The sequence below is a fragment of the Neofelis nebulosa genome, chromosome 12 (genome assembly GCF_028018385.1).
Source record: "Neofelis nebulosa isolate mNeoNeb1 chromosome 12, mNeoNeb1.pri, whole genome shotgun sequence".
Taxonomy (NCBI): Eukaryota; Metazoa; Chordata; class Mammalia; order Carnivora; family Felidae; genus Neofelis; species Neofelis nebulosa.
The window spans coordinates 30,157,467-30,301,645 of record NC_080793.1 but is presented as its reverse complement, the minus strand read 5'-3'; the positions used below and the strand labels follow the sequence as shown (position 1 = coordinate 30,301,645).

General features: G+C 34.2%; 1 protein-coding gene and 1 non-coding gene across 14 annotated transcripts; both read left to right on the top strand.

Moving 5' to 3' along the window:
* Nucleotides 1-33,821: 33,821 nt before the first annotated feature.
* Nucleotides 33,822-83,413, top strand: CYLC2 (cylicin 2). Of its 13 annotated transcripts, XM_058694715.1 has the most exons (11): nt 33,822-33,904; nt 43,662-43,702; nt 45,073-45,194; nt 46,616-48,567; nt 48,903-48,964; nt 50,841-50,888; nt 68,211-68,342; nt 70,222-70,366; nt 81,558-81,691; nt 82,804-82,919; nt 83,251-83,413. In XM_058694715.1, the coding sequence occupies exons 1-4, from the start codon at nt 33,888-33,890 to the stop codon at nt 47,930-47,932; spliced, it is 1,497 nt and encodes a 498-aa protein (XP_058550698.1). In that variant the 5' UTR covers nt 33,822-33,887; the 3' UTR covers nt 47,933-48,567; nt 48,903-48,964; nt 50,841-50,888; nt 68,211-68,342; nt 70,222-70,366; nt 81,558-81,691; nt 82,804-82,919; nt 83,251-83,413. The 13 variants fall into 13 exon arrangements, with proteins under 13 accessions (XP_058550698.1, XP_058550695.1, XP_058550701.1 ...); XM_058694712.1 differs by lacking the exon at nt 50,841-50,888; XM_058694718.1 differs by lacking the exon at nt 50,841-50,888 and having other exon boundaries at nt 82,804-82,923.
* LOC131492242 (U6 spliceosomal RNA) lies at nt 76,429-76,534 on the top strand. Its single transcript, XR_009251952.1, has one exon. It is a non-coding gene; the product is annotated as a U6 spliceosomal RNA (small nuclear RNA).
* Nucleotides 83,414-144,179: the final 60,766 nt, after the last annotated feature.

Sequence of the window (144,179 nt, the reverse complement as noted above, 5' to 3'; positions counted from 1 at the left end):
AAACACACCTAGGACCAAGCTTCTTTTGATTTTTTTTGTTTTGTTTTAAATTTTTATTTTATTAATTGTTTTCTTCCTCCAAAAGGACAAGACTAAGAAATTCACCCCCAAAAGAAAGAACAGGAAGACATGATGTCCAGGGATTTAATCAACATAGTAAGATGTCAGAACTAGAATTTAATGCTATGATAATCATATTTGCTGGGATTGAAAAATGCATAGAAGACATCAGAGAATCCCTTTCTCCATATATAAAAAAGACTAAAATCTAGTCAGGCCAAAATTAAAAATGCTATAACTGAGATGCATCTTGAATGGCTGTCATAATAGCAAGGATGGAGAGGGAAAACAGCAAATTGGTGATATAGAAGATAAAATTATGGAGAATAATGAAGCAGAAAAAAAGGGAAAGAAAGGCAAAAAATCACAATACAGGCCTTCGAAAACTCAGTGACTTACTAAGGAAGAATAACATTCGTAAATAAGAGTCCCAGAAGATGAAGAAAAAGAAAAGGGGGTAGAAGATTTATGTGAGCCAATTTAGCAGAAAACTTTCCTTTCCTATCTGGGGAAGGACACAGACATCAAAATCCAAGAAGCAGAGAGAAGTCCTATTAGAATAAACAAAAACTGACCATCACCATGGCATATCAATCAAATTCACAAAATGCCCAGACAAGGAAAGAATTATGAAAGCAACAAGGGAAAAAAGCCCTTAACCAACAAAGGAAGACAGATCAGGTTCACAGCAGATCAGTCCACAGAAACTCGGCAGGCCAGAAAGGAGTGATAGGGTATATTCAACGTACAGAATGGGAAAAATATGCAGCCAAGAATTCTTTATCCAACAAGGCTATCACTCAGAATAGAAGGAGATTTAAAGAATCCACCCCCCCCAAAAAACCCCAAAACTAAAGGAGTTCATGACCACTAAACCAGCCCTGTAAGAAATTTTAAGGGGGATCTCTGAGTGGAAAAAAGACAAAACAAAACAAAACAAAGACCAAAGCAAGAAAGACTAGAAAGGAATAGTGAATGTCATCAGAAACACCAACTCTACAGACAACACAATGGCACGAAATTAATCTCTTTCAATAATCACTCTAAATGTAAATGGACTAAGCACCCCAGTCAAAAGACATGGTATCAGAATGGATAAGAACAAGCCCCATCTGGGGTGCCTGGGTGGCTCAGTCAGTTAAGCATCCAACATCGGCTCAAGTCATGATCTCGTGGTCCGTGAGTTCGAGGCCCGCGTCGGGCTCTGTGCTGACAGCTCAGAGCCTGGAGCCTGCTTCAGATTCTGTGTCTCCCTCTCTCTCTGACCCTCCCCTGTTTATGCTCTGTCTCTGTCTCAAAAATAAATAAATTTTAAAAAAATTTTAAAGAAAACAAGACCCATCTATATTCTACCTACAAGAGACTCATTTTAGACCTAAATGCACCTACAGATTGAAAGCAGGGATATGTAAAACCACCTATCATGCTAATGGACATCAAAAGAAAGCCAGAGTAGCCATACTTAGACAAACTAGATTTTAAACCAAAGACTATAACAAGAGATAAAGAAGGGTGTTATATGATAATTAAAGGGTGCTAAACATCAAGAAGATCTACAATTGTAAATATTAATGCCCCCAACTTGAAAGAGTCCAAATGTATAAATCAATTAATCACAAACAAAAGAAACTCACTGATGATAATACCATACTGGTAGGGGACTTCAACACCCCACTTACTACAATGGACAGATCACATAAGCAGAAAATCAATAAGGAAACAATGGCTCTGAATGACACACTGGACCAGATGGACTTAACATATGTATTCAGAACATTTCATCTGGAGGCAGCAGAATACACATTCTTGTCAAGTGTACATGGAGCATTCTCCAGAAAAGATCACATACTGGGTCACAAATCAGCCCTCAACAAGTACAAAAAGACTGATATCATACCATGCATACTTTCAGATCACAATGATATGAAACTTGAAATCAACCACAAGAAAGAAAAAAATTTGGAAGATCATAAATAATTGGAGATTTAAAAACATCCAGGGGCGCCTGGGTGGCGCAGTCGGTTAAGCGTCCGACTTCAGCCAGGTCACGATCTCGCGGTCCGTGAGTTCGAGCCCCGCGTCAGGCTCTGGGCTGATGGCTCGGAGCCTGGAGCCTGTTTCCGATTCTGTGTCTCCCTCTCTCTCTGCCCCTCCCCCGTTCATGCTCTGTCTCTCTCTGTCCCAAAAATAAATTAAAAAATGTTGAAAAAAAAAAAATTAAAAAAAAAAAATAAAAAAAATAAAAAATAAATAAAAAAATAAAAACATCCAGGCACCTGGGTGGCTTAGTCAGTTAAGCACTGGACTTTGGCTCAGGTCATGATCTCATGATTCTTGGGCTCAGACCCCGCATCAGGCTCTGTGCTGACAGCTCAGAGCCTGGAGCCTGCTTCAGATTCTGTGTCTCCTTCTCTCTCTGCCCCTCCCCCACTCATCCTCTGTCTCTCTCTCCCTCTCCCCCACCCTCAAATAAGCACTTAAAAATTTAAACAAATCCTGCTAACACATGAATGAGTTAATCACAAAATTAAAGAGTAAATTAAAAAATACATAGAAGCTAAATAAAATGAAAACACGACAGTTCAACACTTCTAGGGCACAGAAAAGGTGGTTACAAGAGGGAATTTATACCAATCCAGGCCTTCCTAATGAAGGAAGAAAGGTCTCAAATACACAAGTTAACCTTACACCTAGAGAAGCTGGAGAAAGAACAACAAATAAAGCTCAAAGCCAACAGAAGAAGGGAGATGATAAAGATGAGAGCAGAAATCAATGATATTGAAATAAAAAAAAAAAACTAGAATAAATCAACACAACCAGGACTTGGTTCTTTGAAAGAATTAACAAAATTAATAAGCCTCTAGCCTGACTAATCAAAAAGAAAAAGGACCCAAATAAATAAAATCATGAGTTAAAGTAGAACAATCACAACTAACACTGCAGAAATATAACCAACAAGAGAATATTATGAGCAATTATATGCCAACAAATTGAACAATCTGGAAGAAATGGACAAATTCCTAGAAACATATAAACTATCAAAACTTAAACAGGAATACAAATTTGAACAGACCCATAACCAGTAACAAAACTGAAGCAGTAATAAAAAATCTCCCCACAAAAAGCGTCCAGAGTTTATGGTTATCCAGAGGCTAACATTTAAGGAAGACTAATACCAATTCTTCTCAAACTCTTCTAAAAAACAGAAACAGAAGGAAAACTTCCAAACTCCTTTTATGAGGGCAGCATTACCTGGATTCCAAAACCAGACAAGACCCTACTAAAAAGAACAAGAGATCGATTTCCCTGATGAACATGGATGCAAAAATTCTCAACAAGATACTAGCAAACAGGATCCAACAATACATTAAAGAATTATTCACCACAATCAAGTGGTATTTATACCTGGGATGCAGGGCTGGTTCAATATCTGCAAATAAATCAATATGATATTAATAAAACAAAGGAAAAGAACCATATGATCTTCTAAATAGAGGCAGAAAAAGCATTTGACAAAATACAGCATCATTTCTTGATAAAAAACCCTCAAGAAAGTAGGGATAGAAGGAACACATCTCAACAGCATAGAGGCCATATACAAAAGAAATATAACTAATATCCTCCCCAATGGGGAAAAACTGAGAGCATTCCCCCTAAGGTCAGGAACATGACAGGAATGTCTACTCTCAACACTGTTGTTCAACATAGTGTTGGAAGTCCTGCCCTCAGAAATGTGACAACAAAAAGAAAAAAAGGCATACAAACTGGCAAGCAGGAAGTCAAACTTTGTTCGTAGAGGATAGTCCACATGTAAAAAACAGAAGACTCCACCAAAAAACTGCTAGAATTGATACATGAATTCAGCAAAGTCACAGGTTATAAAATCAACATATGGAAATTGGTTGCATTTCTATGCATCAATAATTAAGCAACAGAAAGAGAAATCAAGGAAGGATCCCGTTTACAACTGCCCCGGAAACCATAAAATACCTAGGAGTAAATCTAACCAAAGAGGTAAAATATCTATATTCTGAAAAGTATAGAAAGTTTATGAGAGGACACAAAGAAATGGGAAAACATCTCATGCTCATAGATTGGCAGAACACTGTTAAAATGCTGATACTACCCAAAGCAATCTACACATTCAATGCAATCACTATCAGAATGCAAAGTATGGAAAGAGCCAAAATGTCCATCAATTGATGAATGGATAAAGAATATGTGGTATGTATGTATATGTATATGTATATGTATATGTATATGTATATGTATATGTATATGTATATGTATGTGTATACACACACACACACACACACACACACACAATGGAGCATTATTCGGCCATCAAAAAGAATGAAATCTTGCCATTTGCAACTACGTGGATGGAACTGGAGGGTATTATGCTAAGTGAAATCGCTCAGTCAGAGAAAGACAAATATCATATGACTTCACTCATATGAGGACTTTAAGAGACAAAACAGATGAACATAAGGGAAGGGAAACAAAAATAATACAGGGAGGGAGACAAAACAGAAGAGACTCATAAATATGAAGAACAAACTGAGGGTTACTGGAGAGGTTGTGGGAGGGGGAGTGGGCTAAATGGGTAAGGGGCACTAAGGAATCTACTCCTGAAATCATTGTTGCACTATATGCTAACTAATTTGGATGTAAATTTTTTAAAAAATAAAAAATAAAACATGTTAAAAAAAAGAATGCAAAATAACATCAGCATTCTTTACAGACCTAGAACGAACAATTCTAAAATATGTATGGAACCATAAAAGTATCTGAATAGCCAAAGTAATGTTGAAGAAGAAAACCAAATCTTGAAGCATCACAATTCTGGACTTCAAGATGTATTACAAAGTTGTAATCATCAAGACAGAATGGTTCTGGCACAAAAACAGACACACAGATCAATGGAACAGAATAGAAAAATCCAGAAATAGACCCAAAGCCATATGGCCAACCAATCTTTGTCAAAGTAGGAGAGAATATCCAATAAAAAAATATAGTCTATTCAGGAAATGGTGTTGGGAAAGCTGCACAGCAACATCCAGAAGAGTAAACCTAGACCACTTTCTTCCACCATACACAAAAATAAACTCAAAATGGATGAAAGACGTAAATGTAAAACATGAAACCATCAAAATCCTAGAGGAGAAAACAGACAATAGCCTCTTTGACCTCAGCTGCAGCAACTTCTTACTTGACATGTCTCTGGAGGCAAGGGAGACAAAAACAAAAATGAACTTTTGGGACCTCATCAAGATAAAAAGCTTCTGCACAGAGAAGGACACAACCTACAAAAACTAAAAGGCAACTGATGTAATGGGAGAGGATATTTGCAAATGACATATCAAATAAAAGGTTAGTATCTAAAATCTATAAAGAACTTCTCAAACTCAACACCCAAAACACAAATAATCCAGTGAAGAAATGGGCAGAAGACATGAATAGATACTTTTCCAAAGAAGATATCCAGATGGCTACCAGACACATGAAAAGATGCTCATCACTCATCATCAGGGAGCTACAAATCAAAACTGTGAGATACCACCTCACACCTGTCAGAATAGCTGAAATTAACAATACAAGAAACAACAGGTGTTGCTGCAGATGTGGAGAAAGGGGAACCCTCCTGCACTGTTGGTGGGAATGCAAACTGGTGCAGCCACCCTGGAAAACAGTATGGAGGTTCCTAAAAAAATTAAAAACAGAACTACCCTATCACTCAGCAATTGCACAACTAGTATTAATCGAAAGGATACAGAAATGCTGATTCGAAGGGGCACATGCACCCCAATGTTTACAGCAGCACTATCGACAATAGCCAAATTATGGAAAGAGCCCAAATGTCCATCAACTAACAAATGGAAAACACATGCACACACACACACACACAATGGAATACTACTCGACAATGAAAAATAATGAAATCTTAACATTTGCAACATGCATGGAACTAGAATGTATTATGCTAAGCAAAATAACTCAGAGAAAGACAATTATATGATTTCACTCATGTGGAATTTAAGAAACAAAACAGATGAACATGGGGAAGGGAAGCAAAAATAAGATAAAAACAGAGAGGGAGGGAAACTATAAGAGACAGAATACAGAGAACAAATAGAGGGCTGCTGGTGGAGTGTTGGGTGGGGGGATAGGCTAAATGGATGATGGGCATTAGGGAGGTCACCTGTGAAGAGCATTGGGTGTTGCATATAAGTGATATATCACTAAATTCTACTCCTGAAATCATATTACACTCTATGTTAACTACCTTGGATTAAAAAAAAAAATGGGCACATGAAATAGGTAAGGTCAAGTTAAAAAAATATGGGAAGTCAAAAAGATGATATTGTATGTGTACTTCAGAATTTGTTAACAAACTTTCAGATATTTTTTAAACAAAACTTTTTTTAATTACAAAAAGTTTTAAAAAGCAGAATAAGGGGCGCCTGGGTGGCGCAGTCGGTTGAGCGTCCGACTTCAGCCAGGTCACGATCTCGCGGTCCGTGAGTTCGAGCCCCGCGTCGGGCTCTGGGCTGATGGCTCGGAGCCCGGAGCCTGTTTCCGATTCTGTGTCTCCCTCTTTCTCTGCCCCTCCCCCGTTCATGCTCTGTCTCTCTCTGTCCAAAAATAAATTAAAAACGTTGAAAAAAAAATTTTTAAAAAGCAGAATAATATTCCATTCTAAGTATATACCACATTTTATTTATCCATTCACCCATTCTTCCATTTAAGGTTACTTCCACCTCCTGGCTATTGTGAATAATGCTGCAATGAACATGAGAGAACAAAAATCTCTTCGGAATAGTGATTTTGTTTCCTTTGAAACAAACCCCAGTAGTGGGGTTGCTGGATTATATGGTAATTATATTATTAATTTTTTAGGAACTTCTTTTAAAATTTTTCATAAAGGCTGCATTTTATATTCCCATCAACAGTGTATAAGGCTTCCAATTTCTCAGCATCCTTTCCAACATTGGTTATTTTAAGTTTTTTGTTTGTTTGTTAGTTTGTTTTGATAGTGACTGTGGTAAAAGTTGTGAAGAGAAATCTCACTGTGGTTTTGATTTGTATTTCCCTGATTAATGATGTGGAATATCTTTTCATATATTTTTTGGTCATTTTTATATCTTTGTTGGAAAAATGTCTACTCAAATCCTGGGGCCAATTTTCTTTTAAATCAGACATTTAGTTTGTTGTTGTTGTTGTTGTTGTTTTGGGGTTGTAGGAATTTTAAAATTTTAGATATTTACCCCTTACATATGGTTTTCAAATATCTTCTCCCTTTCCATAGGTAGCATTTTTACTGTTTATTGTTTCCTTTGCTATGCAGAAATTTTATTTTTATATAGGCCCATGTGTTTATTTTTGCTTTTGTTGCCTATGATTTTGGTGTCATACTCAAGAAATCATTGCTAAGGGGCACCTGGGTGGCTCAGTCGGCTGAGCGTCTGACTTCAGCTCAGGTCACGATCTCGCGGTTCATGAGTTCAAGCCCCGCATCGGGCTCTGTGCTGACAGCTCAGAGCCTGGAGCCTGTTTCAGATTCTGTGTCTCCCTCTCGCTCTCTGCCCCTCCCCCGCCTGCGCTCTGTCTGTCTCTCAAAAATAAAATGAAAACTTCAAAAAAAATTTAAAACAAAAAAAAAAAAAAAAAAGAAATCATTGCTAAATCCAATGTCACAAAACTTTTCCCCTATATTTTCTCTTTGGAATTTTATACTTTCAGATATTATAATTAGGTCTTCAATCCAATTTGAGTTAATTTTTTCTTTTGTATCATTATTAGGCCCATATTTCTGGCTCTTAATATCACTCTATGTTATGACATGGAAAGGAAACATTTCTTTCCCATTATAATACACTGCAACCAGCTGATGTAACACCAAATATTAGTTTTCTTACTATCCTAGTTCTATTTGTTCTCCTTTCGATAGATTTGTATTTTCCTTTTTTAAAAAATTTAGATATGCTTCATTCTAAAGCACTGTTAGATTTACCATTATATTTTATTCTTCACGCTTCTATTTTAGGAATTGGTAAACAAAGTTATCAAAAGATAACCATTTCCTTGCACACCTATGGTTATTAGCTCTTTCAGCCTTTATGTGAGTATAACATTTAGATCTTTAAGAGACTGTCATCCATTGAAAGGGGTTATTTTAAGTTATTAAGTTTTATTTATCTAAGTAATAGAAACTCACATCACTTTTTCTTAACCATTAGTCACTGAAGTGTTTTTTTTTTTTTCTTTTTTTGCCTCTGACTTAGGAATGACTGATAAAGAGAGGCTCATCCATTGTGAAGCTCTGAAGACATACCTGTCCTTTGCTTCTAAGGACCAAGGTGATTCAATTATCTTGCTTACAGTAGAATGACTGACATTGAAAATTACAGTTTTCTTCTTAGAGTAAGTAAATTGTTGAGGTTCTCTTTTTTTCTCTCTCCAACTCTCATAGATAGATGGAGTGTGTATTACAATGTGTGCATACAAACTCTATATACATATATGTATATATATCAAAGTAATACAAATGCAGTATTTCTCAAGACAAAAGTTAATACATTAAAAGAATACCAGGCAGACACCTCATGCTTTCCATCCTTCTCTTTTGTAACTTATACATGATCTCTGGGGAAACTGCATGGCATAGGACTTGTGTACTATGACTCTTAAAACCATCTCCTGGGGCACCTGGGTGGCTCAGTCGGTTAAGCGGCCGACTTCGGCTCAGGTCATGATCTTGCGGTCCGTGAGTTCGAGCCCCGCGTCGGGCTCTGTGCTGACAGCTCAGAGCCTGGAGCCTGTTTCAGATTCTGTGTCTCTCTGACCCTCCCCCGTTAATGCTCTGTCTCTCTCTGTCTCAAAAATAAATAAACGTTAAAAAAAAAAATCTCCTTTTGCAGGTGACTCAGGACTTGCAGCAAAGATTTGTTCAGATTTTCCAGCAATTTCTGTTTCATGTTTATGCAGTAATAGGAACTCATCTGTTTTGATATATGGATTCCATTTAGAACAAGTCTAACCTCAGAAATGTTTCTTACACAAAGCTAACTTTGCTTATATACAAACTGAGGGAGTTCTAATCAACAAATCCACCAAACCGTGAGAAATTCAAGTCTTACAAAAAGCAAGCAGAGATGAACATATTATGGCTCAACCGGCTGAGCCACCCAGGCGCCCCTCAATAAACTTTTTTTTAAAAAGGACTGAAAATCTATTGCCATTGTCCATTCTCTTATACATCACTCCCAACACCACCAGACTAAGCTATGGAGGACAGGGATAACATTTCATCCTCTCTTGTATCTGCAGACATCGGCAAGACACTAATACCCAAACTGTGGTCATTAAATAATAGCGTAATATATCTATATTGGTGTGATAAATTTATTTTCCTGTTCTTCTCCTTTTCATATCATAATTAAGTTTCTGTCAAGAATCTGTCCATTCATTCTAGGAATGGTTCACTCTGTGTTTAAACCTAAGAAGTTAACATATAGATGAACATTTTTAGTATTTTCTCAGGTGATCTTCTTTGGACAAGGTGATCTTTGGATTTTTTTTCCCCTTGTGTTCTTTTGTATGAGTGTGTCTTTTTCTTATTGTTGCTGTTGTTGTTTGTTTGTGATTCAACATCAGACCTACCCTCTTAACATATTTTAAGTTCACAATAGGTATTGTCAATTACAGGTACTGTGTTGTACAGCAGATCTCTAGAACTTATTCATTTAGCATAATAGAACCTTTATACCCATTGGGGAAAAAACAATTCTTATTTACCATGTTTAACACTTTACTTCCAAACTGCCCAACAAAATAATCCTTGAGCATTTGTTATATACCAAACACTAGCTAGGGACACTCTTTATATAAAATTGTATTTAATTCTCACAACAACCATAAGCAGTAGTTATAATTAACAACTATTTAAAGTTAAGATCACAGGTGTAATAACGTTTTAAATTCTATAGCTATGCAAAAATAACTCATATAGATACATTCCCACTATGAAACTTGTTATAAACATATTTCTGGCTTCATATACTTTCACACATATGTAGAAAAAAATGTAGATCTACTGTAAACATCAGCAATTGGGTACATCATAAGTATGAATTTTATTCCCTCAAGAATTAAGAAACACTCAGAATAGCAGCTATAGAAATCTATATCCATATGTACTCTATCTCTATAAAAGCCTGCATTTCATTTATAAATTACTCATTTTGTATTGCTGAAGTTTTATAAAAGAAGCACATCCATCCATTTTGTAGGCAATTACATGACAAATTAATGACAAAGGCTTTATGACCATGTTTTTGGAAGAAATAAAAGTATGCAAATACTTATTTACATATATATTTAGAAATTGAACAGCTTATTTCTATCATTCAAAATCTTGCAAGAAGGTGTGAATGGTACTTGACATTGTTATGGGAATTATTAAGATATAATGATTTTTCATAAAGCCATTACAGAGTAAATCTATATCCAGTTACCTGTGTTATAATAACCGTTTTGTGAGGCTGAGTATCTTTCTCTTACAACAAAATTTAAGATCAGTTTTAGCTTAGGAATTTGAGAGCCATCACTATTAATGAATCAAATTCAATTGTGTGTATTTCCTTATATTTAAGATGAAGATGTTATGGTGGATCAGTGTTTTTTTTTTAACAAATATATATATATATATTTTTTATTTTGAGAGAGAGAAAAAGCAAGTGAGCATGAGCGAGGGAGGAGCAGAGAGAGAGAGAGAGAGAGAGAGAGAGAGAGAGAGAGAGAGAGAGAGAGAATATCCCAAGCAGGCTCCATGGTCAGCGTGGAACCTGATGTGGGGCTCAATTCATGACTGTGAGATTATGACCAGAGCTGAAATCAAGAGTCAGACACTTACCAACTGAGCCACCCAGGGACCCCAGAGGGTCAGTGTTTTTAAGACTGCAATATATGACCTGCCTCTAGGTTACAGAGTTTGTTTAATAATCTCTGACCAGTATTTTAAGTGACAAGCTTAGAATGTACTAAAATAATAGAAAAGAAAATGAAAGTATGGTTCATGCATAATGAGGATAATTTTTTATAATACACAGTTATTTTTGTATTCATATATATTTGAGTACACTAGTCAAAATAAACAAAAAGTATATTGTTGTGGGTCATGGCCAAAATTTTCCAAATCACTGGTTTTGTGAAGACAAAGATTCCTTTCAGAATCAGATGAAATTTATGCATATATATTTCCATACCAATTAATTATGATTTGCCAGAGGTCCTCCATGGATTAATCCCTTGTTGAACACAGAAATGTAGGTCAAATCACAATAGAATATATGTGTCCTAATTGCTTTTCTAGCTTTAAATATTCTACTAATGGTATTTTTGAAGTTATTAAATGGCCTAAGTAGGAGACAGGTGTCAGATAAAATCTATTAATTATAATGAAAATAAGGAAAAACCATGAATTTCAACTGAAACGGGCTTAAGATGACTTAATTTGAGTGGTGATAATAGTATTTCTGCAAAAATAAATTAATTTTACAAATATGAACTAGAAAAAACAACTTTAGAACAATAAAACATCTGTTGCACTGTTTTCTCATTATATTCCTTTTAAAAAGTTAACTGCAAAATTTTACATATTGGATATAACATAATTCATCATGTGTAATTATTTTAGCATTTTACTGAATTCTATTACAGTTTTAGCATAACGGATGCTAACGTTTGCACTTGAGAACAATGTAAGTGAATCACTGATATTTTATAAAAATAAACAACTATCATTTACCTATATTCAAACTACTTTTTCATCTTTGAATAAAGATATGCTAAACACATATGCATACCAACACTTTATCCATATCAACCCTTCTCTTCTGTGTAATACTATTTCTTACACTTTTTAAGTTTATTTATTTATTGAGAGTGAGCATGAGTGGGGAAGAAGGAGGCAATCCCTAGAAAGCTCTGTGCGCAGAGCCCAATGTGGGACTCAGTCCCACGAACTATGAGATTACAACCTGAGCCGAGATCAAGAGTCTGATGCTTAACCGACTGAGTTACCTAGGCACCCCGACTATGTCTTACACTTTAATTACAAACACATTTATATGTTTATTTTCGTGTATAGACTATCATCTTCCAGAAGGCAAAAAACATATCTTTTAGGTCATTTTTAATTGGTTGAACTTTTATTGTTCTTCTTTCATAATTGCTGTAAATTTGTTTTGGCATCTTTGAAAATGAGCAAAATGTTTGAGAAAACCTCAGGTATTCTTTGAGTGCAGGGAAACTTAAATTTTGTTGTTGTTACAAAGGATCAATTTTTTAGTTTTATTTTATTTTTTTGCAAAGTATAATACACATTTTTATTTTTAAATTTTTTTAAAATTTAAATTCAAGTTAGTTAACATGCAGTTTAGTCTTGGCTTCAGGAATAGGACTCAGTGATTCATCTCTTACATATGACACCCAGTGCTCATTCTGCAAAGTGCCTTTCTTAATGCCCATCACCCATTTAACCCATGCCCCCAACAACTCCCCTCCAGCAATTCTTAGTTTGTTCTCTGTTTTTAAGAGTCTCTTCTGGTTTGCCTCCTTCTCTGTTTTTATCTTATGTTTCCTTCCCTTCCCTTATGTTCATCTGTTGAGTTTCTCAAATTCCACATAAGAGTGAAATCATATACTTGTCTTTCTCTGACTGAAGTATTTCACTTAGCCTAATACCATCTAGTTCCATCCACATTGTTGCAAATGGCAAGATTTCATTCATCGCCAAGTAGTATTCCATTGTATATATATACCACATCTTCTTAATTCATCAGTCGATGGACACTTGGGCTCTTTCCATAATTTGGCTATTGTTGATAGCTCTGCTATGAACACTGGGGTGCATGCACCCCTTCGAATCAGCATTTTTGTATCCTTTGGATAAATACTAGGAGTGAAATTGCTGGGTGGTAGGGTAATTCTACTTTTAACTTTTCAAGGAACCTCCACACTGTTTTCCCAAGTGGCTGCACCAGTTTGCATTCCTACCAACACAGTGAAAGGGTTCCCCTTTGCATCCTAGCCAACATCTGTTGTCTCTGGAGTTGATACAAGGTTAGTATCCAAGATCTATAAAGAACTTACCAAACTCAACACCCAAAAAACAAATAATCCAGTGAAGAAATGGGCAGAAGACAACTCTTAAAATTTAACTCTTGAAAAATGTAGTTTTATTTTGACTATTCCAGTTTTTAAAATGAGCATGTTTACCTTTTATAAGAATAACACCATTCCTTTTTATTACAGCTTTAATATACTAATTTTAATACCATATTATATTTTTATAGGTAACTTTTTAAAAATGACTACAGGAAAATTCCTATACAACATGAATGTTCATTTACTTGACCAGCATTCTATAGTCAGCTTCTTATTCAAGGTTAATCCCCAAGAAGTAGTTCTCAGTGCTTATTGGATAGATGAAGACTTAAAAAGATACCTCCATTGTTTGTAAGGTAATATTATGCCAAAATTTATGCTCAAATTAATGGGCTTCTTTTATTTTACTTTACTCAGCCTTTACTCGCATGAAGCTACTACTCCCTATTATTGTGTCTTGGGCATTTTGAAGAACATTAGACAAGAAGTGGGAAGGGAAACTATTATCCTTATATACTATTATGCTATTGTTTGTAGTTTGTGTCTTGTCCTGCATAATCTCAGTTTAATCCATACCATAACCCTGTAAATCACGTTTCCAAATTACAAAAATATTAACTTTACAGTGCCAAATATTAAAGAAGTCTAATACTGAACCTAAATACACTCAGATGAGTAGAAAGCTTTTAAATGGTCACTCCCTCTATTCTCCTCACAGAATATCCTCAAGGCAGAGTAGTTTTGAAAGCCCTACACTGGACTCTAGCAAGAATGAACTTTTATAAATCAAATGATCACACCGCTTAAAATTTTCCCATGACACAGGGTGCCTGGGTGGCTCAGTCAGTTAAGCATCTGACTTCAGTACAGGTCATGATCTCATGGTTCATGAGTTTGAGCCCCACATCGGGCTCTGTTGCTGACAATTCGAAGCCTGGAGACTGCTTCAGATTCTGTGTCTCCCTCTCTCTCTGACCCTCCCCTGCTCACACTCTTTCTCTCTCAAAAATAAATAAACATTAATTTTTTTTTTAAATCTTCCCGTGACTCTCAGTTATTGGAGGATTCCATACGAAATCTCTCCTGCTGGGGTGCCTGGGTGGCTCAGTCAGTTAAGCATCTGACTTCAGCTCAGGTCATGATCTCACAGTTTGTGAGTTTGAGCCCCGTGTCGGGCTCTGTGTTGACAGCACAGAGCCTGGAGCCTGCTTCAGATTCTGTGTCTCCCTCTTTCTCTCTCCTTTCCTCACTCTCTGTCTCTGTCTCTCTCTCTCCCTCTCAAAAATAAACATTAAAAAATATTTAAAAAAAAATTTCTCCTGCTATCTTTATGTTACATTGGTTTCCATAATTTATTCATCACTAACAATATCAATTGAAGCAGAAAATGTCATTTAAAGTTATTAATAACGTTGATAGATTATAAGGGATTTAACCCATTCACTGCTCAAGTTACAGTTATTTACTTATTCACACACTTAATGATCTAAAAGGAAAAGCACTTCCATCCATGAATTTTTGCTTTAATAATAGTGTTGATTCAGTAGAAGTGAACTGAAAAGAACATCAAGTTCCTTACTTTTCTTTTACACATGGGAACACTGAAACCAAGATTAGTGCTTTGTCTATTTCTCATGCAGGGTGACAGAGACGCTACATAGGTGGGAAACTGTATATAACTCCTTGAATTCCATGGCAACATATTATTCACATTTTTCACAAAGATCACTATTTTATGTTTCTAAACTGTGCATTTGCTCCCTCCTCTACCATCACCTTAATTTTTCTTTGCACAGACATTATCCCAAATTTACCCCTATCTAAATCCCAACTTAATCATTCAACACCTTTTCTTCCAGTTGTTCCACATACAACTGCTTTCTTTTGCTCCTTGCTTTGTTTAGACCTCTATGGCTTTATAGATGCTCATATACTTCTTCTCCCTTGACAAGCAGATTAAATATTAACTTTCTATAACACATTACTCTCTGAATTCTCTGGGCAGGAATGGTTCTCTGTGATTACATAATCTCTCAGACTTGCTTCTGCAAATAGAAAAATTATGATTTATATGCATAGTGGTTAAAAGAACTGATTCCAGAGCCATATTACCTAGGTACAACCCCTCAATCTGCAATTTAATCAAATGTTACCCTTAGGAATCAGGATAATAATAACAATGGAACCTGTTCTGTTAATTGAATTATAACAAAATGTAAAGTAAATCTTTGATAATTGTTTACTTTTACTTTTACAACACTTCTTAAATTTGTTTGAAATTATTTGCTCCCATATTTCTCTATTTTAATATATTTAAGGAAACGAAATCACGCATTTGCATATCATAAATAATACAACTCCTGATATGCCATAGAAAATTAATAAATACCTGTTGTATGACTGAAAAGCTACATATCTGTAATCCTGTAACAACTGATTTAGCCAAAGCGGTTTCTCTAGAATCCCATGTTAAGAAATACTGTGTTTTGACATTCACAATACAAAAGATGCTTGGGTTTGACAGATGCCTGCATTTGGAGAATATCCCCAAACAAATAAAATAGATGTACTTTAACATCAAAGTGAAATGGAATAGTTTAAAAAGAAGATTTTCTGATCAAAATCAGTTGTTTTCAAGGCAATGTATTTTGTTCTATGGTTGTCACTTGTATAAGTTTTTCTGTACTTGGCATAGCAGCAAAACCAAAATTTGCACGTTATATCTTGCATGTTTAAACATCCCTTTCACTAACCGTTTAATTACCGTCACTTAGGTAACCCCCCAAAAAATACATTTGTCAGAGGAAGAAGATTCTTAAGCTAATAAATTTGTAGCTAAGCACAAAGGAAGGAAAGCAATATTCTAACTATGTAGTTTAGGTAATTTTCCAAGCCAAAAATGATTTATGGATAAATGTCATTGATGACAAACTATTTATCCAATAGCCTTTGCATTCTCTTGGTTTTAACAGAAACATGAAATATAGTATAAAATGTATTAAAAGATGAACTAAGAATTCTTATCTATATTTTTTTCCTAGATTATTCCTTATGAAAAGTATCCCCAAATGATGAATACATTTTATATGTAGATTTTTATTTTAATACAGGAAAAGAAAGACATTTTCATTTTTCCCCAAAAAAGACAATGTGATGTCATTACTAATAGATGTTTACATATGGTAATAATGACTCACTCTAACAATCCCCTATAACAAAATTAAATAATCATTTACAAATTGATCAAGTCATAGCATAAAACAAGAGTTTTCAACATGGTCCCCTGACCAGAAAGAAGCATTATATCCACCTGGGAACTTGTCAGAAATGCAAATTCACAAGCCTACTAGAGAATCATTAAATCAGAAACTCTGGAGTTGGGTCCTAACAATTAGTATTTAATAGGTTCTCAAGTTGATTCCAACATGTGCTAAAGAAATATTCCCACATAGAAAGATGCATACTGATAACCAGCATTAAATAGAGGAGAGTAGATGTATGTTAATTGTCGAGTTTAATGGAGCACACTAAATCACTGGTTTAAACATCTAAGGTTCTTAGAGATAGTATGAAATTGTTGGATCACTATACATCATCGTATTTCAACTATACTTCAACAAGAAAAGTTCTTAAAGTTTATCAATAATTTTGTCTACATTTACTGATAAAATTTTGAGAATAAGAATGGTTAGATCTTTTATACACCGATACAAGTTAATCAGTATTTTGGAAATCACTTTTTCTATGGCAATAACTTGATTTCTTCAATATGTCAAAATTCATCAGGCCTGAAAACACTCGATCTAACTTTATTAATACACATATGTTTTATGAGACTACTTTGACACTTAACTTTGCAGACATTTGGACAAGGGGTTGATAAGCCCAAACTAACTGCCTCTTTCAAATTCTAAGTTGTGTTTCCAAGAAAGACAATGGTAAAGACTGTGGCACTTATTTACTTGATCTCTTATTCAATAGTTTATTTGATTTCTAATTATTAATTTATTCAAAAAATATTTTTAATCATTTATTTTCTTCCAGGCAGCAGGTAAGAGGCAGACCACTCCTGATGCTTCCTGAATGGGTGACATCAGCTTAAAGAAAGGAAATTCTTGAGGGTCACAGAGAGGCCACTTGTTAAATTTCCATAGTCCCTGTAGACCAATGTCAGGTAGTTTCTAAATGGATCTGAGGTATCTTCATATTTTAAAGATAGAGCTACTGATGATTCACAAATATATAAAAAGCTATGAAGTTTGTTTTGCATCAGTCATTATATGAAACAGAAGAATACTTCAGTTTCAACTCACTGATAATCCCCCATATTTACATGTTCATATTTGATGTGGAAATTCAGACGTTACTTCAATAGTTAAGTAAAGGTCTGCCTTCAAATCCACAGACACCTTAAGAAATGTACAAACCATGGCAGGCAGTAAACTGAGCACATAACAAAAAAATCTCTAATAACTTCTCAATACATAGATATATTAAATATATTTAAATGAACACATAGTTGTGCTTGACACCAAAGAAACTTTTTATAACCCAGAAATAGATATTTTTATCAAAAGAAAGCTTTATAAATAGAAATATACAGATTTCCGATAGAAGCCTAGATAGCTTTATAAGAAATTATTGGGAGTTCTGTCTCACAGGACCTAGACAGATGTGCGTCAAGATTCTAGTAATTTGAAAAAGAAGCCCTAAACTCAAGGGGAAAAAATAAGGAAAATAACAGCCACCATATAGATCTATTTGGATAAGATATTTTGTAAACCAATAATAGTATTAGAAAGATCTAATTTTTTCGCACTCACAATTTTGGTTTATGTTAAGAGACATCATTAATCAGTAGATAATTCAATCTTACTTTAATCTGTAATGCATCTTCACTTTCTCTGGGAAGTAATTTTATCCCTAGGTAAATTCTGCATTTTTTGTAGTATTCTCATTACATTTGTCTTTTCAGTTTTAAGTTTTTAAATTTCAGTTGGTTAACATAGTGTAATATTAGTTGCAGGTGTACAATATAGTGATTCAACACTTTCGTACCACACCTGGTGCTCATCACAACAAGGGCACTTTAATCCCCATCACCTATTTCACTCATTTTCCCACCCATCTCCCTGTTGGTAACCATTAGTTTGTTCTCTAGAGTTAAAAGCCTGTTTCCTGGTTTGCCTTTCTCATTCTTCCTTTTTTCCATTTCGTTCATTTGTTTTGTTTCTTAAATTCCACATGAGACAAATCATATGGTATTTCTCCTTCTCTGACTCACTCAGCTTAATACTTTCTAGTTCCATCCATGTCATTGCAAATTGCAAGATTTCATTCTTTGTCATCACTAATATTCCATTTTGTATATATACTACTTCTTCTTTACTCATTCATCAGTCGATGGACACTTGGGCTGTTTCCACAATTTGGCTATCGTAGATAACGCTGCTATAAACATCAGGGTGCATGTATCCCTCTGAATTAGTGTTTTTGTATCCTTTGGGTAAATACCTAGTGCAATTGCTGGGTAGTTGTATTTTTAACTTTTTTGAGGAACTTCCATCCTGTTTCACAGAATGACTGCACCAGTTTGCATTCCCACCAACAGTGTGGCTCCCCTTTTACTACATACTCACCAACACCTATTGTTTCTTGTGTTGATTTTAGCCATTCTGACTGGTGTAAGGTGATATCTCATTGTAGTTTTCATTTGTATTTCCCTGATGATGAGTGATATTGAGCAACGTTTCATACATCTGTTGGCTATCTCTACATCTTCTTTGGAAAAATGTCTATTCATGTCTCCTGCCCATTTTTTTAATTGGATTATTTGTTTTTGGGGTGTTGTTTCATAAGTTCTTAATATATTTTGGATACTAACCCTTCATCAGATATTTCATTTGCAAATATCTTTTCCTATTCTGTAGTCTGCCTTTTATGTCTTTTGCAGTTTTATAATCACCTTTATTAGATATATTTACATATATGTTGCTAGAATCTACATTGAATATTCGAGTTTATCTGGGAGTTTGGAGTTTAAGAGGAAAACTGAAGTCCTGGGCATTATCCTTGGTACCAAGAGACCTTTTTTATCTTAAAGAAACTTTCTAGTGTTGATTAGTTGATATATATGCAGGAACCGTGAGATCCCAGGATATGACACTGGTGAGCATAGCTCTGAAAAAGTGGTTTAAATAGCATTTGCAAAATCATCTCTTTTTCTTTCTAATTCCCTCACTGTAAATTGAAGAATGTGGGTTGTTATAAATTTATAGAGTATCATTAAATAAGAGAAACTGTTTACCTGATTTGTCTACAGTGGGCAGGAGAAAAATAATTTCAAATGTCTAATGACTAAAGAGATATGAATAGTTGCTAATGAATTACACATGGGAATATGTGATGGATATTAACTGAAAACATCTATGCACAACAGTATCAATACACAGAGTTGTTTACATCTAATCCTTTCACACGAAATGTTAAGATCCTTTATATATATGTATAATGCAAACATAGTTTTCATGTGTCTTTACAGATATTCTCTGTTTATATTCTTAATTTTTTAACTCTTTTTTGTGAACTCTGGTGATCTATGCCTAGTTGATACCTTTATCTACATTGATATAATTACTGTTGGACATTATTATTCTCTTACTCTGCTACTGCACATAGTTTATAGGTTCATAGTAGATCAAGTCATGACACAATGCGATAGATAAGAAAAAGACTACATAATAACAAAAGTTAGTGTGAAAAAAGATCAGACTAAAGTTGCAAAAATTGTGATTCAGATTATACTCTCCTCTAACATCTGCTGGGGCTATGACAAGAATACAGTTGTAAGCCCACATGCCATATAAATTAATCTATAACTTGTATATCAAGTTAAGGAGTTGGCCCACCAAGCATTCCTGCCCAGGGCCAAGTTGCTCTAGACTTTTTCTGATCCAAGAGCTGACTCTGATTTTTCTCATCCCTACCCCTCTCACCCTATTCCTGCAAGCTCTTTGGAGAACTATGTGTGTACATACATGCACGTACACTCACACACACATATGCATACAGGCACACAGACATACACCCACACCCACACACATGTATGCTGGAGCTCCATCAGCCCTGAACCTCTGGCCTAACGGCAAGTTTGGTTTAAGATCTCTCTCCCATGAGTTTAGTTTGATCAAATTGTCACTGACCTTTCAAAACACTCTTACAAGACCAAATTGAAAAAAATATATAGAAAATTTTGTATTTCTGTTTGTGACCCAGAGTCTTCTAAATTCATTGATTTCTTTTGAGAAGCAAAAACAAAAATGTGAACGGTTTTGTAACAACAAAATATTAAATACACATATACAGGATTTAAGAAGATTTCACAAATATACACAAGAATATAGAGGTCTAAAATATAGGCAGATAAATGATTAAAGTATTATATTTGAAAAGCTGTTGTATCAAAATGGTTTAAACATTTGCCATTCTAATTTGCAATCTGACTGAGTCACTTGTTTGTATGCAATATAACAACTACATTTCTATAGTGATGATTTTTCTATTCAGTGTTTTAAATTCAGACTTAATTATTCATGTCATATTCTAACGACATTTTCTAGGTCCTTCAATGCTTCTGCGTTTATTACTGGATTTATTCTCTAAGGATGAGTTGTCTCTTTTCTCTCCCTTAATTTATTTATCCAACTATTTATGAACTCATGGATATTTACACTATTTCATGGATTACAGTCCAACACACATATTATTTTGTTTTCAAATTGTGCCAGATTTTGCTGTTGGAAGATCTTTCAGTTTGGCTCCTATGTGTTTTCAACCTATTCCCACCATTTTTATTGAGCAATTCAATTTTCATTTTATTTTAATCATAAATGGGTTTCAAGATAATGATAAGTCCAGAAAATATATAAATCTGTATTCATAATATCATCTCAATTTAATAAGTATTTGTGTGGAATAAATGATATTCCATCATTTAAAATCTATTGATTATAATTTTACACTTCTTTTGTGGTATAAACACTGTATTGTGATTTCAAAGCTGTTATCTCTGTGAAGTGAGTTAAAAGAACAAATTCTATTATGTGTATTTTTGTATTTTTAAATTGCTTTCTAACATAAGTTTTAATTTGATGTTGAGAAAGAGTATTTTATTCTTTATTTTTTAATTTTTTTAATGTTTATTTTTGAGAGAGATAGAGACACAGTGTGAGCAGGGGAAGCGCAGAGAGAGGAGGAGACATAGAATCTGAAGCAGGCTCTAGGCTCTGAGTTGTCATCACAGAGCCCAACGCGGGGCTCAAACTCACAGACCACAAGATCATGACCTGAGCCGAAGTTGGATGCTCAACTGACTGAGCCACCCAGGTGCCCCATGAGAAAGAATATTTTAACCTGAAAAGAAGTAATACTTTCTGGATAAGGGGAAGACTTTTTTCTTCTGTTTTAACTTCTTGAATTTGACATATCTGTGGAACATTTTCAAAAAAACAGATACGCAAAACCAACAGCTGGAAGTAAATATCTGTTAATATCTTGGTTTTTATATAAGGGACCAGGGCTTAGAGAAGTATTTGATTTTAGAGCCAGAGAAAGAAAAAATATTGATGAGCCTAATTTCACAGTTTTGCTCGTTGTGAATGATGTTAATGTAAGTTTTGGTTAGGATACAAGTTATTAACATCAGGAGGATTTGGATAAATGTGACAGGGAAACCTATATTATTTTACAATTTATTGGCAATTCAAAAATGAGTTAAAATAAAAAGTTAAGCAAACTTATATATTCACTTGAGTTTTCTTGATACCTGTGCTATTTGAAGAATTTTGTGGGTTTTTTTTTAATGTTTATTTATTTATTTGAGAGACAGAGAAAGAGAGTGAGAGAGGGGAAAGAATCCCAAGCAGGCCCCATACTATCAGTACAGAGCCCGACTCAGGGCTCAAACTCACAAACCTTGACATCATGACCTGAGCTGAAATCAAGAGTTGGATGCTTAATGGACTGAGCCACCCAAGGTGCCCCTAGAAGAATTTTGTTTAATCTCTAAATAGCTGGTGACTTTCTGGATATTTTCTTATTATTTTCTAGTTTAATTCCATTATGGCCCATGAACATACTTTGCATGATGTATATTTTCAAGATCTTTTTATGGTTGATGATATGCTCTATTTTGGAGAAAGCTGCATACACTTACCTAAAAACCTGAATAAATATTCTCCTACTGTTTGGACTGAATATTTTAAATGCTTTATTTATTTTGAGAGACAGCTCTCATGAGTGGAAGAGGGGCAGAGAGAGAGAGAGAATCCCAAGCAGGCTCTGCACTGTCAGCACAGAGCCCAATGCAGGGCTGGATCTCACAAACCATGAGATCATGACCTGAGCTAAAATCAGGAATAGGACGCTTAGCTGACTAAGCCCTCAAAGCACCTCATATTGGACTGAATATTTTAAATGTAAACTAGACATGTTGACTGATAGTTTTCTGAGTCTTCTATATTCTTAGTGTTTTCTATTTTTCCTATGTATTATCAAAAGTAGTAAAGTGTGATAGCAGGGAAGATGGTGGAGTAGGAAGACCACAGGTTCACCTTGTCCCATGGATCCCCCTGTATATTACTCACACCAGTGCAAATAATCCAGAAAGTGAGCTGAAGACTGGCACAACAAACTCTCCAGAGCTAAATGTAGAGAAGAGGCCACATCACAGAGGGTAGAAAGGGCAGAGACACAGTCAGGAGCCAAACTGACCCACAGGACCGTCTGTGGGAGAAATGGATGCCAAAGTTACAGAGAAGAGAGAAGATCAGACCCCACACAAGACACTCCAGGCACAGGGGATCCATACTAGGAAGATGAATCCCCATCAATTTTGGCTTTGAAAACCAGAGGGGCTTAACTTCTTCAGTTCTTACAGTCACTGGGGCTTAATGAGGAATTTTAAAAATCTGAGGGCTTAATTCTGGGAGAGTCTGAAGGCAATGGGAAACTGGGAATCTGAACTTAAAGAGACAGCACAACAAACAGCCCTGCTGAGATACAGCACAGAAGTAGTAGTTTGAAAAGTGTCTGGGATATACAGGAGAGAGATTTATTTACTAATCTTAGAGCATGTGCTAAATAGGCATGGATCTTAGGGAGACTTCTCAAAAAAATAAATAAAAATTTAAAAAGGAGCAGGCAGGCACCATTTCCTTTCCCTGTCCCCAGCCTAAATACACAGACACCTATAGGAACCTGTGCACCATGAACAGTCTCTGCCTAACTTGCTAACATCCACCTTGCCCCACACACCTCTGAGGATCTGTTTACTCCAATCAAGCCTCCTCACACAGAAAACCAGTGCAAACCTTGCTAACACCAAGCACCCTCCACCTATACCCTTCTGCAGACCCAGCCTCTCAAACACACCCTCAGGAAAAGTTCCTCCAGGTAGCATCACAAGTATGGTAGTGTGCAAGGAGCATGGACAGAGATCAGCACCACATCAAAGTGATGCCTGCTATAAAAAGAGAGGAAGATAACCACACATACCAGTTCCACTGCAGTCTAGCAGTGGTCTGGTGTGATGCAGGACTTAACAATCAACCAAAGCTTTTCAGGGTACAATACAGGGAGAGTACCCTGCAGTTCAATGCTACTGCAGCTCTGGAAAATGCCTGGTCTGATTCAACTCAAGCCCAAGGCAGCCCCAGACTCATCCACTAACAACACAGGGCCTAAACACTACCCACAACAGGCAAAGACAGCCATTACAGACAACTGGTCTGAAGGCAAATGCCTTCAACAGTAGGATGCACACAAATAAGAGACACCCTTGAAGCACCATGTTCTGGTGGATAGGGGACATTGTATTGCAAGACACTACAGGATCTCTTCTTCATAACACTACTACTTTCAAGATCAGCCAATGTAGCTAATGTTCCTAACACATAGAAAAAAACCAAAGAGAATTAGACTCAATGAGGAGACAGAAGAATATGCCCCCAAAAAAGACCAGGACAAAAATAAGAGCAAAGGACTTAAACAATACAAATATAAGTAATATGCCTGATAAAGAATTTAAGGGGTACCTGGGGCACCTGGGTAACTTAGTTAAGCATCAAACTCTGGAGTTCAGCTCAGGTTATAATCTTACAGTCATGAGATTGAGTCTGTCAGGCTCTTCACTGAGTGTGGACCCTACTTAAGATTCTCTCCCTCTGGCCCTCTCCCTGACTCGCATGCTGCTGCTGCTGCTTTTCTTTCTCTGTCTCTCTTTCTTTAAAAATATTAAATAATGGTTATGAAAATACTCACTGGACTTGAGAAAAGAATGGAAGGCCTCAGTGAGACCTTCAACATAGAGACAGAAAACATAAAAAGAACAAATCAGAGATGAGTAAATCAATAACAAATTAAAAATACACTAGAGGGAATAAATTAGACTACAGGAAGCAGCCAAATGGACCAGCAACCTGGAGGACAGAGTAGTAGAAAGCAAGCAAGGTGAACAGGAGAGATAAAAAAAGAACAGTAAAAATGAAAAAAAATTAAGGAAACTCAGAAATACCAGTAAGCATGACAACATTTTCATTATGAGGATCCCAAAAGGAAAAGAGAGAAAAGAGGGGGCAGAAAATTTATTTGAAGAAATAACAGCTGAAAACTTCCCAAATCTGGGAAGGAAACAGAAATCCAGGAGGCAGAGAAAGAAAATCAGCCTCAAGAAAATCAACCCAAGGAGGTCTACACCAAGACACCTAGTAATTATGATGGCAAGAAGTAGTGATAAAGAGAAAACTGCAAAAGCAGCAAGAGAAAATAAAATAGTTATATACAAGGGAAATCCCAAAAAGCTATCAGGAGATTTTTCAGCAGAAACTTTGCAGGCCAGAGAGGAGCAGCATGATATACTCAAGTGCTGAAAGAAAAATACCTACAACCAAGAATAATCTGCCCAACAAGGCTATCGTTCAGAATAGGAGAGATAAAGTTTCCTAGACAAAAGCTAAAGGAATTCATTACCACCTAACCAGCCTTACTAGAAATGTACTCTTCTGAGAACAAAGAAAAAACTGTAAGCAGAAGTAAGAAAGTAGGTGGCACACACATACATACAAGAAAAGTAGGAGACAAAAAAGCAGTAAAAATTAATTATATCTATAAAAATTAGTCAAGGCATTCACAAAATAAAAGAATGTAAAGTATAACATTATATACCTAAAATGTAGGAATGAGAGGAGTAAAAAATTAGTGCTTTTAGAATGGGTTCAAACTTCAACTGAATATAGACTGCTAAATGCAGAAAAAATTATATATCTCCACAAATTAAAAACCAGTAAGGGATATACAAAAAATGAAGAGAAAAGAATCCAAGTATACCACAAAGGAATCCAGTAACTATGAGAGAAAAGAGCAGGAAAAGAAAGGAACAGAGAAGAACTACAAAAACAACCATAAAACAAGAAACAAAATGGCAATGAGTACATACCTACCAGTAATTATTCTGAATGCAAATGGACTAAACATTCCTTTCAAAAGACACAGTGATGGAACAGATAAAAAAGCAAGACCCATCTATATGGTATCTACAAGAGACTCAGTTCAGATCTAAAGATACATGCAGATTGAAAGTGAAGGGATGGAAGCTCATTTATCATGCAAATGGAAGTGAAAAGAAAGACATGGTAGCAATACTTATAATAGACAAAATACACTTTAAAACAGACTGCACAGAGACAAAGAACACTACATAATCATAAAGGGAACAATCCAACAAGATATAACAATTGTAAATATTTATGCATCCAAAAATGTGAGCATCTAAATACGTAAAACAGCTATTACAAACATAAAGGAAGTAATTGCTAGTCATACAATAATAGTAGGGCTTTAACATTCCATTTGGATCAATGGATAGATCACCCCAAACAGAAAATCAACAAGGAAACAGTAGCTTTAAATGACACATTGAACCACATGGATCTAACAGATCTATTAAGAACATTTCATCCTGAAACAGCAGAATACACATTACTTTAAAGTATGCATAGAATGTTCTCCAGAACAGATCACATAATAGGCCACAAAACAAGTCTCAACAAATTAAAAAAGATTGAAGTCATACCGTGCATCTTTTCTGACCAGAAGAGTAAGAAACTAAAAACCTCAAGAAATCTGGAAAGAACACACATACATAGAGATTAAATAACATGCTACTAGACAATGTATAGGCCAACTAAGAAATCAAAGACAAAATTGAAAAACACATGGAGACAAATGAAAATGAACACACAACGATCCAAAATTTTTGGAAGCAGTAAAAACTGCTTTATTTATATCTATACAGGACTACCTCAAGAAGCATGAAAAATCTCAAACAAACTAACCTTACACATGGAGGAGGAAGAAAAAGAACAAACAAAACCCAGGGCAGTAGAAGAAAGAAAATAATAAAGATTACAGCAGAATTACATAAAATAGAAATTAAAAACAAACCCAAAAGAACCAAACAAAAACAATAGAACGTATCAATGAAACCAAAAGTTGTTTCTTTTAAAAGATCAACAAAACTGATTAAACTTCAGCTAGACTCAACAAAAGGGGTGGGGGTGGGGACTGAAATAAACAAAATAAGAAATGAAAAGAGGAGAAATAACAACTGACACCACGGCAACACAACGTATTTTAAGAGACTATTGTGAAAAATTATATGCCAACAAATTGGACAACCTAGAGGGAATAAATTCCTAGAAACAAACATAACCTCCCAAAACTGGATCAAGAAGAAATAGAAAATGAAATTGAATCAGTGATCAAAAAACTCCTAAAAACAAAACTGCAGGATGAAATGGCTACACAGGTGAATTCTACCAAACATTTAAACAGGAGTTAATACCTATTCTTTTCAAAATGTTCCAAAACATTAGAAGAGGAAGGAAAGCTTCCAAATTCATTCAATGAGGCCAGTATTATCCTGATAGCCGAACCAGAAAAAGACACTACAAAAAAAAAAAAAAAAGGAGAACTACAGGCCAGTATCTCTGATGAACATAGATGCAAAAATCTTCAAAACATTAGCAAATTAAATCTAACAATGTATTTAAAAAAATCATTCACCACAATCAAGTGAGATTGATTCCTGGGATGCAAGGGTGGTTCAATATTTGCAAATACATCAATGCAGTACCTCACATCAATGAAAGAAAGGATAAAAACTATAGGATCCTTTCAACAGATGCAGAAAAAGCATTTGACAAAGTAAAAATATCCATTCATGATAAAAACCCTCAGTAAATCAGGCTTATCGAACATACATCAACATAATAAAGGCAATGTATAAAAAACCCACAGCTAGGGATGCCTGGGTGGTTCATTCACTTAAGTTTCTGACTCTTGATTTTGGCTCAGGTCTTATGGTTCAGGAGATCGAGCCCCATCTAGGTCCCTGTGCTGACAGTGCAGAGCTGTTTGGGTTTCTCTCTTCCTCTTTCTGTCCCTCCCCCACTCATGTGTGTGCTCTCTCTCTCCAAAATAAATAAGTAAATATTAAAATAAAGCAAACAAAAAACCCATAGTTAACATCATACTTAATGGTGAAATACTGCGAGCTTTTCCTCTTGGGTCAGGAATAAGACAAGAATGTCTACTCTTACCATTTTTATTCAACATGGTACTAGAAGTCCTAGCCACAGCAATCAGATAATGAAAAGAAATAAAAGGCATTCAAATTGGTAAGGAAGAAGTAAAGCATTCACTATTTGTGGATGGCATAACACTAAATATAAAAAAACCCAACGACTCCACCAAAAAACTACTAGAACTCATCAATGAATTCAGTAGGGTCACAGGATACAAAATCAATATACAGAAATCTAATGCATTCCTATACACTTAATAATGAAACAACAGAAACAGAAATTAATAAAACAACCCCATTTGCAAATGCACCAAAAATAATAAAATACCTAGGAATAAGCATAACCAAGGAGGTAAAAGATCTGTATTCTGAAAACTATAAAACAGTGATGAAAGAAACTGAAGATGACACAAATGGGATGGTATTCCATGTTCCTGGATTGGAAGAACAAATGTTATAATGTCCATGCTACCCAAAGCAATATACAGATATAATGCAATTCCTATCAAGATGTCCACAGCATTTTTCACAGAACTAGAAAATTCTTAAATGTGTATGAAACTATAGAAGACTCTGAATAGCCAACACAGTCTTGAAAAAGAAGTACTAAGCTGGACATATCACAATCCCAGATTTTAATATATACTACAAAGCTGCCATAACCAAAACAGTATGGTACTGGCACAAGGAAAATATAAATCACGGAACAGAATAGAGTCTAGAAATAAATCCACCATACATGGTCAATTAATCTTTGACAAAGGATGCAAGAATATCGAATGGGAAAAAGAGTCTCTTCAATAAATGATGCTGGGAAAACTGGACAGGTACATGCAAAAGAATGAAACTGGACCGCTTTCTGCACATACAAAAATAAACTCAAAAAGGATTAAAGACCTAAATGTGAGACCTGAAGTCATAAAAGTCCTAGAAGAGAGCATAGGTAGTATTTTGGCAATAGCAACACTTTTCTACATAGGTCTCCTGAGGCAAGGGATATAAAAGTAAGAATAAAAGAATGCAACTACATCAAAATTAAGTTTCTGCACAGCAAAATAAAAAATCAACAAAATAAAAAGACAAGCTACTAAATGGGACAAGATATTTGAAAATGATACATCTGATAAAGGGTTAGCATCCAAAGTATATGGAGAATTTTTTGCAACTCAACACCAAAAGCAAATAATCCCATTTTAAAAACTGGGCAGAAGATATGAACAGGCATGTCTCCAAAGAAGACATACAGATGGTTATCAAACAGGAAAACATGCTCAATATCACCTCTCATCAGAGAAATGCAAATCAAAGCCACAATGAGCTATCGCCTCACACCAGTCAGAATGGCTAAAATCAAAAACACAAGAAAAAACAAGTGTTGGTGAGGATGTAGAGGAAAAGGAATAGTCATGCACAGTTAGTAGCAATGCAAGCTGGTGCATCCACTGTGGATAACAGTGTAAAAATAGAATTACTATATGATCCAGTAATTCCAATGCAGGGTATTTACTCAATGAAAATGAAAAACACTAATTCCAAAAGATATACGCACCCATGTTTATTAACGAATTATTTACAATAGCCAAAGTATGAAAGCAATCCAAGTGTCCATCAATAGATGAATGGATAAAAAAGATTTAGGGGACACACACACACACAAACACACACACACACACACACACACACACACACACACACACACACTGGAATATTACTCAGCCATAAAAAAGATGCTTAACTGCTGTGCCACTCAGGTGCCCCTATGTAATATTCTAGGAAATATAATCCTTGGTTATATTTCTTGGTCTGATACCTACTTTGTACAAAGTTAATATAGTCATTCCAGCTTCTAGTTGTTATTTCTTCTTCTTAATTTTTTTAATGTTTATTTCTTTTTAGAGAGAGGGTGAGCAGCAGCAGGGGAGGGGCAGAAAGAGATGTTGAGAGAGAGAATCCCAAGCAGGTTCTGTGCTGATGTGGGGTTTGATCCTGCAAACGGTGAGGTTATGACCTGAGCCAAAATCAAGAGGCTTAATCGACTGAACCACCCAGGCAAACATTCTAATTATTATTTCAATAGGTTATATAAATTTCTCTTTTGCTTTTAATACATCTATGGCTTATGCAATTTTTTTATGAAAAGTTTGCTATAATTCTTCTTTTTCTCCTTTGGTAGGTTATGTGTTGTTGTTGTTGTTTTCCCTACACCTGCTCTTTCACCAGTGTTCCTAATTATTAATAATCAGGAAAATGTAATTTAAAACAACAGTGATATACAATCACATAACTTCAAACTAGCTAAAATTAAAATAATTCATAAAAACCACTGTTGAGAGGACAGGGATGAACAAGAGATGTCTCTCATACACCACCAGTGATACAGATACTTTGGAAAATTATTTGGCATTGTCTAAAGTTGAGCATCATTAAACCCCACCATCAAATACTTTTATAAATGTTATATATCAACATACACATATGATCATGTCTGCCAAAATATATATGAAAAATTGACAATAAAATAATTAAAAATAGTTAAAAATTAGATGTAAAATAAATTCATCAATTTAAGAATATATAAACAATGTTATATACATATAATGCCATAATACACAAATAATTACACATACAGAAAAATTATGAACAAACTGCAAACATATGCAACTAGATGGATGAATATAAAAGTGTATATTGAAAGAAACCACATTAAAGAAAATACATATTACATACTATAATAGGATTTCAAAAACAGACAAATTAATAGTATAATAGTTATGATAATTGTGGTCACTTTTGGGGAGGGCATAAGGTTAACAATTTGAATAGATCATAGGCTACCAGTAATAATCCATTTGTAACTGAGATCGTTGTTACAAACTTTGTTCATTTTACAATATTTTATCATGCTGATCACTTAACATTTTAGTTACATTTAAAAATAATTAAAAAAACTTTAGATATTTATATAATTTTGTGGTTAATCTTCACAATAATGATACAAACTACTATACAATACAAATAGCTTAAATTATATTTAATAATTTTATTTCTACATTTATAATACCCTTGTTAGGTGTCTTAAATCTTTTAAGCAACACAGAGAGAAATAAATAAGTTGATGATACATGGATACATAAATAAGTTAATAATCACATATATATATTGTATACATAATTCTGTGAACTTTGAAACCAGCACAAGCTTGAATAATCAATCTATCTATCTATCTAAAGATCTATCTTTTATGGGGAAAATTATATAACCATACTTTTAAATTGGTAGTCTATTATAAAATGTTAGGAAATAGCTGTAAATATCAAGGACCAACTGTACCCACTTCATACTGTATTATTATAAGAAAAAATGAGTTAATATACACAAATTATTTTATAACCTATAAAACACTTAAAATATATTATCTATTTATACTTTTATATTTTTATTTTACACATAGTTTTTAAATACAATATTTATATTTGAAGACATACTTACTAAGCTGAATGGCCTTTTAAAAAACAACAAAATGCTTGTATATAATCATAGTGCTGCTGGATAGACATTGGCAAACTCTTAGGACATAAAAATAACATATATCAGGCTGATATATTTCTCATAAGCCTCAAATAAAGGCTTTAGTCTAATTTTGGCTTTACGTGAAGCCATAGGCAGAATGTGAAGAATGACCCCCAATGACCTTTCATTTTGAGCACAGGTGGGACTTGTGACTATGAAGAGATATTATCCCCATGGTTATGATCTGTTATGAGGGACAGGTGACCTTCAGAGAGATAGCTACAGGGGCCTAATGTACCCAATGAGCTGTTTAGAAAACAAAATTTTCCTCATCTGGTAACAGTGGACGAAGGGAGAAAAAGAACACAGATATGAACTAGGAGAAGGATTTGAAACGCTGCTGGTTTGAAGAGGGAGGGGGTCATCTGAGAAGGAACGTAGGCACCTTCTAGGAGCAAAAAGTGGCAGACAGTGATAACACACAAGAAAACACAGACATCAGAACCAGTCACAAGGAAGTGAATTCTGCAAGTGGAATGTTGCTTGGAAACAGATTGTTTCTCAGAGCCTCCAGCTAAGAGACTAGTCAACAAATTGACTTCAGCCTATGAGACACTGAGGAGAGGAACCAACTGAACCTGAGATTTCTGAACTACAGAATATGAGATTATAAAATTTTTTTAATGTTTATTTTTTGAGAGAGTGAGAGAGAGCGAGCATGAGCAGGGGAGGAGCAGAGAGAAAGAGGGAGACACAGAATCTGAAGCAGGCTCCAGGCTCTGAGCTGACAGTTCAAACTCACGAACCACGAGATCATGAACTGAGCTGAAGTCAGAAGCTTAGTCAAATGGGCCACCAAGGTGCCCCCAGAATTATGAGCTTATAAATGTTTTCTATTATAACACTAAGTATCTGATAATTTGTTATACAGCAATAGAAAATTAATACAAGCTTAGAATAAAAAGATCATTAGGTCTCTGAGATCTTAAAAGATTACATACAGTTAAAATGACTGAGAGATTAATTCAAGAGGTCATGGTGCAGAAGGCAAGTATTGTTGGCTGCCCAGTAATGATCTGGACCTTACTACATGCTGACAGAAGAAATGCACTGGGTATACCTACTTTCATAAACCAGGTATTTATTATAAAGTCTTAACAAAATACTGTGGATTCAGAAATCATACTTTGCTAATCATCACTTTGCAATCATCACTTTTGCTTTGCAAAAAACCAACAGCATTAATAGTGTTAAGTTAGTGGATAATGAAGCCATTAAATCAGAGAAACCTGAATTACTAAACATTGTTTTGGAGGAGCACCCAGGTGGCTCAGTCAGTTAAGCACCGGACTTTAGCTCCAGTCATGATCTCGCAGTTCGTGGGTTTGAGCCCTGTGTCTGGCTCTGGGCTGACAGCTTGGAGCCTGGAGCCTGGAGCCTGCTTTGGATTCTGTGTCTCCCTTTCTCTCTGCCCCTCCCTTGTTTGCTCACTCTCTCTCTCTCAAAAATCAACATTAAAAAAATTTAAATCTTGTTATGGAAACCTCCTACCTCAACCACCCTAGAGCTTACCATGGTCTGAGACATAAGATAATAAGTTTCACTGAGTCAAAACCACTGAGATTTTTGTAACTGATCTCCTACAGTAGCTGAAGTTTAATCAAACTATTCCTTAAGGGGAAAAAAAATCAGCTGAATTTCCCTAAAAGGAGCAAGATAATGGCAGCATGTTCAAATACTACTTGTATTTGCATTCATCTGTTAGTGGGGTGGAGGGTAGGTATAGTAAAAATGACCTGAGATCTATCAGTAACTTGATAATTTAAAAAAAATTAAGTTTATTTATTTTGAGAGAGAGAGAGAGAGAGAGAGAGAGAGGAGGAGGGAAGGGGTAGAAAGAGAGACAGAGAATCCCAAGCAGGCTCTGCACTGCCAGAGCAGAGTCCAATGGTCATGAACTGTGAGATCATGACATGAGTTGAAATCAAGAGCCAGATGCTAAACCGACTGAGCTACTGACGTGCTCCTATATTCAAATTTTAGTAAGCACCTAGCCTTATTTAAAATCTTGTATCTATGAGCAACCCGTGTGTTTAAGATGGGAAAAGGTAAAAGGCACAAAGTTATACAAAGAATTTAACAAAAGACACATGAATATCAAGGAAGTTAGGATTACAATTTATTTTAATAGATACTCAGATTCATCTTTTTGTCTTATTAGTCAAAAATTAAAATTACATGAAAAACTTAAACAAGAATTTTATAAGATGTAAAACCAACTGGTTATTTTTAAACCACCAGTTGTAGTCTGTCAGTAATAATGAGTGAAAGAAAACACAAATCTTAGACTGAATATTAGAAAACATAAAATACAAGTTAAAGTGATTGCTTTTGTTTTCCCCTTTAACTCCCAGTGCTCTTGGCCTCTTTATGATGTCACCTCTCAACATCATTAATTTGAACTTACAGTGCTTACTTAAGTCCTGGCAAATCATAGGTGGTGGAAATGTCTGTACCAAGATTGTAAGTCCTCTTGTCAAATTTTATATTTTAAAATAACTGAAATGCTCTAGTTAGCTTTATATTTATTCTCTTTAGTATAAAGAGATGTCCATTATTATTCATTATAAACAAGAGAGTATGTGTTTAGCAGACACATACATTCTCAAGCAACATCATAGGCTGTTTTGATCCAAGACTTAACTAATTCATTCATTTCAGTGAAATATATGCATAGTTTTGGATAAATCTTTTTGAATGTGATCCTTACTTCATTTTTTTTTATCATACTATATTTTGTAACATACAGAATAAAATGTTTCATGGTTCTCATTCAGGGAACTTTCACATCTTGGAGCCTATTTGGAAATCTCTGGGAATGTTTTTTTGTTTTGTTTTGTTTTTGTTTTCTGTTTTGTTTTAAACTTTATTTTTGAGAGAGAGAGTGGCACTGAGAGAGGAAGAGAGAGACTCCCAAGCAGGCTCCTCACTGTCAGCACAGAGCTCGACGTGGGGCTCAAACTCATGAACTGTGAGATCGTGACTGGAGCAGAAATCAAGAGTCAGACACTCAACCGATTGAGCCACCCAGGCGCCCCTTGTTTTATGTTGTTGTTGTTGTTGTTTGTTTGTTTTTTTAATGTCACAGTGACTGAGGAGTCTACTGACTTTTAGAGGGCGTGTATCAAGGATGCTAAACCTTTGGTAATAAGTGGGGCATCCCAACAGAAAGAAGATCAATTAAATACTAACTGTATTCCCCTTGAGAAATACTGAGTAGGCAAAAATACTTTGCAATGAAAAGCAGATTATGCAGACATGGGAAGTTTGACAATAGAAGCTTCCTTATGCTTAATTTATGTTGTGTTATAATGAGGTAGGGAAAGAAGACCTTCAATTATGTAAGCCTTTTAACTATGTAGACTTGGAACAAAGGTGAAAGTATGAACTATGAAATACAAAGAATGTAACTGGTTTTTATTTTGGACAGTACTTTTGAAGAAAAATAAAATACAACTCTTGAAAATAAACAAAATGGGCTTTAAAAGTCCCTAGTGCCGACTCCCTTATAATGCAATCATAAAGGACTACCATCAGTAAAAGGGTTCAACGTATGTGTAATAATTAAAGGGTGAGGGACTTGCTGATGATTACAAAGCAATCTGTACTTTGGCATATAACATGACAGAATTACACTGTATAATAATTACTTTAAAATGTTGAAGCACAATAAAATATTGATGGCATTACTATTATCATGAGCACTGCATGACTTTCAGAGAACTTCACACAAAGAGTTAAAAACTTATTTTTGGTTCTATGACTATTTCTTTATGTTGTTTTCTGGTATAATCCTAAAACTCTCATGTATCATAGAAGGAACATGTCGTTCAATTCATAATCAAATGGCCTCATTGTTAGCTAATGAAGCACACATACAAGTCCTTAATAACAAAATCTTATATTTCTTTGGGTTCAAATGGCAACTTTCAATTCAGTTACAAGAGAATTTGAGATGCAGAAAATAATTTTGTGCTTTTTCCTCTGAATTCTATGGCAGGACCTTAATTCTGGACTTAACATTTCTGTGTCATGGCTATCAACTTATAGTTGATAGAAGAAATTTTCTCCTTTCAGTTCAGTTTTCCCCCTCCCCACTTATTCCTCTTTAATACCCTTGTTCATCAAAACCTCAACAGCACCATTCAAATGTTTCTCCTCTTCCTGCCTTTTCCTCCAACTCAGGTTGTATCAGTCAACCCAATCCTTCCATTTCTAATACTGAATAGACCTAAGGTTACTGAAGGAAGTAAGAGAGGTTTTCACAAAGAATGGGGCTATCTAAAACGTGAACTTCTTAAACTTCCAGTATTAACTTTTGGATCCCATATTGACTATACATTTTTTTCATCCCTCGAGTTGCATTAATAAGGTCCTCTCCTACCATCTTGCCTAGGAATTCACCTTGATATAGAACAAGGTATATGAATCTTAACACTATTGACATATTAGGAAGGATAACTACTTACTGGAGGACTGGGCAGGGGGCAGGGAGGTACTCTGCAGTGTAAGTAGCTAGCAGCATCCCTGGTCTCTACCCACTAGATACCACTATCAGCACTGTGTGTACACCCCACCCCCCCAAACCAAAAGATACACACAATTGTGATAAAAATATCTCAGATGTTAAAAAAAAAAAAGAGCGAATTTCACCATACTATACCTAGAGTCATCTTTCACCAAGACAATAACCATGTGACAATTGAGTTTTGCCTTAAAAAAGAGACCTCTAGAGCAAATACAAGAGTGACTCAGACCCAGTCTGTCCCTGGAAAACTTTCTGCCAAGTACTTTATTTGTCATATATCTGATGCAGAATACAAAAATCCAAAGTCAGCCAGCAGGATATGTTATGAAAGTCACATATAATGATTGTCTGTAGCCATTTCAAATCAAAATAAAGTAGGTATAACATTATTGAGAGCCCTTATTCTTTGAATTTATTATACATTTCAAAGATATACCAGAGATACAGTTAAAGGTAAGAGTAAGGGCAGGTTTATTGTATACAAAGATTAAAAATTTTAAGGCTAAGAAAAAAAAGTCCTACAAATACAGTTACACGTTTACTCCTTTAAAAGGAAAAAAACAACTTATTTCCAGTGGTAATATAAAAATAGATTTTTGTCATAAAAAATAAAGATCCCCATGTCTCCTACTTTGGGATCTCAATTTTTTATTTAGGAAAACCCAAACCCAGTTTCCCTTTCTAACTCATGAATGCATGACATTCCACAATGCTAACAATGGGCACCTTCTTTACTTAAAGCTCACACATATGTGGAATCTAACACAAAATGAAGAATCAGACCTATAAATACAGAGAACAAAGTGATGGTTGTCAGAGGGGAGGAGGATTGTGGGGATGGGAAAAATGCATGAAGGAGAATGGGACATACAGGTTTCAAGTAATGGAAGAAATAAGTCATAGAATAAAAGGCACAGCATATGGAATACAGTCAATGACACTGTAATAGTGTTGTATGGTGACAGATGGCAGCTACACTTGCTGTGAGCAAAGCATAACATATAAACTCGTCCAATCACTATGCTACACACCTGAAATTAGTGTAACACTGTGTGCCAACTATACTCAAATAAAAAAAAAATTAAAAGGAATCTTGAGATTAAGGGAAAAAAAAAGCTCAGAGACACTGAGACTGATTTTGAAATGATTAAATGTGTGCACTACACCTGAAGTGAAGGCAGGTTTTTGTGGCACCTGTTTTCCATTGCACCATGGTTAAGATGAAGTATTAGTTATTATGTTTCCTTATATATATATAGCCAGAGATCTTAATTCAAAAACTAGGTATATCAAGACAGAACAACCTTTTTGACTTGTTGCATTTTTTCTTCTTATGAATTAACCAATTGTTTCAAAATAGAAAATATAAAAAAAATATGCTGTGTGTGTGTGTGTGTGTGTGTGTGTGTGTGTGTGTGGTTTAATAAAAACTTTAAAAATTGAATCTAACTGCATCCTGGTCTAGAAATTTCTTGATGTCCCAGAGAGGTAAAGGGAGAGATGCTACTGCCAGGAGGACCTGATTTAGGCAAAAAAGTAGAAAAATGGTATCTATTCCCAACAGGTTAAATTTATTGAATTGTTTATGGCATAGTGAGAACTAGAGTATTAAGATCATGGCTATTTTGGGGTCCTATAAAATCTTCCCAGTGAAAATGAAAGAGAATTAAACTTATTTGTCACTAACCCTAACCTAACCAACCTTAAGAAACATTAAGAATTTTCAACCACACCATTAAGTTACATTGTGTCACTTTCTAATCAACCACTCTGCCACTCCCCCACAACGGGGCTGTTAAATTACCATAGAGAGCCTTGCCTATGCTTGAAATTCATACAAATTAGATCATACAGTATATACTTTTGTGTTTCTGGATTTTCTTTCAGTATAATTTCTTTTTGATTCATTCATGTTACATATATCAACAGTACATTCCTTTACATTGCAGAGCAGTATTCCATTACATGAATATACCACACTTAGTTTTTCCATTCTGCTGATAGACATTTGAGTTACTTTAGTTTTGGGTTATTATGAATAAAGCTGATATACACATTTTGTCCAAGTCTTTTTGTGAACTTCTCCTGGGTAAGGTACAGTGGAAATGCTGAATCATACATATAGCACACATATGTTTAACTTTATTTTACAAACATGAAGTGGTATTCCAAAGTGACTGTACTATTTTACACCTACCACCAATGCTGAACATGTCAGATACTCTACACCTTTGCTGTTATGTCATTAGTCTTTAATTTTAGTTGTTTTGGTAGGTATAAAGTACAAAGGATGTCTGTGAATCAGCAAATATATATTATGTATATGAATAAAAATATAGGTTTATACATATGCATATGTGTGTGTGTGTGTGTGTGTATATATATATATATATATATATATATATATATATATAATTTTCCTCAAAAATTCACACAGAGCCCAATAATCTCATAGACTGTGAGATCATGACCTGAGCCAAAGTTAGACACTTAATGAACTGAGCCATTGAAGCACCCCTTTTAATGTTTATTTTTGAGACAAAGAGCAAGCGACCAAGAGCAAGCATGAGCAGGGGAGGGGCAGACAGAAAGGGGGACAGAGGATCTCGAGCGGGCTATATGCTGACAGCAAAGAGCCTGATCCAAGACTTGAACTTGTAAACTATGAGATCATTACCTGAACCAAAGTCGGACACTTAACTGACTGAGCTATCCAAACGCCTCTTAGTTTTCTTGCACATATTTCAATAAATTTACCTCTAAGTAGTTTTTTATGGTATTGCAAATTATACTGTGTTCTTAAATTTATATTTTTAAATTTTTCCATTTATATTTAAAAATATGTAATTTTTAAAAAATTTTTATTTAAATCCAAGTTAGTTAACATATAGTGTATTAACGGCTTCAGGAGAATAATTTAGTGACTCATCATTTACATGTAACACCCAGTGCTCATCCCAACAAGTGCCCTCCTTGATGCCCATCATCCATCTTGGCGATCCCCCCAACCAACACCCCTCCAGCAACCTTCAGTTTGTTCTCTGTATTTAAGAGTCTCTTATGGTTTGCCTCTTTGTTTTTTTTTTCTTATTTTTCCTTCCTTTCCCCATGTTCATCTGTTTTGTTTCTTAAATTCCATATGAGTGAAATCATATGGTATTTGACTTTCTCTGACTTTCTTTGCTTAGCATAATACATTCTAGCTCCATCCAAATGGCAAGATTTCATAACTTATATAATTAGAGCCTATATCATACAATCTTATTACATTCAACAGCTCTAAATAATTTTTTAAGTTTATTTTTATTTATTTATATTATTTAAAAAAATTCTTTAAATGTTTCTTCATTTTTGAAAGACAGAGGGTGAGCAGGGGAGGGGCAGAGAGAGAGACACAGAATCTGAAGCAGGCTCCAGGCTCTGAGCCTTCAGCACAAAGCCTGATTCAAGGCTCAAACTCAAGAACCATGAGGTCATGATCTGGGCCGAAGTCAGATGCTTAACCAACTGAACCACCCACGTGCCCCAATTTATTTATTTTGAGAGAGAGAAAGAGAGCACAAACGGGAAGAGCAGAGAGAGAGAGAGAGAGAGACAGAGAATCCCAAGCAAGCTCTGCCTTGTCAGCATCAAGCTCAACACAGGGCTTGAACTCAGGAACTGTGAGATCATGACCTGAGTGGAAACCAAGAATCAACCAAAAGTGGGATGTTTGACTGAGTCACCCAGGTGCCCCTCCCTAAATCATTCTTTTTGTAGATGTTACTGGATAGTCCACTCAAGCATGTCTTCTATGAACAAAGACAATTTTACTTCTTCCTTTCCAATCTTAATGTTTCATTGTCTTATGGAACAAAATAGTCTGGATTGCAAGGTTGATTAGAAAGAGTGAGCATCTTTGCCTTATTTCTGGTTTCTAGAGGAAAGATAGTCAACATTCCACAACTGATTTTAGAAATGAGTATTGTCCGGAGACATTTTATCCATTTGAGGAAGGTGTCTTCTATTTCTATTTTTCTCAGAGTTTTAAATTATGAATTGATATAATTTTTTTCAAAAATTCTTCTGCGGGATGCCTGGGTGGCTCAGTTGGTTAAGCATCCGAGTCACAGAGAACTCTCTCTCTCTCTCTGTGCCCCTACCTGGCTGTGCTCTCTCTCTCTGCCCCTACCCCACTTGTACTCTCTCTCTCTCAAAAGTAAATATTGAAAAAAAATCTTCTATATATCTTGAAATTATTAGATGAATTTTCTTATTTGTTATTTGGAGTGACTGCCTGGGTTGATTTATACATGTTAAACCAAACTTATATTCCAGAAAGTAAATTTCAATGACCATGATGTATTTGCCATTTTATATATTGTTCAGTAACTGGTTAACAAATTGCTAAGGAAGTTTTGTGTCTGTGTTAATGCAAGATATTAGTCTATATACTCATTTCTCATAACTTCTCAAAATTTCTTTGAAAAGTTTTAGTGTCAGAATTATTTATATTGGTGTCAAAAATGAGTTGAAACTTCTTTCCCCTACCTCTTGTTTCTCAAAACCTTGTGTAGACTTAGTATTTTTCCGAATTTTTTTTTTAAGATCCGAGTTTAGGTCTGTGCTTTCCTTTCTTGGAAGGTTTTTGATAATGGATTCAATTTACTTATTATGGAGCCCATTCACATATTTATTATTTAATCATGTGTTTTGCTAAATTAGTTTTACAAGGAGCTCATCTATATCACTTGAGCTGCTGAAATTTTTGCCATACAATTATAAATAATATTTCCCATTATCCTTTAAAATCTATGTAGTTAAAAAACTTGTATCAATCCTGATATTGGTAATTTGTATTTTCTCTTTATTTTATCAGTCTAAGAGTTAATCAATTTTAATAATTAAAAAAAAACAAATTTTGGATTTTTTAATTTGCTTTAATTTTGTGTTCACTTTGTTTCTGGCTTATAGCTTTATTATTTACTCCCTCTAACTCTGAACTTAGTTTGATATTTTCCTAATTTTATTCATTTATTTTTCATATTTTCCTAATATTAAAGCAGGGATTTAAAACACTGTTGTAAACTTTTTTCTAATACCAGTCATTAAAACTACAAATTCTCCTTTGTGAACTGTAGTCCACAATTTTTGATACTATGTTATTCTTAATTGTTTCTTTTCGTAAATGTGCACTGTGATTTGATGATAGGTTATTTAGAAGAACAATTTTTTAAAAAAATTGTATATTTTCGGGGCGCCTGGGTGGCGCAGTCGGTTAAGCGTCCGACTTCAGCCAGGTCACGATCTCGCGGTCCGTGAGTTCGAGCCCCGCGTCGGGCTCTGGGCCGATGGCTCGGAGCCTGGAGCCTGTTTCCGATTCTGTGTGTCTCCCTCTCTCTCTGCCCCTTCCCCGTTCATGCTCTGTCTCTCTCTGTCCCAAAAATAAATAAAAAACGTTGAAAAAAAAATTAAAAAAAAAAAATTGTATATTTTCTATATAGTGACTTTGATTTCTAATTCAATTACTTGTTGATTAAAGAACTATAGAAATTATACAAGGAATAAATGGATCATGCCTATGTACATTTTAAATCACAAATTTAATATTGTTTCATGAATCTGAAATATTTCCTCTTTCAGAGTATTTAAAACAGAGATGTTCATAACCATAGCTGAACATCAAAATTTCTTCAGCAATATATTAACATACATTGGCTAGATCCAACCCTAGAGATTCAGATTGGCCAGATCCAGACTTAGAGATTCAGATACAACAGGGCAAGTGATTTTAATGCATGTCCTCAGTTAAGAAGAAAAACCATCACCAGCAACAAAACCCAACTGTGTGGATGGAGCTACAGAGTATTATGTTAAGCGAAACGAGTCAGAGAAAAACGAATATCATATGATTTCACTCATATGTGGAATTAAGAACCAAATGAACAAAGGTTAAAGAAAAAGAGAGGTAAACCAAGAAACAGACTCTTAACTACAGAGAACAAACTGATGGTTACCAGGGGGAGATGGGTGGTGAAGTAGATTAAATAGGTGATCGGAATTAAGGAGTGCACTTGTTGTGATGAGCACTGAGTGATGTATGGAAGCGTGATAGCACTATATTGTAACCATGAAACTAATATTACACTGTATGTTAATTGGAATTTAAATAAAAGCTTAAAAAAAACTAAACCAGATAACTTATTGGTTAATACATCCTAAATTTTATTCAATTAAAATCATTTAAATTTTTATAGAGTGACAAAAATGTGCCAAGTTTTGTGCTAGGAAATAGAGCCTAAATAAAAATATCAAGATACTTATTTTAATGTACTTTATTTTTCAATTTTTTTGAGTACAGTTGACATGCAATGTTACATTAATTTAAGGTGTACATTAGACTTCTCCATTATGCTACGCTCATCCCAAGTGTAGCTACCATTTGTCACCATAAAACATTATTACAGTATCATTGCCTATATTCCCTATACTGTGCCTTCTCTTTTATTCTAGTGACTTATTCATTCCCCAACTGGAAGCCTGAATTCCCACTCCCCTTCACCCATTTCGCTTTCCCCCACAAACCATTAGTTTGTTCTGTTTATGGATCTGGTTCTGCTTTTTGTTTATTCACCGTTTTTTTTATTTTACTATGTAATTAATTCTTAATATTTATATAATGTCAAAATAAGTAAGATCCTGTGTATGTGTGTTTGTGTGTGTGTGTGTGTGTGTGTGTGTGTGTGTGTGTTTATGCGTGTCTGTAAGCCCCAAACTCACACACGATCAACAATGGCTTTATTTTTGTAATGCAATGAGATGCTGTAAAATAACATTTTTAGGGGTACCTGGGTGGCTCAGTGGGTTGCGCATCTGACTTGGGCTCAGGTCATGATTCACTGTTTGTGACTTCGAGCCCCACATCAGGCTTTATGGTGACAGCTCAGACCCTGAAGACTGCTTTGGATTCTGTATCTCTCTCTCTCTCTTCTCCCCTACTCCAATTCTGTCTCTCTCACTCTCAAAACTAAACAAACATTTAAAAAATGTCTAAAATAACCTTTTTATATGAAATATTAATGTATGCCTCCAATGCGAATATTAGATAATAAAACATGCTCATATAGTACTGAAACAAATGGAAACTTTTAAATGAAAAATACTTTGCAAAATAGTTTTTATTTCTCAGATATTCCTAAAGAACAAAAATTAAAACAAATAAAAATCCGTATCGATACTTATGGTGCACACTGACACACATACACATTCACATACATATAAGTATGTCATTGAATCATTCAGATTTGCTTAAGTTCTGAGAATATTTTGAGGATCTGATTTTGCTTAAGTAATGCTTTTAAAGTGACATATTTGCTAAAATTCAATTGCAAGTGAATCTGGAGCATGAGATAGAGAAAAATAATTCAACTATGATGTCACAATTCTTTTTTAAAGTTTATATTTCAGACATGGCAATTTGGTAACTTTCTAAACTGTTTTTTATTTACTTTGTTTTAGTTATGTTAAAGTTTGTGCAAAAGACACACGTACTCATTTCTGTTTCTTCTAGAATAAAGTAATCTTACATAATAGTAGAGATCTGAGAATGCAAACTATTTCTCTAGTTGGTGATGGCAAGTGCTTACACATAATAGTGATCATTAGAGTGATTATATATAAATTAATTAAAAACTTTCCCTCTTATTTTAATAGCCAAAAAATAAACTTTGGAACATACGATAATTACATTCCAGGTAAGAAAGAATTTAATATTTACTTTTGAAACATGATTAATTTTAGAATTATGATTATTTTAAGGATAAGGGATTATTATCCTCTATTCAAAGGGATAAAGCAAGAGCTCTTACAGAATATTATTAAAAAAAAACCCTTTTACCTATAAGGCACCTTCCTCATGGACTCAGCAAACACTTTCTAAGATATTTTGTTTTTAAATCAAACAAAGTTTAAGCAAATAGGTTCAGCAACATAAAGGTGTTATGTTAGAAATCATACATGTTAGAAATAAAAAATCAGATAATCTTACAGTTGAAAAGTAGTCTAGAAATTGGATAAACAACTCACCAATATCCACAATGACTTGTACTACATTCCTGCTAGACTATATCCCCCTGATAATAGGCCAAAAACCCAACAATCTGATGTTGAAGGCCTTCATATATCAAATGATTTTCCCTCATATAGTGAGCTTAAATATCTCTTTCATTCTGTATATTTTCTCATCGATCCTGTTTTCAGGAGACTCATAGGAAAAGTATATTTTCTCTTACACAAAGTACTACTACTGCACGTGTTTAAATGCAGTGAAAATCTCTCACTAGTTTCATTTGTACGCTAAATGTCTCTAGCCATTCTCTTATAGTTTCCAGGTAACTTTACCCTCACAGTCACAATTCTATAGGTACTCTTAATTTGTTAGATTTTTTCATTAATATGCCACTCACATTTTTTTCAAATTTTTATTTAAATTCTAGTTGGTTAACATATAGTGTAATATTGGTTTCAGGAGTAGAATTAAGTGGTTCATCACTTATTTATAATACCCAGTGCTCGTCAAAACAAATGCCCTCCTTAATACCCATCACCCAATAACAACAATGCTGTTATTAAGTGCACAACATTTACTCTTGTAGCTTGGAAAATTACTAACTAAAGGAATCTTAAGCAGTAGCATTTAGATTCAATCATATATTTACGAAATATTTTATAACAAGTACTGTGCTAAGTACTTTGGAGGCTACAGAAGTAGTTACCATATTTTCTGATCTCAATAGAATTTATTCTAACCTAAAGAATCTATAGCAAGAATCCAGACCTGGAGAGACAGAAAGATTATAAGAAAGCAGTAAAGATGTTTCTTTGCATTTATATCACAGACTATATTAGTTTTACAATGACTAGTTATCTGTAAAACTGATCAAAATAGAAAAATAAATTTTTATTTTCATGTACTGATAGCAGAGAATTCCAAATATTAATAAAATAAATGAAGCCATAATTCGTATCATTTGTTTATTCATGAAGTCTATTATCTTACTGCCATTTTAGTTCTGATGAAATTCTACTTACTCTAAAATGTTTGTTAAATATTTTCTTATTTTAGTCAGTGAATTAAGCAAAAAATCATGGAATCAGCAACACTTTGCCCTGGTATTTCCCAAACCACCACGGCCAGGAAAAAAAAGGAGATCAAAACCATCTCAACTACGAGACAATACAGCTCCTGTGAGTATTGAAAAGATCATATAATCTTACTAGTGATAAACTTGTGAAATCATGTATAGTTATGTGCTTTACAGATCAGTGCTGACCAATGGGATTTCTGTGATGATGGAAATATTTATGTCTTTGCATTCCAATTTAGCTATTGAACATTCATTTTGAGAGGCTAGTCCAACTGAGGAATTGAATTTTACATCTCAACTCAATTCAATTCATTTCTCTTGAGGCTTATATACCATATTGGACAGCACAGTTAAAGGTAATTCAAATTCTACTACTTGACAAAAGTAGATATATTTTATTTTCATTTCACTGTATAAAAATTGGCCTCTTATTTCATATTATTTCTTTAGTAACACCACACTATAGAAAATGTGTGTTCAAGAAGCACAAAAATCTGAGGATCCTAATGCTGCAGTTAATAAGAACATTCAGAAAATGTTCCCTAGCTAGAGAAACTCCCTCATTAAAGTTGTGGGGTTATATTATACCCTGATGAAGTTTTAATACTTCTTCAATGTAGAATTCAGTATTCTGAATACTTGAAGATAAATATTTCTTAATGTGTGTGGAGTCATCATGGGATATGAAATGTTAAAAAAAAAACTTTCACAAGATAAATGTATCAACTCTTGTTTGTTTTAGGGAGTGTTTCTAATCAGTAGTTATCCTAGCTTATTCTGTAATCTCACACTCTTTGCTTTGCCTTTCTTTCTTTATTCAATTTATTTTTCCATTATTTGTTATCATTACTTGCAAAGTTTGCTTTTTTTGCAATTAAGATTTTGCAAATACTTGGTTAGGAGTTGAAAAGAAAATGTACCATTCTGCACAAATTTACTTGCACTGAATGTTACAGATTTTATCGTTGTAGTTTCCTATCTGAAAGATATCAATTTATACCTTGCCAAGCAGTAGCAGTTTTAGGCTTGTACTTTTAACCACATGTAGCAATCCAAATTCCAGAGACCTTGAATGTGATAATAGAGAACAGGATATGCCTGAACATGAAACTATTAGATATTAGAGAATAGTTTCTGAGTTAGCCTAGTAATGCAGAGTGGGCAGAATATTTTAAGAATTCTCCAGAACACTGAGGAAAAAAAAGCCTCCCTGATTGTGAAATCAGAAATTCTGATATGTCATTAGTCAGTGGAGGCCTCTACCAATTTTAACATAATATCTTGAGGGAATTATGAAGATCCTCTAAATTGAAATAAGGCCCACAATAATACATGAATATCAATTAGTCATAAAAAGAATGAAATTGGAAAAGCAAAATAAACTATGAGATCTACAATGTATCCACTTATCAAAATCTAAAATCTTTTAATGGTTAAAGTTAAAATGTATTTGATATCTGGTAATAAAGGCTGTGTAACTTGCACACAAGTTGTTCATCATTATTCTAACCAATATTTCAGAAATATGATGAAGAGAAATTAAGAGAAGGTCCTAAACGACCGTTATGGATGCACAGTTCTTTAATGAGAATTTCTGAAAGACCATCTGATTATTTAGCTGCCAGGATATGGCCCCTACATAAACCAACCCATCACTCCAAGGAGGTTGCTAAAGTAGCAGATGTACACAAACCTGTATCTCCAGCAAGAGGTAAGAAAGATAAAGAACACAAGAAAGCAGACAAGAAAGACAAATCAGAATCAGAACCAGAATCCACAGTTTCAAAGGGGCCACTAATAACTAGGAAGGAGTCAAAGAAAGATAAGGATATAGAAACAGGAACTAAAGGTGAAAAAGATGTTGCAAAAACAGATGTCAAAAAAGAGAAGAAACATACAAAGAAGGGTAAGGAGTCAGCTACAGAATCTGAAGAGGAACAAAAAGGTGCAAAAAAAGATACCAAAAAAGAAAGAAAAGATTCAAAGAAGGGTAAGGAGTCAGGTACAGAATCTGAAGGTGAAAAGAAAGATGCCAAGAAAGGTGCCAAGAAAGAAAAGAAAGATTCAAAGGACAAGGAGTCAGGTATAGAATCTGAGGGTGAGAAGAAAGATGCCAAGAAAGATGCCAATAATGAAAAGAAATATTCAAAGGACAAGGAGTCAGGTACAGAATCTGAAGGTGAAAAGAAAGGGGCCACGAAAGGTGCCAAAAAAGATAAGAAAGATTCAAAGGACAAGGAGATAAGTATAGAATCTGAAGGTGAAAAGAAAGGGTCCACAAAAGGTGCCAAGAAAGATAAGAAAGACTCAAAGGACAAAGAGTCAGGTACAGAATCTGAAGGTGACAAGAAAGATGCCAAGAAACAAAAGAAAGATTCAAAAAAGGGCAAGGAGTCAGGTACAGAATCTGAAGGTGAAAAAAAGAATTCAAAGAAAGATGCCAAGAAAGATAAGAAAGATTCAAAGAAGAGCAAAGAATCAAGTATAGAATCTGAAGATGAAAAGAAGGGTGCCAAGAAGGATAAGGATGGGAAAAAAGATTCAAAGAAACCAGGAGAAAAAGATGATGAGTCAAAAGACAAGAAAGAATCCAAGAAAGATGCAAAGAGAAAGGTGAGTAAAAAAGAGAAGAAAGATGAAAAGCCCAGTGGGACAGATACTGAATCAAAAGATGATGCCAAGAAAGATGCCAAGAAGAAAGCCAAGAAAGATGCCAAGAAAGATACTGACACAGAATCTCCTGATGCAAAGAAGGATGCAAAGAAGGATACAAAGGATGCAAAGAAGGATGCAAAGAAGGATGCAAAGAAGGATGCTAAGGCAAAGAAAGGCAAGTAGGCCTTGGATAAAATTCAAAAGCATGTTTGATAAAACAATTTTAGCAATCTGATACTAAATCTATGAGTGACAGGGGGCCTCAAAGAATCAAATAATTTTTAAAATGGAGCAAAGAAGAATACAAAGAAAGACTCATAAAATCATAAAAATATAAAGAAGAAAAGAAAAATTAAGAGATGATTCAATGAAGAACTTGGAGGATACATATGCTAAGTTTGGGGATATGAAGGATTCAATGAAAAATCCCTAGAAATGTTCAAAGAAGAATATTCAAATCAGGATGTAGAAGTTAATGACACTGGATCTGTGGATAGTAAAAAAAATATATATATCAAGACTTCAAAAAAATCCGAGGTAGACATTCAATCTATATAATCAAACTGTGAAGCTGCATCCACAGATTTAAATAAAGAACTATAGGTGTATCAGAGGAAGTCAAAAAAATTTCAGAAAGTCTTTCAAATAAATACAAATTAAAAGTAGCATTCTTCAAAAAAAAAAAATATGGAAGGAAGGAAGGAAGGAAGAAAAGAATAGCTTCCTTGTGAACCTATACCATCATCCCTGAAGTGTAAACAGCCACACCAGGTTGATGGAAATTAAATTCCACATCCAAGCCAAGACATACACACTTGGTAAGTTAGTTTTGTTTTTTAAGCGAAACTGGATTAAACAGTAATTGAGTCAATTTAAAGTTTGAATTGAAATATACCATTCTTATAAAAATCTGTGTCATCTGCCGAGTATGTTTTGCTGGAATTTGGTAGAATTGAGTAGAATTTACTTAAGGCTTTCTCATTATAGAAATTACTGATGAATTTGGTAACAATAACACAAGAATGAAGACTTTAAAAGTATCAACAAAAAGGTTAATTAGAATTATTTATCATGAGAGAGGAGACTGATTTTTGATACATGGAAACTAACAATTATCAAGAGTTTTTTGTTTTGTTTTTTTTTCTTTAAACAGAATATAGTAGCCAACTTCTCTCCATTTAAGACAGGAAAATCAAACTTTTCCAAATTACCAAGGTAAGTAAATTTATTTTTTATTTTATTTATTTTTGGGGGTGTATGGGGAAGGAGAAAAGGGAGGAAGAGGGAGAGGGAGAGAGAGAGAGAGGGAGAATCCCAAGCAGGCCCCATGCTCAGCACAGAGACCAACATGGGGCTCAACCCCACAACCATGAGATAATGACCTGAGCTAAAGTAAAGAGTCAGATGCTCAACTGACTGACCCACCCCAGGTGCCCCGCACCGTAAGTAAATTTAAACAAGTCTAAAGAGACACCTGATAAATTGCTAATACATATACAAAACCAAATTATCCAGAATTCAACAGGGTCTAACAGAGTGAAAGCATTCACATATTTTTTATATATGAAAACAATTAACTTTGTATTTTTATAACTATGTTAAACTCTCTCGTGATCCATAAGTCCTATTAATGTGACAAAAAATTTAAAAAAAAAAGCAATATAAAGCACAATGCAAAACTCTCTGAATGCCCAATTAGTGGAAATTAAATTTCTTTAACATTCTCTCTCAGATAAACTCAACATTGTTGCAGAACTTGCTAAGTGACTTTCTCTCATTTTTATCCATCCCAATATAAATTCTGAATACAAAATAAAGCTTCTCCTTGATACTCCTATTCCACATACTTTCAAGAGCTAGCTTTCTGTGAACAGAAGTATAATTATGTTGCCTGGTCTTTAAACATTGGTCCCTGTTCCCCTACATCAACTACTCAAGGATTCATGGCTATTGGAATTTATGGTCTTCCAGGCTGCCCTACTTTGCAGATCTGACTCAGCTGTAATGCCATAGAGTCAAATCCTGTCCCACTATTCTCTCCCTCTTCGAGGAAAATCATTCTTTTTTTCCCTTTGTTTTATAGTAAAATACTATATTCAGATTTTCAAAATTTTCTGAAAATGTTAGCATCTCTCCGAGGATTTAGGGAATCATTTAAAATCCCCTCGGGGAGCCTGGGTAGCTCAGTTAAGTTTCCAGCTTTGGCTCAGGTCATGATCTCATGGTTCACAAGTTAGAGCCCCACATCGGGCTCTGTGCTGACAGCTCAGAGCCTAGAGCCTGGAGCCTGCTTCAGATTCTGTGTCTCCCTCTCTGTCTGCCAACTCTCCCCCACTCATGCTTGTCTCTCTTCCTTTCTCTCTCTCTCTCTCTCTCTCTCTCTCTCTCTCTCAAAAATAAACACTAAAACATTTTAAAAATCCCCTATTCCTTTAAAACAAAAGCCCTTAGATTATTGTCTAACATAGTATTCAGAAGTCAACTTTTAGGTTAAAATTTAATGTATAGTACAATAATAACTGAGCTCCTGTCTTTACCATTCTACTGAAATGCATGAAGGTCCCCCGAGAACCTCTTGGAGTTCCAGTTGCAATGTCTTTTTATCCTAGCCCCTCTTTTCTATGTATTTCTCTATATTTATTCCATCTACTCCCATGGCTTTATACATCATTCTTATTCTGCTGAAGCCTTCGTTTTATTTATTTATTTATTTATTTATTTTTTAGTTTATTTTTGAGAGAGAGAGAGAGAGACAGAGACAGTGAATGGAGGAGGGGCAGAGAGACAGGGAGAAAGAGAATCCCAAGCATGCTCTGCACTGTCAGCACAGAACCTGATGCAGGGCTTGAATGCATGAACTGTGAGATCATGACCTGAGACGAAACTAAGAGTCAGATGCTTAAACCCACTGAACCACCCAGGTGCCCTGAATCCTGTATTTTAAATCTAGTACTGACCTTTCCATTTAGATCCAAAATCATGTGTCTAAATATTAAGTTAAAGCATATACTTGACTGTCTTCTAGACATGTCAAAATTAACAAGTCCCAAAGAGAACTCAATACCTCTCCACCCAAACCTGTTTTCCCCAGGTATTCACCAACTCAGTAAATGATGCCTGCTGACTCAATCAAAAATTGGTGGGTCATTCACAATTATTTTGTTTCTCCATGCGTATCTATTATTAAGTCCTGCCTGGCTACCACCAATATTTAAATTGTTCTGCTTCACTCCATTTAGACCACTTTTACATTAGAAGTCCAATCAGCCATTATATTTCACTTGGAAATTCCAAAGCCCCCTAAATGCAGGTAAAACCGCCTACTTCAACTCTCGTAACCACCCAACACCCCTTCTCAACCCAGAAATCATGTTCCTCCATTACTCTAAGTCTTCTAGTGTATTGATGTCACATTTAGCATAAGCTTTCTTTCTTTCTTTCTTTTCTTTCTTTCTTTCTTTCTTTCTTTCTTTTTTGCTCTAGCTTATATAGCCTTTAATTATCTGGTTTCTGACTACTTATCTGCCTTCATGTGGTAGCAAAATTGTCTACCATGCTCTTGTCACACTGGATTTCTTTCTGTATTTAACCATATAGATCATTACACTTTCAAGGCTTCACACTGTTTCCTCTGCCTATAACACAATTCTTCTAGAACTTTACATTGCTGACTCCTAATTATTTATACTTAGCTTAAATTTTACCTTTCCAAACATTTAAAATATATTTTATTTTTAGAGTATTTTTAGGTTCACAGAAATATTGATGATAAGGGGAAGATTTTTCCCATGTATCCACCTATACATGCATAGCTTCCTCCATTTATCAACATCCACCACCCGGGTAGTATATTTATTACAACTGATAAGCCTACATTGACATATCATTATCACTCAAAACACATAATTTCCATTAGGGTTCACTCTAGGTGGTGTACATTCTATGGATTTTTAATGCATGATGACATATATCAACCAACAGTATCATAAAGAGTAATTTCACTGCCCCTAAAAATCTACGTGCTCTACTGCTTCATCTCATCTTTCCCTCTTACATCTGGCAACTGCCGATCTTTTTACCGTCTCCATAGTCATATAGCTGAAATTATAGAATAGGTAACTTTTTCAGGCTGGCTTCTCTTATTTATCTACATGCATTTAATATTCTCCCATGTCTTTTCATGGCTTGAAAGCTCATTTCTTTTTAGCATTGAGTAATATTACATTGTCTAGGTGTACCACAGATTATTTATCTATTCACCTACCAAAAGACATCTTGTTTGACTCTAAATTTTAGCAATACTGAATAAAGATGCTATAAACATTCATGTGCATTTTTGCATGTACATATCTTTTCATCCTATTTGAGAAAATACTATGGAGTGCAATTGCTGGATTGTATGATAAGGCTATGTTTAGTTTTTTCAGAAGTAATGTATGCTTAAAAAATTGCTAAGAGGGGATCTTATGTTACGTTTTCTTATATAGATGACGATAATAGTATATAAAAAAGGTAGGAGGAAACTTTTGGAGGTTATGGATAATGCTTATGATACAGATTGTGGTGATGGTTTCATAGGTGTATACGTACCTCCAAAATCATCAAGTCATCAAGTTGTACACATTAAACTTGCACAGCTTTTTGGGTGTCTCATATATATATATATATGTATATATACATATATATATACATATATATATATATATATATAAAATTCTAATTCTGTTATTTATTTAGCTCAAAAGGATATGGATATGGCCCAATCTCATTTGACAAGGCTCCTATAATGTAACTTTACTCCATTTCAAAAGGCATTGTTTTTTTTAAGTTTATTTATTATTATTTTGAGAGAGAGAGAGGCAGAGAGCACACAAGTTGGAGAGGGGCAGAGAGAGACAGAAAGAGACAGAATCCCAAGCAGGCTCTGCACTGTCAGTGTGGAGCCTGATGTGGGGCTCTAACTCACCAACTGTGAGATTATGATCTGAATGGAAGTCAGACACTTAACTGACTGAGCCACACAGGTGCCCCACTTTACTCCATTTCTAATGGTTAGCTCAACTTGGAAGTTGTGTTACCTAGCTTAGTACCCTCCTTCCTATTTATAGACTGGTATTAGTAGACTTTTATTTTAATTTCCTATTCCCACTCCATAAGAGAAATTAAGATTTTATCCCCTCTAAAATCCAGGGGGAAAGTACACATAGTTTTTTGGTTTTCTTTTTCTTTTTCTTTTTTTTTTTTTTGAGTCTTTATATGTAGCTCTGATTTCTGAACTAAGTTACTTAATTCTTCCATAAGGACTACTAGGATAACCTCTAAATGACTTTATTCATCAGCTTATACCTTGACCTATGGCAGAGGATATTAGCTTTTCTCCAAAGCTGTGTTCTATTTCCCAAATGTAGGTTATGAGTTGTTAGAAATATATGGAAATGATTAAAGAAAAAATTATATTGCCACTCATATGAAATATAGGGTTTTTGCCATTAAAATAAAAATATAATACAGCAATATAAATATCCTCCTATCGATGACAATTATACATGTCTCTAAGAAGTATCCAGTTTTCTAACTTTTAGTTATTTGCTAACTTTTCTTCACACATAACAACGAGCAGCAGAGACAATTAGTTGTCAATTACAGGGTGTTTTTCTAACCCTCTTTACCTTGTCTCCTTAGTACCAAAGCCAAAAGTGGAGGTGAAACAAGTTAGCAGATCAATTCAAAGGCAAAAATCCACATAAAGGACAAACTCCTACTCAATAATCCTGCCATATCTTTCACTTCTCAATTTAGCCTTTTAATCACACAGTTTGAATGTATAAGATATTTTTCCTCTTTTACTGATTCATTTTCCCTCGAGTAAAATGGAGAGCTGTAAAAGTGAAATACAGATGTGAAAGAATTGCTAGTTTTGTATGCTTGTTAATATATGATTAATTCACTGCAAAGGCTTGGAGTGGTGGCTAAAGAATTTCAAATGTGACTAAAACCACAGAATATCATTAAAAAAAGAAATATCATAAAACAAAAACAAATCTTTAGAAACGTGTATGTCCTGAAAGAAATATGTCAATCTTCTGGCCTCCTTATGTGAAAAAATAAAGTAGTATAATAGATCATTAATTAGTCATGTCTGATTTTATAGAATTCTATAAATATTCCACATCTTGACTTATCAACTGCAGTGGTATGGTTATTTGCAAGGTGCTTTCGAATTATTTTTCTCCTCTGTATGTGTATGTCTCTGGGTGTCTATGTAATATTGTCAATAACACAGAACAAGTAAGAAAATCTGTTAAAAGTGAATGTCATGAAAGATGAAATGACTGATGGATTTGAGAACTCTGTTTTATGTAGGGGGAACAAATATCACACTATGTCCAATTTTCTAAAACTGCAGGAAAATTTAGATATTATCAATTTTCTTTAATTCTAATAAAACTATCAACAATAATTTTATTTTTTAAATTTTTTTTTTAATTTTTTTTTCAACGTTTTTTATTTATTTTTGGGACAGAGAGAGACAGAGCATGAACGGGGGAGGGGTAGAGAGAGAGGGAGACACAGAATCAGAAACAGGCTCCAGGCTCCGAGCCATCAGCCCAGAGCCTGACGCGGGGCTCGAACTCACGGACCGCGAGATCGTGACCTGGCTGAAGTCAGACGCTTAACCGACTGCGCCACCCAGGCGCCCCTCAACAATAATTTTAAACATATAAATAGGAAATAAGTACTAACATCAATAACAATTGATTTTGCACTCAAAACAGTATTTTCTGCCTGTGTTTCACATAACTCAAAGCACCACTTCTCTGTTTTATAGATGGAAATAGTTCAAGCCTTGTCCTAGACTTCTAAGATGCTACTCCAATTGAAAAAAAACCTAGTTATACCTGTATTACAATCCACACTCCAGCATGAAGTAGACATCTGGAGATTAACATGACTTCTCCATGCCATTCATTATCTCCTTTCAGTTGCTAGTATTCATGAGCTTCTTTCAAAGGGTCACACTTTATCCTTCCATGTCCTCAGTGATATCTGCACTGCAGTATATAGATTACCTCCTTAAGAAATGTTGCTGTAAAACTAATTGAATTAAAAACATTTTCTCCCATTCCACAAATTGCCTTTCACTCTGTTGATTATTTTCCTTGCTGTGAAGATATCCTTTGAAGTAGTGCCACTTGTCTATTTTTTGCTTTTATTGCCTGTGCCTTTGTTGTCATACAATCATTGTCTACACCAAAGCCATAAAGATTTTCCCCTGGATTTTCTTCTAGGTTTAAGTTTTACATTTTGCATTTTTTAGATTTTAATTCACTTTAAGTTGATATTTCCATACAGTGTAAGATAAGGTAATTGCCCACTTTCATTCTTTTGCATGTAAATGTTGTTTTCCTAACACCCTTTGTTGAAGGGACCATCTTTCCCCATTGTACTCTTGGCACCCTTGTCAAAGTTCAGTTGACCATTATGTGTGGATTTATTTCTGGGCTCTCTATTCTGTTCCACTCGTCTATATGTCTGTTTTTATGTAAGTACCATACTATTTTAATTAATGTAGCTTTGTAATAAATTTTGACATCAGAATGTTGATTCCTTCAGCTTTTTCTTTATCAAAATGGTTTTGGCTATTTGGGGTATTTTATGGTTGCATATATATAATTGTTTTTTCTGTTATAGTAAACAATGCTATTGAGATTTTGATAGGGATTGCACTGAATCTAGAAAATGCACCGTGCAGTATAGACATTTTAACAATATTAAGTCTTCCAATCCATAAACATAGAATGATTTCTATTTGTTTCTAATTTCTTTCATCAATGTTTTATAGTTTCAGTACGCACAATCTTTTACCTCCTTGGTTAAGTTTATTTTTAAGTATTTTATTTTTTTATTTTTTTTTTAATTAATTTATTTATTTATTTTTTAATATATGAAATTTGCTGTCAAATTGGTTTCCATACAACACCCAGTGCTCATCCCAAAAGGTGCCCTCCTCAATACCCATCACCCACCCTGCCCTCCCTCCCACCCCCCATCAACCCTCAGTTTGTTCTCAGTTTTTAACAGTCTTTTATGCTTTGGCTCTCTCCCACTCTAACCTCTTTTTTTTTTTTTTCCCTTCCCCTCCCCCATGGGTTTCTGTTACGTTTCTCAGGATCCACATAAGAGTGAAACCATATGGTATCTGTCTTTCTCTGTATGGCTTATTTCACTTAGCATCACACTCTCCAGTTCCATCCACGTTGCTACAAAAGGCCATATTTCATTCTTTCTCATTGCCACGTAGTATTCCATTGTGTATATAAACCACAATTTCTTTATCCATTCATCAGTTGATGGACATTTAGGCTCTTTCCATAATTTGGCGATTGTTGAGAGTGCTGCTATAAACATTGGGGTACAAGTGCCCCTATGCATCAGTACTCCTGTATCCCTTGGATAAATTCCTAGCAGTGCTATTGCTGGGTCATAGGGTAGGTCTATTTTTAATTTTCTGAGGAACCTCCACACTGCTTTCCAGAGCGGCTGCACCAATGTGCATTCCCACCAACAGTGCAAGAGGGTTCCCGTCTCTCCACATCCTCTCCAGCATCTATAGTCTCCTGATTTCTTCATTTTGGCCACTCTGACTGGCGTGAGGTGGTATCTGAGTGTGGTTTTGATTTGTATTTCCCTGATGAGGAGCGACGTTGAACATCTTTTCATGTGCCTGTTGGCCATCCGGATGTCTTCTTTAGAGAAGTGTCTATTCATGTTTTCTGCCCATTTCTTCACTGGGTTATTTGTTTTTCGGGTGTGGAGTTTGATGAGCTCTTTATAGATTTTGGATACTAGCCCTTTGTCCGATGTGTCATTTGCAAATATCTTTTCCCATTCCGTTGGTTGCCTTTTAGTTTTGTTGGTTGTTTCCTTTGCTGCGCAGAAGCTTTTTATCTTCATAAGGTCCCAGTAATTCACTTTTGCTTTTAATTCCCTTGCCTTTGGGGATGTGTCGAGTAAGAGATTGCTACGGCTGAGGTCAGAGAGGTCTTTTCCTGCTTTCTCCTCTAAGGTTTTGATGGTTTCCTGTCTCACATTCAGGTCCTTTATCCATTTTGAGTTTATTTTTGTGAATGGTGTGAGAAAGTGGTCTAGTTTCAACCTTCTGCATGTTGCTGTCCAGTTCTCCCAGCACCATTTGTTAAAGAGACTGTCTTTTTTCCATTGGATGTTCTTTCCTGCTTTGTCAAAAATGAGTTGGCCATACGTTTGTGGGTCTAGTTCTGGGGTTTCTATTCGATTCCATTGGTCTATGTGTCTGTTTTTATGCCAATACCATGCTGTCTTGATGATGACAGCTTTGTAGTAGAGGCTAAAGTCTGGGATTGTGATGCCTCCTGCTTTGGTCTTCTTCTTCAAAATTACTTTGGCTATTCGGGGCCTTTTGTGGTTCCATATGAATTTTAGGATTGCTTGTTCTAGTTTCAAGAAGAATGCTGGTGCAATTTTGATTGGGATTGCATTGAATGTGTAGATAGCTTTGGGTAGTATTGACATTTTGACAATATTTATTCTTCCAATCCATGAGCAGGGAATGTCTTTCCATTTCTTTATATCTTCTTCAATTACCTGCATAAGCTTTCTATAGTTTTCAGCATACAGATCTTTTACATCTTTGGTTAGATTTATTCCTAGGTATTTTATGCTTCTTGGTGCAATTGTGAATGGGATCAGTTTCTTTATTTGTCTTTCTGTTGCTTCATTGTTAGTGTATAAGAATGCAACTGATTTCCGTACATTGATTTTGTATCCTGCAACTTTGCTGAATTCATGTATCAGTTCTAGCAGACTTTTGGTGGAGTCTATCGGATTTTCCATGTATAATATCATGGCATCTGCAAAAAGCGAAAGCTTGACTTCATCTTTGCCAATTTGGATGCCTTTGATTTCCTTTTGTTGTCTGATTGCTGATGCAAGAACTTCCAGCACTATATTAAACAGCAGCGGTGAGAGTGGGCATCCCTGTCGTGTTCCTGATCTCAGGGAAAAAGCTCTCAGTTTTTCCCCATTGAGGATGATGTTAGCTGTGGGCTTTTCATAAATGGCTTTTATGATCTTTAAGTATGTTCCTTCTATCCCGACTTTCTCAAGGGTTTTTATTAAGAAAGGGTGCTGGATTTTGTCAAAGGCCTTTTCTGCATCGATTGACAGGATCATATGGTTCTTCTCTTTTTTTTTGTTAATGTGATGTATCACGTTGATCGATTTGCGAATGTTGAACCAGCCCTGCATCCCAGGAATGAATCCCACTTGATCATGGTGAATAATTCTTTTTATATGCTGTTGAATTCGATTTGCTAGTATCTTATTGAGAATTTTTGCATCCATATTCATCAGGGATATTGGCCTGTAGTTCTCTTTTTTTACTGGGTCTCTGTCTGGTTTAGGAATCAAAGTAATACTGGCTTCATAGAATGAGTCTGGAAGTTTTCCTTCCCTTTCTATTTCTTGGAATAGCTTGAGAAGGATAGGTATTATCTCTGCTTTAAACGTCTGGTAGAACTCCCCTGGGAAGCCATCTGGTCCTGGACTCTTATTTGTTGGGAGATTTTTGATAACCGATTCAATTTCTTCGCTGGTTATGGGTCTGTTCAAGCTTTCTATTTCCTCCTGATTGAGTTTTGGAAGAGTGTGGGTGTTTAGGAATTTGTCCATTTCTTCCAGGTTGTCCAATTTGTTGGCATATAATTTTTCATAGTATTCCCTGATAATTGTTTGTATCTCTGAGGGATTGGTTGTAATAATTCCATTTTCATTCATGATTTTATCTATTTGGATCATCTCCCTTTTCTTTTTGAGAAGCCTGGCTAGAGGTTTGTCAATTTTGTTTATTTTTTCAAAAAACCAACTCTTGGTTTCGTTGATCTGCTCTACAGTTTTTTTAGATTCTATATTGTTTATTTCTGCTCTGATCTTTATGATTTCTCTTCTTCTGCTGGGTTTAGGCTGCCTTTGCTGTTCTGCTTCTATTTCCTTTAGGTGTGCTGTTAGATTTTGTATTTGGGATTTTTCTTGTTTCTTGAGATAGGCCTGGATTGCAATGTATTTCCCTCTCAGGACTGCCTTCGCTGCGTCCCAAAGCGTTTGGATTGTTGTATTTTCATTTTCGTTTGTTTCCATATATTTTTTAATTTCTTCTCTAATTGCCTGGTTGACCCACTCATTCGTTAGTAGGGTGTTCTTTAACCTCCATGCTTTTGGAGGTTTTCCAGACTTTTTCCTGTGGTTGATTTCAAGCTTCATAGCATTGTGGTCTGAAAGTATGCATGGTATAATTTCAATTCTTGTAAACTTATGAAGGGCTGTTTTGTGACCCAGTATATGATCTATCTTGGAGAATGTTCCATGTGCACTCGAGAAGAAAGTATATTCTGTTGCTTTGGGATGCAGAGTTCTAAATATATCTGTCAAGTCCATCTGATCCAATGTATCATTCAGGGCCCTTGTTTCTTTATTGACTGTGTGTCTAGATGATCTATCCATTTCTGTAAGTGGTGTGTTAAAGTCCCCTGCAATGACCACATTCTTATCAATAAGGTTGCTTATGTTTATGAGTAACTGTTTTATATATCTGGGGGCTCCGGTATTTGGCGCATAGACATTTATAATTGTTAGCTCTTCCTGATGGATAGACCCTGTAATTATTATATAATGCCCTTCTTCATCTCTTGTTACAGCCTTTAATTTAAAGTCTAGTTTGTCTGATATAAGTATGGCTACTCCAGCTTTCTTTTGGCTTCCAGTAGCATGATAAATAGTTCTCCATCCCCTCACTCTCAATCTAAAGGTGTCCTCAGATCTAAAATGAGTCTCTTGTAGACAGCAAATAGATGGGTCTTGTTTTTTTATCCATTCCGATACCCTATGTCTTTTGGTTGGCGCATTTAATCCATTTACATTCAGTGTTATTATAGAAAGATACGGGTTTAGAGTCATTGTGATGTCTGTATGTTTTATGCTTGTAGTGATGTCTCTGGTACTTTGTCTCACAGGATCCCACTTAGGATCTCTTGTAGGGCTGGTTTCGTGGTGACAAATTCCTTCAGTTTTTGTTTGTTTGGGAAGACCTTTATCTCTCCTTCTATTCTAAATGACAGACTTGCTGGATAAAGGATTCTCGGCTGCATATTTTTTCTGTTTAGCACACTGAAGATATCGTGCCAAGCCTTTCTGGCCTGCCAAGTTTCAAAGGAGAGATCAGTCACGAGTCTTATAGGTCTCCCTTTATATGTGAGGGCACGTTTATCCCTTGCTGCTTTCAGAATTTTCTCTTTATCCTTGTATTTTGCCAGTTTCACTATGATATGTCGTGCAGAAGATCGATTCAAGTTACGTCTGAAGGGAGTTCTCTGTGCCTCTTGGATTTCAATGCCTTTTTCCTTCCCCAGTTCAGGGAAGTTCTCAGCTATAATTTCTTCAAGTACCCCTTCAGCACCTTTCCCTCTCTCTTCCTCCTCTGGGATACCAATTATGCGTATATTATTTCTTTTTAGTGTATCACTTAGTTCTCTAATTTTCCCCTCATACTCCTGGATTTTTTTATCTCTCTTTCTTTCAGCTTCCTCTTTCTCCATAACTTTATCTTCTAGTTCACCTATTCTCTCCTCTGCCTCTTCAATCCGAGCCGTCGTGGTTTCCATTTTGTTTTGCATTTCGTTTAAAGCGTTTTTCAGCTCCTCGTGACTGTTCCTTAGTCCCTTGATCTCTGTAGCAAGAGATTCTCTGCTGTCCTGTATACTGTTTTCAAGCCCAGCGATTAATTTTATGACTATTATTCTAAATTCACTTTCTGTTATATTATTTAAATCCTTTTTGATCAGTTCATTAGCTGTTGTTATTTCCTGGAGATTCTTCTGAGGGGAATTCTTCCGTTTGGTCATTTTGGACAGTCCCTGGAGTGGTGAGGACCCGCAGGGCACTTCCCCCGTGCTGTGGTGTATAACTGGAGTTGGTGGGCGGGGCCGCAGTCCGACCTGATGTCTGCCCCCAGCCCACCGCTGGGGCCACAGTCAGACTGGTGTGTGCCTTCTCTTCCCCTCTCCTAGGGGCGGGATTCACTGTGGGGTGGTGTGGCCCGTCTGGTCTACTTGCACACTGCCAGGCTTGTGGTGCTGGGGAGCTGGCGTATTAGCTGGGGTGGGTAGGCAAGGTGCACGGGGGCGGGAGGGGCAGGCTTAGCTCGCTTCTCCTTAGGTGATCCACTTCAGGAGGGGCCCTGTGGCAGCGGGAGGGAGTCAGATCTGCTGCCGGAGGTTTGGCTCCGCAGAAGCACAGAGTTGGGTGTTTGCGCGGAGCGAGCAAGTTCCCTGGCAGGAACTGGTTCTCTTTGGGATTTTGGCTGGGGGATGGGCGGGGGAGATGGCGCTGGCGAGCGCCTTTGTTCCCCGCCAAGCTGAGCTCTGCCGTCCGTCCGGGGGCTCAGCAGCTCTCCCTCCCTTTGTCCTCCAGCCTTCCCGCTTTCTGAGCAGAGCTGTTAACTTCTGACCTCCCAGACGCTAAGTCGCGCTTGCTGTCGGAACACAGTCCGTCCGGCCCCTCCGCTTTTGCCAGCCAGACTCGGGGGCTCAGCTTGGCCGGCGAGCCGCCCCTCCGCCCCCGCTCCCTCCCGCCAGTCCGTGGAGAGCGCACCGCCTCGCCGCCCTTCCTACCCTCTTCCGTGGGCCTCTCGTCTGCGCTTGGCTCCAGAGACTCCGTTCTGCTAATCCTCTGGCGGTTTTCTGGGTTCTTTAGGCAGGTGTAGGTGGAATCTAAGTGATCAGCAGGACGCAAGGTGAGCCCAGCGTCCTCCTACGCCGCCATCTTCCGGAACTCCCCCCCTTAAGTATTTTATTTTTGATGCTACTGTAAATAGAATCATTTTCTTAATTTCCTTTTTCAGATAGTTTATTACAGAAACACAACTAATTTTTTTAATTAAAGTGTAATGGACATGCAATGTTATATAAGTTTCAGTTGTACAACATATTGATTCAATAATTCTATACACTACTCAGTGCTCACCATAAGTGTAGTTACTATCTGTCACCAAACATTATAATATTATAGACCAAACCCTCTATCCTATACTTTTCATCTTCATAACCACTTATTTTATAACTGCAAGTTGTATCATTCTCTTTATGTATTTTACTCATCCTCCTACCAACCTTCTCTTGGGCAACCATAGTTTGTTCTCTGTATCCAACAATGTCTATGTGATACAACTATTTCATATAAATTTCACCTACATCGGAATCTAAAAAACAAATGACCTAAGAAGCAAAGAAACAAAGTAACACAACTGATTTTTGTATGTTGATTTCACATCTCAGGAATTATTGAATGTGTCCACTAGTTTTATTTATTTATTTTTTGAGTTTACAATAAGGGTATAGTGTATTTATTATTATTTGTAAATTGTGTGGTATATACCTTATATATAAAGTGTATAATAACCTTATGTATAAAACACGTACATTTTTTCTGAGAGAGACAGTTGTTAAACATTTATCAACAAACCACCACCTGTGCCTCACTCTCATATAGGGAAGGGGGGATTTGTTTTGTTTTCACTCTTAGGACAATTATCTCTTTTTATTGAGAAATATCCAATTTCAGATTTCTGCCTATTGGCCCTTTGTTGTTTTCTACAGTGTCAAAAGAGCTTGGCTTAAGGGCTACTACAAGGAAAAGAAGGCAGCAATTACCTATTTTCTTTATAATTAAAAGTGGCTTTTAAGGATGAATGTAGTTGACCCTTGAAACACAGTTTGAACTGTGTGGTCCACTTACACGCAAATTTTTTACAGCACAGTTCAGTAAATATACTTTCTCTTCCTTATGTTTTTCATAATACTTTTTTCTCTAGCTTACTTTATTATAACAATACAGTATGTAACACAAATAACATACAAAAATATATGATAATTGACTCCTTATGTTATGGGCAAGGTTTCCAGTCAACAGTAGCTTACTACTAGTTAAATTTTGTGGGGTCGGGGGTGTCAAAAGTTATATGCAGATTTTTGACTATGCAGGGGATGGGTCAGCACCCCAAATTCCTGCATTGTTCAAGGGTCAACTATATGTACACACTGCATTATCTTTGCTAATAATCAAGCTGACCCAAAAAGTATTAGTTGTGTCTCTGAAATTATTTTATGAGTTTGAAAAAGATTTATGTTTGTGATATTAGAAAAACGTAAAAAAATTTTTTTTTTTTTTTACTTTTTAAGAAACCTGTATGCACTCTGAGAACCAGAGTACCTACATTTTAAACCTGCAAACTACCAACTCTGTTATCTGCTTAAATAACCTCTCTGTACTTAAGTTTCCTCATCTGTGAAATTAACATGATAATAGAATCTATGGCACAGGGTTGTTGTGATAGTCAATGTGTGCAAAACATAAACCGTGCCTGGCACACAACAGAAGGCTTGCCATTATCATTACCATTGCTATTACTACTACAACTGCTGCTGCCCCACAAAGAAGTCAACTCACTGACATCTTTTTTGGGTTCTAATACTACAGACTGTGTGATCTTTGGTAAGTCACTCTTTCTACACCAGCATGGATCTAAGGTTAGGACTCTTTTTACAGTTTACTTTTAATATCTGTAAGTCAGTGAGTTAACTACTTTGTTCATTAGTTCCACTAATTTTTTGTGGAGTCTTTTGAATTTCTACTTATATGTTCATGTCATCTACAAAGATAACTCTTTCTTTCTTTCTGTATTAAATGCCTTTTATTTATTTTTCATGCCTGACTTCTCTAAGACTTCTATTAAAATGTTGAATATAAGTTGCTGGAGTGGGCATCCTGGTCTTGTTATAGATCTTAGCGGAAAAGCTTTGGGTGGCAAGGTTGAGTAAGATGTTAGTCACTGGCTTTGCATATATGGCTTTTATTATGTTGAGGTAAATTCTATATTTCGTTTTTTTTTAAGATTTTTTACCATGAAAACATGTTGAATGTTGTGAGATGATTTTCCTGCAGCTATTGAGATGATCATGTGATTTTTGTCATTCATTGGTGTTGTGTATCATATTACTTGTGTATTTTAAACTATCCTTGCATTCCCAGGGATAAAACCACTTGATCATGGTGTATGAGCCTTCTAATGTGTTGTTGAATTCAGTTTACTAGCATTTTGCTGAGGAAGTTTTCATCTATATTAATCAGGGATATTGGCATGTAATTTTTTCTTATAATGTTTTTATCCAGTTTTAGTATCAGAGTAATGCTGGCCTCACAAAATGAGTTTGCAAGTATTCTCTGCTTTTCTATTTTTTCTGGAAGAGTTTGAGAATAATTGTTATTAATTCTTCTTTAAATGTTTGTTTTAATTCACCAGACAAGCCATGTGGTCCTGGACTTTTCTTTCCTGGGAGGTTTTTTTATTATTGAGTCAATCTCTTTACTCATTATTGATCTGTTCAGATTTTTTATTTCTTCATGATTCAATATTGGTAGGCTGTATGTTTCCAGGAATTTATCCATTCTTTGGGGTTATCTAATATGTTGGTGTATAACTGTTCACAGCAGTCCCTTATGATTCTTTTTATTTTTGAAGCATCCCTTGTAAATCTCTCTTCTATTGTTTTATTTGTGCTTTACCTTGCTTGCTTAGTGTAGTAAAAGGTTTTTCAAGTCTGTTTATCTCTTCAAAAGCCAAGTCAGTTTTAATTTTTTTCTATTGTATTTTTGTACTATATTTCATTTATTTCTGCCTTATTATTTCTTTCTTCCACTGGCTTTGGGCTTAGGTTGTTCTCTTCTTAGTTACTTGAGTTGTAAAGTCAGGTTAAAATCTCTCTTCTTTTTTAACGTATATGTTACTGTTACAAGCTTTCTTCTTCCTACTGATTTGGCTCCATCCCATGTGTTTTGGTATTTTGTATTTTTTTTAATATGTATTTAAAAAATTTTTTTAATGTTTATTTATTTTTGATAGAGACAGAGCATGAGTGGGGGAGGAGCAGAGAGAGAGGGAGACACAGAATCCGATGCAGGCTCCAGGCTCTGAGCTGTCAGCACAGAGCCCAATGTGGGGCTCAAACTCACGAACTGTGAGATCATGACCTGAGCCGAAGTTGGATGCTCAACCGACTGAGCCACCCAGGCACCCCATTTAATGTTTATTTATTTCTGAGACAGAGCACAAGTGGGGTAGGGGCAGAGAAAGAGGGGGACAGAGGATCCAAAGCAGGCTCTGCACTGACAGCAGCAAGCCTGATGTGGGGCTTGAACTCACAAACCATGAGATCATGACCTAAGCTGGAGTCAGACACTCAAATGACTAGGCCATCCAGGTGCTCTTGGTACCCTTTTTTTGTTTATCTTGAGTTATTTTCTTATTTCCCTTTTGATTTCTTCTTTGACCCACTCATTGTTCAAGAGTGTGTTGTTATATTTCCACACATTTGTGAATAAACCCATACATATACAGTTAATTGATCTTTAACAAAGGTACCAAGAGTACACATGGAGAAATGATAGATTCCCAAAAATGATGTTTAAGAAACTGAATATCCGCATTCAAAAGAATGTTATAGCTTATATCATATACAAAATATATGATACATATATCATATACAAAAATGAGCTCAAAATGGATATAGGATCTGAAAGTGTGAAACTCCTAAAAGAAAACATAGGAAAACTTCATGACATTGGTCTTGACAGTAATTTCTTAGATTTATCATCAACATGTAGTCAACAAAAGCGAAAAATAGACTACAAAAATCCTACAACTCAGCAACAAAAAATCAAATAATGAACTTAAGAAATGGTGCAAGGACTTGAAGAGGAATTTCTCCAAAGAGAACATAAAATCGCCAACAGACACAGGAAAATATGCTTGGCATCCCTAATTTCTCCCAGAAAAACAAAGATAACAAGTGTGGGTGAGGACATGGGGAAATTAGAACCCACGTACATTGTTGATACAAATATAAGATAATGCTGTCACTATGGAAATCAGTACAGAAGTTCCTCAAAAAATTAAAAATAAAACTACCAAATGATCCAGCAATCCCACTCCTGGGTATATATCCAAAATAATTGATAACTGGATCTCAAAGAGATAGCTGCACTCTCATCCTCACTATGGTATTCAAAAAGCCAAAATATGAAAACAACCTAAATGTCCATCAGTGAATGAATGAAGAAAATGTGACATATGCATACAATATTTGACTTTAAAACAGAAGGAAATCCTGTTATATGCAATTACATGAATGAATCTGGAGTACATCATGCTAAGTGAAATAAATATGTTACAGGACAAATACTGCATGATTCCACTTACATGAGACATCCAAAATAGTCAAACTCCTAGAAACAGAGTAGAATAGTAATTTCGAGGGGATGGAAGGAGGGAGATAAGGGGAGCTGTTCCTCAACAGGTATTAAGTTTCAGTTATACAAGATGTATACATTATAGAGATCTGCTGTACATCATGTATTAACAATACTGTACCACACACCTATAAAAAAATTAAGATAGATTTCATGTTAAGTGTTTTTACCATAATGAAAAAAAAATGAGTTATCTAGGATTAGACAGCTAACCTTGAAAGTGCTACCTAATCTACTAGCGAATCTCTAATTGTACCTTTTTCATGGAAAAGTACTTTTCTTGGTTTTTCAATCTGATAATATCCCTTTTAGATATATCACATTTTCTAGCCTTGGATTTTCTAAACTATGTAGATATTTTAACAGGTGAAATCTGAGAGAATTTTTCTAATGCTACCTATTGAAGAGACTGAGGTCAAATGAGATTCAGTAATATACCAGTTTTTATAGTTTCTCAGTGACATAATTTGGATGAGGATGGTGATCTTCAAATCAGGAAAAAGTTTGATTATTAAATGTGTGTCTTTATTCTCCCTTCTCACATCATCTCTAATCTAAGTTTTCTTTGGTAGCTCTATTCAAAAAGAAAAAAGGAAGTGATATGTTCAGGCTTTATTGAAGAATAGAAAATAAATTAATGTTCTAATCAAAACCATAGAAATATACTTATTTTAATCCTTGGGAAAATATATTTGACAGGTAAAATACAGCATTTCCTAGTAACAATGTTTTTTTTTTTTATTTCGTCAGTAATATGGATTAAATGTCCAAGAAAACTGACCTTACTATTTTTTTTTTGCTTCATATAGAACTAATTTTTAGTCCTAAATATATAAATTCTGGGAAATGTACTTAGAGATAGAGTTGGAATTTTTTCAAGTAGAATGTAAACAAAATGTATAAATTCAAATCATTTAAACAATTTTAATTATAGATTAATCTCCAAATTTCAAGAGAAACAGATATTCTTGCAACAAATTTGGATGAATGATACACTGTCTTGTTACTTGCTATAAAAATTTTTAATTTTAAGATAAAATGTTTTACATTAGGTTTGATGATTATCTGCTACCAAAGAAGAAAAATTAAGCTCTATTACTGCAACTTTTCTGAAGACTGAAATTATGACAAAATAAAAAGTTAAAAACAAACTACTGAAAAGTAAAATGCTCTGACTTAGGCATAATCACTATTAAAACATTATATTCTTTGTATCTGAAAAAAAATCCTGACTAAATTAAGTACTATCTCTTTCTCTCTCTCTCTCTCTCTCTCCCTCTCTCGCGCGCGCGTGCGCGCGCGCGCGCACACACACACACACACAAACATATATCTAGTGTTCATGTATATGTATGTGTGTAATCAAATTACCTCTTTCTTCACCATTTTTTTGTGAATTTTTACAATATCTGTAAAATATTCACCATTCATGGATATCCTATGACAAGGCCCTTAATTAAAAAAAAGAAAAAGCATGGCTATTGGTCCATGTACATCTAGGAATTTTCTATATATATACGTATACATACTATCACCATATAGAATAAATGGAATAAAACGCTTGAATTCCTAAGTTCTATAGTCAATAACTTATTTTCTTTTCACAAAATTCATATGATTTTTGTATTGCATAGACAATGCTATGAAAGAAAACATTTGGGGCGCCTGGGTGGCGCAGTCGGTTAAGCGTCCGACTTCAGCCAGGTCACGATCTCGCGGTCCGTGAGTTCGAGCCCCGCGTCAGGCTCTGGGCTGATGGCTCGGAGCCTGGAGCCTGTTTCCGATTCTGTGTCTCCCTCTCTCTCTGCCCCTCCCCCGTTCATGCTCTGTCTCTCTCTGTCCCAAAAATAAATAAAAAACGTTGAAAAAAAAAAAATTTTAAAAAAAGAAAGAAAACATTTGCAGTAGACATTGCATAAGAAGAGTGAAGTAAAAGCACCCGAGAGGTACATCAAGTTCTAAATTTAGAAATATTGGTGTAGTTGTTTTAGTGGTGTAAATTTTTATTCCATTAAACTCATCCCCAGAGGCAATCATTAATTCTTTGTAATGTTCTATCATTTAGAGAATATTATAAAACAAGAAGATGCTAAACAGCATAGAGATAACTGCAAACATGAGCATGGAAGAACTAAGGAAAGATATGTAGAAAAAAGAACACTTATCAAGGTCTTTCTGAAAGTACAAGGGAACCTTGGTGAAGATTTTTCATGGTTTTATTATTTAAGGTCTATGATATATACTCAACTTTAATTTTGCTGATTTACATAATGTTTAAGCACAGGATGGAATACAAGAAACCATCATTTAGGTCATACGTAAACCTTGTCTGCTGGTCATCCAAATTCATCAAAATATTCTCTGTCCAACCTCTGTGTACAATGCATTAGTTTTTGCAATGAGTTAAAATGTCTTTAAATTATTATCAATTCAGTCTTCTAGATTTAGAAACATTTCTTACTATTGGCACCATAGAAAATAATTTAAAATAGTAAATTATTTGCATGGAAAATTAATAGATTTTCCATTTTGTTTGCAATTAATTCATATAACTATGTAGAGTAGGAGGTGGTCACATCATTTTCCCCATAAATATCTTGCTGTATACTCTAGAGAAACTAGAGGTAGCAAAGATATTAGTAAATCTAGATTTTATTACGAGGCAATTGTAAGAATTTTGCTCCACTAATGAAAGGGGATTGACTCAACTTTGAGCCATTCTTGAATTGTATATGTAACTACGTTTCCTAAAAAAAAAAAAAAAAAAAGTGCATGACTTCCATCCATCCAAGTATTAAACTTTATTTGTGCTTTTTGGTTAGACGTAAGTCACATAAAGAAAAAGAAATTATTTATTTAGACTCTAATTATTATTCTATATTTTAATATTTCTATTTCTCACATTATTATACTATTATATATCATATACTAATATAAGTATTAAATTATCAAAAGACTACATTTGAGAATAAAATAAACTATTTCTTCTGTATATATTCAATACTGAAATTAATGTGAATCACTAAAAATATTATTACATATGAAAATAACATTTCACATTCTGGTGCTGTGAATAAACATAATCTAGTTGGTTGAAAGGGCTATTTATTTGCTTTATTATTTTAGTGGCAAACATTTAAGAAAGCAGTTTTTATATCTGTGGTCCTAATTCCATATCAGAAACATCAATAATAGTAATAAAATAAAGAAAAATTTAAAAAATTATTAGATATATTTAAAATATATGTCATTACTTGTGGATATATTCAATCTTATTTCTAGGAGGTATCAAGTACTATTCATGAAAAAAGCCAATAGTAAATCACTGAAAAGAGACAGAAAAGTTATCTACTGAGAAGTCATATACCACATTACTGCACAACCAGGAAAATCTTTTAAAAGCAATGGCAAAATACAAAAATATTTCAATATAATAATAATTCATATCACTACTCAAATAATCAACAAAATATTTCTAAATTGAAATAACAGCAATAGCAAAATCACCCAATATTTATTTGCCACTAACGATTTTCTAAACACTTTCCTTGTATTGTCATTTAATCCTCATACCAGTCCTAACATGTTGTCTCTGTTTAACTGAACATAGAGCAGTTAGGCTAACAGGAGAAAATTTTCAAAAATAATGGTAAAAGCAGACTTTCAATCTGAATTTAAATCTCACAGCACACTAGGATTTAGACCAAGATTTTGTGGCTTAATTGTTCCGGGATTTGGGGAAATTGTTCTTTAACACCTCGCCTCAGTTTCTTCATAGCATCATTACTTTATCTGCAAAAATGTACAGTTCTGTTAAAATCACATAAAATTACATCACATATGTAAAGTTCCCACTCTACAATTTTTTAAGAAAAGCAGTTGTTCAATGCATAACTGCTTGGCTCCATTAGTCTCAAAGGAACCTGTCCTGCTACTACTCTTCCCACTGCTGATAGCCTTTAATGTGTCTCTTCACAATATTGCGCTCTGATTAGTAAGTCATAGGAGTTGTATTTGCAGGAATATGCTATAGAGAACAAAAATACGGAAACTGAAAATATGCATTTGAATCCTAGCTCAACCATCATGTCATCATGAAGGAGGGACAAGAAAAGAATATAAAACACAGAACTCAAAGCAGAATGGGAAAGTACTATCTCACATCCAAATACCATTAATTCTAAAAAGCATTAGAAAAAATGAATTATGCCTGGAGACAAGGTAAAGATTCATCTATTTATCTATCTATGATATTATTAAGGAATCAGCTCTAGTTAACACGATATTTTCCAAAATATTTCATGTTTTCCCCTTATCTTTATGTATGTCATCAAGAAATACCGCTAAAGGGGTGCCTGGGTTGTTCAGTCGATTAAGCCTCCTACCTGGGCTCAGGTCATAATCTCACAGTTGGTGAATTCAAGCCCCACGTAGGGCTCTGTGCTGACAGCTCAGAGCCTGGAGCCTGCTTTGGATTCTGTGTCTCCCTCACTCTCTGCCCTTCTCCCACTCACGCTCTGTCTCTGTCTCTCAAAAATAAATAAAAATGTTAAAAAAAATTAAAAAAAAAAAAAAAAAAAGAAATACCTCTAGGGATGCCTGAGTGCCTCAGTCAGTTGAACGACTGACTTCAGCCCAGGTCATGATCCTGTGCTTCATGGGTTCGAGCCCCGCATTAGGCTCTGTGTTGATGGCTCAGAGCCTGGAGCCTGCTTCAGATTCTGTTTCTCTCTCTCTCTGTCCCTCCCCCATTCTCTGTCTCCCATAAATAAACAAACATTAAAAAAAATGTAAAGAAATACTTCTATAATTCCTTTTTTTTACATTTCAATTAATCAGTTTATAGTATTTTAAATTCTGCTAAGAATTGAATAGAATAAGAGAAAACTGACACCTACTGTCAAATAAATCATATAATGGTGACTACAGAGATAAAGATTACTAGAAAATTGTTTCATGTATGGTTTCTGCAAGTAGTGAATACTGACAACAGGCCAACTGGTTTTGCAATGTTTTACTTTGATACTGATAGTTTAAAAAAAATTATTTTGAACGAGACTGAAAGTGGGGGCAGAGGGAGAGAATCACAAGCAGGCTCTATGCTCAGCACAGAGCCAGACATGGGGCTTGATCTCATGACGGTGAGATGGTGCCTGACACAGGTCTGGATCTCACCACTGTGAGATCATGACCTGAGCCAAGAGTCTGTTGTTTAACCCAATGATCCACCCAGGTGCCAGACATTGATACTCTTTAAAGCAGTCATTCTCATATATATAAAAGGAGATTTCAATGAATGAGAGTTGCAGGTCAAATGATATAATACTAGCAAATCCACACACACACAAAAAAATCATGCTTATACATTATTGAAATACTCTAGTCTAAATTAGAGGGACTTAGTTTGGTTAACTAGTAATCAGGACAGTGGGGTTTAAGTCTAAGGTTAGTTTAGACAAGTAAACATTACTGAGCTTCATTGTTTCTTCAGTAGCATAAAGGCACTGAAACAAATTCTAATATCTCAACAAGTTACATTGTATGGTTTTAAAACTCATTAATAAAATGAAAAACAAATATTTTTAATAATGTCAAGTCATATAGACCAAAGTCAATATTGCATTTTATGTGGTATTTTAATCCATGGTAATATAAAATATTACAGATGTCAGAGATACAATATGAAGAAAGATAAGTGATTTCTTGTAATCCTTCATAATGCCCATGTCAACTACTGGGAATTATAAAACAAGAACTAGTAAACACATTATTTCTGACAAAGAAACTAAATACCAGACATTCTGCTGCTCTGACATTTCAGAAAACTGATACTCAAGATTATATTTTTAAATGCCAGCATGCTATTACTTTATGTGCTATGTGAATGCAGTTGCATGCATTAAAAAAAAATGATGGAATTTAGTTTATCTTAAAACAGAGCATAATAAAATAATTATAAGTTAGAATAAAATTAACAGGACTATGTCCCATTTTAGTACAAATATATGGAAATACACTTTTCATTCATAATAATTTTGTTATTTTAAATATTTTCTAAACATATGGTTTTACTCTTATTCAAATACATTTTTATGCATTTTAATTGTCTTATTGTGAAAGCTATGTATCTGAGGGCAAGAGAAAGAATTCGGAATTCAAGTGTTACATTATAGAAAAATAACTAATAAACTAAATTTTCTGCAGTAAATTCAAATGAACAATTCTAAGAAATTTTAATGATAGTCACTAAAATCTCAGTCTAGATAATTATATATTTGATTTGAAAAATAAACTGTAGATTTTAAATGTTCTAAAATTTTATGAAAGTACAATAAAATTTATGATAGATTAGCATACAACACAATCATGATACACAGAAATACTTATTAAATAATTATTACATTAAACTTTTATTATAAAAGGATATAAAACTAGTATTTTGTTTTACTTTTATGAAACGTAAGTTTAGTAAAAACTGATGGCATATGCAATAAACATTTACAAAATTTAGACAAGTCTATGTAAGTAGAGTGTAAGTATATGTGTATATATATATATATATATATGTAATGTATATGTGAATGCATATGTGTGTACATATAATGTGTTCTATTTCAGAAATGCTATATTAGAATTTTAGGTTGATTCCTTGGAACTCTTTATTCTGGAAATATATAAGTATCTTTAAAAATTTTAAAGCATATTTAAATCGACCTCTGACTCAGGAGGTAAACCTTGACAAAGGTAAAGATCTTCTACAGAAATTTCTAGTAAGTTAGTACGTACTTACAGAGTAGGTAAATCCCTCACCCCTTAGTAAGATAAAACTTCTCAGAATAAATTGTGTTTAAGTACCATCCATAATTTCCTTAGAAGTCCATGATGTGGCAAGCTTAACAGCCTTTGTTTTTGCAACCTACTTACTTTTCTCAGGACACGTGTGTTAAAATAATTCAAGAGAAGCAGACAAGCTGGGAGGTCTGACAAACTAAAAATTCTATATGTAAAATGCCTTCTCTCTCTCTCTCTCTTTGTATGCATGCACGTGCACCTGTTTCTTTCTCTGTCTCCAATCCCATTGGTTTTTTCTATAATAGTTGTTATGGATTGGTAAAGACAGGGCAATGCCTTTGGGTGGTTTGCTCTGCCTAGGAAATTAGAACCTTGAACTCCAAAAGAATGAAGGTGACACATCTGAATCCCAGGAGCACATTCTAGTTTTTCCCTACAATTATCAAGTACAGTTTGATCTAAACAATATGCTAAAACTCATGAAAGGCAGATACATTGTATTTATATATCATTTCATACAAATGTTATATTTCACACTAAACAATAAGCCACCTATTACAAATATTTTCCATATCAATAAAATATATCAAAAATATCAATAAAATATAAATATAAAAAATTAAAAATAATAATTAAACAACAATAACATTAAAAAATTGTAGGTTATTACCAAAAGCTCACTGGTATTGATATTTTGCAGTCAATAAAAGAATCACTAATTAGGGAAATAAAAGTTTGAAATGAGAGTCACTACCAATAACATATGATTCAATTCACCAGGAAAATATGATAATTATTTTTTATGCACCTAATTAAAAGTATCTCAAAAATATAAAGCAAAAATTGACTGAAGTAAAAGGAGACACAGATCCACTATCCTAATGGGAAAATTTAACTCATCTCTCTCTGTAAATGATAGACATTAAATATCAGTAAGAATTTTAAAAGTTCAACATAATCAACACCTAAATATAATTGATAAATTATCCAACTTTACACCTAATAACTAAGAAAATATATACCCTTTTCTCTACCATGCAAGGTCCACTCATGAAAACTGTTCTCATTCAAATCTCGAAAGCAAGTCTCAAGAAATGAAAAAAAAATCATATGTTAAGTTACAAATAAAGAATACACATAGTTTTGGAAGATTCTAATTGTTTGGAAATTAATAGCAATCTGTATATAAATTAAAGAATAAAATATTTTTAATAAAATCAGAAAGATAAAGAAATGACAAAATTATACAATAAAACTTGTAGATCTAATTAAAATTCCAGTAGAGAACTTTCTATAATGCAACTTAGCAAGTTAGAAAAACTAAAACAGAATGTAATAAAATATCAAAGGACAAAGAGAAAATTACAAAAATAAAATTAAAAATATATGATCAACTTATCAACAAGTGAGATTCACAAAATAAGATTCATAAATCTTTAAGATTTACAAACTAAGATCAATGAAGAAAGAGAGAAGGCAAAAAACAGATCACATTAGGAAAGCAAAATAGTGTGAAAAAAGGGGACAGCAATATTGAAAAATAATGGATGGAAATTTTGAAATCTTTATCCCAATACATTCGAAAACTTGCACTTCCAAAAAAAACCATAATATTTGCCAAAAGTGACTCAAAACAAAAAACTTAAGTATTACTCTAACCATCACAAACCCAATATGGTTTTTAAAAATCATCCTACAAAAAAGGGTAGGTCCAAGCAGTCCTACCTTCTAACATTCAAGGAACAAACAAATCAAATTCACCACAATTATTGTAAAGTCCAGAAAGAGAACACATCTATGTTACTTTAACCAAATCTCTTAACCCTGGTACCAACATAAAAATAATATTAAAGGTAGAATTATAAATAAATCTCACATATAAATATAGATGCAAATATCTTAAAATAAATAACTTCACACCAAATTAAGAACAAATAAAGGTGATAATACACCTTGAATAATTTAAACTTACCACAGGAATTTATTGTTTTTTAGTATGAGAAAAAAATTATTATAAACTGACTAATTTGTATATGAGAAAATCAAGTAATCATCCCAATGGTTACCAAAATGGGGATTAAGGAATCACAACATGTTATGTTAAAAAACATCTCACCAAAATAAACAGAAAATAGAGTTTTCTCAATGTGACAATCCTTAACCATTATAAAACTGGAAAAAAAAACACATAATGTGAAATATTTAAAGTATTTATTTTATGACTAGAAACAAGTAAAAGGCATCCATTTTTACTGACGTCATTTCATATTCTGCTGGAGACACTGTCCAGTGCAAGAAGTCAAAGAAAATTAAGGGGATAGCAAAAAATAAGTCAGGTCCTTTTTTATAACTAATATAGTAAAAAGAATCTACAAGTAGATTTATAAAAATTTTAGATTGTACAAAATTATTAAAATTAACAATGGAAAATTTGCTTCTATACAAAATTAATATATGAAATTTTATTGCACTTTAATGTTAAAACTACAAGCATTTCTAATATTTAATTAAAATATATCACTTAACATAGAAACAAAACCTCTAATGTACCTAAGGGGTAAAATCTAAGAAAATGTGGGTAAAATTTTTACAGAGTAAAATGCATTTATAATATTTATGTATAGTTTATATATTTTATGTATAGTTTATGTTGAGTATACATAAAAATTACTGATATGTATTGGAGGAGACATTAATAAATCAAGAGATATATACTCATACTCAATACAACAAGATCCCATATTTATCATAAATGAGATATAAATTCAATTTAATTCTAATCAAAATTTCAATAGGATTTGGTAGAAATTAATAAACATAAATTTAAGTCATAAAATGCCAAGAATAGTCAAGGAATTCCCAAAGAGTAAGACTTACCTGCTGCCACATAACTTTCAAGTATGATTTCTAAAGATGCCATTATATGTCAGTGTCATATGACAGCACTTTAATCAATGCTATTTTCAACCCATGTGACTGCAGAATTTAGAGCTGAGATTATATATAGGATTCCTATAAACTTACCAAAAAACCCATAAAGTATCCAGATGATAAATGGACATACACAGAGGCAATTTACAGAGATGGAAATATGAAAGCCTAATAATTATTTTTATGGTATCACCTATTGAAATGTCAAGTACATGTAACTTAAAATATAATTTTTAGCAATTCACATATATGTGATGACGTTGTCAAGAAAGACAAAACATAAAACAAAATTGAGGCTAGTAGTCCTCTAGATGGAAGAAGAGGATGTTGATTTTTGTCAGGGAAAGGCCAGTAGGAATTCTACAATGACCAGAAAGTTCTGGATTAAAGGTGATTAGTGGGCACACAAATATTTTTTTCTTATTCCTTACGTGTCACATGTTTCTTACATTTTTATGATATATTTTCATATAAAATGCACAATTTAAGGAGTATCATGGTAAATTATTAAAAAAAATTAAAAAGACAAAAATGTAGTATAAAAAGTTTCCAGAGAGACCTTGCTTTAGCAGCACATAATACTAAAAGTGGAAAGACACAGAGAAGATTAGCATAGTCCCTGGACAAGGATGACACAAAATGCTTCCAGAGAGAGTAAACCTCTTTACTCATAACAAACTCAACCACAGTAGTATATACTACAGAAAGCTAAAGAAAACCATTTTCAGAAATGCAAGCAGTGAAAATCTACCATGCAATGACCTTCTAAGAGTGAATTACTCTTAAGTGTATTCTTGCACACTAATAAATTCATCAATGAAGAATCATGAAATATAAGAAATAATGATGAGAAAGAAAACTGGTAAAATGTATAGTTAATACTAATAATCATTAACAAAAAACAAAACTCAACAAAACAAAAATGGGCCTTCCTCTGATTTTTCATTCTGAATGGAAATAAATTTGATTCAAGAAAGAGTTAGGTGGTCCCATTTTAGTGTATGGCACAAGATGTATTTTTCACTGCAGGTTCTGCCAGAGTCTTTCATTGGCGATACAGACTGTTCAAATTATACACACACAGCAATTGTGTGTGTGCGTGTGGCTGTGCACACACACTATAGATCCAACAAATCCTAGAGAAAGCATAAGTAGAACACACTGTACCCTCCTTTATACAAAGGTGTTCTGGCTAAGCTTTCAGTAAGTACATGTAATATTTTTAATATTTGCTATCTAAATGCTACATGGGAAGATGAAGGGTTATGTTGATCAAATTCTGTATCATTTTAACCATCCTCCCTCCTTGCTTGGCTTTAGTACACACAGGTTGATTAGTAATGTAGTTTCGACTATTGTGCTTACTCACAAGATCACAATTGGGGTTAAAAAGAATAAGAATCTTCATTTTTTTTTCAGCAATTTGAAGGTATTAGTTTCAGAATTCAGGCCTTTTCTAGGGCCAAGTAAGATGTATCTCACATCAAACTTATTTCAAATTTGGCCTCTGGCATTAAGGGGAATATAAGGTCCAGCAAGTCCATTGTTTGAGATTTCCTTTGAAGTATTAGGTAACAGGTATGGATTGAATTATCTTCCCAGATGCTTTCCTTTAATTCTTTCTGTATGAAATGCTAGGGCTCTGTTATTTAAGACTGCAACATGATAACAGAGCCAAAAATATATTTTGGTTGTTTTGGAGCAATGAAGTTTAATGAAGGCCCAGTTTATGAAAAATTTGAAGATGGTAAAAAATTGTAAGACCCTAAAGCACACTTTACGTTGAAATTCGGAAGGCTTAGGGAATGTGCCAACTGGAACTGAAGTCATACCATAGAATAAATATTGCATTATTGAATATCTACTTATATATTTGTATCTTGTGAATATAATGTTGCTGCCATGAAACTATGCGGGTGCTTAATAAAAATCATTTCACTTGAAAGATGAGCCAGTATGGAGCTGTTGCAGATAGAGGCTAGGATATAGGTTGACACAAAGAAAGAGGTTATGAAGTTTAAATGAGGTGAGAAGAATGAAGCTTCTCTTCTGCCCTCAGCCCTCTCCATGTTTTCTACCCACTTTTCTTTTTTTCTTTCATTTTTTTATACCAATTCTTGCCAAAATTAAGTTGATACTTGATTTCCTTATCTAGTAATCTCTGCATGTAATGCTTACTGGTCACAAGCCTGTAGAAGAGGAAGGGTCAGTGGCAGAATACACTGCTGAGCTACTCCTTAGACACTGATTCCATTTAGAATTTTTCAAAAATAGGATGCTTACGCTTTTGATTTGGTAATGCTACTAGATTTTGTTTCTGCCACTATTACTGGAAGGAAAAACGACAGTGGTCCCACAAGTTTCTAATTTCTATTCTGACATATATGCCCAGGGGCATATCACTCTCCCCCCATTGGAGTTGCTTAAGATTTTATACTTCCATAAAACCTGGACTTGGTATAGGAGAAGATGTCTACTCTTGTAATCCAGATGTTTGCCTCATATTCTGCTCAATTTTCAAGGATGATCAAGAGCAGGGACATCCATTCTCTTATGAAAATCCTTTATCCTCAGCTTTTGAGCCATTTACAAGATTCCAATGGAAAAAAAGGATATTTATCATGTGCAAATTACATAATTTTTAACATGTTTGAATATTGTAGTCAATTTATATATATGTGCATATATATATGTATATATATATGTATATATACTTACATATATAGAAAGTGCAGTCTTTGTCAGAAAATATATATTTAAATTAGCTATATTGATAAAAACGACAATTATTGGAAGGATTTAGAGATATTGCTCAGAATCCAAGAAAAGAAATGTAGCAAAAACCCATGAGGCTCTGGAATCAGGAAATACAATGTTGAGAACTCAGGCCATAACATAATACAGATGTTTAGGGATTAAAGCTTTGGATAGTAGAAGCTTGTTAATATTGAATCACGAATAGGTCAGTTCTTTATTAACTAGAAAACAATATACAACTGAAGTGAGTTTGTCATAAAGGGTATCCATATTAGATGAAAGGATAAAAATCATCCAAAAATGTTCTCTAACCCCTCCTACGTAAGGATTTCCTTGATATTCATACATGTATTGAAGGATTGACATTTAATGCTCAAACTATCCATATATGCACACACATACACCCCTATATATAACTAATTGATTGAAGTTTTCATTTTCCTGATCATCGTTTTTACATATAAACAAAACTTGCATTTCTTCTCTATTTTTTGCTTCTATAAAGTTGAAAGTTGCTTGGATTTTCTTCAAGTTACTATGTAACTTTGATAATGTAGGCTTTCCAAATACTACAAGACATGAACTATATTATTTTTCTTAAATGCTTCATGTTTGACATTGTCAACGTAGGTTTGATGGCTAAGTCACTTACTAGTGAATTTTGGTACTTCAGGTTAAGGGAATTTAAGATTTTTCTATAGAAGAGGTGACAGTCATTCTGCAGCAGTTCTTGAAAGCTGATGAAACGGCCTAAGTGACAAAAATGGGGTCCGGTTGAAGCTAACCAATTTGGAAAATTGGGGGAAGGGAGGATGGCTAAGTGGATAAAGCATTATTAATACAGTTCTAAGTAGGGTCCAATTTCACAAGAGATGTCAGAAATCCAAAACCACTACTCTGTGGGTTTACAGTGTGAAGTTTTCTAAAGTTTCCTTCTGAAGTATACAAAAATTTGCCTACGAAGAAGATGGGATTAACCTAAGGCCCATAAACATCCAGAATTTTATTTGTATTATTTGTATTTGTATTATTTGTATTTATTTGTATTATTTTTTACACAAAGTTTGGTCTCTTTGAGAACATGTTAAATCCAGAGAATAGACGAAAGTAATTCTTAAGAAACATTACTCAAATTCCCTTGGCAACATATATCTTTGTCAAGTCACAAAAAATAATTTGCTAAATCTTGGATTATTCTTTTTTAAAAATAAGAGGGGAGTAATCATTTTAAGATAGAGAATTGCTCAAAAGCTTATAAATAATGTGGAATATCCATTTATCAATCCTGGTCTTTTTTCAGTAATTTTGGTATTTTTCATCGTGCTCTGTAAGATCTATTTTTAATCTATTGGACAATAATTCATGAGAAATTTGGAAGCACTCTGGTGTTTTGATCTTGAATTCAATATGGCATCTGGAGAGATCTAATAATTTTTAATAAAGCACAGCTTCCATTTCAACCTTCTCCTTGTTAAATGATTTATTTTAAAATTTTTTCTAAATTAAAAATTTTTTTTTCTTATTTGAGAGAGAAAGAGAGAGAGCAAGAGCAGGGAGGGACAGAGAGAGAGAGGAAGAGAGAAGATCTCAAGTAGCCTCTGCGCTGACAGCCAGGCTCAAACTCACAAATCATGAGGTCATTATCTGAGTGGAAATGAAGAGTCCTACTCTTAACCCACTGAGTCACCCAGGTGCCCATTCTTGTCAAATGACAAATGAAACTCGTGACTTCTTCAGCCTAATCTGGAGCCTCATACGTGATAAAATCAAAATTGCTTATGGAGATAAAGTATAATATGTTACAAATGAATAATATTTTTAGGAGAGAATATTGAAGGGGGAAACCAAAGAATAACTCCTAGTTTTCTTATTAAACAAAAGTATGAGAGAAAAAATAACAGGAAACCTACTCAAGGTGCTGAATCTGTTCAAGAATTAACTTTATGGTTCTCAAAAAGTTATAAGCTAAATTTATACATTTCCTAAGTTATTACATGCAAAAGGAGATAGTTGCCACAGTAATTACATTTGTAATTCCTATAACTGGCAATAACCAGAGAAGGAAGTTTCATGGTGTATAGAGAGGGTAAAAGAACATGGAATGGTGAAGTTCAGCCTTTGGATAAAGGAAGTGAAAAAAAAAAGCCTGGGCATTCGAAATATATTTTTGTGGAGAAAAAAGGTAAGATGTGGTTTTTACTGATACCACAATTAAGCACCACACGATATGTTTGAAAATCTAACGATTTATCTAAATAAAAGCATCCTTAAGACAATTTCAATATAAATCATGTCCAAAATATTTACCTTGAATGTTCCTTGGAATGCCTATGTGAGTATGTCAAGTGATATGGATCACTACCTTTCAGCGCAGGGATTTTTATGTAATTGAACCACAGTTGATACACAATTTTAATTTTACATTAGGTTCAGGTGTACAACAATGTTTCAACACAGAATAGGGCACTTTGGCTTTGACTAGCTATAACTTTTAGAAGATGTTCTCCTTAGATCCAGGATTGCACAAATATCAGTATCTCTTCAACTTCAAATATATGCAAAACCAGAAAAAAATGGGAAGATGGAAATTAATGTGTACTGCTGATTCCCAGTTCAAGCATAGATCTGGAGATATGAATGAATGAATGTTAAAGTTGATAAAGAACTGAAAAGCTGGGTAGAGAGAGTGGCCTAAGATTGAGGAAAAGCAGCAACCTCTCTGGTAGCAGTTGTTTACCACTATGGTCAGAAAGTAGGCTATGGGGCAGATTTTTTTCTCTAACACATTGCCATGGGAATATCATTGCCTACTCCTGCTCTTTCTGGGCAGAAAAAAGATACAAAACTAACATAATGCTAACACCAGAATTGTTGTGAGGTGCAGGTAGCAATTAATGCAGGATGATTATTCTTCTCCTGACCTTTATTCAAGGCTTAGAGCCAAACCAGGAGAACAGCTTTAATGGGAGTCATTCGCTAAACCACCTAATGAAAGTGAAACAAAGATGATCAAGATTATGACTGTGTGAAGTCTCCCACCCATCAGAAACCCTACTGTAATTGCATGTAGGTAAAGTGTATTAAGAATTTTAAAACAATGCATTTTTCATTTATCGATTTTTTTCTTTTATTCATATCATTTCTTTACTGTTTTCTTTAGAATTTTCATAGACTTTTTGTGTGTGTATGCACAGTAGTAATCCTATAATTGTTATATTTTCTCCCATTTACTACTTCTAAGGACAATATATTCTAGTATAGAATTTAATTTTTTTTTTGGTTTGAATTATTTTATCTCTGATAGTTCCCAATTAATTTCATATTGTTGTCTTACCTTCTCATTAATCACTGCTCGTAAAAAAGTAGCAAAAAAGAAAAAGCTGTATGTCAATTGATTCAGTTGATTCACCAGGGAAAGTAACTTCCTCTTAGGAAGAGAAATTCACTTTGTCTTAAAGTACGTTAACAGAATAATGGGGTAGTTGAGCATGAAAGATGAGGCCTTCTAAACATAACCCAGATAGAAGGTGTTTACTTTACAAAAAGTCAATTTCTCTACGTAAGAAACAAACAGGAATTTTTTTTTTTTGGAGTTGGGGCTGGGGGTGGAGAGGGAAGGTGATGGTTAATGCTGGAGAAAGTTATCCTAAGAGGCAAGAGTAAGACACCAATAAAGGGCATAAGAAAGCCAGGGAAAAATTATCTTTTATGTGTAATGGACATCTAATTTTAGGAGAGTGATATTTAGTATGTAAGGTCTTTCTTGCCACATCTATTGTTATCATCTGCTAACCCCATACTTACAAAGAAAGACATTTGTACCGCTAGTTTTGTTTAATGGCATAAATGATGTTTAATTGGGAAAATGGTAATTATAAAGAGGACAGAGAAGGAATTTCAAACGGGGGCTTAAGGTGAGCAACACTTGTGAAACAAGCTTATAAATGAATTAACCATTAATATATATCTCCTATTGATACTGAATCCTTCTGAAATTCAGAGTAATAGAGAAAATCTCAAAGATGATTTAATTATACTTAAAGATTTCTTATTTAGATATAAAGGGAATCCAATAATGCTGAAGGCCTAGAATCACCTGGAATATGTTTATTTCATAAAGAGCTCTTTAATTTTCAAACAGAGTTTTTATTTGTTGCCTCTTATTTTGTTTAATAAAGGAAATGATCTGGAAAAAAAAAAGAATGGCCATCAACTATATTCAGCATGCTCTGTTTATCTCTTCAGAAACTTCTCCTTCATGATGTTTCCCCCCATCACCCCAGTGAAACATGCAGTAAGTACGTCTGTGTCTCAAATATCTTCTTAGAGGGTACATCAGTCATATTGGTTTGGGACCCACCTTAATGACTTCATTTAGCCATAATCACCTACATAATTTACTTATCTCCAAATACAGACACATTCTGAGATACTGGGGGTTAGGATTTCAACATTTGAATTTGGAGGGACACAATTATGCCCATGAAAAGGGACATATGAAACTAGTTTATTTCACAGATTTAATCACTCAGAATCCTAAAGTGCTGGGTTTGGAACTCACAGCTTCAGTAGAAGAATAGAAGAATTTTACCATCTGATGTGACTCTGCTCTGATTATATTTTAGGACTACCATGAAGATATACTAAAAATTCTAACACCCTGGAGGAGTCTAAATCCCATTCAGTTGCAAATCTTCCTGTCATGGGAGTTGATTGCCAGCTCTAATTTTGAGTGAACGCATTAAACATGATGGTGAAAATATCAATTAAAAAAATCTACTCTCCATACTACGTGTGTCTATTTCCATGTGTGTTCTTCCCTAACTTACATTCCACCTACACATAGTTGTTTGTGGCTTCTATTTTGTCAAACTCTTAAAACATTCTTAGTTAAAATCATCTATTTTTTTTTCTACTATCCTACCTTGACCTTGTCTTCAGCTTTTGCTCCTTAAAGATTGGGATGTGGGGGGACACTTCTCTCCTTTACCACATAATTCTTTTCTCAGGAATTTCAGGATTTCCTCAAAGTCTGCAGTTCTATGTTTGACATTCTCTAATTTCAACACTGATGTTTTTCATTTTATATTCTCATATTTTTGTAATTTGGGTTGGTTCTCGTATGGATTTGAAAACTTACACTTATTCTAGGCTATTATTCCCAAGAATTTCCCCATTACAAGGTTTGTATCTACCTGAACGCCTCAAAGATCGCAAAAATGCCAGTATTCAGGTTCCTAATTCCTAGTTTTCCCCATTTTTAATACAGTCCTCCTTGACAGTTTGAAATTTAGCAGATAAACTTGTGAACATGAAGTAGTTTTGAGTTAATTCAAAATCATCATCAGGGAAGAAAATTCTTGTCAATAAAATTAAAATCTGTACCCATCAATACTAGTATAGATCATTTCCCTTTAACAGATTGCTTTTGAATTTCAAACATTTTTTTTTCAATTTAAATATTAAGCATTTACAATCAAGTGCTAATTTATTTTCAATCCTACTTCCACTATTTCCCCACCTTTCTTCTTTAATCCAACATTATATGTCAACATTCCTTTTCTTCCAAAATATATTTTATCCTTCCTTTCCCTGGTATTTTTACAATACTATTTACTTGAGCTGGAATATCATATTCTTCCACTGTATCTGTTAAACATTTTTATATCCCCCAGTGTTTCTATTTAGGCAGCTAGCCTCATGAAGAATTTCCAGTCCATCTTCTATAATCTGAGTTTAAGGTCTCAAGGGGCATCTACTAGAGAAATGTTGAGCTCTCCTTATCTTCATGAGCAGAAATCAGCATTAAATACAGACAGCAGTGTAATTCTTCCAAAGGAATTATATTTGAACTCTCTATCAATTCCTCTAATCAGGACTGGCTCCATTGATGAGTAAAGTTGCATAGTGTCCAGCACTTAAAAAGGCCCTACACTGGGGGTTTCATGTTCTATAGACATCATTTAAAAATTATCTTTGAATTGGTGTTTTATAAATGAGTCCTATTAGACAATGCAGGACTGGAATGGGTAGGATCAGATTTAAGTGAGAGCCTTGCAGTGTCTGGGGCTGGGCAAGGTTGCAGCCTCCCTGACGCTGGCAGTTAGCTGAACAGTACCTTCCAAGGGGATTTGATGGGGAACTCTTCACACATTCCCCATCCAGATACTGAGTGCATCCCAGCATGGAATCTGCAATCCTTTGGAGGTCTGCAGGGTTAGGGTGGTGGGCTCTGGAGAAAAAGAAACTGATTCCCTGCCCCAAACCAGGGCCCTGCATTTTCACTTTGTACTGGGCCCCGTAAATTATATAGCCATCTATACCTCCAATGAATACCAATTAATCTAAAGTAATAGGGGGAAAGGAGGGGAAAAAAGTATTAGGAACTCCTTTTCTCCCATTCACACAGTTCAACATTTAAAATTAAGTAAGAGTATCATGGGTAAAAAGGCACTTCAGAGCCACTGTCGGTATTTTTTGCCATTTGAATGGTTTCAATAAATATTGTTATTCTATTAAGTTGAATTAATATAGTTCTGAAGGTAAGATCTGTACGTATCTGAATAACTAGAAAGCAAATATAAGTGTATTCTGAGAAAAAAGAAAAAAAGATTCTCTAAATAAAAGATATATATAAAAGTTGTTTAAAAAAGCAGATGATGTAACTGGCACATTGTAAGTGTTGATGGTTAGTGAGAATAAAAGACTTTTTTAAGGAGATGGGTGAGGTCTTTGTTATATAATTATATATCAGAAAATATCTCTCAGGGCTCAATAAAATTCACAACCACTTGAGCAGTAATTTTGTGAAGAGTAACAAAGGGGGACCTACCAAAGTAGTACACTAGGGTGCTGATCAGTGGTAGCCTATGAACCCAGCATAGTCGAACTGTGTTATTTCACCAGGACTAAGAACTCAGCCCAAACATGTGAGCTTCCTGTACCATCTTTGCTGCAGAGAACAGGATAAAAATGAACTATCACTAAAAATAAGGGCAGACACTTAGATATGATTAAATATGTTATGGACATATCATATACACCATAAAAACTATACTGAGACAGATACTATTAACATACAGATAAGGAACCTAAGGCACAGAGAGGTGATATGCACACCACACAGAGATTACAAGTGGAATAGCCAGGATTTGAACTATGTATGACTCTTCATCTCAGGACCTATGCCCTTAACCTCTACATCTCTCTATTGATTCTCAGTTTCCTAATATAGGTGAATGTAATTTCAAGTTTTTCCTCAGACAACATCTGACTTATACTAACTTGGATCTTTTTTCTTTCATTCTTAGTCAACACGGGGAAACAGCCAAAAATGCAAAACCATTCTAATACGTTAGGAGTCAGTTCTGTCTCTCTCTCTCTCTCTCTCTCTCTCAATTGCTTGAAAGCGTGTAGTCATATTTCTGATAGACCAGTAGCAATAAGACTAGATTTTTGAAACAGTTTATACTTTAGTTATTTTATGTTTATTTTAGTCTGCAATTTGTATCTTTTGAGTGATATTATAAATGATGATATTTGTTCAGGATTGGTCAATATGGTATTTTCCAATTAGATAATCATTTTAACTTCTACATCATTTTTCATAGTATATTGTCCAAAAACGGGTAAAGGTATTCTAGATTAGACTTCGCAATTACTGTTATACTGAGATTGTACTGAGGACTCCACAGCACACCATTTGACAGGTGGTATTTATTAAATACATGACATTAGAGAAGGCAGAAAATAATAAAGGCAGAGACAGACATGATAAACATGTCTGTATTTCACCTATGAATTTTAGTTTTCAGTGACTTTGACAGTTAAGATAATGCGAGGCTAGTGTCACTGCTGAATTTCTTTTTAAGTTTGTTCAGAAATTCATTTTTCTTACCTTCAAGTTAAAGAGTCAGTGTTTCTAGCCAAGATAGACAATAACAGGGTCACACAAGGTATAGGAAACTACAGAATATAAATTATTTTTGTGACTTTGACTAAAAATAAAAACAGATTCTCATATTGGTGTATATTTTAAAAATACTAGAATGTATTAAACACTTATTATGTGTCAGGAAATATGATCCTAAAGAGACAGCACTCTCTCTGCTTAAATTGCCTTAATATATTTTCTTGATCTACCCTAAAAATACACTCTATCATTCTGTTATTTTTCCCTGCTCTGACTTAACATAATCATATATTCCTTTTCTTTGACTTTGTTTGCATAAAAGTAAATGATGGTTAATCAATCACCCTTTTCTCCCTACTTTCCAGGAGTCAGCCTGCCTTTGCACTCAACCAACTTTCCTTCTCTAGACAAATTTATTACGAGTAGCTCTGCTTCTCTTTGGAGAGGGGCGCAAGAAGTCTAAAACTTCACCTGAGGTGTGCCCTGCTGAACCTTATTCAAATGGCCTGGGGATCTCACCGGTGGATGTAGATAAATAGCCATGGCCTTTGCAGTATGAGCTCTTGATATTCTATTGGCTATATTTAGCTTTACCTTTTATTGCAGGAGATGCTGAAGCTGAATGCAATCTTCCTGACGCAATGTTGAACAAAATAACATGTCCTACTTTTCTTTTTTTAAAGCTGTTGATTTCAGTAAGTCCCATAGAGCATTTAGGCGTGAGCTTCTAGCTTTAACTTAATGCTAAGTAGACAACACTGGATAAACTACCCCGACTTCCATTTGGGATTAAAAGCGAGGACAGGAATAGTAAATATTCAAACTTAGATGCATGTGGTTGTCCCCAGACTTAGGAATCAGGGTCCTATATGGTCTCACATGAATTCTAGGTTTATAAATTATGTATGAGAGCCAAACAGAAGTTTTCCCATGAAAAGGTGTCTGATTTTATTAAAACACAAAAAGAACTGATGGCTCACTCTTATTGTTGTGAAAATATGCCAATTTCTTAAGTCAAGTTAGTTAAAATACTCATGAAACTATTGCAAACCCAAAGGGTAAGAAAGCAATTTAAAAGGCTTGAAATTAAAGCACTGCCCCTGGAAACCAATAAATCAACGGGAAACTAGAGTGGATTCTGTCGTACTGTCAGAATGAAAACGAAAAGGAACGCAGAAGACACATAAACTAAAAGTGGAAAGAGTTTTCCTTAAGACAAATGAGAAATCTTAAGAGACAGATTAGATACATATAAAATGAAAAATGAGATACTGATAGCCAAACAGACCGATATAAAAAAAAAATGTAGGCTTACTTACATTACTGCTTTTAGGGAAGACACTGGACAATGTGTCTTAATTAGTAATGTGGTCTGGGATTAATAAAGCAGCACATTCTCAAGACAGCTCTCTTTCAGTACAATTGTGGTATTCAAAAGAAAAACTGAAACTAAGTGATTTGATTACTTTCGTTTTCTAAGAGATAATTTGCACATGTGGAAATATCCCTCAAGATATTTTAAAGTATCATAGATCAAATGTTTACGTCAATTTAGTTTAAATGCAAAAGCATGGATTCTGAAATAGACTGCTGTTTTGATAAATAAATTTATAAATAAATCTAATTTTATTTATTTATTTATTTATTCATTCATTCATTTATTTATTTATTTAATAAATATCAGTCTCTGCTAGGCTCCTAAATACCACCAAATTTATATTCTGGGACATAAATTTTGCTGGGAAGCTTGTTGAGGGCTAGGATTTAGCTTGTTTTTATTTATTTCTTTTTTATATTTTAAATATTTGGTAGTACAGGGCTGGTGCAATAATAGTTTTATTTCACATTAAGCTCTATAAAAGTGATATTCATGAGAGACTTGGCACTGGTTCTAAACAATTTCTGATGTCCTAAACAACTTAGCACCACTCCATTGAGAAATACCTAAGACTGAAATTTCCATTTGAATCCCAACTTTACCTATGCTTTGATCCAAATTTATCATACTAGAAAATAAAAGCTAGAACTTGGCGTACTAGGTTAACATCATCAATTCAGTCCACCAGCCATTTGCTGAAGTTCCAGTATCGTGTATTTTTTATTGAGGCTTTTAGCACTTGATGCCAATGCCAAAACTGTTCAGTTAAGCTGATGCCAAATTCTTGCACAGAAATTGTGATACGATAAATGTTGTAGTTGAACCCATTAAGATTTGGTATACTTTGTTATTCAGCAATAGTAAGCAAAGCACAGAGGAAAGAATTTCATAAAAAGCTTTGGCTTGCAATCTTAATATTCTGCTTTGTTGAGATAGTCTGAACCATGGCGTGAATTATTTTACCCGCTCTTCAGGTCCTCAATTGTATGACAATGCAGTATAAAGGCCTGCTATGATTCTAAACCCTTATATCAATCCTGGATCTTAAAATCTGCAGAAATTTAGAAAGGAAGAAACAACAAACTGGACCAAACCATTCCACTCACAACCTATACATACTCAACCCCAGAAAAAAGTTTTTGTTTTTTTTTTTTACATTTTTCTCACTGCTGTGAACAAAATATCTTATTCCACATCATTATCCTTACTAGCACTCTGGTACAGAAAAAAAAAATCCATGATATTTGTGTATTTATTGCACAACAAAAACTCTACTGAAACACATTACTTTTTTTTTCAATATATGAAATTTATTGTCAAATTGGTTTCCATACAACACCCAGTGCTCATCCCAAGAGGTGCCCTCCTCAATGCCCATCACCCACTGTCCCCTCCCTCCCACCCCCAATCAACCCACAGTTTGTTCTCAGATTTTGAGAGTCTCTTATGCTTTGGTTCTCTCTCACTCTAACTTTTTTTTTTTCCTTCCCCTTCCCCATGGGTTTCTGTTAAGTTTCTCAGGATCCACATAAGAGTGAAACCATATGGTATCTGTCTTTCTTTGTATGGCTTATTTCACTTAGCATCACACTCTCCAGTTCCATCCACGTTGCTACAAAGGGCCCTATTTCGTTCTTTCTCATTGCCACGTAGTACTCCATTGTGTATATAAACCACAATTTCTCTATCCATTCATCAGTTGATGGACATTTAGGCTCTTTCCATAATTTGGCTATTGTTGAGAGTGCTGCTATAAACATTGGGGTACGAGTGCCCGTATGCATCAGTACTCCTGTATCCCTTGGGTAAATTCCTAGCAGTGCTATTGCTGGGTCATAGGGTAGGTCTATTTTTAATTTTTTGAGGAACCTCCACACTGTTTTCCAGAGTGGCTGCACCAATTTGCATTCCCACCAACAGTGCAAGAGGGTTCCCGTTTCTCCACATCCTCTCCAGCATCTATAGTCTCCTGATTTGTTCATTTTGACCACTCTGACTGGCGTGAGGTGATATCTGAGTGCGGTTTTGATTTGTATTTCCCTGATAAGGAGCAACGTTGAACATCTTTTCATGTGCCTGTTGGCCATCCGCATGTCTTCTTTAGAGAAGTGTGTATTCATGTTTTCTGCCCATTTCTTCACTGGGTTATTTGTTTTTCGGGTGTGGAGTTTGGTGAGCTCTTTATAGATTTTGGATACTAGCCCTTTGTCCGATATGTCATTTGCAATTATCTTTTCCCATTCCATTGGTTGCCTTTTAGTTTTGTTGGTTGTTTCCTTTGCTGTGCAGAAGCTATTTATCTTCATAAGGTCCCAGTAGTTCATTTTTGCTTTTAATTCCCTTGCCTTTGGGGATGTGTCAAGTAAGAAATTGCTGCGGCTGAGGTCAGAGAGGTCTTTTCCTGCTTTCTCCTCTAGGGTCTTGATGGTTTCCTGTCTCACATTCAGGTCCTTTATCCATTTTGAGTTTATTTTTGTGAATGGTGTGAGAAAGTGGTCTAGTTTCAACCTTCTGCATGTTGCTGTCCAGTTCTCCCAGCACCATTTGTTAAAGAGACTGTCTTTTTTCCATTGGATGTTCTTTCCTGCTTTGTCAAAAATGAGTTGGCCATACGTTTGTGGGTCTAGTTCTGGGGTTTCTATTCGATTCCATTGGTCTATGTGTCTGTTTTTGTGCCAATACCATGCTGTCTTGATGATTACAGCTTTGTAGTAGAGGCTAAAGTCTGGGATTGTGATGCCTCCTGCTTTGGTCTTCTTCTTCAAAATTACTTTGGCTATTCGGGGCCTTTTGTGGTTCCATATGAATTTTAGGATTGCTTGTTCTAGCTTCGAGAAGAATGCTGGTGCAATTTTGATTGGGATTGCATTGAATGTGTAGATAGCTTTGGGTAGTATTGACATTTTGACAATATTTATTCTTCCAACCCATGAGCACGGAATGTTTTTCATTTCTTTATATCTTCTTCAATTTCCTTCATAAGCTTTCTATAGTTTTCAGCATACAGATCTTGTACATCTTTGGTTAGATTTATTCCTAGGTATTTTATGCTTCTTGGTGCAATTGTGAATGGGATCAGTTTATTTGTCTTTCTGTTGCTTCATTGTTAGTGTATAAGAATGCAACTGATTTCTGTACATTGATTTTGTATCCTGCAACTTTGCTAAATTCATGTATCAGTTCTAGCAGATTTCCGGTGGAGTCTATCGGATTTACCATGTATAAGATCATGTCATCTGCAAAAAGTGAAAGCTTGACTTCATCTTTGCTAATTTTGATGCCTTTGATTTCCTTTTGTTGTCTGATTGCTGATGCTAGAACTTCCAACACTATGTTAAACAACAGCGGTGAGAGTAGACATCCCTGTTGTGTTCCTGATCTCAGGGAAAAAGCTCTCAGTTTTTCCCCATTGAGGATGATGTTAGCTGTGGGCTTTTCATAAATGGCTTTTATGATATTTAAGTATGTTCCTTCTATCCCGACTTTCTTGAGGGTTTTTATTAAGAAAGGTTGCTGAATTTTGTCAAATGCCTTTTCAGCGTCGATTGACAGGATCATATGGTTCTTATCTTTTATTTATGTGATGTATCGCGTTGATTGATTTGCGAATGTTGAACCAGCCCTGCATCCCAGGAATGAATCCCACTTGATCATGGTGAATAATTCTTTTTATATGCTGTTGAATTCGATTTGCTAGTATCTTATTGACAATTTTTGCATCCATATTCATCAGGGATATTGGCCTTTAGTTCTTTTTTACTGGGTCTCTGTCTGGTTTAGGAATCAAAGTTAATACTGGCTTCATAGAATGAGTCTGGAAGTTTTCCTTCCCTTTCTATTTCTTGGAATAGCTTGAGAAGGATAGGTATTATCTCTGCTTTAAACGTCTGGTAGAGCACCCCTGGGAAGCCATCTGGTCCTGGACGCTTATTTGTTGGGAGATTTTTGATGACTGATTCAATTTCTTCGCTGGTTATGGGTCTGTTCAAGCTTTCTATTTCCTCCTGAGTTTTGGAAGCGTGTGGGTGTTTCGGAATTTGTCCATTTCTTCCAGGTTGTCCAGTTTGTTGGCTTATAATTTTTCATAGTATTCCCTGATAATTGCTTGTATCTCTGAGGGATTGGTTGTAATAATTCCATTTTCATTTATGATTTTATCTCTTTGGGTCATCTCTCTTTTCTTTTTGACAAGCCTGGCTAGAGGTTTATCAATTTTGTTTATTTTTTCAAACAACCAACTCTTGGTTTCGTTGATCTGCTCTACAGTTTTTTTTAGATTCTATATTGTTTATTTCTGCTCTGATCTTTATTATTTCTCTTCTTCTGCTGGGTTTAGGCTGCCTTTGCTGTTCTGCTTCTATTTCCTTTAGGTGTGCTGTTAGATTTTGTATTTGGGATTTTTCTTGTTTCATTGAGATAGGCCTGGATTGCAATGTATTTTCCTCTCAGGACTGCCTTCGCTGCATCCCAAAGCATTTGGATTGTTGTATTTTCATTTTTGTTTGTATCCATATATTTTTTAATTTCTTCTCTAATTGCCTGGTTGACCCACTCATTCTTTAGTACAGTGTTCTTTAACCTCCATGCTTTTGGAGGTTTTCCAGACTTTTTCCTGTGGTTGATTTCAAGCTTCATAGCATTGGGGGCCGAAAGTATGCATGGTATGATCTCAATTCTTGTATACTTACGAAGGGCTGTTTTGTGACCCAGTATGTGATCTATCTTGGAGAATGTTCCATGTGCACTCGAGAAGAAAGTATATTCTGTTGCTTTGGGATGCAGAGTTCTAAATATTTCTGTCAAGTCCATCTGATCCAATGTATCATTCAGGGCCCTTGTTTCTTTATTGACTGTGTGTCTAGATGATCTATCTGTTTCTGTAAGTGGAGTGTTAAAGTCCCCTGCAATTACCCCATTCTTATCAATAAGGTTGCTTATGTTTGTGAGTAATTGTTTTATATATTTGGGGGCTTCTGTATTCGGCGCATAGACATTTATAATTGTTAGCTCTTCCTGATGGATAGACCCTGTGATTATTATATAATGCCCTTCTTCATCTCTTGTTATAGCCTTTAATTTAAAGTCTAGTTTGTCTGATATAAGTATGGCTACTCCAGCTTTCTTTCGACTTCCAGTAGCATGATAAATAGTTCTCCATCCCCTCACTCTCAATCTGAAGGTGTACTCAGGTCTAAAATGAATCTCTTGTAGACCGCAAATAGATGGGTCTTGTTGTTTTTTTTTTATCCATTCTGATACCCTATGTCTTTTGGTTGGCTCATTTAGTCCATTTACATTCAGTGTTATTATAGAAAGATATGGGTTTAGAGTCAATGTGATGTCTGTATGTTTTATGCTTGTAGTGATGTCTCTGATACTTTGTGTCACAGGATCCCCCTTAGGATCTCTTGTAGGGCTGGTTTAACATTTATTATTTCTGATACCTGTTTGGCTGATTATGTACTTTTTTAATGTAGATAATCCTATCACCTGTAGCATGGGAGAAACTCTTCTAATACTTAACTCTTACTTAATTTTCCTGTAATTGCATTGACTAGTACTCAAAGAAAATATAAATAAGAATAATACAAATTATAACTCGGAATAGTTTTGTTAAAAACTTTAATGTAACTGGCTTTAAGGTTCATAGTTCCAGGCATTATACGCTTACTTGTTTTATGTATTCCATGTGTGATTCATTTTTATAAACTGTAAAAAATAATCCCACTCCTATCATTTTATCAGTGGACTTTTTAAAGTTTTTGTTTTGCCCAGTAATCTCTTTTCCTATTAAGATGTTGAGGCTGGAGGAATAAAATAGATGGGACATCATACAGGATCTCCATTACACAGGAAGTCCAACTGTGCTTCTGACTCTTCTTTTCCATTCCTGTTTTGGTGTAATGCTAATTTCACCCTGTCAAAGCAGAGTCAGCAATTGTGACTTGACACCTACTTTGGTTTTGATTTTATTACAAAGATTTTAGAAGACAAGTCATGAAAAGCACAGAAAATGCTGAATTTTATACTCCTAGCCTCCTGTCTTTTTCATTGACATTTTGCTAAAAATTTAAATGTAATCTAAATTGGATATGGCTCCAAAATATCTTATTCCAAGATAGTAATAGCTTCGAAGTCACTAATCCACTCAAAGCTTTTCAGCTCCTTCATTACCTGGCCAGACAGTACCAATACTAATCATATCCTTCTAAAAGTACTCTCACCCTCAAACACTATAAAACAATAGTATTGTGACATGTTTGTACTATGCGGGTTGTTTCTTTCCATTTCCATGGTCACCTTCTCTGTCAGCTGATATTTAAAAATTGAAATATCTCTAGTCCTTTTTTGTGCCCCCCATGCTCTTTTCTCTTTTCCTTTCCTTCTGTCTGCCTTATGCCCCAACCCAACTATATAAATATTCCTACCTACAAGGAGATCCTATCTACTCCAATGGTTTAAACTCCATCACCACCATCTCTTAAATATCCATCTTAGGCTTTGAGCTCTCTTGAACTCTGATATGAATATTCTACTAATTCTTCATATTCTTTAATTTGTCTCCTTATAAATACTCCAAACTAACAATGTCTCAAGCTAAAATTTTTATGCTCCTTTCTAAAACTGGTCTTTTTCTTTTCTCAATGTCCTGTATCAGAAGTTACAACTACTTTTCAATTAGTTGTTCAAACCAGCAATCTGCATGCCACGATTTCTTTTTTTTAAAGCTCATTTCTCAAATCTCCTCCCAAATACCTCTCAAATTTATTTATTTCCTTACAGACCTATTGCTACCACCCTAGTCCAATGCACCAATACATAGGACACATGAACTATTGAAACAGTCTTCATCTTCCTGCTTATACTCTGGTCCCTTTCTACACTATTCCCAGTGGTAAGCAGAAATGTTGTGGTATTTTTAGTGCAAATCTAATTGTCATCTTTATGCTTAAGTTACTTAATGGCTTAACTTTTACACACTGAAAAAATATTGCTTTCTAGAACTCTCAAGTTCTTATACCTACATCTCTCTCAACAAACTCTTCATTCATTCACTAGAATTCAACTATGAAGGACCGCTTTTTGTTTCCATAATGCAGCTATTCTCCCTCAAGGTTAAGATGTTATCAAGGTGAACTCGCATAACATTTAACACTCGTTGTTTCTTGTATCTTTATCTTTATGGTGTTTGGTATACCTTATTTTGCTTTTTAATTAACTCTTTTTGTCACTAATTGGATTTCACTCTACTATAATTTTAAGCACGTGACTTAATTTCACACTTACTATAGTTACAATTGTGTTCCATTTTTCAAAAATACTTTTGTAATTAGTATTTTCACATACACAAACATACATAGACACTCACTTCTATATGGCTTCACAGACATTCCCATATTAAGCTTTTATTATGTTTCTTATGATTTATAACAGTTTTTATAATAATATACAGCAAAATTAATAGCTGGATTCTAAGCATTATAAACACAATGATTCCTTGCCAAATGCAAACTATTTTCTATGTTAAAGGAATCATCTCACAAATGTCTCTGTTCATTCTTTTGCCTGAGGGAAGGAGTAAACATCATGATGTTAGTTTTCATTATTATCATCTTTATCTCCTCTCCCCTAATTTTTTATGAGGTATTTTTGGCTATTGTCTTTTCTTTAGAATCTTTTTTTTTTTGTTAAAATATGTGTAATTTATCTACTGGTGGAACAGTTGGCATTGTTGAAGTTGGGCTAGTATCAGAAACTTAGGCATTATTTGCTACTTAAATCTCAAAATCCATGGGGATTAGATGCATCCACCACTATGGTAACTGTTGAGGTACTAAAAATCTCACATTTCAAAAGGCATGTTCCAATTTCTAGAATATCTCAGTGTCCCAAATCTATGCTATATTCTGCTCCAAAGTTTTGGAAATTTGCCACTTTCTCCTTCAGGGTATACTAACATTGGAAAAACAAAGTAAGGCTCCTAACATTTCAGAGATATTTCTTCCAAAATAGTCCTGTCACTGTTAGGTGTGGGGTGTGTTTGCATGTGTGTGTGTGTGCACAAACATGCGTGCACATGTTTTTATATATCTACTTAAACTACTGGTTTTCAAATGTTTAACTGAAAATCCTATGAAGAAGTAAGACTTCCAGAATGACAGTTTGAGGAACTTGGGGAAACCTCTTCCACTGGTAAGGTATCTACTAAATAGATATAAAAATTGGCAATAACAATTATTTAACGTCTTTGGGGATTAAAGAACATGCAATAATTTAACAAAATTGGCCAAATTTAACAAAATATCTATTGGGCTTAATATGCACAGCCTTGGCACTTGATCTAGAGGATTCTATCATCTACTCACAGTTCTGCCAGTGACTGTCCTCCAGCTCCATGGGTAGAAAAGCTATTCTGGGTAGATTAGGCTGATGAACACCAGCAGATCCCATTACTCCTTATATTCTCCTCACTGTAGAAGGCGTATATCAAGTGGGTAGTAGCAGTGGGACAATGGTGCTATCATTCTATCCTCAAATTCTAGTATGGATCCAGTGGGGCAGCTGGTGAAAAGCAGAGTCCCCCTTTTCTGCCAACTTGTGTGTTGCAGGACAGTGCTCTGATAATCTTGCCAGTCAAGTGTCAGTTCTAATCTCTAGCTTCCTTGGGCAGAAACAATAAATTTGGCAGCCACTGAACATGGCGGAGCCCATCCCCCCATTTCTGCACTACAGGAGATCCACACTGGGCAGTTCTCACTCCCCCCCCCCACCCCCCGCCAAAAGCAGCTTCTCTCCATAGGAAAGAGATCTGTAAGGCATGTGGGGAAGATCGAGTTCCTGCCTTCAACACCCCAAACATGCTCCTTCTGCTGTATACTCAGAGGTTCTTCCCAGGGTGGGGTGTGAGCAAGCATCAAAAACTAACCACTCCATAGATCTTACCAAGTAATTCAAGTTTAATCATATCAAGGTGTGAAACAATTTATAACCAAGACATGGTCATCAACAATAAAGCAATCAGCTAGCAATTAATGGAGGCTAACATCTGGGTTTGATACCAATGATGCAGATTTGCTGGAAGCTTAATGGGAGATCAGGAGAAAAGATCGTCAGAGTGCTCAGCTAAATCCAAAATGAAGTTAGAAAGCAAACATATACACAGTAATATTTTTAAATGTTAAGAATAAATTGAACATAACAAGTATAAGAAACTACACTAAAGTTACAAAACATTGTTGAAGGAAATAAGATCTAGCTAAATGGAATGATATCCTATACTCAAGACTAGAAGACTTACTATTGTTGAGATGCCAATACTCCTGAAATTGATCTTCAAATTCAATGCAAAGTCTATTAAAACTTCAACTTCCTTTTTTGCAGAAATTGACAAGATGATCCTTAAATTTACATGAAAATAAAGGGACCCAGTATAGCCAAAATAATATACTTATAAAATTATGAAAATAATAAAATAATATTGAAAAAGAAGAACAGAGAAGTACTCATGCCTCACAATTTCAACACTTACTACAAAGATATAATAATCAAGATAGTGAATTACTGATATAACGCTAAATGAATACACAGCAATGAGAGCCCTGAAAGAAACCTTAAATTTATACTTCAATGATTTTTGATAAGGGTGCCAAGATAATGCAAAGTTTAAATATAGTTCTTTCAACAAACTGGGTTGGAACAAGATAACCAAGGCAAAGGTATGAAGTTGGACCCATACCTTTTATCATATACAAAAATTAACCAAAATATGCCATAGGCCTAACAGCTAAAACACTATAAAATTCTTAAGCAAACACCAAGGAATAAATCGCTGTGATTTGGGTTAGTTTGGTTTCTTAGATAGGACATCAAAAGCACAAGCAATAACAATAAAAACAGATAAACTGGATCTCATGAAAGTTTTCAAAAAACACTTCTGTAGTTCAAAGAACATCACCATGAAAAAGAAAACCCACAGAAAGAAAATTTTCGCCCTAAGACTATATAAACATGATAGACAACTCAATAACATAAATAATTGAAATGGACAAAAATCTGAATAGACCTTTCTACAAAGATGATAGACAAGGGACCAATAAGCATATGAAAAGGTGCTCAACATCATTAGCCACTAGGGAAATGCAATTCTAAACCACAGTGAGATGTCACTTCATGCCCACTATAATGGCTAAAACAAAACAAAGATAATGACATGTGCTGACAAGGCTATGGAGAAATTGGAAGCACCATGTATTGCTGGGTAGATACAGCCATTTAAAACAACAACACAACAACAACAACAAAAAAAACCCTACATGGTAGTTCTGCAAATAGGTAAACATAGAGTCACCATATGAACAAGCAATTCCACTCCAAGAGAAATGAAAACATGCAGCCATACCAAAACAACAAAAAAGTATTTATAAGTTCACAGTAGTATCGTTCATAATAGCCAAAAAGTGAAAAGGACTCAAATGCCTATCAAATATGAAAGGATAAATATAGTATATCCACAAAATGAATTTTTAGACAATAAAAAAGAAAGAAAATTGTTACATGCTACAACATGGATGATAAGGATCAAGTCACAAAGGGCAATATATTGTATGACGCCATTTATATAGATTATCCCATATAAGTAAATCTATAGAGACAGAAGTGGATTAGCAGTTGTTTAGGACTACGGTAGGAGTGGGAGTTTCTGGAAATGGGGAGTGAATGCTAATGGGTATTGGGTTTCTTTTTTGGGGCTATGAAAATATTAAAAATAATTGTGGTGATAGATACATGACTTAGAAATATACTAAAAACATCAAATTGTATACTTAAATGGACAAATTGCATGGTATTTGAATTGTATCTCAATAAAACTTAAAAATAGAAATATTACTACATTTTTACATTATGACACATACATGTTTGAATTTCCCATAGTTCAGATACATTTCAGAATTTTTAGGCCCAATTTTACAGTATAATCACTACATACTCAAACTTAACTTTATACCACTTAAGTAATAATCTCCCACCTCATTTGCATTCTCAAATATTACTTTATTGTCTAGAATTTTAATTATAATTCATGTGTAAGCCACAAAGTACTTACGTTTTTACTTATATTGTTTTTTATAACTTGTTGCATATCCCATGTTGCTAAGTAGTTGCTTTATGTCTTCCAAAAGCAGAGAACATATAATTGATTACATTTGCTATTTTTTATTTCTGAAATACAAACTTTAAGAGAATAATTTGACACATGTACAATATACTTATTGTCCTAACACACCTTTCTCGCTATAGTTTTATATTTCTCCCCCACCTTTCCTCTTCTTCCTCTACCTTCTACTCCTACTACTTCTGCTCCTTCTGCTATCCTTTCTCTTTTTCATCTTTGCCTCCTCCTTCTACATACAATTCCTACAGTTTTATTTTATATTTTTAAAAAAGAAGTTATTTGCCAACAGAGAACCTTATTTTTGTTCAGTATTTTTAAAAATAATTTGGAAGCCATGTAGTGATACGTTACTTTTGTGCATTATACTTGAAGCCATATTTTTTAAATTTTTTTTTTTTCAACGTTTTTTATTTATTTTTGGGACAGAGAGAGACAGAGCATGAACGGGGGAGGGTCAGATAGAGAGGGAGACACAGAATCGGAAACAGGCTCCAGGCTCCGAGCCATCAGCCCAGAGCCTGACGCGGGGCTCGAACTCACGGACCGCGAGATCGTGACCTGGCTGAAGTCGGACGCTTAACCGACTGCGCCATCCAGGCGCCCCTTGAAGCCATATTTTTACACTTGAATCTCTACTTCTCTAACTCATCATGTTAATTTTTTTATTGCCTTCTACCCAGTGAAATAAAGAAACTGACACAATACTATATTCCCATTCCCCCTCCTGCATTGTTTCTAGTTGGTTAAATCTGGGATGGCTAATTTTTGCCTCAATTTCTCTTTATTCTCTTTTATTTTTCCTATGGCAATTATTATTATAGTTTTCATAGATTGATTACCTAACACAAATATTTTGAATCTTACTAGGATTGTTATTTACACATAGATCTGAGATTCCATAATTTTGCTTCCCAGTATCTGTCATTTTAACTAATTATATTTTGATTCTTTATTTGTTTTTATTCATTTCCTTATTGGCTTGTAAACTCCTCTTTATACAGATTTTCAGGGAAGTCATTTTTAGTGGCACCCATTGATTTCAACGTTCAGTGACGCTGCTGTTCCCTTTACAAATTTGTAAAGTATAGCATTTCAGGTCTCTTTTCTTATCCTCCCCACCCCCAACTTACTCTCCCCACCTCCCTGATGAAATAAATGATTGGAAGTTCATACTCTATTGACCTGTGACTTTGATTTTACTATGTTAATTGGAGTAACATTACAGAATATTCCACTGGAAGACAGTATTAGGAGTTCACAAATAAAAGTATGAGGTTAAAAACAAAAACAAACCTTGAAAACACAAAAAAGCTAATTTCCTCAGAACAGACTTTTTCCTAGCATGTGTCTAAATTTTTCACTGTTTCAATTAAGGCATTTATTCAATCCAAGAAAGGTTTCTTATGATAAAACTGTGATTATTTCTGATTTTAATGTTCTTGAATCAAATACAGTGATACTAAATTTCTATACTTTAAATCTGATCTTTCACTTACAAATTTGTTTCCTCTCTAAATGCTTTAGAGATTTTTGCCATATTAATTTGCAATCTGACAGAGTGGCTTTTTGTACTCAATATCACTGAAAAATTTTTGTAGTGATGATTTTTCTATTCAGGGCTATGACTTAAGATGTAATTATATTATTGAATTCACAGACTCCTGACAGCATGTCATTTCATTCAGATCTACTTCATTTCTTCTACTTTTTTCTACAAGCCACTCGTCTATATCTATTACCTGATTTCTTAAATCACTAATTTCATAATACAGCAATAAGAAAAATATATATGGTACCTTAAATTTACTTTTTTTTTTTTTTAATTTTTTTTTATTTTTTTTAACATTTTTTATTTATTTTTGGGACAGAGAGAGACAGAGCATGAACGGGGGAGGGGCAGAGAGAGAGGGAGACACAGAATCGGAAACAGGCTCCAGGCTCCGAGCCATCAGCCCAGAGCCTGACGCGGGGCTCGAACTCACGGACCGCGAGATCGTGACCTGGCTGAAGTCGGACGCTTAACTGACTGCGCCACCCAGGCGCCCCTTAAATTTACTTTTTTATACTAATAACAGTAATTGATAATCAAGTAGGAAAAAAATCAATGAGGTATAACTGTAAATAGCAGTAGCAATCAACCTGATCTGACACTTATAAGATCTAACAGTAGCAAAATTATTTTTTTCAAGCTTACATAGAACATTCACCAAGACAGACCACATTCAAGTCCACAAACATGCCTTAGGAAGACAACTTAAAAAATAAATCATACAAAGTATGTTCTCTGATCACAAAGGAATTAAACTAGAAATAACAAAAAGATAGCAGGAAAAAGTCCAACATTTAGAAATTAACAACACACATATAATGAGTGTATCAGTCAAAAGACAAGTTTCAAAAGGAATTTTAAAATATTTTGAATGAGGTGAAAATGAAAAATCAATTTACCAACATTTTTCATGAATGGAGCATACAGAAGAAAAATTTAGGATTAAATGTACATTAGAAAAGAAGTAAGATCTAAAATCAATAACCTGAGCTTCCATGTTAGGCAAACACTGAGAGAAGAGCAATTTAAGCCTATGGTAGAAGAAAAAATAAAAATTACAGCAGAAATCAGTAAAATTGAAAATGGGGAAAAAGAGAGAAAGATCAATAAAAAACAAAAGCTATTTATTTGAAAAGATAAAAAAAAGATACCAAATCAGCAAATCAGAAATAAAAAGGGGATCATCATTACTGATCCCACAGATATGCAAAGGATTATTATAGACCACTCTATGTCCAAAACTCTAGTAACTTTGGTGAAAGTCAGGCCAATTACCTGAAATAAAGAAACACTTTTTACAACAACAACAACAATAACATGAATAGCCCTGTATTAAAGAGAGATATTAAATCAATTATTTAATCTTTCCAAAAAAAGATATCATCAGGTCCCAATAGTTTCATTTTTAAATTCTACCAAACATTTAAGGACCTTTTCCAGAAAATAGAAGGAAAGGAAGAACCTTCTAACTCATTCAGTGAAGTCATAATCACCTAAATATCAAATCCAAATAAACACATTACAGTGAAGGAAAACTACAGTCCATTATACCTCATGAACATAAACAGAGAACATCCTCCAAAAATATTAGCAAATAGAATCCAACAACATATGTAATGATTATAAAACACAATCACAACTTTTTACCTTTTTTAAGGTGTGCCAGGCTAGTTGATATCAGAAAATCAGTCAGTACAATTTATCACATTTCATAAATCTACCAATTGAAATTAAAAAAGTGTTTGAGAAATCCAACACCAACTCATGAAAAAAACTCAGCAAATTAGCAGGAGAGAGTAACTTTGTCAATTTGATAAAGAACATTTACAAAATATCTACAGCTGAAATCCCACTTTACTGTGAAAATTGGATACTTGTTCCCTAAGATCAGGAACATGTAAGGCAAGGATGTGTTATCTCATTACTCATACTGAACATGACCCTATATGTTCTAGCTGGTACAATATGACAAGAAAAGTAAATATGAGGTGCACGGATTGGAAAGGAAAAAAAGAAACTGTTTCTGTTTTCAAATGGTTGTATAAATATTTATGTACAGAAAATTCCAAATAATTTATAAAAACTAACAATAATAACCTCCTAGGACTAAGTGAATATAGCAAGGTCACAGCATACAAAGTTGATACACAAATCAATTGCTTTCCTATGTAACAGCAATGAAAGGTAGGAGTTTGACATTTTTTTAGTAACATTTACAGTAGTATATCCTCCAAAAGTATTGATTCATACATATCTATAACCCTGTATAAATACAAGAAACCATATAGGACCTCTGTGGAAATCTCAAAACAAAGTGAAAACTTATTTTAATAGCAAACAATATTTAAATATATGGAGGGATATGTTTCATGTTCATGGACTAGAAGGTTCAATATTTTTAAAATGTCAATCTTGATATATGGATTTAACAGCATTCCAATCAACATCCCAGAATTTATTTTTTAGATATCAATAAACTAATTCTATTTTTTTCTTAATGAAAATGCAAAGGACCTAGAGCAGCCAATATAACATGGAAAAGGAACAAATTGGAGAACTCAAACTACCTTACTATAAAGCTACACTTATTATAAAACTATCTTAAATAAGGCAGTGTGGTACTGGTAAAAGATTAGACACATAAATTACAGCCTTTCCAACAAATGGTACTGGAACAACTAAGTGTTCATATGCAAAACAAACAAAATCATAGAAACTAACCTTACACCATATGCAATAATTAACTTTGGTTCATAGACTTAAATGTAAAACTGAAAACTAAAATAATTCTCAAGAAATGATAGAATAAAACTTGTATGACCTTGGATTTGGTGATGAATTTTAAAGTACAACAGCACCATTCATGAAAGAAAAAATAATTAGATTTTACTAAAATTTAAATTTTCTGCTCTGTGAAAGATACTATTAAGAGAATGAAAAAAGGTATAGATTGCCATAAAATAGTTTCCAATCACTTACCTAGTAAAGGGCTAGTATCCAAAGTATTCAAAGAACTCTTAAGATTTAAAAGATCTAAATAGTGGGTACCTGGGTGGCTCAGTCAGGTAAGCATCTGACTCTGAATTTCCACTCAGGTCATGATCTCGCAGTTCCTGAGATCAAGCCCCACCTCCAACTCTGTACTGACAGCATGGAGCCTGCTTGGGACCCTCTCTCTCCCTTTCTCTCTCTGCCCCTCCCCCCCCCACATTCTCTCTCTCTCTTAAAATAAATAAATATATATATACATATATATATATATGTATATATATATTTAAAAGATCTAAATAAAATAGTTAAACAACATCTCAAAATGAAGTTATAAAAATGGCAAACATCTTGGGAATAGATACTTAACATTTGTCATTCGGAAACTTACAATTAAAACAGCAAAAATATATCACTGCACAACCATTAGGGATGTCTATAATGCAAAGGAAGAGGAAGAGGAAGAGGAAAGGGAAAACTGAAAGGAGAAGGAGGAAGAAAAGAAGGCGGCAACAATGTCAACTGTCAGCTACTGGTGAGGATATGAGCAACAGGAATTCACATTCATTAATAACAGGAATGCAAAATGATAGGAAGTTTGATAGTTTCTTGCCAAATTCTAAATAGTCTTACTTTGCCATCTAACAGTCACATACCGAACTGATTTCAAGTTATGCCTATACAAAAACCTGTATATAAATCTTCACAGAAGCTTTATTTATAATGTCAAAACTGCAAACAACCACAAAGTCTTTCAAAATGTGAATGGATACACAAGCTTTAACACATCCATGTAACACTGTTCAGTGATTAAAACAAAAAACAAGACATCAAGCCATAAAAGAATGTGACAGAAACGTAAATGCGTACGTTAATGGTAGAAGAATCTGTGTTGTGTGAATGGAGGTCTGGGTCCTTGGATTCCTCAGGAGATTTACAGTGAGATCCATGCTCCAATAAAGGGCCAGAAGGAAAGTAGCAAGCACAAATTCATTAAAGCAAGAGTACACAATCAAGATAGGAGAGCAGGCAGATTCCATGAGGTGGAATGGCCTCTAGGTTGTTTTGGAATTGGATGTTACCGGGAGTCTCTCTGGGCTGGGAGGAGCTGTGACCTAGGTGGGGTGGTCTCTGATGGAGGCTGCTTCCAATCATTTGGGGGACTCCTCCCACAGGTTTGGAGGGGGGTTTTTGACACTACAAAGTTTGTAGCAGAACTGTCATGGCAGCCTTTCTCCTGGGGGGCAGAGCTTCTCGAGGGGTTATCCCAGGGCAGAGATGGAGGAGGACAGTGCATGCTCTGCACCTGTGGCTCTTGATCTGTCAGCCCCAAAGGTCTTAGAAACCACAAGTTCAGGGTGGTGTACCGCAGGGATTTTAATGTGTAGCTGACTTCTCATGGTCATATTTCTATTATTCCCCATCAAGGACTTAGGACTCTGCCTCAGTCTGTTCCTTCCACTGCTCATGTCTAGTTTCTACCTAATACATATTGCAAAGTGAAAGAAGCCAGTCTGGAAAAGCTACATACTGTATTATTTCAAATAAGTGACATTCTGAAAAAGCTATAAAAAAAATCAGTGGTTGCCAAAAGTTTAAGAATTCGTGAGAAGTTTGAATACATGACACATGGGATTTTTCAAGACTGTCAAACTATTTTGTATGGTACTGTAAGTAGAAAACATCATTAAGCTTTTCTCAAAACCCACAGAATTTAGAGTACATATAGTAAAATTATGTAAAACAAAAAACTATTTAGGAGATTATGGGGTCACAGTATGGAATGCAGAATGTGGCAAAAGAATTTCAGTTTATTACCAATGTATGAAAGAAACTCCATCAAGGAAATGAGAAGAATAAGCTGCTGACCTAAGAAATTTTGGAAATTAATATTATCAGTAAGATTAAAGACCACTGTTATTTTGCAGAAGCACTAACGATAAAGTTGTTTCCTACATGGATATAGTTAACAATTCAGATACCACTATACATGTATACTTGAATAATTAACTAAATATCTGGCTAAATGATCTCACTTTTCAAGTGAGGGTTTACAGACAAGCAAAGGGAGTCATGTAGTAAAGGATTAGAGTTGGTGACTTTACTACAGATCCATGCTTAACTTAAAATAATATATATAGTTGGTTACATATAGAAATGTATATATGTGTGTTTGCATATGTACATGTATACACAAGTTAGTATATACTTACAAACACAATTCCCTTGCCTAGAAGTAACAACACCATAGTAGCAATGTATACACGTAACACACATATTTTGATTTCTATTTCTTCCTTCCAATAAAAGAAACAGAGATCCTTACAGAATTGGTTGACTCTAGGACGGGGCAGAAAACATGCAAGATGAACCTATCTGGCACATTTTGTTGTATCAGAAAATAAGCATGTTGAACATTTTCAAAACAAAACAAAAAAACCAACAGAGTATGTCAAAAGGTGACAGGAGCCAAATGAAAGAGTTCCAATAGCCAAAACTGGAAGAATTAAAAAACAACAACAACAACAACAAAATATACAAAGTAATATTGGATACTAACTCAAAGTATAAATAAATGAGTCCATGCTAATATAAATACTTGAGTAAACAAATGGGATATATATATATATATATATATATATATATATATATATATATATATGTGTGTGTGTGTGTGTGTGTATGTATATGTATATATATATATGTATCCCACAGAAAAATTGCAAATAATTTATGTAGATACTCTGCCTTCAAGGAACTATGGCATAATTCTCCATTCTTCCAGTGTGGGTCAACTGCATATAGTGAATTTCTTCCAAAGGATACATTATGTGAAAGGAGAACAAAAAAATAGTAACTTTACAGGAGAGACCTGAAAAATACTATCTCAAGGTAGATGACCAATATTTACATCACTAGTGATAACATATTAACACTGTCACGCTTGATAGGATGTGAGAATCTGATTTACCCTTGGGGTCTTTCTCTCCAAAAGCAGGTTACCCCAGTTTTACCATGAGAGAAAACATCCAATATTAGTACAATGCTCTGTCTACAAAATATCTGACAAGACCTCCTAAAAAAACATCAAAACAAGGAAAATTTAAGAAACTGTCACAGCCATGGGGATCCTAAGAAGACAGGACTCCTAAATGTAGTGTGATCATCGGGACAGAATCCTCAAACCAAAAAAAGATACTAAGAAAAAAAAAACTTAGGTCTGAAAGAGTATAAACTTTAATAATAATGTATCAGCATCAGTTCATTAATTGTGACAAATACTAAGCTAAGGTGTCAATCATAGGAGAAACCAGGTGTGCTGCATATGGAAACTCTGCTATATTTACACTAATTCTGTAAATCTAAAATTATTCTAAAACAAAACATTTACTAACAAACTATATATAACCACACAACAAAAAGAAGGTAAAAGAGAAATATTCTAAAAGTGTGGCTTTATTTATTAGGTGAATAAATACAATGTGATTTGAAAGCTATTTACTTGGTAAAATTATAGTCAAGGCAGGTATAACTTTAGACCTTCTGTCTCTCATTTCTCCCATAAGCAAGGAGCCATGCATAGCTCTCTGAATTCTGAATTAGAATTCCTTTTTAGAAACCTCTCATTATTCTAAGAGTTTGAGTTGTAGGATAAATGTAGGGCACAGTTGGATTGACCCATAAGCCAGAAGGCATTTTTCCCAGGAAACTCTCTATGCAGCAAGTTTCGTGAAGAAGATATGGAGAGGGAAGAAGCACTCTAATCCTATTTCTTCAAGGACTACATTCTCCATTTAGTTCATCTCTAATGCAGATTTGAACTCTTAATGAAATTCATTAGAAAATGTTTGCTCAGCTGTGCAGGTTGATCCAAACTTACAAACTTGCCTCAGAGCACAGTTTTTGATTTATGAAAACTAAAATGTGTTGAAAGCATTTTTTTGATGGAATCGAACTGCAAGCTGTGGCATTTTAACATTACCATGTGAATTTCAGATTCTAGAGTTTAAGATCAATGGAGCCAATCATATTATTTGGGGAAAAATATTTGATATTATCTTACTAACTGGATGTCATAAAATCAGCTGTTTTGAAATTTTAAGTAAAATGGGGTATTAATTTTGTTTGAACTATTAAAAGCCAAATGCACCAACATCATTTGCATGTTATTTTCATCTAAATTGCTTCATGCAAATTATAAAATAATCTAAGTTATCAAGAAAAAACCGTGGACTCATTCACTGAAGGGAGTCTATTTTTTTAATGTAAATTGTCCACTGCATTGGTAGGGTACAGACATTTTAGCATTTGAGTTTACCTGCATTTATCACAAATTTGGCCAAAATTTGAATGACTTCTCGTTCACATAAGATGCCAAAATCCTTCAAAATAAATTTTGGATAATCACCACCAATTTAGAAAATAGGGCAAAATATTCTACAAAATACTGTAAGTCATTATCTGCTCCCATATTTTATCTACTCCATTGACTCACAGTTCACATTAGCTAATCATATGTCTGCTTGCAAGTTTAAGGAGCCATGCAACTTTCTTGCCCAGGCTGATCTTTGGCTTTCTTCTCTACAAGGCTGGTATGGAGAAGGGCATTAATAGGTATGATATGAGGATTAAATGAGATATTTTATGTTAAATATTTATTACAAGGGGTGGCACATAGAATTCCTGAGTAATGTTAGTTGGTAGGAGGAAGATGAAGGAAAGGAACTTAAGGAACACATTGATTGGGTATCTATTTTGAACTAAGCACTGTCCTAAGTGATAGAACCATAAGACAAGAGGTAGATTCTGTTTTTACAGAAGGCTCAAGTCCAGTGGGGAAGAAATTACTGCAAACCAATAACGACAAGAAAACATAATAGGCCATACAGTAGACTGGAGAAAAAGAGCAAGTCCCTGCATGGAAATAAAGGAGATCAATTAAATAATTTCAATACTTCATCAATTTCTATTGATATCAAGTTGAAGTCTCAGTCTTGCTCCAATTTTTAGAACAGTTTCCGTTAGACACAGGAATTCTAGAACCTACCTTAACATCCCATTTTTAACAAAACAAATATTTGTATCTCTTTCTTCTTCCAGGCCTATCTGATCTCCTTGATTCACGGTCTAACTGGGGCCCTGCCCCATAAATACTTATAGATGGTAGTTGATCACACTGCTGATAATTCCAAGCATATTATCCTCCTAATTCCTTTCTACTTTTCTCAAATCAACTTTTAAGTTTTCAATTCTTCATCTTGAAAGATGAGAAAATGGAATGCTGCATGAAAATCAAATGTACCACCAAAGGCTTTTATGTACCTCAGAAATAGCAATCAACGTAAGACAAAATAGAAAATGGAACATATTGTTAGAATTCACATGTTATATATAATGAGAATACAAACCTCAACTTAAACCTTTCAGTATGTAATGCATATTCCAATTCTGAATTCTATGGTTACTTAATAATGTTCAAAATATTTATTTTATGATAAAATTATATATATTTTTTTAGAAAATATAAAATATTTCAAAGAGAAAAAAGATTAACCATAATCTGACAATCCACTAAAAACACCACTAAGTATTTTACAATAAGTTTTTTTCTATATTTATATATGGTTTTTAATATATACAACACTTGTGTAACATTTTTTTTCTTAAATGCTATTCAACAACATTCATTTATCCTACATAAAATTTTATTCCATCAGCACAGAAATTATAAATTATGATACATTAAATTTCATTTTATATATATGTTTTTATATTCATTTTATATATATATATATTTTATATATATATAAATATATATATATATATTTTCCCAGAATTCTAATTTTTTCCTTGCAGAGATTCTGCATGGTATAAAAAATAACACCATCAAAAAATACAGTGATTTTGAGGCTCTCAATACAACATAAAATCCTTCCAACAATGTAGGAGAATAGCAATTTTAACATACAGTATCAGCACTTACTATCATTTTCTTTCTAAATATCTGCACATTTGTTAAGCAAAAACAAAAGTCACTGCTACTTCCATTTGTTTACCTTTTAATTTTTGTTTTTCAGTTGATATATTCATAATTTATTACTGAAAATTTCTATCTCTTCTGTGAATAATCTGTTATTTTCCTCATTGAATAATACTGTCTTATTCATTTTTTTTATTATCCTAGGTATATTAAGAATATGGAAGTTTTGTTATATTATCTGTATCTTTCCTAATATTATCTTTGTCTTTTACTTATTTTTTTTCTTAATTTAGAGAAGGACTTATATTCTAGGCTTTCTGATCTATTAAACATTTGATTTTTCATTTCCCTTTTTATTAGAAATGTTCTAAATATTCAAAAAACAATCAGAAATGTTTGTTCCAGGCTTGATATTAAAATATTTAGTTCAACTGTAATTTGTGTGTGTAATATAAAGTAGAAATCCACTTGATTTTTTCCCCTCTAAATGTTACCCTATGTGTTACATACTGGGTGTCTGTGATCTCAGAATGGCTGTAGAGAGAAAGAAACTAATAAAAAAGCTAGAGCCAAGAGACTGGCTCAGAAAATTGTTACCATACTTCAGAGGGATGGATTTCTGCTTTACTTGTCATTGCAGACTTTATAACCCACAGTTCTACCTACACATGGGGACTTAGTATTTCTATACTTATTTGAAGCTACATCTCAAATATTGTTTCAGAAAATGTAGCATATATTTTTAGTTCAAGGATATTCTTCTTTATTACTGCCAAATATGATTAGTAGAATGAACCTATATTTTTTTACAGTTGTGGTAAAATACACATAATATTTATCATCTTAACCAGTTTTAAGTGTACTGTTCAATACCATTAAATATATTCACATTGTTGTGCAACCAATTGCCACAACTTTTTCATCCTGCAAACCTGAAAGTCTGTGCACATAAAAGAACTCCCCATTTCTTCTCCCTCCACCCGAGCCCTGGCAACTTTTTCTATGAATCTGACTACTATAGAGACTTCATATAAATCGAATCAGACAGTATTTGTCTTTTTGTGACTGGCTAATTTCACTTAGCATCACTGTCTGCAGGGTTCATCTATGTCATAGCATGCGAGAGAGTTTCCTTTCAAGTCTTAATGAGACTGCATGTATGCATATGCCATATTTTGTTTATCCATTCATCTTCGAAGGGATACTTGGTTTGCTTCCACCTCTTGGCTATTGCGAAAGGTGGTGCTATCAACATGGGTGTACAAATCCCTCTTTGAGACACTGCTTTCAATTCTTCTGAATGTATTTCCAGCAGTGAGTGATACTTCTAGATCAAATGGCAATTCTATTTGTAACTTTTTGAGGAACCTCCATACTGTCTTTCATAGAGGCTGCACAATTTTACATTAAACTACATTTGAACCTATATTGTGAAATATAATTTTCTCTCCTGTATTGTCGAAAGAACTGGTACCAGCTTTTCTATTTTATGTTATTCAACTTTATGGACACAATAAAATCCTAAAATAAAATTCCTTAGCAGTGATGCAAAATTAGTTTTTAATCAGTGACTATCCCAGCCCTGTTTTTCAGAGTTAAGGGCTAAAGCTGTTTTCTTTTGCAGGGGATGAGAATTTTGAAGTAAATGTCTCATTTCAGAATCTCTCAGATGCGTGTTTGCTCAGTTGTGTTTTAAAGTTTATACTTCTGAACTTCATGTGACAATAAAAACACTGTTTTCCATCAACCATGCAATAACCCAACCACATATTATACACAATTTACTTTTGGGCTCTACCACTAGCATCAAAGAAAGCTCTGATATTTTGGTTACGGGCATGGGCATATTTTGCAAGGCAGCTGTCATTATATTTACCCAAAGCCCAAGACTGCTTAAGTTCTTATTGCCTGCCAACTGCAGATTCTGTAGTGTCTTTGAGTTTCTGAAACTCTTTTGGAACTGGTTCCTATTGTTTCCTCTGAAACAAGATTTCTGGCAATTGCTTAGCTGGTTCTGTAAATGACCCCTATCCTGAATTAGCAATATTTTCACTAGATGCTAAATGGCATAAAACTTTTTCTGGCTAACAAATGTGTGGAAAGTTAAAAAACGTTAATAAGCATAATAGCTGTTCAAAATTGTACCTCTTTCAAATAGATCCAGAGCTAGAGAAATGTTCTTAACAGTAAAGCAACTACCCAGGCAGTGTACCTTTCTACATGGAAATTCCATGAGAATCTCTTCAAGAAAATAATTCTGGATAAATATATAGGAGGCAATGAGAATAAGATGAAGCACTGAAAATCAGATGAGAGAAGATCACAAAAACTGAATTTCTAACCTACAAATAATAAAGACTTTGAGGGAAAAAAAGTTTAACCATCTTTTAGGTATTTAAAATTAAGCTGTGTTTTGATTATGAATAAATTAACTTCAAACACTAAAAATCAACAGTATACTTACTTTACTATTACTATGTTATATACCTGGTACATTTAAGAAGGTATCCACTAACAGACAGACAGGAATTTAAAGGCTAAGTAATAAATAGGTCATTATGTAAGTAACCACTAGCCAGGTCTTTAGGTAGATATATGTGAAAACATTTGTATCACTTTATCCAAAAGCAGTGAGTTAAACTCTAAGAGAATAAAATATATATGCCAAAGAGTAATATATTTATTTATATTATACACTGTGGCTAATGGACAAGATAATGAAATATTTCCATCCATAATATACCAGAAAATCCAATAAACAATAGCTTAATAACCTCTTAACATTACCAGAAATCAACCCAAGATTTCTAAGTCCAAAATATTTCCAAAAACTATAATAGAGTAGGAGAATTCCATCTGGTATACAGAAAGGAAATATCCTAGGGGAGATGTGGGTATACCAGACCTAAATGGAAAGGCTTTCACAAATACTATAAGAGCCCTAAATTTCAAATGATCTTCTATCAATTTAAACCTTAATATCATTTTAACTTCCTGTATCCATTATGGTAAAGAAGTGGAGGAATCATGGGATTGAGAAATACTGCTTCAATATCTACAATTTTATATAATTAAGTCTTTGTCATTATATAACCAATATACCAGAACCAAAATACCTCTTGTTCTTAATAAAAACAAAAAGACTAAATTCGAAATAAATATACACTTATGAAATCTAGGCATCAATATTTATTTTTGTTTGGTACTAGATGAAATTATTCAAACTGTATATTAACATTTTTCTTCAATCTAACAAATTATAAGAAATTTATTTATATTTATTTACTCCAAGTCCCACTTTTACTTTTTTTATCAGTAAAGTAGTTAGGCACGTTAAATGTTAAAAATACATTTTACATCCTTACATCTATTAGACAAAAGATGTAACATTTTACCATATATGATATACAATTACCATACCACATTACCATCTTTTCAAATAAGTGATATAGATACTACTAAAAATCACTCTGCAATCTTTTCCCACATTCTCTTCAGAAGTAGCAACTATACCAAAGTAGATGCATATTTTTCTCATGAATACTTTCCAAGTTTATATCCATAAACAATATATCCTAAGCCTTCATGTAGAAGGTATTTTACTATATGGGAGAAATTCAACAGTATCTCTATATTTGGCAGGAGTAAGGAGAGGTTAAGTGCTATGACAAACCCAAAATTTCCGTTTTACACAGTAAAACTGTCCTTCTAACTTACCTCTCAGCACAGAGCAGGAGTATAGGAAGGCTCTGATTCCTGCAGGCATTCAGGGAGGGATCTATATACCTTTCGCCTTAAGGCTCCACACTGCTCTACGTACAAAATGTCTTCTGTATTTAGTCGATGGGGAAAGAAAGTGCAGGATTCAAGTGGGGAGGTTTTATAAACCAGGAATAGAATTAGCATATATCATGTCTTCCCACAGTCTACAGGCCAGAATTCAGTAAACTGGACAAAATTTCCTGCAAGGGAATACTGAGAAATGTATTCTAACTGGTCCAAGGTATAGTCACTTCTCTAGTATTTGATGGTCATCTATTTTCCCCTTTGTGAACTGCATTTAGTGTACTTTACCATTTTCTCCTAGGTTGCTCAATTCTTATTGATAGCGTTCTTTAAATATTTCCCAACTAATTGTCATTTATATGCATTTCTCTGTAATCTCTACCACTGTACCTTGTCCTTTTTTCTCCATTTTGTCATACAAAGTCTTAAAATATTTATATAATAACTATATCTATCTTTTATTTACTTCTGTCATATCTTTTTTATCCTAATCCCATATATCCCAAATAGAATATTCTATTGTCTTTTAAAAAGTATTAGAGGTATGCTTTTCACTTAAAATATATGTCTGTATGTAAGTGCACTCTGTGCTTTAGAAGATGATATATATTTTGTTTAGATTGTCTTCTCTATTCTATTATTTTTGAAAATCCAAATACAGAGAATTTTGCAATGCCTTTTCCCCCCATGCCTTCCAACTTTTTATTTATGTGCTACATTCTAGTTACATCCCTTAACATTAGTCTGTAACAACACTACTTTGTCTTTCAACTTTGTCCTTTCGGCTATTCAGACTATTTTTTAATTTTTAAAAAAGCAACAATTATATCTATCTTTCCTAGGGCCTCCTCTTTTATTTAATGAAGATGACTGTTTATTTAATTCCTTACAATTTAAAATGGGTTACTCTGGGAGAGCCTGGGTGGCTCAGTCAGTTCTAAGTGTCTGACTCTTGATTTCACTCAGGTCATGATCTCACAGTTTGTGGGATTAAGCCCCACATTGGGCTCCATGCTGGGTGTGAAACCTGCTTAAGTTTCTCTTTCTTTCTCTCTCTCTCTCTCTGCCCTTCCCCCACTCATGCTCACGTGTGTGTGCTCTCCCCCACCGCAAAAAAAAAACAAAAAACAAAAAACGTATAAATAGAGTTACTCTGAAACATTCTTTGATTGTTTAATAAATCTACAATTGGTTTAGTTTGTTTCACCTTGTTCATGTACAGCATGGCTTTCCTAAAACCATGCTGTTCACTAAATTTATACTTAGCGTCTGGGTAGGATAACCAACTCATTCTAGGTTCCCCAGGATGTTCTTGTTTTTAAAACTGGAAGTACACAGCTTAGATAGTAAGGCCTCAGCAAATTGGAATAGTTAATTGGAATGGTTGGTCTCCCCATTCTAGGTCAAAAGTCTCTGATGTTAGTCCTGGGCAGTGGCTTTTTACGTAAGACCTTAAAGGCTTCTGGATATTACTTAGGAGGATTTTTATTATATTCTTAATAATCTGTCAATCAATTATTTTATGGCCACTTGTAACCATTCACTGAAAAGCTGATCCTTATCTAATGTACATAGCAGTTTATTATTTTATAACATATAATATATATAATAATGTAAATAAAATATAAATATATTTTATTATTTTAACAGAGAGGCACTAAAATACTGTCAGTGTATAATAGCCTACTTCTTGTTTCTTAAAGAAATATGCTAGAATTACTTCTTGTAAAGGATGTGTGGAGTAGTAAGTACAATTTTCTAAGAAAAAAGACATTAGGTTTTATATCAATCATGACAATGTCTTAAGAATAATAAGCTCAACAGACTTTCAAACCAGAACATAACACAATAGATAAACTGTAAATAAAAGTAAATTATTACAAAAAAGTACATGTCTGGCTTGATTTTATAAAACGTATCAAGGTTCAGGTACTGTAACACACTATTTTACAAGCATAAGGTCTAAAAGTATGTCAGATATGTTACTGAACACTATTGAATGATAGCCCAGCAAAGAAAGTAATTCTGTTTATAGTATAAATAAGGAACAAAGATATTGAAAAACAATGTGACTAACCATACCCAGAGGAAACCATTCAGGTTCATTTTAGCCTTCTATTCCTAATAATGCTGTCTGTATATTCAATTTTGTGACTGGAACTCAGAGAAAGAGTTTATATATATGCTTAACCATATAATAAATGCAGCCAATTCTTCAAGTTCATGTTCGAAAGTAGATGTGATGAAACAATATTGAGTAGATCTTCATAGTTTAATTCTGGGTGAATGCTGCCACCAACAGAATTGGGCTTTAAATACTCTGAAATCAACTGATTCTGCCAGTGGCCATAGATCATTCTTATTAATGTCTCCCAGATGCAGAAATCTCTGGACATAGGAGGTAACTCTACAGTTAGAATTCGTAATCAGGCACTCAGGGCATGAGAAGCAAGAACCAACATGGCAAATGTAAGCTGAAATTAGACATGTGGTAAGGCACTCAAACCTTAGACAACTAAGAAATACTGGTACAAATTTAATAAAAATTTAAACAAGAAAGAAACTTCCAAGATAAGATACATGAGATCTTCAATTACTGAAACAGAAAGGACTGACAGAAATCTATCTTGATGTCCAGTCTTCACACAGTTATAAATAGATTAAGAAGATCCTGACTCTCTTAGCATATCTAAGTTCTTCTTCCATTCCGGTCTTCTTCAACCATTTTGAAGACGGATGTCAAATCAAACAGTATGAGTAATACAAAGATATATGAATGCTACAAGTCACACTATTGTCTGTACACTTCTTTCATGATCCAGTCCAACATTTGAAACACTTCTACAGTTCTGATTCTGACAGGTACATTTATAGTTCTCTGGAAGTCTCAACTTGCCTTATCCTGCTTAAATTAAGACAAAGGAGTATTTATAAACCTGTATCATCCTACAATTCTCTAACTGAATATTTTTGGAAATAAGTTGAAGGAATTTTGACAGGGACTCAAGAATGTCAGATTACTATTTTGTTAATCATCACTTCTGAGGGATTCCCAGGAAAGCTATACATGTAAGGAATAATGAACATGATGATATTTGAAAAGTATTTAGAATTGCACAAAAGCACAAACCTCCAATTTAACATTTTCTGGGAAAGACTAAGGCAGAAGCAACTTAAACCTCAACGTTTAAGTGCAACCTACAACTCTCCTGGACTCCAGATCTTAGGATATTATCATTTTACGATCATCTACATTGTTGGGGGGGGGGAGGATATGATGGAACTCTTACTTTTTTACTTTCCAGAAGGAATTATGATCCATAACCAGATTAAGGAAAATTTATAATATTAAAATATCAAGACTTTATGTTTCAGTACTTCAGATAAGTTCATCATTTTCACAAAATGAATAATTTCATGATGGCTCTGAGTTGACTTTACCTTATTTAAAAATAGCTCCTGTACTTCATCATAACCATTAGAATTAGCTAATATTACAGGTGATATATCCTGAATGCATAACTTAAGTTTGCAAACTTGCTTAGAAGCAAGTTTAAAATTAGAAATTACTCCCGTATTAGTACCCTGGAAATATTTGAAAGATTTGACACTCTCCAACAATGATGGAGGCACACTAAGGCAGTGATTTCAACTATGGGTTGAAACTACAGGTTTCAAGGCATGCTTATACATAATGCAGGATGTGGGAGGTGGTGCAAATAAGGGGAGCCTGAATAAATGCTGGAGGATGGGGCATATAGGTAGAGTTTGAAAAGAAGTTCTTCTCATAGTATACACATAAAACACCCATCAGTTAAATAAAATTCTAATTTAAAAAAGAAACTGGATCAATGATAAGAAAATGGAATTTCCAAGTGAAAAAAATATTTTAAAATAAAAATTTTCACTCATGAGACTGACAAAGATTAAAACCACAACAAAAAATTTAGTTCCTATTACTGGGGCACTAATGGATATGGGCATTTTTATACACAACTGGTATGAGTAACAGTATAATTGCTCTGGTGCACAATTTGGAACACAAGATATTTATTTTACAGGGTAACCTGACAAGGAAACAAAAAGAAATGTGTTTTATTGTATAATCAGGAAAAACATTTATAACTTTGTACTCATTACTGTCTAATTATCTAAAGGCAGATTCATCTGTAGCCAAGAGGAAATGCCTCTTATTCCTTCAAAGCCTTGTTCAATAGTTGTATTCTCACTCTAACATTACTGCTTAAATCCTTGACCACCCAAGCTAAAGGAGTTATCATCTGAAACAATTCAATTTTCTGTCCCATTATTCATATATTTATATCAGAGTTCTTATTATGAACTGAGGTAATTTTCATATATATTAACTGAATTATTCGATTGTTTTTCTGCTTATTTGTTCCTACCACCAGAATGTAAACCCTTTTATCAAATTGTACTGCATAACTTAGAGTTTGTTTCTGCTCTTTGAGAGTAAAAAATGACTGGTTTTTATAGGTGTAATTTGATTTTAAACCAGCAATTATTGATTTTAGCAATCAATATATACCTATTGTTAGAAGAATATCAAGTTTCTCCCATAATCAAATAAACAGATTTTAAAAATCAAGTTCTAGGGGCGCCTGGGTGGCGCAGTCGGTTAAGCGTCCGACTTCAGCCAGGTCACGATCTCGAGGTCCGTGAGTTCGAGCCCCGCGTCAGGCTCTGGGCTGATGGCTCGGAGCCTGGAGCCTGTTTCCGGTTCTGTGTCTCCCTCTCTCTCTGCCCCTCCCCCGTTCATGCTATGTCTCTCTCTGTCCCAAAAATAAAATAAAAAACGTTGAAAAAAAAAATTAAAAAAAAAAAAAAATCAAGTTCTAGTGAGAACCAACAGGGTAAGACACACTGACACTATTTACATGGGACAAGCATATCTGATACAATGGGAAGTCAACACTCTGTCATAACCTAGAGACCCACTGACAACAAACACTAATCAACAGAACTCTAGACACTAAATCCAGCTGTCACACTTTATCTCCTACTGACCCTGAACATATGCATGATTTCTTCAAGATTAAACATCCTGAGAAGAAACAACTGATTAGTTGTAAACATGTAATTGAGTCATGTTATGTGCAATTTTTCAGGGTATCCAAAAAAAGGGGTTTTCTGCTTTACTTTGGATTAATGACATCATTGGATTAAAAATCTACCACCTTGCTGTTTTTTTCCTCTTTACCAATTTGGTTTTTTCCCTTTTACTTTTCTTTTTATTCTGCCTTATTTTGAATTCATTGATTTTTCTATGCTTCAATGTTAACTTCCTTTTTACTTATCTGCTATAGCTCTTTTAGTTGTATTAGGAAATATATATTGTATATATCTTTAATTTATAGTCTATTTTAATATCAAAGTACTTCATGAAATGTGTAAGAATCTTATAATAGTATATTTCTATTTCTCCCCTGCTAGCACATGTACTATCATTTTCATAACCTTATTTTGTATATACTATACTGCCTCATTGCATTTTTTATATTCAGTCATCTTATGTTAAAGAGATTTGAATAAGAATAAAAATCTTAACTCTGTGTCTTCATCATTTATGGTGCTATTTCCAAGATCTATACTTTCACCAGGTATCATTTTCCTTCTGCCAGAAAAACTTCTTTTAATATTTCTTATAGTGCATTTCTACTAATTATGACATATTTCAGATTTTCAATGATTAAAAAGGTCTTTATTTCATCTTCATGTTTCAAAAACATTTTATTAAGTATAGAATCCAAAGCAATTTTTCTTTCTATACTTTAGAAATATTGTTCCTCTGCCTTCTCAGGTGCATTGTTTATGATGAGAAATCTGCTGTCATTAATTGTTATTTTGCTATAGCTAATGTATCTCTCTCTCTCTCTCTCTCTCTCTCTCTCTCTCTCTCTCTCTCTGGCTACCTTTAAGATATTCTCTTTATCACTCATTTTAAGTAATTTGAATATGATGTGCCTTTTTTGTAGTTTTCTTTGTGCTTCTTGTACAAGGGATTTGTTCTACATCTTGGATCTGTGAGTTTGACATGAAAAAAATCTGGCCATGATTTTCACATACGTTCTTCTGTGTCCCACAGTTTGGGGGGGATTCCAATGTTTTCAGTTACTTTAAGTTGTGTTAATGCTCTCTCTAACTCTGTACTTCTCTTAAAGTCTTTAAACTCTTGTGTTACATTTTGGATAGTATATGTCACTATGTCTTCGAAATCAACCTGTATTTTCTTCAACAGTGTTTTCTGCTATTAATCACATCCTGTGTATTTTTAATCTCAAAACTTATAGTTGTTTTGTTGTTTTTTTTATCTCTTGAAGTTCAAATTTAGATCTTATATCTTTTAAGTCTTATTTTTAAGCTTTTTGGGGATATGATTCACATACCTTACAATTCATTTGTTTAAAATTTATAATTCAGTGCTTTTTCATTTTTTTCCATGTATGTGCAATTATTACCATAGCGCAATATCATAATAATCTCTGATTATTTCCTTAATATTTAGTAATAGAATTTCTGAGACAAAGGATATATAAAATTGTAAAGCTTTTGGTATATACTGGCATCCACAAAGTCATCAACACTCTCTACAGAATTACATGTGTTAAAAACATTTTTATGAAGGCTTTTCTTTTTAATTTTTTTCATTTCAGAATATTTCACACACAATGTTACATTAGTTTCAGGTACACAACATAATGATTCAACTTCTCTATGTATTATGCTATGCTCACTACAGTCTAGTTATCATCTGACACCACATAACACTATTATAATATCACTGACCATATTCCTTTTGTTACAGTAAAATTACAAAAGCAAAAAACTATGATTGAATAAATTTACATTTTAAAATATTTTATTCATAATCTTCAAATGTTTCTACTTCAGATTCTTAGACCTATAGGCAACCCTACATCTTTACCCTGTTGTTTTCAAATACTGTACACATTTTCTCATAAACCATGAATTCAACACCCTCCTCAAGTCTAGCTCATGTAGAGGCTAGAATGCTGGAATGAACGTGAATGGTGTCTGTTTTTAAGAAGTCATTCCTAAAGTAGTAGAATCAATGTGGAGAGAGTTGGTTTTGGACTTAGCATTTGAGATGGTGATAGAAACATAGCTGGTCCTTTACAGACTCAAAAATGTCATTTAAGCATGGAGTTAATATTTAAATTTATTTTCTGATTAAGAAAAGTGGAGAATATTTGATCATAGTGTATTTTGAAAAAGAATGACACCCATTTGAAAAATATATATCAGAACAGTGGACTCAAGAAAGGAAAGTACAAAAGAAACAGGACAGATTTTCTACAGTATTATTTTCTCTTCTCATACTACAGGTGATTTGTGGAATCAACATCTTCCATCAATGCTCTTACTCTTTACAATGATCAAGTATACATGCATTTGGATCAAATGAAATGCCTTGGGTTACTCTGGGAATGTTTATTCACTACAGGAGCCATCTGGACACTAGACTTTTTTTCACTTCATCCTTTTTCAGAAACTTGAAGTGTTCATAAGTGTGTACTCCTTGAGTTTATAAGGGAATATATGCAGGAATGAAAAATCACAGTAATTATCTCAATAATTTAAAAAATTAAGATAGCTTGATATAAAGGCAGAGATCTAAAATGATATTTAAAAGTAGGCAACTAACCTCTGTAATAAACTCAAATTTCAAACATGAATGCCACCTTTTATCTTTCAAGTTCAAATAGGGGTGATATTCAAACAACATTATCGAGGCAGTGATCTGAAAGTTTTAATTCTGTGTCTTACTCTAAAATTTTACTTCATTTATAAAGCACATCTCTGATTACCTAATAAGAATGCCCTTTTCTTCATTATCCTCTTCAGAGCTTTATTAGTGCCACTTTAGACAGATTACAATAAATTGAGGGTTTCTTATCACTTATTTCCAATTTTCCAATGAACAACTGTTGCAAATGCACTATATCACTGCTTCTTACTGCTGTCCTTGGACCCACTGACCACAATTTAGATCAAGGACACCAAATCTTTGTATATTAATTACTACTTAACATTTCCTTTGAGAATGAAAAGAAATATGTAATGTAGCCTTATAAAAATCTTCCCTTACTCCTAACACTCTCCCATTAAAGATGTGCACTTATGAAGACTTCATTTACAGAAGTAATTAATTTTGAATAAAAGATAATACAAAAAACCTTTCAAAAATTTGTTCTTTCAAGCCTCATAAGTAATTCCAACTTCTTACATTTTTTTACTGGCTGTTGTCTTTGCCTCAGATCCTGTTACCCCAGATCTTTCAAATGATTGGTTGACTTCTCATTATTGAGGACTCACCTCCTCAGAGTTTGTTTTCCTTTAACAACCTATTTAAAGGAGTCATGAATTATCCCGTCTTATTTTCTTTTTATATGACTGGAAAATATCTTTAATCCCAATGTACTTATGCTTTGGCATGCTCATTATCTGCCTCTCATTGTAGAATGCAAAACTCCTTAAGGGCTAATACTCTACCTCCCCAACAACTAACATGATTCCTGGGACAGTAGGCACTTAAATGTTTATGGATATGAGTGCTGAAGTAGTATATCTGAATGCAACTTTTTCAGCAATTTTACTGGCTCTTATCTCTCTAATGCAAAAATGAGCAAGCAGGATAGGTCTTGCCCTGAGAAGCCACAATGGAGAGACAAATATAAATTAATATTAATAACATGACACAATAAGGGATCTTAGAGGTGGTATTTAACTGTTACAGGAACATAGATAGGGTAGTCAGTTGTTCTGCTTTCACAGTCTACGAGGCAACATAGATTACCTTGTACTGAGGCTTATGGGAGAAAAGAAAGCACAAACTGTTTAACAGGCATTAAAATAAGCATTAGGAGAGGTGATAGCAGGAACAGAAACTAAAAGATAAAATCCTATTAATATTTTGCATTGCTTCTGGCAAACATTTTACCTTAAGGCTATAGGGGTGGTTTCAACACTGAGAGTTATTTCAATAATGACTGTGATAATATCACTATTTATAGTGCTGGTATGAAATTCCTTTCATGTGTTATCTCATTTAATACAATCTTGAATAACTGATTTTATTTCTCTTACAGGGAGGAGTAAACCATTTCCAATCTAGTTTTATATGCAAAAATTCATTATGACACTGAATTTTTTTACCTTGACCATTCCTGCACACTTGTTCTTAAGATGACAAATACAGGGGTGCATGGGTGGCTCAGGTGGTTAAGTGTCTGAGTCTTGATTTTGGCTCAGGTCATGATCTCACAGTTTGTGAGTTTGAGGCCCACATCAGGCTCTGTGTCGACAGTGTGGAGCCTGCTTGAGGTTCTCTCTCTCCTTCTCTCTCTGCGCCTCCCCCACTCACGTGTGCTCTTGTGCGCTCTCTCCCAAAAATACATAAACGTTAAAAAAAATAAATAAAAAGATGACAAATACAAACAGAAACATGGTGGCCCTGTCGATTTAGAGCTGCAACTAGCTTATTGCTTTTTAGGGACTGATTTTCTTAGTTTTACAAATTTTATGTGATGTGTTTCAAGAGAAAATTGATCAAGAGAAAATTAACTTCTGTATGAATTTCTGCATGATACTGTGATTTTAATAAAACACAAGCTGGGGAGCTGTAATAGGAGTCCATCAAAAGCAATAAGAAATATAAATCCCAGATCCTCAAAAGAGATGTCTACATATCTCTTCGTTTCAGTCTTAAGATATCCCAAAACATGGTGAAATAGAATAAGAAAAGGGAGAAAAATAAAAAGACAAAAACTCTCATTCCTGCAGTCTATATTTTTCATCCTTCTCTTAAAACATTAAACAATTTTGTTAAATAATGTTTTAGTCTTCCATGCATTTCGGTTTAACATTCTGGACTACATTTTCAACTTCCTAGTTCCAAGGACTATGCCTCTTTGATATTTTCCACTATATGTAGTTTAGAAAACAAAACATCTTTAATTATTTCTCAAACGTGATTTTAAAATGTCTTAAGATGTCTTATTAATTTTCCTCAAATGACCTTATATTCAGATTAACACATTATATTATATGAATAATGTCATATTTTGTATTTATACAAAATGCATCTTTATTGCTGCGGAATAGGTACACAAGAGGAACTAAGATGTGATTTGTTGTATAAAGCTCAGATACCTATTCACAGATAGAGAGATGGAATTTGGAATCAGAACAGCCAAGTTTGAATCACATATTTGAGTCCAATCAATCCATGCTTTGGCAAATCATTTAGCCTTTGTGAGACTCATTTTTTTTCATCTCTTAATTTGCATAGTAGTAATAACACTTATTTCACTTATTATTATAGTGAATATAAAATATAATGTATAAGGAAGTACCTTGTAAACTATAAATTTTCATTCTGTTATTATGTAAGCAATTGCATGTAAGAATTTTTTTTTACCAGAGATTAGTTTCTTGCATCTGCCAACCAAACCCAGCCAATGCCAAATTTTAAAATATAGCCATTTAATATCAGCTCTTTTTTAAAGGACAAAAAATATACATCTCCCCTGAGGCCCACAAATAGGTCAGATATTGGACAACTCATTAATTTCAAACTGTATCCATCTCTTCAGAGAAAATAAATAATCCAGGGTTGTTTCTAAAACTATAAAGCGAAAACCATTATATTAAAAGATTGATAATCTCTCATGTTAAGTCATAATCATAAGTCATTCCTGTTAAAACTGGACCTTACAATTCAAGGGTAATTTAATCAGGTGTCAAATCGTAGTTACATTAGTATTTTTAAACAACTCTTTTTAGTGCCTTTTATTTAAAATTAGCGTTAAATGGCACATGTTCTTATTCAAAACTATCTCACTTTGTCAGTCTACTAATTCAATATCATTTCAGGAAAGCGTTTAATCCAGAACTGTAATATTTGGAGAAGCATTATTTTAAAGGACTTTTATAAGGGTTCTAATATCAAGCTTCCTTTTTTGCATTTAGAAATAATAGTTTTAAAACTCTTCACCCAGAATCTAAATTACAGAAGACCAGAAACATTACAACTCTCAATAATTCAAGAGCTATTTGTCACACAATCTGATGGAAAGTAAAACCAGGTATTCAAACAAATCAATGGAAATACAACAAAGAAATGCTGTGCATATCATGACTTGTTCTTGGAAATTAAGTTATTTTTGAGCAGAGGTTCAGCCCCTCTCTTCTTCCCCATCCCCTAAAGGAATCTGTGGAACATTGTTTTGGTCTTCAACAAATACTAACTTAAGAAGGAAAAATAAATTAAATAACTTTGGACTTCCACTTTTAAAAAAGAGTAGAGCTATCTTAGGTTTATAAGTAGAACATGTTAGGATGAATTTGGAGAGAACAGAATGGGAGAATGTTATAAAGGGTACTGAAGCAAATTTCACTTCTTTCTAGTAACTTGGTAAGGTAAAATAGGCCAGAGCCAAATAGGGCAAATCCATCTCTCTATTTGGCATTCTCTGTCTCTTTCCTCTCGCCCAGTGACTCTCAAGTTTCCTTATTCTGCAAACCTGTAGGAAAGCCCAACAGGAATTAGGGAGAAGAAAGTCACTTAGAACAACAAAGCTATACTTACAACTAACTGCAAGAACAGCTGCCGTTAGTGGGATTAAAGATAAATACCAAGGACCACAGAAGGATTATCAAACTACTAGAACAGCTACATTTAGGTGGGCAAAGTCTTAAGAAAGAGGAAAGCCATATACATTGTCAACGATCTCTATAGACAAAACTGATCATATGGGTTTTAGGAATTCTCAATATAGGTTGCCTTGAAAAATCTCAGAATGCAGTCAGCTGCACTTTTGATAAGTAAATGCCTATCTGTAGAGGGAAAAGCTCTTGGATCTTGATCATTCTTTTTTCCTGGTTAGAGAGATTTCAGTGTCTTCATGCCCACCCCTTCCAGGGCACTGGGGTAGGAATTGCTCCAAACAGGGAAGTCTGACTTACAGACTTTCCATTAATGATGTCCATTGTGGTAGGTGGGAAAATATTTGCTACCCAGATTCCTTTTCCCTTTATTCTGTTACTTTACAAACATTTCTGAGTGAATTCCAAATGCAGCAGAAAAATCACACAAAGACATTTTATTCTGCAACTGTGATGGTTAATTAAATGCCAAGAGATGCAAACACTAGGGAAAAGCAAGGTATGAATGGAAACACATTTTTATTGTTTTTAAGGTTGTTTGTTGGCTTTTCTTTGAGAATAAAATTAGAGAAAGGCTAATGGATGCAACATTTGGTTTATAATAAAGTTCTCAGGAGTGAAATCCATAGACATATAATAGAGATCCCTCTATAAGGTTCCTCCAATTGAGCTTTTACATTTACATTGCATCATTTCACAGGTTTTAATTACACAAGCATACATTTTGCAACATGCACTTTATTTAAAATATATATATATATATATATATATATATATATATATATACACACATACACATACATATAGTACCAGATTTATATTTTAAAAAGTTCTTCTCATTCCTGTCTGATCTCATTCCTAAATGGTAACTAGTATCAGCAATTTGATTTTGTTTTTCCTTTTTGATGTTAAAATATATACATTAAGTTCATTCATTTTGGTAACTGCATTGACATGAGTTACTGAATCAATTACTATTTGAAAACATTTGGGTGATGATATTTTTATTGAATAAATAATGCTGCAATTAACACGTAAGATTTAGAGTTTAAAGTGTTCTCAAGAGACCCACCAAGCTAATGCCCTGTCTAGGCTAGCAGATAGTATCATGATGAATGAACACCCAAAGTACCAAGCAAGTCTCTTAACTAATAGAGTTGTGGTTAGAATCAGTCTGGTTAAGAAACAATGACAAAGTCGAATCTGTACTAATACAAATGCTTCTAACAGGTAGAATAGCTTTAAATGAAAAAAAAAAATGCATGTGTATTTTTAAAAACTTTAAATAGTGCAGCTCCCCAACTCCCAAACCCAATTTACTTTTAATTTCACAGGTTATAAACTCCAGACAACTAACAGCAATTGGCAGGCATTCTGCCAAAATTACAAAACAGGAAATCTTATCTTTTAGCTCCCATTTTCCCTATCTTTCCCCCAAATATTATAAAGCCTTTATTATCAATCCTACTTGTTAATAAAAATGTGAACCTAGATTATAGTTCGTATTATTTTCTCTGGGAGAACACTTTTGCTTATTATGAGAAGTTTGGCCCTTATGTATAGGAAGCTACTGTGGCCATATTTGATTCTAGATATATATTTGCATTTCCTAAATTTTATGGATACATAGCTGGTGCTTTGATCGTATTATATGTCCTGTTGTTCTTCCAGACTATTTTCATATGAAAAACACTAAAAGAGCGACACAATTCCTACTAGAGGACAATCACAACTGCTAAAGGGGAAACTCAGAACTCCAAATAGGAAACCAAGATTTATCTATTGTAATGAAACAGAATAATTTAAAGTACAATATAAAGAGGATATAGTGTACGTGTTTAAAGGCCATGATATTTCATGTATGAAGAACCCAATTACTCTGAAATCTTTTAAATTCTCTATGTAAAAGCAGAAAGATATTTGTTTACTATTTATTACTGAGTAGTAGACTATTTCACTATCTCCTATTTTGGGCTTTTTGTTGTAGTTGTTGGTCTCTAATGCACATTACATAATCTTACTTGAATTTGTTCAGGCACCAAAAATGAGCATAATCAATAAGTATCTTAAGTCAGATGGAATTCCCAAACTGAGGCACAATATGTCCTCATTTAATTAATGCATAGATTTTCAAATTTCAGTAACTTTGAGGGAAACATCATATTCCCTTCTAAAAGCTTTCAACAACTTTCAACAGTAGTCCCATACGGATAAGGGGGCATGACTGGGGAGAAAAGTAATGACCTGAAAAAGCGTGGGCAGAGATTCCCTAATTCTTTGCATATTTCTTCCTTTGATAGAAAAAGAAGAATCTACAGTTGACTGTGAATGGGCTATAAAATGGTTTGTTTGGGTAAAGATGAGAACTAACTATTTGAAGAAAAGCAATAAGGACAAAACCAGAAAATAGCTAATAAGAAGAATATCACAGCTGGCCTTTCCTCCACAGCACTATCAACTAGAACTCAACAAAAAGTGTTTATGAAGATATTAATAAGTATATTTCTCAGAAGAAGTGTAAACACTATTTTTTTTAAATCAAATGGCCATTCGATTCCTTTCTCCAAAAATGCATGCATACTCTTAGAAAATTTCCAGGCCATTCTCACTTGACTCTCTTTTTCTTGATTCTGCTCTTTGTATTCTCTGGAAACGTTTTTCCATGATTCAAAAAAAAATAAGATTAGCTTTTTCTCTGCCTGGGAAGGCCTAGGTAAATTCAAGGCCAAGAAAATTTCAAATTAATATTTTGCTCTGATGTTTTTGTTTCTTGCTAACATATTTGTATATTGGGACAATTCTATTCTTGCCACTAGAGTCCTGAAGACAGAGAACATTGAGCATCAATGTGGAGTTTGGAGGAAAGGGACTATAGAGTCATTTGCTACTGTTTGATCCAGGCTCTGGAGTTGTCTGTAGTGCAGCCATTAGTGATTCCTTGTAGTCCAGGAGTTCATGAGGGATTGCATTAGAGTTTGGAATCAAATCTCCTAGCATTGTAAAACAGTCCCTTGTTCTATGAAACCACAAGGATTGGTAGGTGACTAGATGAGAATAACAATCAAGGACTTAGGGTCCCATATTTTCAGGAAAACTGGGTTTAAATAAACATGCATAACTGAATATCAACCTGAAACATGACACTAAAGATAAAACAGCCAAATATAAAGGAAATTCTGTGGGATATTTCAAACTTTTGAAAGATGTTAATTAAAAATCAAAATTAATTGTTTTAGGATAAAAAAGAAAGAAGTGCAAACAAGAAAGAATCTCATATATAAAACCAAGTTATACTCGCTTGATTTCAAAAAGAACATTTCAGTATGAAGAATATTTTTTGTTTCAGCTTCTAAATGTATTGTCCCTTCTTACAGATACTAAACCACATAATGGTGCATATTATTGCAGGTCCGTTCATTATTTTTTCTTTACTGGATCCTGGGCTCAGAATTATTTTCCAGTTTCAAATGTTGAAAAAATAAACTCCCCTAGTAAACACTAAAAATGATAATGACTTTGAATTGACATTTTAAGGGTATAGGTGGGTATATACAAATCTGAAGATGAAGTTGTGGAGTGTACTCAGAATTCTGGCCCATCCACATAGCTGGATCTTTCTTACTTAAAATACCACTTTAATGCAAAATTTTCAGCGATTGTATACAAATTCTTTCTACCTAATAACAATGTCACCTAGGAAAAGACTGGAGTATATCAAGCTACTACCAAGACTTTATGATTCTGTGTTACTGATTTATATCCAATTATGCGGGTACTCATTATTTCTTTAGTGATTTTAAAGAATCAGAGTTTACAGTGAATTTGTACAAGTGGCTAAAAAATAATTTGGAAATTTTTTTAGGGATTCTTACAAGCCTCTAACAATTTGGGGGAATAAATTTTTGAAACCGACAGGCCATATTTTGCAAAAGTACACCAGTGAATCTTTTATCATAACAGAATCAGAAAGAGAATGCAAACATATCAGTGAAAAATACACCATCTCTCCTAGTTGATAATTTTACATCCAAGTGTTACCAAGTGCTGGAAAGTGCTAGCACTTGACTTTAGAAACATCAGAGAATAACTAATGATTCTGAGAAGGACAAAACTAAAATGAACTTAAGGTTGCATAATATTCCATTGTATATACATGCCACATCTTCCTTATCCATGTGTTTATTGATGAGCATTTAGGTTGCTTCCATACCTTGGCTATAGTAAATAATGCTGCAGTAAATATAGGGATACAAGTATCTTTCAAATTAGTGAATGATATCACTATATTGTTATAGTGATGTATTGGGAAGATGCTAGATGGCAGATGGTATCTACACTTGTGGTGAACAGAGCATAATGTATAAAATTGTTGAATCACTATGTTGGACACCTGAAATTAATGTAACATTGAGTGTCAACTATACTAAAAAAAAAATATGTCCAAGATTGGTTAAATTGTGATTTTAAATAATGTCATAGAAGATTATTCATTTACATGGGTAAATTTTTATAATATATCAGGTGAAGAAAGCACATAACAAAATAGCATATTCAATATGATTATATTTTATAAAAAGTATAGAACTATTTCTGGATAATACAGTGATACATGATTTTTATTTTCTTCTTTGTATCTTTTCATGTTTTCCAAATTATCAGTAAGCATGTGTTAGTTTCATGGTCAGTAATAAATGAATAATAAATACTTAAATAAAACTAAATGAGTTTATCTGGTAATAAATGCACTAACCTACAACATAAAATAAATATTATAAATATAGGGAAGAAAGGAGATTTATCATTATTTACAGATAATAGCATCATATACAAAATAAAAGAGTAAAGAGAAACAGTTACAAAACAACCCAAGGAATTGAAGAATGATAAGATAAAATTAGAATACCAATTGCATACTTATTTATCAGGAAAATAAAACTGAAGAATATAACGAAAACACACTTAACCTTACAAGTACCAGACAAAAGTCATAAATACATAGGAATAGCCATAATAAAAATGTGCTACATCTGGATCTATTTTTAATAAAAATTAAGGAGATAGGACTAGAGTGTATAGAGTTTTATACTACAATGCAAGATAGAAAGCCTATTATTTTCTAAAATGAAATTATAGGTTTAACACACATCTACCAATATTTAATGGAATGTATATTGGAACTCACAAATTTATTCTAAAGTCCACATAAAAAATATTGTATTTCATTGATTCTACAATGTACATTTTTTTTTACATGTTAACAGCTCTAAAATCAAAGTGTGTTTTATAATTGAGGGAGTGTCCTGCTTTAGTTGAATTTTTTTTCTTAGTTTTATATACTATAAAGGATTTTATTATAAATTATAGTATCTCATATATGATAAGGTATACAAATACAGTTAAAATACTTTTCAGAAGGGAAATGATTATTGGACAAGAATAGTGAAAGTAAAACCACTATATAAAATATCAAGTAGAAAGATTAAAACGTGTCTACAGAGTGCTAGACAGAGAGAACACAAAAACAGAACTAAGACATATACAAGGATTTTAAGCCTTATTAAAAAAGAATTATAAACTAACTAGAAAAGGGTTATTCCATAAAATGTGTTGCGGTACTTTCAAATAAAACTTAGAGTCTCACACCTCAACTTATTTAAAAAAAATAATGTTTATTTTTGAGAAAGAGAAAGAGAGAGAGAGAGAGAAAGAGAAAGAAAGCATGAATGGGGGAAAGGCAGAGAGAGCGGGAGACACAGAATCCAAAGCAGGCTCCAGGCTCTGAGCTGTCAGCACAGAGCCCAACATGGGGCTCCAACTCATGAATCGCGCGAGATCCTTATCTGAGCCGAAGTCAGATGCCCAACTGACTGAGGCACCCTGACACCTCAACTTTCATTAAAATATACTGTAGATGAAACAGTTAAAGTATCTTTATATAAAGTATATCAACTATGAAAATGGAATTAGAAAGTTGAGGGTTATCTGGGTGGCTCAGTAGGTTAAGCGTCCCACTCATGATTTCAGGTCAGGTCATGATCTCACAGTTTGTGAGTTCAAGTCCTGTGTCCAGTTCTGTGCTGACAGCATGGAACCTACTTATGATCCTTATCTGTCTTTCCCTTGCTTATGCTCCCTCTCTCTCAAAATAAACTTAAAAAAAAAAAAAGAAATATAGTAAAACCCTGGTTTACGAGCATAATTCATTCTAGAAACATGCTGTAATACAAAGCACTCATATATCAAAGCAAATTTCAAGAACCAATGGTTCAGTTGTGATCATGTGACATTCGCACCACTTACTACACGTATTGAAAGACATCACTCGTTTATCAAGTTAAAAATGATTAGAAATGTTTGCTCGTCTTGCAGAACACTTGAAGAACAATTTACTTGCAATCTAAGATTTCAATATATTTGAGACTTTAATAATGGAAATAACTTACCAGCTTAAAAATTACTTAAGAATCACACAGAAGAAATATGATACATTTGTCTATTTACAATGTTTTATTGTGCTTGATTTATTCTTTTCCATTATGAATCTTTTACATATACACTAAACTAAAAAATATATTTGTACAGTTTATGCAGTAATAATGAATAAGTTGTGTAAATTTCTACAGCTTAATAAATAAGGTATTACCATAACCTCATAACTCCTTGGATACCTTTTCTGATTTCACAGCCTCCTTAGAGGAAAGACTTATATGCAATAATCATTTCCTTACATTCCTCAATAATTTTACACATATAGCTGCCCTTACTATTCAGATTCCACATTTGCAATTTGCATACTTGCTAAAATGTATTTGTGATCCCCAAATCAACTATCACAGTACTTTCATGATTAATTACAGCTAAACACAAACAGGTAAAAAAAAAAAAATTGGAGTCTCCTGATGCATACATTCCCAGGTGAGATAGAACAAGGTGATGTTCCATCTTTGGATTTCAGTTCTCATAGTATAAATGTGTCTTTTTCACTGTCTACTTAGTGTCACTTTTTCTCAGGTTTGTATTTTTTAGTAGTGATTTCACTTTTAAAATGATTCCTAAGCATAGTGCTGAAGTGCCATTTAGAGTTCCTAAGCATGAGAAGGTGATGAAATGTGTTATGGACAAAATATGTGAGTTAGATAAGCATCTTTCCATATGAGTTATAGTGCTGTTGCCAGTGAGTTCAATGTTAATGAATCAATGGTATATATTTAAAAAAGGTATCTTTAAACAGAAACACACATAACACAAATTATGTATTGTTTGGCTGATAAAATGTTGTGACAAGAGATTCACAGGAATCTGTCCCTATATTTCTGCTAGGAGCAATGGTTCAGTATTCATCAATCCTTTGTTTGCAAGACACTTTACTATAATGAGGATCAACTGTCCATATTAACCACAAGTCACTATAAGATTCAGTTCTGACTCTTCATGTTTACATTTAGCTTTTCATACTATATGTATTCTTCTGTAATACATTCTTCTTGTCTATTTTGCTAAGTATTTTGACATTTGTCAATGGTGAAAGAAGTCAACAATAAAATCGGTTAAAATTGTTATGATAGCTAGAGAAAACTGGTTATAGTTTTGGTAGTTAAATACTCATAGTACTTCAGAAGGAAACAGTGCAATTAAGTCTTATAATGAAAGTCTGGTGTGTGGTCAGGCAGTTTAGAGCAGAGTCTCACTATATTTCAGGAGCAAATGTAGATTTTTTAAGTATTTTGCAACGTTGTCTGGACCCAAGTCCTATACCTTCATGCTTTCTCTCAGTCTGGTGGTAGCTTTCAACAAAATATTTTAGCATATTGATTTAGCACTGGCACTTACTTCAAATGACAGAGAAGAAGGCATGCTGAATACATTGATGAGCATGTCTATAATAATGGCATTCCATTTTAATGGGATTTAAGTGGGGTAACTTCTAATTTCTAATGTCCACACTCTGTAAACATATCTGCAATTAGATGGAATTATCAAATAGGTCTATGATTATTTAACTTAATCATCTGACCAGCTTGGTACATAGGGCAACCATTATAGTGAAAGCAGTAATGATGATCTTTAGATGGAGTTTTATGACTATGACATAAAATTTTATCTAATTGCCAAAAACCCTTAATTTTCAAAAATCAAATGCAGCACTGAGGATAATACACCCAGCTATACTTAACCAAAGGAAAGTTATCTGCCTATTTATTCCCTGCTCCAGGAAGCAAGGTGCTGGGAGTCACCCCAGACTTTCTGAAAGTAAAATTTAAAGATATGCTCCTTAAATTTGCAAGTCTGATCATTTTCAAATGTTCATTAATAGCATAGTTTCTGTGCTAGAAAATTTGAAAATCTTGACTCAATACATTGAAGTAATTTAAGCAAATGTGCAATGGTTCCTCTATTAGACATCTTAGTGGTTAGATGAGAAATGTCATGAACTGCATTAATTACATTAGGATTCAAAATATTGGCAGCAGCTTCTCTGTGTGTTCTAATTATGCTGCTCACAATAGTTATTCCAATTAGGTTTCTTGTAATACTAAGGTTTTAATTCTTGAAACCCAAAGTTTTTGTTTGTTTGTTTCAGAGGGTGAAAGGATTGCAGAAAGAGTGGACAAAACAACATATTAGGGAATCTCCTACTGACCCTTTTCACCTTAAGACCACTATTAGAAGCTGCTGGTTTCTGTTTGTTTGTTACAAGGTATAGAGGTTTTCCAAAGGCACTCTAATTTCTGCAGCTCTAAGCCCTTAATTCTAGTGGCTGCTGCTCTAGCTAGAAAAAGTGATATGTGTACTAGGAAATGAGAGTGAATTTTCCTATCCCTATTTTGTCCTTCAACAGCCTCCAGAGGCAAAAGTTGTTTGTCTGTAATATTGGATTTTAAAGGTCACTTTTTATTTTATAGCTCTAGGTTGGTTTTTATTTCTAGATATTTTACATGACCTGTGGTAAATTAGAATCTAACCTGTACTGAAGGACAAACTCTGTGTCTAATACCCTAGAACTTCATTTTCACACTTTAAAGTAAATATTTTAAAGCTGCCCTAACAAAGCTCTGTGGTAATTCCTTTGGATTGGTACTTATACAGTGTATTATAACTTTTAAAAACTTAAATATTAGGATAAGACAAACACGGGTTGGGCTTTTTAAATATTTACTAGCTGTTGGACATTCTATATGTTCAAAATGAAACATATAGACTTGACATATTTTATGTAAAACTGAGGCAATCATGGTTCTATATTATGGGATTGCTGTAAAAATTAAGTGGAATAATACATTTAAGACATTAATGAAGAGAACAGATGTATAAAAATGATCAATAAATATATTATTAAATGAGACCATATTTTATATTTTATTATATCCTAAAAGTCATTAAAGCATTTAATGATTTTTAAAATCATTTTCATACAAAGTTAATGACAGCACTTTAAATTTCACTATAAAATCATGCAAATAGTAAGAATATAACAATTCAATTAGATAAGTATGGCAGGTAGAAAAATGTTCTAATTTCACCTTTCAGAATATAATTGAAATTAAACTTGAAAAATAAGCGTACACTTGCTATTTTTATATATCCTTAAAATAGGTATATAAAACCTAACACCAGTGGTTAGATAGATGCTATTCCCAATGTTGTTTATGATGTGATGGCTTCCTGTGCATTTTTGAACAGTGAAAGATCTTGTAATTTCCAAAAGTTTATCCATGTTTAACTTAATGGTGAGTGTAATACCTGGTGCTAAGTAAATGCCTTTTGAATGAACTAATGTTTGAATGAGAAAGCCTTTGGTGATTGTCCAAGCATGTCACTTTTGGAAAACTACTGTTCACATGTTTTATTTTTTTTTAACCATCTAATTTTTAAAATAATCTACTTGAGTTATAACTCAAAGATATAACCAATGAAATTACCTGGCATAAAATGTGGAAAATACCATAAGCCTATAAGAATATACAGTACAATTCAGTGTATTTGTTCCCTATTAAAAGCACCATAAACCATATATTGATTCTTCAAAAAAGAAAGGAGAATAACCTTGTACCAACTGAGGCATACAAATTACCTGGCAAATAAAACAAGTCCCTTTCATGGAGTTTCTACACTGTAATTGGTATGTTGACTGTGTCAAAAAGAATAAAGGACAAGAAAAAAGTGTAAAAATGAATGTAAAGCAACTAATATTTACTCACAGTGATCCCAATCCCAGTTCAAAAGAAAAATTAATCAAAAAGACATTTGTCCAGGGGCGCCTGGGTGGCTCAGTTAGTTAGGCGTCCGACTTCAACTCAGGTCACGATCTCACGGTCTGTGAGTTCGAGCCCCGCGTCGGGCTCTGGGCTGATGGCTCAGAGCCTGGAGCCTGCTTCCGATTCTGTGTCTGCCTCTCTCTCTGCCCCTCCCCTGTTCATGCTCTGTCTCTCTCTGTCTCAAAAATAAATAAACGTTAAAAAAAATTAAAAAAAAAAAAAAGACATTTGTCCAGAGATCAGTATAACATTAAGAGTTCAGATAATGGTAGTACATTTACAGTTAGGAAAAAATTTTTCTAAATGAATCAAAAAGTTGTATGATGCTAAGTCATTCAGTCAGAAATTTGGATTCTATTTCTTATCGGCACACATACTTACACATACATGTGCACACACACACACACACACACAAATCCAAAATTTATGAAAAGGTTTTTATTGGGAGTAAATGCCAAGGTCACTGAAATAATTTCCAGTATATATAAAAACACTAAGCACAATAGAAATTCTATTTCAAAGAGAACAATCAACTTCCTTTGACAAAAAGGTAGATTAGACTTCTATTTCCCTACTCTTCACACTAAGTACAATTAAATATCCTTCATATTACATATAAAGCAAATAATAATAAGGCTCTGAAAGTTGGAAAGAAGGAAAAACAATGGAAGACCATGGAAGCCAAGAAACAACACAGTGGTGAGTTTCCTGGAGTTTCATTGTGCCTCATATTTCCTAGGCTGAGACATGAAGAAGCTGGCAAACCAGAGATATAAATGGACACAAATCAAGAAAGCCCCAATAAAAACTCTCCCTCTAATCAAAAAACCAGGAAAGGGATAAACTAGCAAGACAGAAAAATTTTAGACTACAACTTCTATATACAAATATGGCCCCATTCCACCATGACCAGCAAAGGCGAGCTAGGGAGTTTGGATTTCCTCCTTTGCTTGGTTATAAAAAGTCACCTACTACCCCACTGGGGTAGTGTCAGAGATGATCTAATATGAAGCTGGGATTTTATTCCCACTTGGTACTAACAACCTCTTCTTATATTTGTACATATCATGTGCAGAACTTGGATTTCTATTCTTACAAATACAGTTAAAAAGCAAATTAGAAAATATTTTTCAGGAGGTGCCTGGGTGGCTCAGTTTTGTTGAACTTCCAATTCTTGATTTTGGTTTAGGTCATGATCTCACCATTCATGGGTTCAAGTCCCACACTGGCCTCCTCACTGACAGCACAGAGCCTGCTTGGTATTCTCTCTCTCTGCCCCTCCCCCACTCATGTGTGCTCTCTTTGTCAAAATAAATAAATAAACTTTTAAAAAAGAAAATAGTTTTCAGAAGGAAAATAATTATTGGACAATAATAGTGTGAATAAGATCACTATATAAATTATGATGCAGAAAGATTAAAAGATTAAAAATTATGCTTATAGTATGCAAGACAGAACATAAAAACAGAACTAAGACATATAAAGGATTTTAGGCCTAATTAAAAAGCATTATAGGGGCACCTGGGTGGCTCAGTAAGTTGGGCGGCTGACTTCAGCACAGGTCATGATCTCAAAGCTCGTGAGTTAGGGCCCGTGTCGGGCTCTGTGCTGACAGCTCAGAGCCCGGAGCCTGCTTCAGATTCTGTGTCTCCCTCTCTCTCTTTACCCCTCCCATGCTCACGCTCTGTCTCTCTCTCTCTCAAAAATAAATAAACATTAAAAAAATATTTATTTTTAAAAAGTATTATAAACTAACTGGAAAAAGTTATTCCATACACTGTATTGGGTTAGTAGTTAATAGCTTGCAAATAAAATTTAAGAGTCTCACACCTCAACTTTCACTAGAATATACTATAGATGAAACAGTTAAAATAACTTTATAAAAGGTGTATCAATTATAAAAATGGAAACAGAAATAGCTGAAACTTCAATAATGAAAATAATTTACCAGCTTAAAAATTACAAAAGAAACCATGCAGTAAAAGTATGATTGATACCTTTGTCTGTTTACAATATTTTTATGTTTGAGGACTTGGGTTTCAGGACCTATTGGAGAGTCAGGATTTTCGTCACCACCAAGTAATAACAAGGTCCCTATGGTGTCAGCAGAAGTCATAAGAGAAGCAGTAACAAGGCATTCCTATCCTCACCAGTAAGGTAACATCTGTAGAGGTCTGGAGAGAAGCCAGAACTCCCACAGCAGTAATGAGGAGCCCTCACCCTTACAAGTATCAATAGAGGCAGGGGAGGGAGCCTGGATTCCTACCCAATTCTTTTTCTTTCTTTTTTTCTCTTCTCTTCTTTTCCTTTTTTTCTTTTCCTTTCTTCATCTTTTTTTTTTCTTTGCCACAACAGTATCAGGGAAAGCCAGATCAAATAAAATCTTTGAATAAGTTCCAGAGTCTTATAATAACCACAAGATAAAAAAAAAAACACCCATATTACTGAAAATAAGGAGAACTCCAACTTGAATGAAAAAGACACAATGTATATAACAAAGACATAAGAATTATCTAACAAAAGTTTTAAAGGAGCCGTTATAAAAATGCTTCAACAAGCATTTATCTACATATTTGAGACCAATGGAAAAAACATATAAAAGTATAAGACATGAAGAACAAAATACTAATTTTAGGACTAAAATATACATAACTCCTTCCCACAACACACAAATTCAGTATTGGCTTTAATAGCAGAATAAAGCATACACAGGAACAAATCAGTGAATTAAAACATAGAAGAAGGAATTACCCAATCTGAACAAGAGTCAGAAAAAAGAAAACATGAAGAGAGACTTTGGGACCTGTGACAAGTATAGCTAAAGATTTACCATGTATTTTGTGGGAGACCAGCAAAGATAAGAGAAACAGGGTGAGGTTGAAAAAGTACTTAAAGGAATAAAGGAATACAACTTTCCAAATTTGGCAGAAGATGTAAATCTATAGATTTAAGAGGCTAAATAAACCTTAATTAGGATAAACACAATAACAGTCACTGCAAAGCACATCATAGTTACAGCTGGGAAATGAAGGCAAAGAAAATACCTCACAAGAAGTCAGAGAGGACTGACGCTTAACCTGGAACCAAATCTAATGACAGTGGATTTCTCACATGAAACTATGGAGGCCAGAATAAAATGGATCTCCATGTTTTAAATGCTGAAAGAAAAGAACTGTCAAATCAGAATTCTATTTCCAGTGAAAATATCCTATGGGGATAAAAGAAAACTAAGTGAATTTGTTGTCAGCAGACCTACCTAAAAAAACGGCTAAAGGGAATTATCTAATCACTACAGAATCCTGTAATATAAGGAATGGAGAAAGAACAACAGGAATAATAAAAGACTGGGTAACTGGGCAATTATACACATTATTATATTCATTTTGAATTTTCTAAAGAGTGTTTTATGACTAAAGCAAAATTATAATTCTAGCTGATATACTTTTCAATATACATAAATATTTAAATCAATTATATGATAAATGAAAAAGGTAAAGGGACATAATGAGAGATTAATTTTATACCTTGTATACTTTGTTCAACCTGGTAAAATGTCAATACCAACAGACTGTGATAAGTTACATATATATAATGTAACACCAAGAACAACTATTAAAAAATAATGCAAAGAGATGCATTCAAAACAAAAAAATTACATCAATTCCAAAATAACCCAAAGCAGGCAGGAAAAGTAAAACAGAAATAAAAGGCAGAGAGAACAAACAGAAAGCAGAAAATAAAATAGCTCACTAAATCTCTGACATATCAATAACTATATTAGATGTAAATGGTCTACACACAAAAATTGAAATTCAGATACTGGTAGAGTGAATTAAAAAAATTACCTAATTATAAAACTGCTGTAGAATTACCTCTCCCTTTGAGAAAAGTAGACAATAAAACACAAAAGATCTCTGAATTCTGCTAGCAGCTTGCTACTTAGAGATCTGTGGATCCTATAGGAGCACTAGGAGTAAGTCCACATTGGCCTTGTATGAAAATCAGATCCTCTAAGGAGCCAAGAGATTAAGCAGGTAGGCCGAATTTCTGTGCCATTCATGTAGGAGGATCAGAAAGAAATCCAAGACCAGAGAGGGTTTTTCTAGATAACTATAAAGGATAGGCATCGTGTCTACTATTACGTTGTAGGCTCACAAATGTGGGTATCACTGTGTTTCACTATCCAAAGAATTGATTCCATTTGCCTCATAAGATACTGAGATGAAGTGAGTTAGAAGGAAGGAGGTAGAAAGAATGGAAGGAAGGAAGGAAGGAAGGGAGGGAGGAGGAGGGAGGGAGGGAGGGAGGGAGGGAGGGAGGGATGATGGTAGTCCCAAATCATCCATGAGGGCCATGTCAGAGAGAGTATCAAACAAAATGAATACAAACCACAGGTGGTTAAATAGTTTAACTGTTGGAACACATGGTCAAGAAACTGAATTAAAATTTTTTTTAAAATAAGGGTGCCTGGGTGGCTCAGTCAGCCAAGTATTCAACTTCCCCTCAGATCATGATCTCACAGTTCATGGGTTCAAGTCCCATATCAGGTTGGCTCTGTGCTGACAGCTGGAGTCTGCTTTGGATTTTGTGTCTCCCTCTCTCTCTGCCCCTCCCCTGCTTGTGCTCTCTCTCTCAAAAGATAAACATTAAACATTTTTTTTTTAATTATCTCATTAAAAAATAAATAAAAATAATAACGAAAAATCCTTTGTGAGCTTTAAATGAAACACTTTCTGGAGACAAATGTATGACTTTACAATGAAAGGAGACTGATCTGGGTAAATATATATGAATGTACAGAAAAAATTTTTAAAAATCATAACAAAACATGAAGTATAAACCCAGGAAAAATAGCTTATAGATAATGGCTGCATCAACAATAATTGAAAATAATTTCTAAACGAAAAATGAAAATTCACTGAGGTAAAGAAAGGTCTCAGTGTCAAAAATGAAAGAGTTCTCTAGGTTTCAGGTTGCAATTATTTGAAAACACACACACACACTCTCTCTCTCTCTCTCTCTCTCTCTCCACATACACACGTGAATCTGAACCTTCAGGATAAATTCATGTTTGACTTTGTGTTCAAAAACAGAAAACTTCTAAGAAGCATGAGACCCCTTCCACAGAATAAACCATATCTAGACTTCTTATAAATATATAGTGTATTTCCATAATTCTTCTTATACATGAATACAGTGGGAAAATATCTCACGTGTCTCTATTAGTTCTTAAAATGTAATAAAAGCTAAGAATCACCTGACAGCAATAGTCCCAAATAATTTTACACCACTGCCCCAGATCCTCCTTTTGCTATCTATTAACACTCTGGTATTAGATCTAACATTATGTAGCTCTCAATATGCATACAAAGCAATACACACTTCTAATTACAGATGTTTAAAATTATGTTACATACTTTATATACTTAGCTTTCAGTAATTTTCATAATGCTTCAGGAATACCAAAAAAATATAGTACTCAATCAGGGTTTTGAAAGCATAAAAGTAAACTTCTTCTAAACCACTCTCTCAGTTTAATCAGAATCATTTCAACCTTGAAAATACATAAATGGCTATAGTTGTGATATCACTACAAAAATTTGGGCAGAAGCACACACACATACATACATGTATGTACACATATATTGTAATTGTATATGTATATGCATATTATTAAGGAAATATAATTTTTTTAACGTTTATTTACTTTTGAGACAGAGAGAGACAGAGCATGAACGGGGGAGGGGCAGAGAGAGAGGGAGACACAGAACCGGAAGCAGGCTCCAGGCTCCGAGCCATCAGCCCAGAGCCCCACGCGGGGTTCAAACCCACGGACCGCAAGATCATGACCTGAGCTGAAGTCGGATGCTCAACCGACTGAGCCACCCAGGCACCCCTTAAGGAAATATAATTAAAAACAAAATTCTGTCAACTCAGAAATCCTTCCCATAAAGGTATTAGAGAAAGAAAACACTTTCACTGTTAAATAAGCATTAAGCTGAAATGTAATGCACATCACAGGCAACCCACCCTCACTCCTACATAGCCAAGCAGGTACAACATAAACAACATAAACAATGACCAGGCTTCACATAAGAGGTTGACAGCACCTTTTGTCACACAGAGTTCACCCTAAATGTATCTATTAGTTGGGCTGACCAAATGTTAAGAATTGACCTTATCTGGGGTGCCGTGGTGGCGTGGTTAGCCTTTGACTTTGGCTCAGGTCATGACCTCCTGATTCATGAGTTCGAGCCCAGATCTATGCTGACAGCTCAGAGGCTGGAGCTGCTTTGGATCCTGTGTCTCCCTCTTTCTCTGCCCCTTCCCTGCTCATGCACAGTCTCTATCTCTCTCAAAAATAAACATTTAAAAAAAAAAAAAAAACGAATTGACTTTATCCAGAAGAAAAAAAAAACTTCATATGTCTTTATTGCAAGAGGTAGTTTTACAACTTGAAGCAAGGTGTCTACCGGTTAAGTTCAGGCCTTGGTGTAGAAACTGGGAGTCAGGTGTGCTATCTAGCTTCATGTTTACATTTCAAAGAAATGGTTCCCACGTCTTGAGAAAGATATTGTCGGGTCATAAAGCTGACAAAATGCCTAGTTTTCAAAAGGATTTATATAGATTTCAAGGAGAAAAAAGTACTTACAATTACAAGCTTTCTAAAGTAAATGCTCTAAGAGAATGGATAGGAGAGAAATCTCTTTTCTTACTTCAATAAGGAAAATTAAGTCTCTTATTTTTAATTTACATTTGCCCTTAATATTTAAGTTCATATTCATATGTATTATGTATGTATTTGTAGATGAACATGTATATGCCATATATATTCTTCAGTTTAGTCATTCCTAGTCCTCCTCCACTCTTCATTTTCTGTACCTGGTATCCACTGCTGTATCCCACATCTTATTTTCTATTGTCAATATCAATATATAATCCCTTCTTCCTTTTCTTCAAATGAAATATGCTGCCTTAAGTGAATCAGCTTATTCAATTACAAATTAATAAAGTTGATGAATAAATCTTGTACATGGAATCATAAGTAAATATTTAGGAATTTTAAAAATATCTTAATTCCATTTAAAATAAATCCTTCTTGGGGCATCTGGGTTACTCAGTCTGTTAAGCATCCAACTCTTGATACTGGCTCAGGTCATGATCTCATGGTTGTGATTTTGAACTCCGTGCCAAGGTTGATGCTAAGTGTGGACCCTGCTTGGGAATCTCTCCCTCTCTCTCTTATTCCTTTCCCTGCTTGCTCGCTCTAAAAATAAATAAACATTAAAATAAAATTAAATTAAATCAAATCAAATCAAATTAAAATTAAAATTAAATAAATCCTTCTATTGTCATTATCTGAAATTTACATATGATCTTGTTGATTTCTGAGATTTCTGTCCTAAAAATCTCACCGGGAATATATCCACATTTGGCAGTACTTACATGTAATTATGTGTTATTAATTAATGAGATGCAAATCGACTCATACAAACTACGTTCTTAGGCTTCTAAAACCATAATTCTCCACCCAAGAATAAGTGCAAAACGCTGAGGTAGAAAAAACTGAAACTAGGACTAGTTATCTAATTATCTTTACCTTTAGGAATGATACATTTCCCTTGCTAGAGGTTTTATTCCTCACTGCTTCTGTCAGTTTTTTGTGGCTCTTGTAGTCAGAGACTATATTTTCCTCTAACAAATATTATATTGGTTTGAAATTCAATAGAATAACACATTTCATATGTTAATAACAAATACATTTTAAGGTCACTTTGTAATTCAGGTATGTTATGTGATTAAAATTCCTATATTGTACACTCCCCAATTAAATATGGTTGAAATAGAAATTTTGTGTTTCAAGTTTATTTCCCCATTACAACCCTAGTCCTAGAGTGAACAGGCATTCCATAAATATATTGACCAAAAGAATGATGATAATGCCTCATAACCAAAATGTCATGAGAGTTTTTTTTAGCTCTATAAAATTATAAATCATAAAACTGCCAGAATATGTCCAGCCTGGCAACTATAATATTTACATAAAAAGGCAGAATATCAAAAATGAAAGTCACTAATGTAAACTTACAGATTTGAAATAACAACCATGTTTTTAAATGTTTGAAAATTCTGTAGTTTTTAATGTATACTTTTAAAAAGACTAAGCATGGAATTGCTCGAATGTCTAAATATCTTCACATACCAAAAACAATTTAAGACAAAGGACAAAGATGTTTTAGTTAAGATTATGACTAGTTTCTCATTTCTTTGTAACCTACCTAGGTAATCAGGTTCTCTGATGCCTCTCATTTGGCTGTTTACCAAGATGCTTAAGGAGAGCTGATTCTTCAAAGTCAATTACTTGTCCTGAGTACCAACTCCCTGATACCATTAACTCCTCCTAATTCTTTCAAGGAGTAGAGAGAGACTATTGAGCTAATTGAACCATATTTCCAATGGCTGTTAATGATTTAATGTGCTCATCCTCCCAGATAATATATTTGCATTTTAACAGGAAAATAAAATGTCTAAGTGGAAAGAATGACTACTGTGATGACTTTCAGATAGATTATGAATATTAATGCACTTTAAGTGAAGTTCCCTGGGAGATAGGATTGTGTTTGTTGAACAGGAAAATGTAACTGACAACTGTTTCAAAAGTATGTTTGGGGAAATCAATTCCTTTGTACAGTCATTTTAATAAAAATTTTAGTCCAAAAACTAGGCAAAATTTGTCTATTTAATCTAGATGAAATGACATATAGTAAGTAAAAATTTGGGAGAATAAAACTTTAAACAATTACCAGTTGAGATAAAATTATT

Bases quoted from the DNA above. Each gene is read 5' to 3' on its own strand.
- CYLC2 (XM_058694724.1), top strand. The intron at 43,703-45,072 runs GTAAGAAAGAAT...TTCTTATTTTAG, and splicing joins ATACGATAATTACATTCCAG to TCAGTGAATTAAGCAAAAAA. The intron at 45,195-46,615 runs GTGAGTATTGAA...CCAATATTTCAG, and splicing joins TACGAGACAATACAGCTCCT to AAATATGATGAAGAGAAATT.